The sequence below is a fragment of the Chamaea fasciata genome, unplaced genomic scaffold, assembly GCF_029207755.1.
Source record: "Chamaea fasciata isolate MVZ Bird 193981 ecotype frontalis unplaced genomic scaffold, bChaFas1.0.hap1 SCAF_3, whole genome shotgun sequence".
Lineage (NCBI taxonomy): Eukaryota > Metazoa > Chordata > Aves > Passeriformes > Sylviidae > Chamaea > Chamaea fasciata.
In genome coordinates, this window is record NW_027094088.1 from 18,302,748 (window position 1) to 18,446,926 (window position 144,179).

Genomic DNA, 144,179 nt, shown 5'->3' on the forward strand with positions numbered 1-144,179 from the left:
CTCCCGCTCTGTAGTACCAGACTGCTGAGCCATGGTCCCTCCTGGCCCAGACAGAGAAACTGCAGGACAACCCATCCAGAGGTTCCAGCCAACAGCAATACAATGCAATGTCTTGTGCATCCTCACAGGGCACTGCTCTTCTCAGCCTGGTGAGATGGAGTTTATACAGAAGCTGAACTGAACTGACAAATGCCTGTGCCTGGGACTGTGGATTGCCAAAGGTGCCCATGAAATGGGGCCTACAGTTTCAAGAATATCTCTTCAAGGTTTCCTAAGCTCCTCATTGTTTACGGTGGAGTGGTCCCCCAGCCAGCAGTGCACGAGCAGCCCAGGAAGCAGGGTAGTGTTGTGAGCAGGGGGCTCTGCAGGGTGTATTACTTGCCGACTTTGTTTTTATTCTGCACAAAACTTTGCTTGATTCTTTGCACCTGAAGTATCTCTGGGTCTCTAGCCCATGCAGAATGGCTTTAGCCCACCCTTAAGCCACTGCATTCTGCCCAAGCCCCACTGAAATGGCCCTGAAGTCCTGCAGACCTGAGCCAAGCAGATCTCAATTCCATGGGTCTGCTGAGCAGGGAAAATGAGTGTGCTTTAGCTTCACCTGCTCAGTTCTCACTAGCACTAGGCTTTGCAGATATAATCCTTAAATATCAACACTGGGCAGTTGGAGATAATCTATTGTTTAAGGCATTTCATGTGTTTCTTAAACATTGATTTAACTTCCTAGCTACCAGTACCCAGCATGTTTCTAAGGGCTTGTCCTGATTGCTTGTATTCTTTACAAGCACATTGCAGACCTCACTGGGTGCTGTGTGTTAGTTTTGAGGACAATTTGACATGTATTAGATCTGCTTGCTCTCTGTTCTCACTATCACAAGTTTCCCAGTGAGGGAAAAGTAGCCCACCCTATAACCTTTGTACCTTCAACCTCTCCAGCTCTTACTAATGGTCCTCCTTCTCCTTCCTCTGCTTGAGCCTGGTCTTCCTGGACGGGAATTACCTCCCCTCCACCCCCACCTCTTTTATTATTTCCAAGACACACTATGCATGAAACTGCAAACACCTGGCAGACATTCCAGGGAGCGATCTGTAGTGCGTCTCCTGCGCTGCACAGGCATCTGAGCTGAACCTCGTTTTAGGGATCCCAGAGGTCCTCTCAATCAATAATCCATGTATTTTTATGAGAGCTAGATTATGGGGATTTGCAAAGGGGTTGATTAAGTAATGCTTCAAAGAGCAGTTACTACTAACACCTGCAGCATTAATAGGGATCTATTAATAGAAAGTGCACGATTTAGTAATAATCCCTTATTCATACAAATGCCCCTTGATTTATGCCTGTCAGAATAGACAATACTTTCCATATATCCAGCTGGATTTAGATAGATGTGACTTCAACATCTGGCTAAGTGATGACATTTCAACTATGCAGACGTCATGCAGGGGGCCCAGAACAGTTAGCTAGAAAAGGGATAATAATCATACTCCTTACATTGCTCACCACCTGCACGTTCACACCGTGTGGAAATGGTTTCCTGTGCTGATCTATCTCAGGTAGTTATCTGTAGGTGCCCCAGTGAGACAGTCTGAGCCTTGTCAATCATTGCCCAGGCACCAGGGAAACCAGCACTGACTCTTGTTGGCGAGATGAGGTTGGACACAGACTCCGTGTCTGGGGTGCAGCCTATTGTACCAGAGTCCTGGAAATGTAGAGCTGATGGGTTTCCTAAAAAAAAAAAACCAAAAAAACCCCCAACAACAACAACAACAACAACAAAACAAAAACAAACAAACAAAAAAAACAAAACAAAAAAACCCCCAAAAACACCACCCCAAAAACAATAACAACAAAACCAAAACAAAAACCAAACAAAAAAACCCCACAAACAAACAAAACCCACAAAAAATAGAAAAAAAATAGACTTTTGACTTCATATAGGATGTGCATAGAGGTCTCTATTCAGAACAAAAAAAGAGCTTCACAGAACTGACAGCAAACTCTGAAAGGCAGATTTCTCAAGCTATTACTAATATCTTGCACTTAGCCAGTACCTCTGACTAAATCTATGCTAGTATTTGAAGCATGAAGGGCCCTCAGGGGGGTGAAATTAACCCATTGCACTTGTGTTATACTGAATTTTGTCTCTGTTGCTTGTCTTCCTCATGCTAGTCAATTAGAGATTGTGTAAAGCTGTTCCTCACAAAAATTTTGCTCTTTTTTAAGGTGACTGTGCTCTGCTGGATTGTTCTCTGTTGCACAAATGGAACAGGACCAAAAAACAGATTCATACATAGATGGCTTGCAGCTCTTCCAAAGGCAAATTGTTAGTGCTGCAAGCAAATAAATGGGATAGATACAGTCCAGGTCAATCTGTCACCTTCCATGAACAAGGTTTTGTGGTTTCCAATGGATTTTGATGTTTTTACTTTCTCCTAGTTCTAGAAATAATCTCTCCCACTCCCATTAGGACTTGTACTTTTCACTAGTACTTGCTCTGGACTTATGCCATCATTCCTAAGAGCAGACTGGATACTCGGCAGCTTCTGGACAGCTTAATTAAGGGCTGGATCTCAGCATAAATCCATGCAAAACTCTTTATTGTTTGCTTTTGTTTTGTTTTCAAGGCAGAGATCATGATGACAGGTCACTCCTGGATACTCTATAAGTTATCTGGGGGGAAAAGGTAATTTTTCAATGACGTGTAGCTGTTACTCCAAAACAAACTTTGATATACCCTGGGTAAAGTCTGTGGGGAATGTCCAGGCATTTCAAAATCCTGTCGTTTTTCTTGTCTTGTTTGAGTGGGAAGCAGTTTTGCTTTGTTTCATGACGTTCCCCATTCCAGCACACAGCACAATTCCTGCCTCCACAAGGCGCCAGGCCAGTGCTGCCTTTCTGCAGCTTCAGGGCTCTCAGAAATGCTGAACGTCACCTGGCTGTGGCTAAGGCAGCCAGTGGTGGGTGAAGGTTCACACTGATTCATGCTGGACTCAGAATAGCTCTTCTGTCACTATCCATAAGCTCTGCTTCTTCTCCACGCATGTGGACAGTCATCATGAGTGGTTCTGCTTACATGACACCCTGTACACATTCAAAGGCAGGGCTTTGCTTGGGGCATATGGACCCAGTGCACAGATTTCAACCATCAAAAAAAGGGAAATGACGTTAGTGTCAAAACAAAGGCATAATTCGTAGGGTGAAATGAAAATAAGTTGGCCTGGATTTAACTGTCCTGCTCTCCAGGTGAAAGAGACTTTTTAAGGTGATGCTGTCAAGTTTAAACTTAGGTAAAATGGGCTTACTTCTTTCTCATCACCCACTTTGGGTAAAAAAGGGAGGAAGTTTATCCACTTCTTCCTCCCACATGCCTTGCAGCACAACACATTTAGGCATCTAACATTATCAGTGGAAAGCCTACTCTACCACATATTCCACCAAGATCTGTTGTGGTAAATAGGAGAGACAACAAAAATGTACTGTTCATTAATAAAAACTCATTGATAAATTATCACTGTACACAAACTAAGGGTGTGAAAGGCTCTAGGCAAAGATCTGGTCTTTCTCCTGAGCATAGAAAGCTCAAGCATACCTAGACTACTTCTGTTCTTTATTGCATCACATCCTGAGCAGGGTGTATCCCAGACTCCACAGAGGGGCCATAAGGAGACAGAATGGATGAAGTTAGCATGAGACATACGTACCCATGGGATTGGGATCCTGTAACATGCAAGAGATAGGCAAACAACTAACAAAGAAGAAAGATAGTTCCATTCTTTGTTACACATCCTGCTTTATTTTCCAAAAAGTAGGCAAGAATTAATGAGTAAGGAAAAGCTATCCTTACCCTTTGGAATGCATAACGTAGGCTAAGGGTTTATATCCTCATCAAGCAGAATTTGCTGGTGGCTGCTGAGATGGCTTTTTTGATGAGGTTTCTTAAGTATGGGTTGTCTTTCTGTTCCTGCTGGACTGTGCTCTTAGCAAGTGACTTGTTGGTAGTTTAAGAATTTCTGTTATGGGGCAACTGAGCCGCAGAAATTCTACTTTTACAAATCAGGTAAATCATAAGGGGTTTTTTGGGGTGGTTAGTTTTGGTTTTTTTTTTTTGGTTTGTGGAGCTTTTAAATCCTTTAATGATTCTACCTTTTTTTTTTTTTTTTTTTTTTTTATGATTTATGTTCAGACTCTGCATTCCCTGCAGGTCATGAGACATGCAGTGCGTTCAGCAGTGATGCTTGCTGGAGGAGTTTCTGTCTGCTGCTTGTCACTATAAGTGATGTGCTGCTAAGCAAAGAGCCACAATTAGTCTGGATGGTGTTTGTCACTGCCTTCAAGAGGAAATATCTTATCTAGAAGTTGGGGGAGAGCTTTCCAAATTCCCTGGTTTACGCAAGCCAGCTAGAACTTATCATTCCCCATGTGTCCTGCTCTGTCTGTGGAACCCATCCATTCAGGCTCTCAGCTCTTCTTTCATGCGACAAATTTCAAAAATACTCTTTTCTACCAAAAAACCCAAACAAACAAAACAAACAAGAAAACACCTGTACACACACTAAAAAAACCCAAAACAACCCAACCAAAACAAGCAAACAAACAAACCTGGGGGTTTTGGGTTTTGTTCTTTATTGCATTGCATCCTGAGCAGGGTATATCCCAGACTCCATGGAAGGGCTGTAATGTGCAAGGACACAAAATGGATGAAGTTAGTGTGGAATGTATGTAATCACAAGATTAAGATCCTGTACTGTACAAGAAATGTGTGAACAAGAAACACAGAAGAAAGATGCTCCTGAAAACCTGAGGGGTTTTTTTGGTGTGGGAAAGAGAGACGTATCTTTTGCACTCTGCTTTTTAGCAGACCTGTAAAATTCCAAGAGATTGAAAAATTACTATTAGGAAAACCTTAAAATAAATAGGATGGTAATTTCCCCTGCAATCTCCTACCCTTCCTTCAGGCAAGGCAGAAATAAAAATGCCCAGGAGGAATGACTTTTGGGTGTAGAGATTTCAACCAGTCTGTTTTTAAACACTTTCCAGTCTGGCATCACACAGGTGGGAGTGAGATCTGCAGCCCTGCAAACACCCCTTGGACATCCATAAACTGAAGGTGGTAAATGGGAGAAGAGCAGAGGCAGCAATCTTGGCTCTGCATGAGGAAAAGCTTCTCTGTTCTGCACTTGAGTAATCGATTCTTCTTACCTGAGCCCAAGCCTCTCCTCAAAAAACATACATAAATGGAGAGGAAACAGGATCCAGCCCTCCCCAGGGCCAGCAAACATCCTTGTAAAACAGGGCCTTTATGGGATGAAGGAAAGCAAGTTGTAGGGGCTCCATCTGTGCAATAAAATATTTAAATATGCTCTGGGACCAAATCAGTAACTCTTCATTTAAGCCAGGCTTGCTGCTGTTTTCATTTTTATTAATATTTCCCAGTATCATGAAGACCAAATTTAGTAATCCAGCCAGCTTCTGTGGCTTTCTACCCATTGACCATCAATGCAATCAATTCTAAACCTCCTACCCACACCAGTTTTTGCCTCAGTTTTCCTGTCCACAGCCAGGGCAGAACCCTTGTCTGATTAAACAACAGTGACTGTGCCAAAGATCTCCGGATAGCTGGATGCCATGCATTGGAAGGACACTGGAAAATGACTGTAATATCGAGTCCACAGAGGCATGGTGATTAAGGCAAACTGAAAACCTGTTCTTTAGGATTGTAACATCAATTACATTACATCCATTTAGACAGGATTTTAAACTTTGCTGTCACTAATAAACCAGAGCTCTCCCTGCTGTAAAGAAGCACAGAAATGCTGGCTTTTTTTCTATGAATTGAAAATGCTTGCAGAATAATTGAGAACAAGGTTTAAGTGTGTTGTGTTGTAGGATGAAGGCAAAAGGCATGTTATAAGTTACAGGATTGCTCCAAGGGAAATGTGTCCATTTCAGGAAGTTTTCTGTTGGCTTAGAAGCCACCATTTCTTGCTAGGAACAGGTTTTCAGGAAAATATCTTGTAATATCAGTTTATCTTGAAGACTCCTGAGTGTACCTGATTTTGTTCAATTTCTCAAAGTGCAAGTACAGTCTTTCCACTTGCATCAGTTTTGGTTGTTTTGTGGGGTTGTTTTTTCCCCTTTTACCTGCTTTGTTCTAAAACCTGGCTTTCCTGAGAGGCAGCATAAAAGGTCAATTAACAGGCAATTCCTATGATTCAGAGTTTGACACATTCTGTGGCAGTTATTGCAGGAGAACCATGCTCAAGTCACGTGCTTTTGAGAGAAGTGTTGTGCTCGCTGCTCAGCTCCTTTGTGGATGATTGTGACCTCTCAGAAATTTTCTTTTAATCTCTGACTAAAATTACAGGGACAGCACCCCATGGGAAATTCCTTTTTATGATCCTTGCACAGCAAGAAGCTGCTGAAGAGCTCAAAACAAGAGAAAGGTCCAAACTGCAACATTCCACTTTGAATTTCAAATATCCTGAAGCTTGAGGGGGATTCAGTTCCCGGGTTTTATTCATCTCAGTGTCTCTTTAGAGCCACAAACAAAATTTAGGGTCTTTTCTGTTGCTGTAGGCTTTTACTGAAGCAGCAAGAACTCCAGGGGCTGATGTTTCTCTGTACACAGGGTTTCCAAATAACATAATGTAAGGAGGTCTTTCTGTTAAAGGAGCACAGGTTGCCTGATCTGAAGACACTCTGCCAGCTGCTACGGGTGTGCAGTGAGCACAGAAAGGGGATTCTCAGAAACGAGCTGAGATAAACACGGGTGCCTGCATCACCCCTTCCTCCTCCCATTGTTCCTTTGATTCAGCCAAGCCTTCCAAGCCCTATGCTTTTTTATGTGTATTTACACATCCCTCTATTTGCAATCCTGTCAGGAATATGTTAGTCTTAGAGCTGTTACTCCAGACATGGGTGAGATGAACGCAGCCATTGGAAAGTTGTACCAGATTTCTGCCAGCTCTCAGCGCAGGTGAGCACGTGAATGGCTCAGCTGGGCCCTGGAGCATAAAAAGCTTTACTGGCTTTTATCTGAAGGAGCATTTTCTAAATTAAAATATTTATATTACTAAGCTCTTTAGCATATAAAATAGACTTGGCAAACAGAACCTAGTAGTGCTGTGTGTTTGTAAATTTACTCAGCCGTGTACTGAGCCATGTCCCTTCCAAATTTAAAAAAAAAAAAAAAAAGTTAGGCAGTTGCTTCCTAACCCCTAACGCATTTTAATATTAAGGAACTCAACCTATTTCTTTGGCTGCTGCCGTATAAAATGAGATCATTGCTGGCTGCAGATGCACAGTAGAGCAAAACTGTTGAAGAGTGTCTGCTGATAATAAGCATATCTATTCACAGCTGATAATACCACTTAGCGCTTCTGTAGCACTTTGGTGCACACTCTCAAAGCACTTCACATTTCACTAATACTCTACAATCTCCTAACCGTACCAGGAGGGCTGAAAGAAACCTTGTTTGAGTTACACATATAATTGGCCACATAGTGAAGAAGCCAAGGAGAAAATTCCCTGACATTGATCGGACCACACTTAATTTTAAGCTTTTATTGCCGTCCTTCCAAACCATCTCCAAAATTTTCAGGGCACCTTATTTTACAATGTTTTGCACAGATCTGCCTGCTAGAATAGAATAGAATCACTTTCAGAGATTCAGTTCAGTGGAAAGTTATGTTCCACCTCCACGACATTAATCAGTGTGTTTATTTAAACCTAAATGCTTGAGATGTTCTTGCCTTATCAAAAGTGTGCTGACTACACTAACGAATGCCTTCTTCTGGAAATGCAGCTCTGTATGACCTGCCAGCACTCCCTATTCTTTGTACTAATTACAGGCTCCTCTCTGGGGGTTGGAAGTTGCCTTTGGTCTGCTTCAGGGTCCAGGGTTTCAGATGTTAAATCAAACCACCTGTGCCTGCAGAATGCATAGAGATCTCAGGCAAACTGGTCATCTTTCATGGTCTTTCCATTCCTTCCGCTTTGGACAGAAACACAAAGCCCTTATCCTCTCTTGTGCTATCATGATGCCTCCAGCCCTGGAACGACAGGGGCATTTAAGCCTTGAAGGATGAACTGAGGGGAAATGCAATTGAAAACCTACTTTCTTTTTGCCTGAATTAAATAATCGTTTGGGCTGTGGCAAAACTGTGCAGAATTATTTTATTTTGTTTAACCCACTCCCCTGAGCCTGCCACATATGGATAAGGACTGCTCCCTTTGCAGCTGATAGAACGAACTCAATGCTGTGCTAATGACAGGATTTCTGTGATAATGTTGTCAGAAAGGTATGGCTAATTGGGATTTTTTTGGTTTGCCTTTTTTTTTTTTTTTTAAATGGTGAATTGCCTAAAGAATAATTTTGCAGGAATACTCTGATCTTGGCAGACATATGTCATTGGAGAGGCTTCTTAGGAATATGATGGAATTTTTATCTGGAGCCATTCACAAAGCAAAGAACATCCTTATACTTCCCAGATACTCAGAGGGTGCTCTGACAAATCAGCCTTTTGCATCCCTGTGTAAATGCTCTATAACTGATGTGCCATACCTCATCTTCTGCTTCTTATGCAGTTATTTGAATGCTTTTGCTTCCTATTTCACAGTAGGATTAAATCTCCTAGGGAGGAAAAAGTATTTGCAACCTACTTCAGTGGGCTGTACAAGACCTTCTAGCCAGCTAGAGACCTCAAATCCCAGCCCTTTTAGGGCATACCAAGTATGCCCGTAGGGTTCAGTAATCTTGGCTTGCAGCTTCATCACCATGTCAGTGTCTTTCCACTCCAAGCTTCATGGAGCCTTCTCTTCATGCTCCCACTATGCTGCTGCAGCGAAGAATGGGAATTCTGGCCCACAACCAATGTTTTTCTCATGAAAAGTGTTAAGGGATCATTAGAGTCTATCCAGACCAGACAAAACTCTCATTTTTAAAGCTTCATCTGAAACACCCACCCACTGCGAAGTGAATGGGGCTGAATTTATCTTGAGAAACATAAAGGCTGAGTCAGCCCAGCTGAGACTTGGACCTGTGGTTAGAGAAAAGTTAGTCACACCACATTTGAAGGTTAAACCACTAAGACATCCCCATGAGCTAAGGTAAACATACCATCATTTACCCTTCCTATCTTTTGCTGGCCAAGCTATGCATTATGTGCATAGTAAAATATGTGTATAACTCAGCTGCTGGGACAAACATAGGAGACTTGAACAAAGCTGAAGTACACTCTGACTGGTTACATGTACAGCAGTGCACCCGTGTTCTCATTAAAGGCACAGGAATTCTTTTCTAGAGGGGTCTTCCACCTCCACCACAGACTGAGTCTGAGGCTCTGCCCCAAACCTGCTCTTGGGGCAGAACAGATTCCTTGCACCTTGGCAATGCCACAGCATAGTGCAAGCTGCTTCTTTGGCTGAACCCGCTGATGGGGAAGACAAATCAGGGCTGGGAAGATTGTTCTGAAGGGAATACAAGTCAGCTACACTTAAGACTGCAGAAGAGAAGCTGTTCAGGCTTAGTGCCTAACATAACAGGAGGAGAAACCAGGTCAGGAGCCACTGCCCTCCAGAAGCTCAATCCTCCTACTGAAGTCAGGAGGGAAATTATCATTGACTGCAGTGGGACAGGAACTAAGCCTTGGAGAGTGAAAAGGAGAAGTGCCGTTAGTGGGGCTGGCTTATAAAAGCCTTCACCTCCTGCTTTCTCCATGTTGTTTCTCCAAGCAGCACTCCCCGCCAGCAGCTGTGTTTTCTCTGTTGAGACTCACCCATCCAGAGTAATTCACCTTGATCTCCTCACTGAGGAACTGATGGGAAAAAGGGGTCAGGCGGTGAGAACCATGAAAAGAAACAGTATCCGCAGATGGGACTGCATTCCCGTTTTTTCCATCTGCTTTCTGGTACCTGGGTCTCTCAGTTTTCATTCAGGAGCCAGTGCTGGTGATGTTGTGTTACAGAACACTTCGCACACTCACCTTTACCCCTGTCCCCTCAACTCCTCCAGCCACTGCATCATGCTGCCTTCTGTAATTTATCGTCTGTGCATCAGATTCAAAGCACTTCAGCTGAGGAGTAGCAAACATGTGCTGGATAATTTAATTCTTGTTTAACACTAAAAACAAAATGTTCTTTATTTTTTAGGCAAATTATTAAGTTCCAGGCTTTGTTTTGTTTTTGCAAGACATTAATATCCATTAAAACTCAGTCGGCTTTCCAGGTGCATAGTTTCCTCTCTGAAAAGGATCTCTTCTTTGAGTGTGTGTTTAAGAAAATTCTGTAGCTCCAGCTCTGCTCACAGGATCCTTTCTCTTTAAATGTACATGAATATGTTTGCCTTGGCTGTAGCGACCAGGCAGTGCACAAGACATATTCTATACCCTGTGCTTTGCCAGGTGAACTTCAGCAAGTTCATCCCTTACCCCAAGCTTCATTTTTCTGAATGTGAAATGGGGATAACGTGAAAAAAAAACTACCCAAGCTCATGTGAAAGCTCTGGGTGAGGGTGTTAGAGTGCACATTATTCCCAGTCCACCACCAAGTCAGTGGCTGTGATGTAACACACAGGAGAGGTTGCCTGTTTTTTCAAGGTGTACATGTTTTCTTCAGGACTGATGTAGCCTCTCCCTACAAGCCCCACATTTTGTCTATCTTCACATGCTGGCATGAAGCAAGAGATCCTAGAGAGGACAAAATTCATTTCTAATTAAAGAGAAAGCCCATCTCAAAAGGCAACAACCCCATTTTCCCTTCTCTGAGCATGCAGACGGTGTTGCACAGGAATGCCAGATCCTCACAACAGGTAGACAAGGATGATCTCTTGGGACAAGGTAGGCGCTCCACTCATGAATACAAAGATGAACAAGTTGCCCGGTTCCATATTACTCTTTCTTATCCTGCAGATTTGTTTGGAGGAGGGCTGTGGGTTAGCAGCACAGAGGTTGCCTCGTGGCAGCCCTGGCCCCAATTCCCTGCAGTGATGTCTGTGGTTGAGTCCTGCCGTTCGCCACCCTCTGGGTCTGAAAGCCAAAAGCTCCACTCGCCCACTCGGAGCTAAGTTGTTGATGTGCAGCAGAGACCTGTTAACAGAGCAAAGGCCATCCTGGGCACCTCCTGAGCAGCAAATGTGCTGCCCAGCCAGCAGCTGCTGGAGGTCAGGTTTCAAAATCACCTGTTCTGGCTGAAACAGGAACTTGCCTGTCAGCCACTGTCTGGTAATTACTCCAGACTCATCTGCACTTCCCTGCATCCTAATTGAGGTTTAACAGGTTTTGTCCTGGGTGTTTGAAAAACAGTCTCCCCTCAGTTAAGAATGAAGCCAATTAACATAATACCCTGGTTGATTAATAATAGCAAATGCTTTACACTCAGCTGTTAAATCACATGTACAGTACAAATTGCTGCAGGAGCTTGACACCACCTTGCACCACTGGCAGTGGAGCTGCAAAGGGCAGTTCCCACCCAGGTCACTAAAAGTAGCTGTGAGATCAAACAGCATCCCTTGTGCAGTTCTCAGGTGCAGCCTCCAATACCTCCAGCCCATGGCAAACCCAAATGGAGAAAATGCAGCATTGAAAGTTGTCTCTGACAGACTGTAGGTCAGGCTTTAGCCCTTCTTTAACTATATGTATCTTTTAAAAGTCCATGATATACATTCAGAACAAAATGGGAGAGGGATACTCCCATTGCTTGCTACTAATAAGAAAAAGATTTCCTAAGTATGAAAAGCATTAGTCTCAGCATAATGTTTCTTTTATGCAAGCATCTGTGATTGCAATGGAACTATGGAATAATGCTAACACAGAAGCAAGGACCAGAACAAACTTTCAGAATAATGGCTCCAAAGACTTTTCATGGCTTGCTTTAAAGTATTTATTAATTTGGTTAAGAGATGGCCTTGTGCCATATCCTGAATCTGACTGTATGTAAGAATTTCTCTGGATACTCCCTGGAAAGATTTACCATTCCCATTAAATAATAATGGGAAAATTCAAAAAGCAGATCAAAAGATGGGCATTTTCAGAGAAGAAAATGCTATCTGAGACTGCTGTCTTCCTTCCTTAGTTATGGTCACGTACAGCAGACTTAACTCTGGCCTTCATGTTGCAGTTGAGACTTTGTTTTTTCTGGAGTCATTTGCAATCTGAAGACATCCAATTTGCTAAGCAGAGGTTGTTTGTAACTGTGGGAAGCAAAGCTTATTTCTCCACTGAGGCAAATTTTTCTGTGCCTTCTCTCTCACCACTTCTTGGTTTGCTGCTATTTTTAATTGCAATGTGACTAAAATAAATAAAATGCTTGCCTACAATAGGAAAAGGAACAGCTTCAACTTCCAAAATGGAGGTAGGTAATGTCATTGTAATTTGCCCATCTGTGGGGAGGCTGAGATGAGAGTTCCTTATGCTCTTGGCTTCCTTTGACCAGAAGATCCTTCCCTTTATACCCACCTATGCCTGCTCATAACCAGACACCTCAAATACACGCACACCAGAAAGAGCTGCCTTAAATGCAGCACTTCTGTGAACAAATTTACAGCATCAGACTTCTTGGACAACTTGGACCAGGCCCATCAATCTCTGAACTATCATCCTCCCTAAAGAGACTGCACAGAAACCATTAAGTATTCAGCAATACATCAGCAAGGCTAGAACAACTTCAGTGTAATAACATGAATCACTGTTTGGCCATATGCTCCAGTGTCTGATACTTTCCTAAGGAGCCTGTTGGAATATCACGGTATTTACAGCACTGGGAGATAGAGCTAGGTTTGTGCTGTGACTGTTAGATAAATGATTTATTACAAACTTGCTGAGCTGTGCACCCCAGCAATACTACACATTGGCTTCTATGTTGGCAGTTTTTCCAGACAGCTGCCAAAGCCCCAGTGAAATCCTGTAATACGAGGTACCAGCAGAGCCTGAATGTCAGTAAGGCATCAGTGCTTCTGCAAAGAAACTCCTTTTCCTCTCCAAATCTATTATTTTGTTATTTTGCTATACATGTTATTTTGCTCTAAATCAAAGCTGTGACCAACAAGGTCTGGCGAGCTGTATTGGTTATTTTTCATACTCCTGCTATCCTCTGAATATTTATATGTTATCTGTTTTGTTTCTGGTTTGTTGCAACAATAGCTAACCTCTAGCACTTCTCTTGGGAAGGTAGGAGAATCTTCCATTTACTGAGCTGATCCTAGCCTGTATCTGAAGTTAGCAAGCCAAGACCTTGGCTACTTTTTTATTAGTGTTGTTTTTGTCATTACTGATAGCACTGCTGAAAAACAAGGCAGAGTTAAATGACCACTGAGGAATGTTTTCTTTTTCCTAATATAACACCAATCTACAGGGACTTGGAAAAAGATTTAGATGAGTCGTGTCCAGTAACACTGAGCACCTTCCAAATACAGTATTTTGGTGAAAGTTGTTCGTTATGTGTTTAATAAAGATCATGTGCCCTGTTATAAGCATCAGAATGGCAGTCCATTAATCTTGGAAGAAATTTTCCCTCCAGTTCAGATCTTGACTTGAGGTGGAGGGAAGCGGGGCAGGGAATGGCCGTTGAGGGTTTTTTCCACTTTCAGGAGAATGGCATGTTCCTCAGGGAGACAGTAAATTGAAATTAAGGCTGTTTCACTTGGCCTACAGGATATGCCTGCAAATGTAGACATATCGAAATGGTGAAAAAGTCTGTCTGTGCCCATTCATATAAAGTGAATAGGTTGTAATGTTCTCCAGCCCTTGGGAACAGTGGCTAGATTGAGGAAAGAAGGCAGGAAGAATGAGATGGATTTGACATAAGTATATTTAAGTGCACTGAAGGCTTTCTCTCCTCCCTGTGGTTTAATGGTATATTCCACTGGGGTCTACAAGGAAGAAAGAGAGTGAATCCCTACAGCTTTTCTTTTTAAGGATAACAAATCTTAAAACAGGTGTGAGCACAGAAAGATCCTCTTACTTGTTGTTTTTAAGTCCTTCTCAGCCAGCCAGCACTCTCTGTGTATTATTATCATTCCACAGACTGAGTGCCGGGGAGAGGGGACCCGGAGTGGAAGAGGAGCTGGAAAAAATAAATGACTGCAAATGAATAATATGAACTAAGTATGCTGGTCATGCTCTATGAAATTTATTATACTGTGGTTACCAAGAAGACATATTAGCCAGACTAAAAAGAACAGAAAATAAAAGGTTGCAGTGTAGGGAAATACCTTCTTGCCTCTTGGCAACGTGCAAAACAAGGGAATAAGCGTGACGGGAGCTCCGGCTGCTGAGCAACTTCCCTGGATGAGGGGGCAGGCTTAGGCTGCCTGAGCACAGAAAGGTGTGCTCTGAATTTGCCTACAGTAACATATCAAGTGTGTGGATATGGGCAGAGGGGGCTCTGTTAGATGCTTTGTCTGTGGCCATGAAGAGGCAACTTTTCCTGGTGAGTGCTGATCCTGGCACTGCCACCTCCCTGTGGGACACAGGAGAGGCGGCAGCACTACCTCAGCTGGCATTTTTAGAAACCAGTTCATGAAGTCCTCAGGGTGCTCCCACCAGGAAGACTCAAAATGGCACTGAGCAGAGCCCTCTTTGCAGGACTCATGCTTGCTATGCACTCAAAATATCTTCTGGGGATTTCAAAATAGATTCCTCAATGTGGACCCTCTGATATCTCCCTCTTTTTATCTCCTCTGGGGAAGACTTGGGCCAGGAGAGCCAGCTCCTGTTGTCCCTTTAAGGGTCCTAACAAGGCTTATGGGTCTTTCTCAGTTTCTCACCTGTAAGAGTAATGTTGCCTAAAGGTAGGACAAAAACCTTAAGGTGTGTTAAAAGCATAGTAGATCTCACTGACTCTCTGAGTATTTGAAATTTCTCCTGGGTGATTTTGCCACGGTTTTCATTATCCTGGTGAGGATTAAACAGTCGGTAACTTTCAGGAGAGTGATCAGCTGAACTTCAGGAGTTCACAGTATGGTAACTCTTAATAAACAGGAAATAAAATTAACTTCCTTACTCCCATTCCAAAATATTTACTAAAATGAAGAGAATAAATCTCTAACTCCAGAACAGGCTGCCCCAAGTGGTTGGACCTTTGAAACTTGGAAGGGAAATTTACAACCTTTGCCCATATGTTTCTGCCCCCCTTCAGAAGTCCGGCAAGTTTGCAGAGGTTTCCCCTTATAGTTGTGAATTTCACATGGAAATGTAATGGTTTCATCAGGAGTTTTGTATTTCAGCTGTAATAAAAGAAGAGATAGGAATCAAAGACAGTTGTTCCAAGGGAGTGGAGTCTGTAGTGTATAATTACAAGTCCCTCAGCCAAGGGCAGATGCTTGAACTATTTCAATTCTTTTATTACTCTCCTGAACGCAACCAGTGAAATGTTACTAATGTACAAGGCTGCAATTGCCTCTCTTGTTTTCTTTCTCTTTTTTCCTTTTGTTTGTCCTTTGGACAGGCAGGGAGAAAGCAATACTCTTGCCCTGGACAGAGCCCAGCAACACTATCCTTCAGAGAGAGGACTTTCCACTTCTAGAAAGTTAACACCATTTTAATTCCAGGTAAGATTTCATGGTTTTGCCATGAGCTACCTGAGAAGTTTTTTTGGCTATGAATGAGGGGGACCACCACCATCATTACTTTCAGTCAGGCTTGAGTGCAAACCCTAGAAAGTATGGCACAGAAGTTAAAAACATCAGGGTTTGGATGCGACACTGTTTTATTGCACATAATCTCTGCTTAATTAGTTGGTCTCTGTGCTACCATTGACACAAATGTAAAACAGTCCTACCGTTTAAATTTCATTGTTGTTGACACAAGTGGGAAGGGTATTCTGAGTCTGTGTTTCTAATGAGGATTTGTCTTAGGCCAGCTAAAGTGGACCTGGATTTCCTTTCTCTGGTTTGTATCAGCAGTTGTCTCCATTACGTGCTATAACTCCTGCATGTAGCTTTTTCAGCCTGGCATAAGGACAATAGGTAACCCAAATATCTATATTGTCCCTGCACCCTATAATGGTGTTACAATGACAATTTTATTGCTCTCATAAAATTTTTGCAACTTCCCCACAGCACATTGTAATTTCACCAATGATTGTAAAAGGTCTTAAATTATATTTGTAGAAAATTGAGATGAATGGGTTTTAGTATTAATGCATTTCTCATTGTGTAATAAGAATTTTTGTCCCTTGCCTTTTGCCAAGTGTGGAGAAAAAGCAACTCAGTTCAAGTATTTGTCAACTCCCATTAGAAACATTTAATACTAATAAAATTTATGGTTTTAGTTTCCAAAGGATACTGCCAGCGAAGTTCATGATTACTAAATCAGTACTTAAATACAACCATTGTTCACCTTATAAATTTATGTATGTTGTTTGACATATATAAAGTGCAGCTTTGGAGGCTGAGTCAGCAGTGGAGAAGCTGTTTGCTTAATTCGAGCTTATAAATGAAAGGAAAATTCATTGCTAATAAAGCAACAACAATATGTAAGACGTTCCATAAATGTTTCCTGGGTATGGTGGGCAAAATACATCCTGAATCAAAGTGCAGGTGGAGCTTCCAAATTAAGCCACAGGTACTGAGAGCAACCAGGGCTTCATAGAGTTTGCCCTGTTGCCTGTTCCTGATGTGAGAGAAATCAGCCTATGCAAGGAGAAGGCAGTGAGGTGTGGGCATCCTGGGGTGTGTAGTAACCAGTCTGAAGTTTCAGTCTGTCTGCTCAGTTATCTACGTTAAAAATTCTTGTCAAACTGAAGAGAGTGCAGCAGAGTCCTAAGCAGTGAAGTGCAAAGGTACAGTTTGAATTGGCTGCAGTCCATGCAGCTGTGATGAAACAGGAGGGGAAAAAAAAGATGGCATCAAGGGAAGGGTAAATTTTGCTCTTGACATCTTCAGCACTGAAAAAATATTGCAGAGGGAGAGGGGAAGAAAGATGAACATCTTGATTTTTATTACACATAAACGCAGCACCATTTCCGAAGCAAGAGTATGAAAACAAGATTCTGTTCGTGCTCTATTTTTGCTTGTCATTTTACTCCTGTCTGAAGTTTTCAAATTCAGGCAAATCCACCTGCAAAGCACTAATGAATTTATCATTCGAAATACAGTCAAAGAAAAGTCACTCAAGTAGACAGACTTTGGGAGAAAAGGAATTGGCTCAGGCAGGACAGGACATTGCTAAAAATACAGAGAGGGCAGAGCTCATTTTATTTGCAGGGGAATCTTCTGCAGACTTTATGTTTTCAATTTTGACTACATTTATTCAGCTGGCTGCAGCTTTTGATTTCTGGATGTTTTGGTACTCTTTTATTATTATTTTGGATAATAATTCCAACTTCTCTGGCTAGGACACTCAGGTTTTTTTCTTTATTTTGTTCCACATATGGGGAGAAAAATAATTGATGCTGTAACTCCCTGAGGCTCACTGAGTGCCTGGGAGAAAAACGGCAACTGCATTTCATCTGAAAAAATGTTGCTTGAATGAAAAACAAAAAGCTGAAGCCACATGTTTGGAGCAAATGTGCTTTAACTAATGGATCCCAGTGTATTATTAACTCACAGTAACTCATAAATATGACAAGTGTTTTTTTTCTTTTTACACCAGCGTCCAATTAGAGCCAAATGAGGCCGCGTCATTTGCGGCTGAGCGGGCGTCCCTGTAGGGTACTTATCTCCTGAAGGATTGTCTGCAGGCCTGAGCCTGGGTGGGGAGGTGAGCTGGGAAGAGGGTGGCAGGAGCAAGCTGTGAACATGAGGAGACATTACAGCAAAGCTGTACAAAGTGAGGAGCCCAGCACTGTCCATCACCGCGCCTGGAGCCGGGACCCGCAGCCACAAAGCTGACAGCAAGGAGGAGAAAATGAGGCTCGCAGGGCTGCACTGGGAGCAGGGAAGGGTGGGAGAGGAAGGGCTGAAGAGGGAATTATGGAAGGAAAATTTCCTGACAAATTACTTTGTATTTTCTGGTTTCGTTTCTGACAAGCGGAAGGAAATGCTCTGTGTTTTCTTAAGGAAGTGCAAATTTCTCCACTTCATCCATTTTAAATCCTCGCCCTTAGGCCTTTTGTACTGAAGCATGAAGTTTGGAGGCCTTAAATGCTCATAACGTTTCCCTGTAGAATTTAGCCTCAGAAACCTACTAACAATTCTGGAGGGCTCAAAAGGAAAACCATTTTACAGCAATTTGGCGAGATCCATTTATAGGGGAGTTCATATGGAGCATCAATTTATTCTCATGGTTTCTTTACCATATTTGATGAAATATAAGATGAAATTGGAACAAGCGGCTAAAGAAAAAAGGCCATAAACTTTGAAATGGTGCTGTAAAACACACAGTGTGTTAACGTGAAATAAGTTACAGACTTAAAAGAATTTACAATGGCTTGCTCATATAATAGTAGTACAATAGACTTGCAAGTTGCAGATGTTTTCTGGTAGATCTGGTATTTTAATACACGTTCTCCTTCAGTGAAACTGTGAGATTTGTATCTGGATAATAATAACTTAGTGTCACTGGAAAACAGAGTTGAAGGAAAACTAGTAAAAGGGGGAGGAGGAGAAACCAAACAAAAATAGAATTCTCAATGACTGTTCCCTTTAGTGATATTCTATATGTTTGCGGAAAAAGTGTTAAGTCTGCAGGTCAGTCGAACAATCAAGTTTCTTCTGCTTTCCCAGATCATTCAGTGGCCCTCATCCTTCAAGTGGGATGTGTTTCCCAGGACTCTTCACTTTTCGGATGGGAATAGAGCAGGAAAGAGAGAGCAGCTAGGAGAGGACAAACCCTGAGACCCTGTGCTCACCTGCACAGGTCCCACAGCAACCAAAGCCTGCTGCAAACTGCCAGGGGGCACTTTCATCTCAAGGGCATTTTCCACGCCCACAGAACTGGTGAAACCATTGCAATTTTTATTTATATTTGGGGTCCTCAATGAAAGCATGACCTTTTAGTATATCACTGTATAGCAACAAAGATTTAAATTTTCATCTGCAGAACAGTGGCCCAAAGAAAAAACAGCAGGATCTCGTTGTCAGCTGTCCTGTGTCAGCGTCACAGACCAGTACGTGACCCTAATGCTCCCACCTCTCTGTGGAGTAGCTGGGACCTTTGCAACTTCATGCCTAGAGGAATAAACCCCAGCTCTTAGTGCTGGCTATCATTTACTCCTGACAGAGGACACATTTTTATGTGATTGGAAAGGATTGCAGGAGGGCTTATGTGCCCTGTGACTGACAGCAGCTTTTCCCGGCAATGCTGGCTCAGAGCAGAATGGGAATATTCAGTTGTTAGCTTCCCTAGAAAAAAGGGCTTAGCCAGGGTTTGTGTAGAATAATTTGGAAGAGAGTAGGATGTGCAGCATGGTCCCTAAGCAACCACTAAATGCTCTCTAAGGGCACTATCAGTGTAGGACCTGCACAAGAGGGCTTGAGTGTTCTACTTCTGGGCATGTTTATACTATTCACTAACAAAATAGGGATGTACTGCTAAAAAAAAAACCCTGAAACCCCAAAAAATGAAGAAAAGATTTGTGCTTAGTTCTTTGCTGACATTTCAAACTTTGCCATCAGTCCTTCCCTCTCACCTAGTCTGGGTGCAGTGCAGATGTAGGACACATTGTGCAATGTGGATGCATCAAAAGGAGAGAGAGCAAGGGAGAGGAAGGGGAAGCAGGCAGACTTCTCCCACTCTAGCTCTAGTGGTTGTAAAACACCTTGCCCAGATTTCCTCTGCCATCAGTGGAGAGGCACTTAGAGAATCCAGTTCTCTACTTTGGCCACAGCTTGAGATTTCTAATGTGACGGGGACAGGTCCAACCCAACTGCAGGAGTTCTGCTCCAAGGCCTAGTTCCTGTCACATAAAGACCAAGAGAAGCAAAATCAGGGCAGCTCCCTGTCTTATTCCTTGAGGACAAAGCAGTCTTTTGATGGAGAGAAGGAAATGAGTGCAGTTGTCTCAGCTCCACCCTAGGTACTAACCTAGGTCGTCAGGCTTCTGCTAACGGCTGCAGTCTGGACTTCAGGGCATATTGGGTGACTAACTCCTGCAAAGAAGACAGTGCAAGGAGCCTTGGTGCACTATTTTGCTTAATAACTCTACTGAGTAAGTTTTCTTATACAGGGAAGCCCTCACATAGTGGAGGAAAACTACTTTTTCAAGTAGGAAGAAAATAGCAGAAGCTGCTGAAATTAAACTGTGCAGAAAAATATTCCCCATTATTTTCTTCAACCACATTGTTTTGCTTTTTAATAGACATTTGGAAATGTTCTGTTTCTAGAGAGAACATTCATATGAATCTGCTACCGGAAGCAAATGTCACAGAAAATCTACCACAGGATTAGAGAAGTCAGGAAAAGGGAAATCAGTCAAGTCAAAATTGATAGGCGCAAATCTCTGTTTAGTTTAGTTTTATGTCCCACAAAGAAGGGGAAGGGAGGAGGGAGTGCCAGGGAGCCTTTCTGCATGCAGTGTTTGCTTTTATTGGTAAGGATTTCCAGGATTTAAGTTCCCATCCTGATTCCTGAAAGAGAGAAAAGTTAAAAAAAGAAAAAAAAAAGGTGGTCCATAAACTTCTTGTCACAAACACTCTGAAAGGCAACCACCACTGGAGTCATGTTGTGAGTGTTTGAACAGATTAAGCAATTTCAGCCACCTAATTGTCTTGCAAATACCCTTTTATTATAGTTGTGAGCTTAGGGAGAGGAACACTAGGAGAAACCTCTTACACCAGAGCAGAGCAGGATTTAGCACCACATAGCTACTCCTGATTTGCATCCCGGGATGAGAACTGGGCATTACATTTAAGCCCACAACATCAGTAAAAAATGTACCGTGTATGTGTGCTCTGCTTTTCACACTCCTTCTATAATCTGATTCAAGCACATGTGTGCTCTATTCAACAGAGACCTATTTTTTTTCCCTTGTATAGTTCAGGCCTGAGGTCACCTACAATATGAGACAATGCCAGTACAATATTTCTTTGTATCCGACTTGCCAAAACACCACAACTCTCCACTGTGTTTAAAAAGAAGGGGGAAAAAAAGAAAGAAACCACAAGGAATTTTTATTTTCTACAACCCCAATCAGGAGGCAGAAGAAGCTGCCAAATTATATGATAGAAACTCCTACGCACAGAACCCAGTAGAGTTGTAAACTGAACTTCTGTAGCTTTTCAATTGTAAATCCAGATGCTTTTATCCACAATACTTTTCAATGACCTTTCACTTGAAAGTCAATTTGTCAGTCTACTTACAGTGTCTGAAGAAATCATCAAAGCCACAACACCGAGTCATTCTGAAGATGTTCCCTGCACAACTGCAAAGTTGCTACACTTGCTTCCTAAGCTGAAGTGCTCTCATCTTGCTTGTGCCTGTAGGATTCGAACACACTCCTCACTTCAACCAACAGCAGCACCATAAAGCCTTACCCCTCCTGATCTAAAGAAATGAAGAAGAAGCGAAGGAAAATGACCCAGAAGCACAGAATGAAAACCACTTCTAGTCACTACCGCAACCTCCATCGAGGTTAGTTAAATCTGGCTTCTTTATGTAGTTGAGCAACTTGGGTTGCTCTGAAGGCAAACACAGCTTGCATGTAATGGAAATCATTAAATAACTTTAATGATATCTCCAACACAGATGAACTTGGCCTCTGGCTGCAGGGACGGGTGCACAGCATAGTGCTGGGCTTGGATCCCCCCAGCTGAGAGTACTGACTCTGAATTCCCCACCCAGGTGGAGAGAGCAGCACAAGGATACTGATGTCAGCATCCAGTCCCAGTCACTGCAGCACTCCCTGGCAGAGAAACCGCAGAAACATCCATTTGGAAGAAGAATCCAAGAGCTCAGTTATGTTTCTTTCTTCCTCTCTTGGGCTTGAAAAACAGTTTTCAGAATTTCCAAAGTTCAGGCTTAGTTGTGTTTCTGGGGTTTTCTAGGTCTGGATGAGCCAGAAATATGTGAAAGTAATATTTGATGAGGGTTGGATACTCTTACTTTGTTTTTGTGGTCTATACAGGGCCTTCCACACTGTGAGGATATAAAAAAGAACAAGGAAAGTTGCTTGCTGCGGGAGTATTTTAATGTGTGGTTTCTAATACAGAGGAAGTTTACATGTAAGTTTTGAGAAAAAGCTTCTAGCTGGTTCTAATTATCACCTACCAGCTGATTCCATCAATTCTAAGGGTGGTTACACTCCCAAGTGTTGATTAATTTTACTGTTATTAATTCCTGTTTATTTTAAGTGCTGACAATGTAATCAGTCTGATGAAGAAAACAGAACTAAAACTCCTGCACTGCTGAGGTCACAGGCTACAGGATAGGAATCAGCAAACAGATGACATGAGTGGGTTTGAAGAAAGTGCTGATATTTTCAGAACATATTTCCCTCTTCCCCTTTTAGCAATGGTGGGGAAAAACACATAACTGGTGGGAGCTTCTGCTCATGACTCATGAGGAGAAAGGACTCAGGGGCACAGAAAAAGGAGCAAAAGATACAAAGAGCAAGAAAAGCTGGCTGGCAGTCTCCAAATGAGGAAGACTAGGAGAGAAAGAATGAAAAAAATTATAGAGCATCAGGTGATGCAGAGCTGCCCAGGGTGAGGGCCACCAGAGCCATGCATTTCTGGTAGGGAGAAGAGCAAGACTTTATGTTTGGGAAACAAAATCTCTGTCTTTGGACTAATTCTCCAGTTATTAATGAAAATATTTAACACTGGAGGGGAAAAAGGTCAGCAAAGATGACAGTTATTCCCAGAGATGAGAAAATCAGTCAGGATAGTGCTGGAATTGCCCTCAGCTAGCATCCAAACCTTATATGGAATAGAATGAAAAATGTCTCAGGTTTCAAAAAGAAAAAGAAACTGGGTGAGTTTGGAAGTAGAAGTACAGGAGTATCATGAAGAAATCTTTTCTTCTGTGACTGGCTCATTCAAAAACAAGAAGTATTGGAAAGCTCACGAGAGAGTCTGTGTTTGTGTGATTCCAGTCTGATTTCTACAAGAAAAAGGGGTCAAAAGTTTATCCAAAGTTTAACCAGTATCTGAACTTTCCAGAGCTGAGATGAAGTGAACCTCTAACCCAAATCACTCCTCCAAATGTGATGCTATTTAGACCTACTTTTTCTGTTAACCCACTTCATGCTCAGTTATTAGACTGCCTTCACCCTGTCTGCTCTTGCTTACTAACGTGCATCTTTGGAGTTAACATTCCTGTGTGGGGATGTGGAAACTAAGGCCAAAGTCATCGTGAAAGGCATTAAAACACACTCTCCTCCCACTTGCTTTCCTTGTACTCTTTCCACTCAGTGCTTTGACGTGCACATGAAACTATTTTGTCTGTCCTTTGCAGTCAGGTACATGGTTCAGCAGGGTGGATGTGGGCTGGATAGCTGTGCTCACCCAGGCTGCTGTGGCTGCTTCTTTCCCTGCCAGACCTTTGATCTCAGTGTATGTGATGCTTTCTTCCTTTGCTGCTGGGTCTTACCCAGTGCCTTTGCCTTTTTACTGCCCAGCCTCAGGGGAAGGGGCAGGGACAGGGTGGTCTCCGTGTGTCCCTCCACTTCAAGGAAAGCCCAGCATGAGAAAGCCATGGCTGGAAAGGCACACAGCCACAAGTGCCTGGTGAACAGAGGACTAAGTGTAGGGTCCAAGGGACAGACTGAGATGGGGAGATTACTGCTTTTACCCCAGAATGCCTCCACTGGAATCCATAGTTTCTGCCCAGGGCTCCTCTGCAACACCTGTACATGACCAATGTGAGAAGAGCAGTAAATTCCATCTCTTGCATGTTTCAGTGCAAGGCGCAGTTTGCAATAGCAGAAGCATGTTTCAAACCAGCCAGGCCAGCCCAAGAGGCAAAAAAGTTATTCTTGTGAAGCAGTCCTCACATAATTTAACAGTTATATCTGCAGAGGCGCTGCTTCTTCACAGCCATGAGCCACATATCCTGCAGCAAAAATTTCGTGGGCTTCCACATAGCCATGAGATTAAAAGCAAATCCTCAAAATTATTTAGGCTCTGAGAGATGAAAACCTGAAAAGTGAATTCCAAAGCCGTATAATTTAGGATCCCAAACTCAGCTCAGAATTTAATCCTTAGACTTAATCTGTAGATTGATAAATGTATTAAAAGCAGGGAGGCTCTGAAGTTTATTTCGACAGATACTGGAAATCTATCCCCCCCAAAATTGCTCAGATTCCCTCAGGCAATTGTATTTTTCTAGCTGACTTTCCTGTTTCAATAGCAAGAAGAGATGCAACTTATAAAACGATGCCACTTCTCTTCTGTCAAATACTGCACATTCCAGAGGGCTTGCTCATCCTACATCCTTCCCTATGGGGCTGCTGCCTAACTTTCCCAAAGCTGATATTAATATCACAGACCATTATAATACAGTTATTTTCATGGAAGCCTGGGAGGAAGTCACATGGCATTAATTGGTCCCTGGTGCCCATAAGGTCTCCATTTAGTTTGTTGTTTTTACTTGCATAAGCAGCAATGAAGTGAAAAGCTGAGGAAGTAGCAGTAATTGTCTTAAATGAGTAATTTTTTAGTGCCTGATTTGTTAATGAATAATTGTTCCTCTAAATTAGAAGAATGTATTTATTAGGCAGTTTGAGGGGACACACACGCCCAATCTCCACCAGCCAAACTGTGTTTTCACACCTTTTCTACACCTGCAAGGGCTGGACTTCCTTGAGTACTGGTGACTGTCTTCTGTCTGATACCCTTGGGCCAGGCATTATCCCAGCTCCCTGTCAGGGAGGAGCAGGGTGTGGTGGCTGTGCAGGCATCTTCCACTGTCTGTGTGCTTTGCTGAGAAACTGAACACAATATTAAAACACACACAGACGCACACAAGACCACCACAAGGGGCCTTTCTTGCCAAATACTTCTGCTCCTGTCACCTGCCAGTTCAAAGCAAGTTCCACTCTTCCACTGGTGCTGCTGCCTATTAACCATATGTGCCCAATTTTGAGACAGCCAGAGCCAAGAGTGTCAAACTGGTCTGGCTAAAAACCTGGCAGCACGTGTGGCTGTGTGTTCTCTGGGAAACAGGGCACCCTGTGTCTGACTGTGAGCAGCACCAGTGCAGCAGAGAGGTGGAGAAGGGCACAATCCTGCAGACAAAGGGCCTTCCAATTATTTGCAGAACTGGTGAAAAAAGATCATTCCTGTCCAGCATTATTTTCAGTAGCCGATTCAATGTTAATTTTTTTTTTTGGTCACAATTCTTACTTTCTACTAAATGTTTTAACTTTTCCTAAGAAATGTTACTGTCAGCTCACAAGAACAGGAATTTGTCTGCCTCAATCTTCTCAAGGATTTAAACACTTCCTCCAATATCATCCTCAGGGAGGATTGCCACAATGCATCATGACATCCTTCCTTCAAGACAGGGGCTGCTTGCACGTTAGGAGGAATGCACAATGTCAGTCAGTTGGGAATATGCTCATCTATTCACCTGAATCAATACCTGAGGCAACTAATCCCCACAAAATGTCATAGCAGCATCTCCTAACTGAAAGTTTCTTCTTTCCAATACCCCCCAACCCTGAAGTTTTTACAGTTGGTGGTATTTTGGATAAGACCCCAGGCTTTCAACTGTCTATGAGAAAAAAAGTATTTTGCTGCATTTTTTTTATGGAAAAAAGGTATTTGTATGTTTTTGTGCCTACATTTCTCAGTCTGCAATTGATGTAAAAGAAAACCTCAGGTGGAGTGAGTAAAAGCCTGCATCCTTCTAATCCACTGAATTCTAAAACTGTCCTGATGTTTTTGAGCACTGACACGGTGAGACATTCAGTGCTGGACATTTTAGCAAGAGCATCCAACTTTTGCCATGTTCACTTCAGCTGCTTCCAGAGCTCTCCTGTTGCCAAAATCATCAGTTTCTCTTCTTCCCATCAGAAAAGAGTTCCTGTCTCATCCTCTGCAAAGCTTGCATACTACAGTCATGCCTAATCAATACAAAAAATCTGAGTAGTATCAAGAACCAAATATTAGTGCTGATGGAAATGTTTTCAGCAGGTTGACACTTCACTAAGCAATTCTCATGAGTAGTATCAGGGCCCCTGATAAAAAGTTATAGATTATCCATGCCCCAGTTCTTCCAGCCTTCTTCCAAGGTCCTGCCCCTTAAAATCATGGAATTGTTTAAATTGAAAAATACCTTTAGGATCATTGGATCCAACCATAAACCCAGCATAGCCAAGGCAACCACCATTAATCATGTCTGTAAGCACCACACCTACACGTCCTTTAAATAACTCCAGGGATGGTGAATCCACCATCTGGGCAGCCTGTTCCAGTGCTTTGCAACCCTTTCAGTGAGGAATTTTTGCCAATATCCAATTAAACTTCCCTTACTGTAATTTGAGTCCATTTCCTCTTGTCCTCTTTTGGGTGACCAAGGAACCCATTAGAAGCAAAAAGTCCTTACAAAAGAAAGGGCTGGGGTTTTTATCTGAAATCAACCATTTCAGTGCGATTCCATTCCATGTAGATCTGAAGGCTTTTTTGTTTTTATTCCAAAGCTGAATGAAAACAATTTTTGAACTTCAACAGTTGTTACAAAATGGAATTGTCATCTTGTGGACAGCACCACTGAGCATATGGTGTTACTGTCAAATAAATCTCTTTTAATATCAAAATGAATAACATTGCACTGATTGCATTCCACAGTATATTTTTAATGCACTCAAGCCCTATCTTTTCTCATCTAAATAGACCTTTCAGACAATCTTGGAGATTTCCTGCAGAACTGAGTCTATTTTGCTGTGCAATGTATTTTGCTATGCAAGCTATCAACTTTGTTACAGCATCTGCATTGCTTTGCAAGGACAACCACAACAGGAAACAGTCTGTTTTCTTCCTCTTCCTGGGAGCATTAGACAACATGCAAGAAAGTTTGTCCACCAAACTTGATAACTTATAGTTCAGTTTTGCTGTTCCAAGTAATTTGGATCATCTGAACCTTTTTTTTTTCTTAGGTGTTCAGCCACATCAAAGCACCCCTGCATTTTTAATGTGCATTTAAATATCTGCTGAAGAAAGATCCTTAGATAGCCAACCATGGTTGGCTAACTGTGGATAATTGTGCCATCAGTCCTGCAAATTTCTTACCAATGTGAAATTCCTTATAGGTTTCAAATCTAAGGTAAAAAATGTATTTTAACATATTTGAACTTGATATGACTGTGAGGTACAGCACTGTAACTAGGTCCATTAAACCTGAGCAGAGCTGAGGTTCAGGGAGCTGAAAACCCACATCCTTGAGTATTTTGGTGCCTTTAATCTCAAACCCTGTTTGCAGAGCTGAACAAATATAGGTCTTGAAAGTTATCCAGAAAGTCAGGAGCAAAATAAAGAAGTGACCTGAGGTTTCTCAGCACTCAGCTCAGGTGAGGCAAACACCTGCATCATCTGTACCTTCCTCATCCTAAGAATGTCTAGCTGTCCAATAAGCTCTGAAGATAAAGCTCTACACTTCCATCCTGTACTTCTTTATTTTTAGAAGAGATAAAGAATACTTGTTCTGCAGTTTGTTTGCATTCAGTTTTATTTAAAAACTTTTTTGTTCTTTCTGAAATAGGAACTGCTTACATACAGATCAAGCTGAAGAAGTAATTTCAGCTTCCTCTGTCTCAGTTTCTATTTCTGGACAGTGAGAACAATGATTCTTCTGTAAAAGTACTGATTACCTATGGATACAAAGACTGGTTCAGTCAAATTTTACCTGACACATCCCAGTATTGATCACATGTTTTTTTTCTTTTTTCTCTGTACCTATGTTTGTGTCAAGAGCTACAGGAAAATTTCTATTCACAAACTTTGCATCATGATTTAAGGGACTACATCTTTATCTGGTATTAACAGGCATAGCTCCATCCACAAAGCTCTAACAACCAGGAGACCTATGACTGTAGAAAGCAGGAAAGGCATGCACAGGACTTTCCAGGGTTTTCTGCTGACTTGAGCTCCTTTTGTCCTCCTCTTAACAGGAGGCCCAAGCTAAATAGGACACCAGAGGGCAAAGGGCAAAGGAATGATACCAATTCACAAACAACCTCATAAAACTATTCTTATAGGCCCTTTAAGAAGTTTTAACTGTCTGCCAAATGGATGAGGTCACCATGAGCAGTCAGCAAGTCTTGCTATGCAAGAAAAAGGTCTGTTCAAATTTTGCTTAAATCAGTAGAGGGCTAGGGTCAATAATGGGGATCACAGTATGGCCCTGCACACCTATTTCCTGCTCAGGCAATCATCACAAGTGGACTAATTTGTGCTTCAGTCTTAACTTAATGGTGTCCATAGGTTAAGAAAATACACGTGATCTAAAGGCTGTTTCCATAGGATGCTGATTCCCAGTTCAGCAAAACACTTCAGGATGTGAAAGTGTCATAGGTTTAGTTTGTCATTACCTGCTGCTCCATACAGAAAGGACCTGCCTTGCACACAGGGAAAGAGCCTTTTGTACTACTGTGGGTCAGGGTGCTCTCAGTGTTTTCTTTTCTTTACATAAGCCATCTCAGGAAGTAAATAAAAAGGATTGCTGAAGAACTCCACCTGCTCTTCTCTTTTCAATGGGGAAGAAAAAATTGCTTTCCTCCCCAGAGCTTTTCAAATCTCATAAATACATCATTTGCATGCCAGATTACTGTTCAGTTCCAGATCATAATTTGTTCAAGTATATCTTACATTTCTATTTTTGGATTTTGTCATAACTTCCCCATTCCACATTTATCAAACAAAGCTTAACCAACAGCTTGGTATTTTGTTTGTTTGGTATGGCGTGGGGTTTTTTTTTACAACCACAAACATTATTTATTTATTTATTTGTTTGTTTGTTTATTTGGCAAATGGTAAGGTTTTTATCCCCACATAATTTTCATTGTTCTCTTTTCCAGTTCTTTTCCACTCTTGCTAAATGCATCAGTCCATTAAGCCTGTTACCTCTCCAAAGCCTCTCCCACAAGGATCACTTCACCTGTCACAAAGATTCAACAGTGAAGTGGTTAGCATTTTGTACTGTTATTTTTTTACAGGAATAATAAGGATAGTTTTATGAGGTTGTTTGTGAATTATCATCTATAATTTTCCCTTTGTCGTCTGCTCACTCTGTCTGAGACCCTTGGCAAGAGCAGAAGCAAATGAGTGCAACTGAATATAAAACCTTGGGAAATGTTGTGCCTGATTTTGTTTTGCTTAACAGCTGGAAGAAAAGGGAGCAGCTTCAATGGTGGTGCTAAGCTTGTGAATGCCATGTGAGCATTAAGTAATTCAGCCAGATGAGATAATCAGTGTACAAACTCTCTGATGCAAATAGGGAAAACCAGGCTTGCCAAGCTCCTCAGAAACACTGGCCTGGTTAAACAGGGTCGATCTGAGATTTGAATGCTCAAGTTTTGATGAGGCAAACCCACTTAGTTGAGAAAGTGGCTCTGAGAGATCCAGAACTGATGGAGTCAAGTCCAAGGAGTCCTTGCCAGTGCAAATTTTTTGAATGCTACAATGACTCAGCTCATTAGCTTTTCCTCAATAAGAATATTAGCATGGAACTTTGTCCCTTTAGACCTTCTGTCCTCTCTGGTTTCTATTTTATTGAACAGACAGATTCAAAAGTAATTGATGAGAAGGACAAACAAATACTCGTGCACTGACACCCACAAACGCACATAGAGAACACAATTGCATAAACTCCTTTTCCTTAGGAAGTAAAACTAAAACCTACATAAGTGTTTACATGAAACAGCAAAGCAGAGTAGCCAGGCTGTGAAAGGCTTTCAGCCAGACCCCTGTCTTCTCTACATCAGTGTGGAGGGCAATGGAGCAGTACCAATTTGCACCAATTTGGGTCACCTGGCTCTATTCTTGACTAGTCCATTGTATATCCAGTCTTCACAAAATGAAAATGTCAGGGTTTTGAGGCCGGGATCAAAGATGTGTTGGAAAGAAGGTTTTCTAGGGAATTGAAAACCCACAAGGGATAGAGCATGAAGGCTAAATAATATTATTTTAAAGTAATGGCTACAACATTTTCAGGAAGTTTGCTTTCCCTGGATACATCCCATTTTAAGGCATCACTGTTCAGTCTCATAAAGAACGCTATTGCTGACAAAAAAACCCTCCAGTTCTTTTTTGCTGTTTCAATTACTGCATTGATCAATCTGAAATGTCTGTTTGCTTGACATAACTGAGAGCATAAATTATCTGAAATGTGATACAGCTTTGCAAGATGATTTGAACCACTCTTTACATCTTTTTTCCTTTCTTCAGAAAGAATTACGTTGAGGCAAAAATGAAAATTAAACATGATTTAGGGAAGCATCTACAACTGTTATGGCCTGCCTTGATTCAGTGTCCTGAATAAAACTACTATGTTGTGTTCCATTTAATAACAAAAAAAAAATTTTAAAAAAAAAAAAAAAAAAGGAAAATGAAGGAACCAAGTAAGTTCCTCTGGCCACAGCTCATTAGGCTGCCTTTGTCCCCAAGTGATTTATCTTTGAGGCCTTTGCTGCTGAATTTTTATATATATAATTGTGTTTCCATTTTAGAGCAAACCATTGTTGGGCAGGACCCTGAGACAGTGGTACAAGTTATACTTATTTCTACATTTCATATCCTTCCAGGTAACTGGAAATTTTAGCTAAGGTCTTTGCAAAGAGACAAAAAGTAGGCCCAAAGTGAATTAAGATTCATGCCCTCTATGACATAAAAACTAGCTCTTAAGCAAAGAATGTCATCTAAAATGGCAAGTAAATGTGTTTGTAGCATGTTTAGTGTAGCAGAAGTCAGTTATGTGGATATTGTGGAGGTTATCTGAGCATTTATTGACTTTACTGTGTGGGTGCCTGAGCATTGGAACAGGTTGTCCAGAGAGGTTGTGGAGTCTCCCTCACCAGCGATATTCACAAACCATCTGGACACAATCCTGTGCCCTGTGCTCTGGAATGACCCTGCCTGAGCAGGCAGATAGTACCAGACTACCCACTGTGGTGCCTTCCAACCTGACATACTTTGTGATTATGCAGTTCCATGTTCTGCACAGGTCAAACATATCACCCGTAATGCCAAAAGCCCCCATAATTCTTATGTCAAAGCATGGCATATATGAAAATGTCAACCCAATTTTGCTCAAGTTTTTCATTAACCAACAGGCTATAGGCTTTTCTCAGCTTGTTCCTTCCTTCTTCATGGTTGCAAGAACCACAATAGTGAAATGAAGACTGTACCTACTCGACCAGATTTTTTCCAAGAAATCATGCTTCCATGTATGTGAATCTGTAACCACTAGGTCATTGGTTATGACAAAGCACAAAATATCTTATTCCTCGTCCCACACCCAGATCAAATTCAAGGTACTTCATGACAAGTCTCCACACTCTGTTGTTTCTTCTACTGACAGGATGTGAGTAGAATCTCTCTTTCCAAGAACTCCTGGGAATGTCTTCTTCTAAGGAGACATTTCATACTTTACAAAATAGTTTTCCTTCAGGAAAACTTGTAAAATAGGAGTGACAGTAGCTCAAAATCCACAATCAATGCACCCTTTTGTGGACCCTTGTAGATGTTCAGGCTCATCTTCGAAATTTGGGCACTCTCTCATCTGCTTGATAAAAGTAAGTTCATGATGAAAGTGCCTCTGAGGAACTTTATGAAGTGGCTAATGGGCATCATTTCAGCTGTTCCTCCTCCTGCCAACAATGCCAGCACCCTGATGCAGCGTGAAACAGCCCTGCATTGTTCAACTCTCTCTTCACTGCTGCTTCCTCATGAATCCAAGTTCCCTTCCAGCATTTCTCACAAGTACACCTTGTTACCCACAGCAATTTGAGTATATGTAAGTATGACTGATACTGAGGAACTCCTTGTGCAGACTGTCTCCTACCTTTCAGAACATTTCCAAAATATCTGTCCCAGTTGTTAAAGAAAATGAAGCTGTGTGGATAGGAAAATTGTCTGAAAAGATGCAATGTTTGGCTTCTTTCCTCAGATCCAGAATGAACTATGTGTTCCTTGGATAATGGACAGCATGTTGGGTAGTTCCAGATAAGGTATCCAATAACTCTATTTTGTGTCCCCACTTTTTTTGCCCTTGTTCCAGAGAAAATTGGAAAGTTGCCTGAGAAATAATTTTATTGTGTGGAGAGTTACTATGAAAATGTACTCTGCTATTTTTCATTGACCTCTGAAATGAACTCCCTAATTAAGTGCAAATGGGAAACTGACTTGGAGCAGGTTGTCTCTAATCTTGGACAGGACAGACACAGTAAAGTTTATGAACTTGATAGACTGAAGCTGCCAAAAGTCAATTTTGCTTTTCTTCCATTCACTGCACATAGAATATCTATAACATGTTGCTGAAAAATATAAAAAAGGAGATTCCTTAGACATCTGTTTCAACTGAAAGTATTAAAAATAAAGGGAAAGGCAGATGATATTCCAGATGATAAACATTTGTGCAAATTAATCTTTTATGCAGTAGCTTTTATCTTCTTGTTAAAGAATCTTTTCTTCTTAATGAGTTGCACCATTATGTAAGAAATTGCACTTACATTTAAAAAATAGTTCCTATATGCTATGAAACTTATTCCGCCTGAACTTATATACAGGGGAGCAGCTAAAAGCGAAAAAGAAGACTAAAATAGACTCAAGATGCAAATTTCAGTTCTTGCTAAAAGTGAACCTAAGTTAATGGTGAAGTTATAGGAAAATATGAGTTCATTACAAATGATATGTGTATGTATGCAGGTAGAGCTACCAGAGATTTGCCACTTCAAAAATGATGAACAAAAGTTTATGGCGCTGTCTTACATGGATATGCCAAGCCAAGAGGGAAGTGATGTAAGAATAAGGAACCCACCACATGGGTACTCTCCTATTACATGAGGTGGTTGGTCAGAGACAGAAATGACAGGATTCATCAAGGGTCATCAACAAACAGTGTGATTTATTGCTCAGAACCTCCTTATATAGGGGGTTTAAATTTTCTGGGCTTGGACAGCTGATTGGCCGGGGTCTTGGCACCGCCCCATTCCTTAGCCAGCGACATGTCTGCATTCCAGATTGAACGTGATTGGCTGAGGTCCCTGATTGAGTTCAGGTCTGTCCTATCATTGCTCACCCAGGGACTTGCTCTGTTGGGTTTATGTTGTGGCCAGATTTATCATGTCCAGCTACAGACCGGCTGTGCTGTGACTGTGATGTGGCGCTCTTGTTCTGTGCAGTTTGAACGATGCCAGTCCAGTATTGAAGAACTGCTTGAAGTGCAAGGCTGGAAGCTAGGCTTGAGAATGTCCTAAGAGGTAGGGTAGGTGATCCTGCAGGGTTCTGTGCCTCCAGGAGATCCCCATGGGTACCCTCCACTCGTGCGAGGCTCCAATGCAGTGAGCAGGTGCTGGAGCTCCTTAAGCTCGGCCTCAGTCACTGTTCCCTTTACCGAGCCTTGCTTCTGCTCTGTTTATAAACTGACCACAATCTTGTGCCTTGCCCTTGTTTTATGGCCTTGATCTCAAGGCTGGATCCACTCTTGTCATCTCCACAATGTTCTTTCAGCTCATGTGCTTCACAAGGGAGAGGGCATTGCCAGGGCAGATCTGCCATCGGGCCAGGGGACTACAGAGGGTTTCTCTTACTACTAAACTGTAGGGCATTAAGAGTAATGGAAAGCAAGAGGAATCTAAATATAACTGTGAAAGCTAAGATAACTGAAATATGGGCCAGAGAATGAATTTAACTTCTGTCTGAAAATTTTCAGGGTTTTTTGTTTGGTTTTTTTTTTTCCCCCAGACTTCTGGCTACAGCTATGTGACTGTGTTTCTGGCAAAAAAACAGAAGTAGCAATGCTGATATCAGTGTGAATCTGATGGAAGATCAGGCTCAGACTCAAGAGATTTATCCATCTGTTTTATCCAAAAATACGTAGTCATCATAATCTGAAATGTATTTTTACCTATTCACGTACATTTAAATGCTGTTAAGTAAGAGAGATACGAAGTCTTTTCACCAGCCCTCATAGCACATCTGCTGGAAAGATCACCTTTCATCAGAAAGGAACGCTTTCTTTATGAGTGACAAAACTCCTCTGAAATCCTTATTTCCCAGGGATGTATTTTTCCATAGGACAAAAAATTACTTTTGCCCCAAGGGTCTTACCTAATAGGACCTTCATTTGGCTCCTTGACTTTACCCTTCATTAGTGACTTGTCAGGCTTCTTGGGAGTAAAAATAAAGGGTCATTTTCCTCTTTTAAATTTGCAAGCAGAGACGATCTAGAAAGTGGATTTACAAATGCATGAGAAAACTGATGCTTCTCTCACTGCAACAGACCTTTGTGGTAAATGACAAATTTACACCAATGCAAGTGATATGGAAAGAAATATCTGCAGTGCTTTAGGATGAAGAAATACTGCAAGAAATGGCAAGTGACATGAGAAGGATCGTTAAGGCAGATTCTGGGGTAGGAATTTACTCACACTTCTGCACTGTAATGGATATGAATATTTGCTTCATCTTGCTTTGCATTCAAGTGTTAAGTATCCAGATGTGAGTGCATATTGCATGTAGCATAACCAAGGGCTGATTTCAGAGTTTCCTGAATACAAGGAGAGCAGGGCTTCTTCTCTAACGTAGATTTACTATCTGCCATTTGGCAAAAACCTAACTTTCCACGTTAAGCACTCTCTCTTACAAAGTGCTGAATGGCTTCCATTCTCCTGGTGCCTAGAACCTTGGATACACGGCCCTAAACCATGGTAACATGGTGTGCATAACTGAAGTGATATCTCACAAAAATGCAGATGGTTCTTGCACTGAAGGTCAGTAGTGGTCCCACATAGGCAGGAATGAGAAGACACTGCTGTAGAAGCTGCACATAGAGACCATATCTGAATTTTACTCTGCTACACAGCTGCTCCCTAAAACTACTTTCAATAACAGATGTCATCATTTGGTCTAGCGGATCAAAACCTGACATGCAAGTCCATCTGTGCCAGTCAAAGCCCTCATGCTGCCCAACTTCTTAAATCTACTCTATTTTGGTTTATGTGTGGTTGTTAGTACATAGGGTTACACCACTTAAATCTTTCTTAGTACATTTCCCCTGTAAGTCATCCTTGGCTTTATTTGTCCTCACTTTGTCTTGTTTTTTGGCTCTATTGTGATCTTTCCCTCCAAATTTAATATAAAGAAGTTCCTCTCATTTATGGAACAAACACCTGCTGAAGTCCCTTTGGCATCTTGAGTCCAAGAAGAACAATAAAAAAGGCTTATCTTGAATGTAAGATTTGGTAAACTGATTTCTAGCAATAGGCAGAAGCGCATCATGATTCCAAATCGGGGTTTTCCTCAGAGCGAGCCCTGAATGTGAGGTGCCATGAGAGCATGAGAACACTTACCTAATAAACAGAGATCCCTGTGACAGTTTCTCCACTGATTTTTTCACCTCATAAATATGTCACTTTAACTCCACACTTATTTTTAAGAATTTTTCCACCAGTTCTAAGGAGATGGAACTATCCTGGGAGTATTTAAAGACTAAGCTAATATTCCATTTGTTCTTTTGTTTGAGATAAAAAATATAAATAAAAAGAGTCAGGTGCTGTTTTCAGCTCAGATATATTGGACCATTATGTCCCACCTTCGTTTTGTCCTGAAGAAACTGGTTCTGTGTTCAAGTGCTGCCATGTGAGAGTTCTGTTGGAGTTTGTCTCTGGGCTTTCAGAGCTGCAAGTGCATTGGAGAAACAGCAAGCAGTGGAATGAAATGACTGGGAGTCTATTTCAGACTCTATTGCAGACTTCCTCTGTTGCTCTATAGGCAAACCTTTAGGTCCAGATTTTTAATAGTCATCTATTAGGTATTTATCAAATTGATTCTGAAAGAGTGATGGTTTGTACAACATCCAGCTACTAATGTTACACTCCCTCAGTTCATGGCTCCTGCGGGATTCTGCAGCATGTCCTGTAAATGCTAACTTTCTATACCAATTTAATATATTTTTAGTATTTTTTAAAATAAATGTTATCTTTTCTTCACATCATAATAATTTTAAACTTGATGCTGAACATGCATACATTATTCAAAGAAGGACACTAATTACTGGAAGACTTCCAAATAGGAAGGGCTGAAAATGTTGGAACTGTTCAGTTTAGAGGAGAAAGGCTAATACAAGAAACACAAAGAAGAAATAATAATTTAAAAACCTAATAGAAGGAATAAAGATTATTGGTGCTTTGCTTTTCTTTATACTTTAAAAGGGCCAATTGATCATCTTCTAGCAATTGGCTAGATTGACTACCAGACTAAATGAACTTCTTTAATCCCACTGGGTAATTCCTCGAGCAGACACAGAAATGTGGTATGTGATGCAGGCCAAACTGAGGTCCCACAAATGTGTTCTCAGTCATTACTCATTTTAAGGGAGTGCAATGCACTCTTAAAGATTTGTAAAGTTCTTGAGATTCTCTTATACAGGGTGTGAAAAATCGTAAGTGTGTGCGAGAGCATGTGTGTCTGCACATGATTCTTTTAGAGGGTTATAACTTATGGACAGAGACTTTTGCACACAAATAACCACAACCATACATAGATTCATGTACTCCTGAATTAATCCATCTGACCAGATCTCAGTGTCATGCGCTGGATTCATTCAGATAACAAAAAAGGAAAATAGAGGGATTAGTAAAGCAAAATGGAAAGTACAAGTTAGCATGGGGAAACTGAAAGTGTCTTGAGCCAGTCAATAGAAAAATATATTTTAGAGTGTCAGATTTTGTCCCAGTATCCGCCTAGCAGAACTCCTGTCAGAGTTCCATCAGAGCAGTATCTGTGGGCTCTGTACCATGTGATGGGGAAGCTTGCACACAATAACAAATGGTCCCCAGGCAGCTATCTTCTCTCTTCTTTGTCTTGTTTTCAGTTCTATGGCCATAGCAGCAGTTATGATTATGTGTCATGTGGAATAACAGCTTGATCATGTCACATTTCTGTCATGCCTCGACATTGGCTTCAAAAGCAATGATCATCTATCCTAAATTGAAGTTATAAAACTAGGTCCCTCCCATGGGAATAAGTATGATAAATAGAGTGTATTGATGAAAAAAACCACGGGAAGGTAAAGTTCTTTATATATTGCTAGCTTGGGAGTTCAGCCCTGGGGTTACAGAGCACTTGACAAAAGTGCTTCTATGCTTAAAACAAGCTTTTAGCAAATGAGGCACTATTTTATCAAGGTTTATTTATCATCATATTCAGTATGATCAAGTTTAGTAAAGAAGATAAATAGAGTCTAATTGTTCAAATATCAACCAGCTGGTACACAGGCAGCCTTTTCATTGCTGCTTAGACAGCAAAATTGTGACTCTTTTTACTCACAGAAAGTCAGAGTTACTCACAGAAATGGCTATGGTCACAAAAGCCATCTTACTCACTGCTTGGCAAGGGAACTCATCCCAGCCCCCAGGAGTTTTCAGTGCCTGTGCTGTTGTTGCCAGCAAGCTGTAGAAAAGAATCAAAAGGAAGATGTGTGACTAGAAATTGAGAATGGACTAAAAGCTTCTCAAAAAGCAGCTGCTGAAGACCAAACCTGACATCAGATGATTGCAGATGTGAAAGCTCTCTCACCCTAGTCTTCTCAAAACTTTTCTCTTACATGAAATAAATGCATAGATTCAAGCAATACGGAGCTGCAAAGGGAGGGCTGTACCCTACTCAGAAACTCATGTAATTTCTTTCGTGTCCTTTCCCTTACCTTTCCCCCAGATTTAATAAAGCCTCTGCCTCCTGAGCACAGTGAAATTTGACTTTGGTGATCATGATTTTAATGTCTCCATCTTCAACCCCCTCAGTTAGATTCCTGCTGACTTCAGCAGCACAGAATCAGGCCTTCTTAAAAGCCATTTTTGATATGGGCTCATCCGTTAACCTCTTCTTCCTCCTTCTAGTGGCTATTACTGAAACAGATATTAAATGTACAGGCAAGACCGTGAAGAGAAACATGGTATTCTTGGTTTCACTTGCTGGTACATAAAAACTTGAGTGTGTGGGACTGCTTTCAAGGAATACAAACCACCTGCCAAGGCCTGAGTAGACTTTATCAGATAGATGGCTCAGTTCTCTGCTTGTGCCTGACTAGTCCAAAGGGCTTTTCTCTAGTCCAGGTCAGGGTCTGCAATCTTTTATAGAACTTCTCAGGAAATTAAATTTCTTTTTCTCTGAAAAATGCATACTTTTTTATTTCAGCAAAATCAGCACCAGTCAAAGACCAGAAAAAGCAGCCTACCAAGTCCTGCTGTTTCCATTTGTGAAAACAAAGCAAAAACCTCCAAAAAACCAAAGCCATATTTAATTTGCTAGCAACCTCAAGTACTGTTCCTAAGACTGAGTTTGTTTGTTTTAAAGTTCCTCACTATTAAAAATTTTCATCCAGCTTTTAATGAACAGGGCCCTGAACCTGCTGTTGTTGAAGGCAACAGGAGATCTCACACAGGATCAGTCCTTAAGTGATGAAAATGTGGATTTCCTCAGATTATCTCTTGTGTAGGAATAATCTACACAAAGTTACAGAAAAAAAGAAATAAAACTGAGAGAACATAAAAAAAGACACTGAATAGCAGGCAGCAGATTTTCTCAGCATAGACATCTGTAAATCAACAGAGTTCCAGTTTAAACAAAGCTTGTCAGAAGGAGTCTCTCCTGTTACATACTCTTTTCGGCCTCAAACAGTACAGATAAAGATGCAATACCTATTTCTTTCCACAGCACCCAGGACAAACAGTGCTGACCCTCCTCAACATTTTCATGCATCAGTATTGACCTGTTCCTCTGAAACCACTAATCCTTGACTACTTCTGAATGACATAGAATATTAAAAGAGATTTCCTCCTGGGCCCAGTAAAGAGCTTGAAATCCTTCCAACTCTGCTAGCCTGCTAATCCTTAAATTATATACGTTTTTTTAATCTGGTCTAAGTGGGTGTCTCTGCTTTTAGTCACTGACAGACATGCTTTCATTTTGGCCACTGTTATCCTGGAACTTTAGCTGTACAGTGAATGGTAAGATACCTCTCTATGTTCATCATGTGACTACCCTAAAAAAAAGTGGACTGACTTTGATTTTTTTGAAATGGGTGCTTAGTAACACTCTCGGGGCTGCGCAAAAAGACCTCCCAGAGATTAGTCTTGAAATAACAATTCTTTGAATCTTCTAGAACACATCTGTCCTGGAACTTTACTTAGACTCAAATTTAGTGCCTGGATTTCACAAGCTTAGTGATCTACCTGTGGCTTGCAGGGCCAGTACTGGGAGCCAGTGCACATTCAGTCCACTGGAAAATTGAGCCAGTTATCTAAATCCACCCTGCAGAAATCTAATCTTAGCCAGAAGTTTGCACCAAATGTCGGCACACAACTCTTCCTTCTCCTCTCAGAAGTTTTCCAGATTGCATGTATCACATTTCATTAGAGACTCCTCTCAATTTTGGGGTAGCTTTTTTTTTTCTTGGTTGTTGTTGGTTTTGGTTGTTTTTGGTTTTGGCCAGCTCTGTCAAGAGATTTCATAAGGTAACTTCATTAAACTTAAGGAAGTTACCACACTGACAGTTTGCAGTATGTTGTGAAAGGTGTAGTGACTTGGAAAGTCTGACTCGTTGTCAAAATGAAATGTGCTAGTGCTGTGTGTAAAAACCTACTGGCCCCGCAGGGAAAACAATGAAAATATTCAGCAAAGACACAAGCCTGCTTTTGTATTTTGTGTTTTCTGTTTCTCCTCTTCTGTCTTTTTGCTGTGGAGGCTCTCTGATAGAAAATTAAAGTTTTAGTTTTTTATTTCCTTGGTAGAGCAGAGCATAGAACTTGTCTCAGTAGCAAAACAGCTGAACATGGGAGCATAACTGCTCAAAGCTTCTCTCATTTGCAAGCAATCTGACGTGTCTAAAGGAGATGTGTTCCTACATCTAAGCATGTTGCAAAGGAATAAATCACCTTTTGTAAGCCAGAGAAACAAAAGAGGCAGTGGAATCATCTTGCCTTCCCTGTGTCCATCCCCACCACTGGCAGTGGAATCATCTTGCCTTCTCTGTGTCCATCCCCACCCCTGTGGAACAGGAGCAGTTGCTGGTGAGTTCTTAGCACTTCCATGCTCCTGAAGCCATGATAAAAACCATTTTTTCTTAAGGGCTTGCCTTTTTCTGTAGGTGATTCCCTGAATCTTGACATGCACACAGCTTTGCATGGGACTGAGCTCTGCCTGAGTGCCTACAAGGTACAGAATACACCATGCTTCACGAGTTCCTAAAGAAGGCAGATACTCCCTCTTCCAGTTTTGTGATCGATTTGCCCGTAAGAAATCCCTGATGTTGATCTTTGTGGGAAGTGCTCTAGGAGGGACCATGCACAGTTCTTCAGAGGACAATACTTCACCTTGGCTTGTGCAATAAACCTTTCAGAACAGGCTGAGAGATCCTGCAGCCAAAGAAAGAAGACACTGCTGCAAAAGCAGCAGCTTAGTTCTCCTTGATTTCAGTCACACTGCTATCTTTCAAGACTGATTAATGCCTTCAAAACCTCAGTGAAGCTAATGATAAAGCATTCTTTTTTCTTTAACTAAACCAGGGTTTCTCTTCTCTGTTTCTATCTAAATGTACAAGGTACATTGGAGTATCAGACTGCATTTTGAGGGGAGAAAAACCTTCCTCATTGCAGTAGCTGATCAGGTGGGACCCTGACGAAGAGGAGCTTGTTCACTTGACTTTTCTTTCTGAAAAGTTGCCATTATTTTCCCTAACCCATATTAGAAAATTCCTCAAGATTGTTTATGCCCAGTCTCAGCTACTCTTGTGACAGCTTTCTGGAGGTGGGGTTGGTTCACCAGTTGTACCCTGGGTGAACTACTGGTCCTTGCGCTTTAGCCCAAATGCATGTCTGAGGGATGAACCACTGTTAAAAAATGAGTCTGTGCTGACTCCTGAAAGAAAGATTAACAGGTAGAAGTTCAAGATGACTGTGTCTGGCAGCGCTTTCTCTGCCCTGCCATTACCAGACAAATTGCAGCACAGAATCTTCAGTGATAAGGCAGTGTGTTCTATGAAGCAGGAAGTATAAATTACACAAACATAACAGTGGACCTTTAAAAGCCGGTATTGTGAAAGACATTTGCTGACTTCAAAACACATTCTCCTTTGATTTTTTCCTCATCTCTTCAGTTTCTACTCATTGTTCTTAAGAAACCCAAAGAAGCAACACCAATGAATTTGCATCAGACGACATTAAAAACAGCAGGAAGTCAAAGCCAAATGAGCCTGTTAGAAATGAACTTGTTCTTCTTTTTTCTTTTTCACTGAGGAGCCAGTTATCCTCTATTGATAAAGCAAGAGGGGCTATTTATAAATCATCTGGGAAAAGACAGTAGTTTTCTTTCTGTTGCTACACTGCTGCAGCTCTGACTTTAAATGCAGCAGGTGCACATGTCAGCGTGGTGTCCTCCCTTTACCCCGAAAGAAAACCATGAAGGAAATTTAGGTGGGGGTGGATGATACAGCTGTCTGTCGCTTGCTGCTAATCCACTAGAGGCCATTGTGACACAAAGTAAAGGGTGCTTGGCAGAGCATTGCACGGGCTCGGGCTGTCCTCTCACAGTGATGAGTCGAGGAGTGTTTTTAGTGGCTATTGAAAGAGCAGCAGAGTGGAGAAGTGATTCCTCTGGATGTTAGGAAATTTCCTATGCGTTGTGGAGGAAATTCTGCTGGGCAGGAACATTGACTTGTTATTTGAAATCTAGAAATTTTCCTGAAAATTTCTTTCTTATTTACAGTGTTTTAAAAAAAGTGGCTGTCTAAGAATTGTTGAGGAAATACTGTGATGGCAGTTTGAAGTCAACTAGTTTGCACTGTCTTACTCATCTGTGAAAATTGGTGAAGAAAAGGGTAATTTTTGAAGAAAGTGTTTCTGCTGGGATGGATGGTGAGTTGTCAGAAAATTTAAATTTGCGAGTGATGCAAAGAGAATCCTGGCAACTGAAGAAGGAGAGAAAAGGAGTAAAATTAGGACAAATACAGCTGTCAGGAGGATAAGACAATAGTCAGAAAGGAAGAAAAAAGGGATATCCATGGTGGCAAGGCTTCTTACCATATAAGCCTGTACATCAGAGGGCAGACAATTGATGATCTCTAACAACTCCTAGACCAGCTGTCAGAATAAAGACCTGATGTATTTTGTCATTTCCATTTATCCCTGCAGCTACTGGAAGACACAGAAACAGCACTGAAATATTTCAAGACAGTCAACCAACTCTGGTCTTCCATTGAAGAGGAGTAATGCCAGATTGGCTAATTCACATTAGTGAGATGATTCTTCAACTCTTTTCTGCTATGTACTACACACTACAAAACACACACAAGACTTCTTTTTTTTTTTTTTTAATAAATACATAAAATGAAGATATTATTTTAGAAATCAGTGTAGAAAGTTTTAACAGCTGCATTTAAAAAAATACCAGAAGGAGAGAGACAGTGCAGTGTCATTGTGGCAAACAGATTGTTTCTTGTGGTTGCAATATCATAACCTTTCTTGTGCTGGGATTTAGGGAACAGCAAACCTAATGGGCCTTTCTCTGGTCTTCCTGAGAGTGGCATGACTCAGGAGCAATTCGACTGTAGTCAACAAACCTGATAATCATGTCAGTTGATGTATGTGGATGTAGGCTCAGGCTCCCGGTCTCAGGGTAAACATGGAGGTTGCTTTTTTTACCTCTTTTACTTGAAGCACCTGGAAACACATTCCTGTGTGGAAAATACATCTCTGGAAAACTGGATAGTCACTTGGATGTCTGAAGGGACTGATCCTACTTGTTTTTGAGGCACTGGCTGCTCGCTGTGTGAGCGTGTTGGGAAACCTGGTCAGAGAGTGGCTGTCAACATCAAGCTGAAAATTAAGGAAACCACAGAAAACTGATTTATTACTCAAAAATTAATTCTTTTATTTATAAAAGTTTATACATGTGTGTTTTCAGACAAGAATATTCCAAGGAGTATGAGAGAGAAAGAGAGCAAAAAAAGGAATGCTTGCTCGATAGGCAGAAATTTTAAAAATAGAAATACAGTAATTTAATGAATAAAGCATTGAGTGTGCACTGTAGGCCCTGTGTTTTTAGAGATTTACAAAGCTAATATAATATGAATCCAGCCATATAATCCTGTGTTCAAAAATGTGAAATAATAATAACAATGTAACCTCATCCTCTGTATTTCCTCATTTCCTTAGGGCCACAGTTTCAAAAGGACTTAAAAAACATAGCAACAACACATTCCAACACTTCCCTCTGATTATGGGAAAGCACCCTGCCCTCCAAACCTAGGTAAGTGTTGACATGCTCGATACCTCCAGCCTTTCCCTCCACAAGCTGTCAGAGGAATGAGTCACATGTGTGTGTCACAGGGGTCAGGTCTTTATTTCAGCTTTTGGGCCTGCTCCAGCAAGCTTTGAGAATTAGGCTTGGGCTTTGTTATCTGAAGAGGTTCCATGGATTTCCACTGAAATGCCGCGTGGTGCTTAGCACTGCTACCAATAAGGTTTGGGGAACTGAACTCCTCCACAAATTTGGATATTAACCTGCCTACACAAGAGTGCATTTTCTTTTATACTCAAAGGCAGAGCCCCAAGTTGGTCTTTTAAGTGACCTGTGAGACCCTCATGCTGTGATAACACCACCCAGCCTTCCCAGGCAGATCCCTCTATCTGCATGGCAGCCTTGGGCTCTCTCTGGGCTTATGGGCAACCTCAGGGATCTATCAGCTTGGAGCTTGCTGGAAGATGGATGGCTCAGAGAAGAGTGAAGGGAGAGTCAGGCTCTGTTGGAAGTGTTTAGCAGCTTCTCTTAGGAAAACTAGAAAAAGCCTGAATAACTGACAGGAGCAGGAGCAGGCATGGTCAGACCTCTAAAGCAAACTCTTGACTAAACTTGAAGGGTCCTGTGGACCTCAGGAATCATAACAAAAATGGTGTCTTTCAGTAATGATCATGAACAACTCTGCTTGTGCTGATTATTTTATGCATTATTCTTGGATATGTTTATGGGGGTTTTTTTGTGACCCTGAGTAAACTGAGGCATTAAGAAGTGTTTGGCAGCTGGTTTTGTGCAGATCTGGATCTATAGTCTAAAAATCTTGACCACTAATTAGACAGCTGCTTCACAGTGCATCCAGAGCAAAAACAGTCTTTTATTTAAGCAGTGTAAACGAAACCACGTTTATTGCTTTGGTGGTTTGCTTTGTTTGAAGATATTTGGATCTGCTTTTCTCCTGTCTTTGAATCTTTTAGGGCAGAATCAACTCCTTTCCAAGCCGCCTTGCTCTTGAGGACTTCTGGAAATTAATTTAATTGGATCCATTCCTTGATTTTCAAAATTGAGGGATGCAGAATTATTTTGAACAGTTGTTTCATTAACTAATTTCCCTAATCCTCTGAGGGATTTGGCTGTGCTTATGATTTTGTAATAAATACTTAAAATACTACTTTCAAACAGTCTCTTCCCAGCTAGGATAAAGCCACACCATCACCACCACCACATTTTGGTGACTTCAGCAGCACATGTTATGACAGAAATGCTTCAGCCTTGAGAGTAGCCACTTCCCTATTTTTTAATTGTCTCCTTGTGACAAGAATGTTTGCCTTTCTTCTTTTTTATACACATGAAACAAAGTTCTCCACTAGACTGTGCTTCAAATCTGCATTTTCCAGTGCTTGGAAAAGATTTCTTCTCAGCCCACCCTGTAGCCTTCTAGAGTAAAGCTTTTTGTGTGCAGTGAGTAGTGCATCGTGCTTTGGCCATAACTGGAATGTGCACGGCTTTGTGAAGTTTCTCAGAATGACTCAAAGAGTGGAAGCAAATAAAAAACCACAGAGATATTTGTATCTTCAATGTGCTTCAAGTAACTGCATTATTACCACAGCACCTCTGAGGCTTCCCATTTTTGCAGATTGCACATTGTCACCACTTCCTAAATAGCTGTGTTTATTTATTGAAACTCAAGAGTTTTATTTAACAGCTCATGTAAAAAGCACTTTTCCTTATCCATGTCATTTATCTCCAAAGTTTGGTGCCCACAGCAACCCACCATAACCCTTATTAGACACGCATTGCAAGCAGCCTCATTTTTAAAGAAAACCAGCTGAAGCATTTGTGAAAATCATACTTTTAGTTTCTTTGGTTGCCTAGCTTTGAAATTAGGACCCAACTCATGAGCATAGTTAAAATGCCAGGTGATATGAGACTCTCAGGCTGTGGCAGGACAGCAATCAGAACTTTCATATAATTATAAATAAAGCATAAGCTTGAGTGAAGTGCTGGATTTGAGGTTTTGTTGCCTACAATTGACACACGTGGAATTGAGGTGAGATTACTGTAGGAATGCAAATTATGTGGTCATGTGTCACTGGAGGGGGGAGGTTAAGGGCATAATTCCCATCAGCCTTTCCCAGGATCCCAACATTGGCACTTAGTTCTGGAAATGCTATTGTGGTCATTGTCGTGAGCTCAGCCATTTAATCCCAGAGTCCGTGAAGGGAAATGTTTCAGGAGAAGCTGGGAGTTGGAATTTTGACGTGAGAAGCACCAGAGATCTCTTCCCTTACAAAAGGAGATGTGTTAAAATTATTTTTTGTCTGTGACAGACCACACACTTGCTGCCATTTTCTGGAATACCATGTAACTATGTGACTGGTGTTGGAGGCAGTGGGGCAGACACTCAGGGGCTGGATCCGGGGGAGCCACCACAGCAGCTGAAAATCTGCCTGTCTCGGAGAACCACAGCACTCCTGGTGTGGGCAGTGAACAGCAGTGAGTTGGGGAAGTGGCACGTTTTAGGTTTTAATTTTGCAGGTTGAAGCCCCTGCCAAGGCTACAGCATCAGCCAGGACCACAGAATTTCAAAACGTGTCTTAACAGCAAATTGAAGTATCAATGTGCCTTTCTCATTTTCCTGGAGCATGACAGAAAATGCAGTTAATCAATAGGTGTCTTTCTGCCCATTTTAGGGAGCAGTGTATAAGACCCTGATGGGCGAAAATAAACAGAGGGAAAATGAGGAGTCTACTCTCATGCAGAAGACACCTCTCTGATAGGAAATCTCTGCCCTGTAAATAGATAAAACACTGCAGACTTGCACTTCAAACCCCAGCAGAAATGCATGTTAAGGACTATCTGCGTGAGTTTATTGCTGCATGGGAGATTAGGTAAATACTGAACTGTAAACCGCTGTCTATTTACAAAAGGGTACAACAATAAATAAAAGCGTCGTAAATAGTGAGAGATTGGATTGACGGCACTGCAGAAATCTTGATTGGTAGCTATACTTGGATGGCCAAGGAGCTAAGGGTGCTTCTGTAACAAAACTGTGCTCAAGGAAACATTGGCAGATTGAAGGGAAATGATAAGAGTGTAAATTATTTACCCAATTTTATTCAGCTACCTGTAATGGTGGTTTATAATGAAAATAGGAGACCACATTTGATCTCTGTGTGAGTGCAGCTCCATGAATGTGGCTCTGAAGTTACAAATAATTTATCTGAAGATAAATTACAATGTTTAATTTTTTTGTTATTTGCATGGATTAATGTTAATTCACATACACACACTTTCTTGCACTTTTCACACATTCAACAGTGGAAGTTTTGCAGACAAAACCAAAAATACAGTCAGGCTGCTTCTACCACTGTGTTACTGAAATTTCTAATCATCATCTCATGACAATAGTTTCAAGGGATTTATGAAAAAGTAGCAGAGAATACACTTTTCTGTAATTTACAATTTCCTGTAATTCATCATACCATTTTTTCCCCAAATTGCTTTGACTTTTTTTCAGGAGTATCATATATCACAGTCCAACTACTAGTGACCCTTTTCCAGCTGATATTCTTCTGCCCTTGTGCATTGTTTATTACTGTTTCACTGCAAAGACAATTAGAAAAGGTAAAGCAAGTGACAACATGGCTGGGTAGGAGAGTTGGTTGGTAAGCTCCCTCTGTGGGGCTTTGTATGGTTTACCAAAAATCCCAAAGATTCAGTTAAGAACTTTGGGTGTCATGGAACTGCTATGTGAAACTCTATAGTGCGGTCTGTACAGAAAGTCAGACTAGATAGTCTGCTCATCCTGTCTGCTTTTATGACACCTTAAATCTACTTCAGATCTATTGAGACCATTGGCAAATGTTTAGCACAGCCCCACCAAGTACATTTGGAATGGATTCACCTTTAAAAAAGCATAGGCAATGGTATTAAAGCAAAGCAAATATAAAGGTGGCAACATCAAGAATAAATGCGAAGTACCAATATGAAGGCCAGCTAAGGTAGGGAGTCTGCACTAACTGCTTCACCTTCAAAGCTGGTGAGTGCCGCAAGCTCTCACTTTTTGAGTGGTTTGTTTAGTAGAAGATGAGAAGTAGGAGGATGTTTTCAGGGGGAGGGGGTGTTGCTACACATAAATAAAAAACAAGCCACAATTTTACGAGGACAGAAATTACCACCTACAGAGGACAATATGAACATATTGAAGACAGTGTTCCAGAGTTTTTGATATGTAATGTTAATACCATTTCAACTGGACCACTTGAACACGTAGATGAGGAAATACAGATTAGGGTGCAATGTTTATCACGTCTTTTTCGAATCTACTCTTTCCCTATATATTTATGTGCATTTGGAAGCATTCAGCATTCCCAGCAGTTATGTGAGGAATGACTGCACTCTCAGTAATCTTCCTATTGTGGCAGAAGATGATAAAATAATTAATGAGCTAGCTGGGAGCTGGAAATTTCACATTCAGTTTCCAGCACTGACACAATCTTCCTGTATGACCCTGGGTAAGTCACGCAATCTTTCTGTCACCCAGTTCCTCATCTGTGCTTTGACTATGTGAAAAAACTTCTGTTTATCTCTCTGAAAAACCATCTCTACTGTCACACCTGGCAAGTGCATCCCAATCCACAGCACACTTATTAATGTCCCTCTGTGAGCTGCACAGCACAAGTCAGTCTGGGTAACCAGAACTCGACCACCCAAATTTTTTAGCAACTTTCAAGTACAACAAAGAACTGGTTTGGTTCTGAGCTACCACTCCATGAGGTCATGGACCCCTAGTGGGTGGTAAAAACTTGATGATAGTGTTACCAAGTGTATTCCTAGTTTTGTGAAAAGAAATTTACTCTAAACTGGAGCAGTTCTAGGAAATGGGAAGTGTACTTAGTCATGTAGTAATTACACAGTTTGTCAGAGATAAGTGCAGAGCACCAACAGTGCAGTGCACAGCATTCTGCTGGGTGGAACCAACATGTTGGAGCTGTGCCACAAAAGGTCTTCCCTTTCCAAAGGTCTTCCCTTTCAAAAGGTCTTCTCTTCTCTTTGCCCATGTTAAAACGTAGATAATAAACCCAACAGCTGGAGGAGCAATTTGAGCCTTCCTTGGAGTCACACCTTTCTACCAATCATTCTGAGGAACAGCTGGAATAGAAATAAAAATACAAGAGGCCTCAACTAAAGAGGCTGGTTGTAGGTACTAACATGACATCTGAGAAAGGGAGACTCTCCTTTGTTGTCCCAGTTTTCCTTTTACATGTTGTCTCAACAACTCAGCAATAGTAGAGCAACAAGTAGACACATGGACCATCCCTTCATGAAAACCATGAAATAGGAGTCAACAGCACACCGCTGCATTTCAAGGGCTGCTCAAACCTTTTTCTGTATTAAAAGGCAAGGACTGATTTTTCTCTATTTTCACCTCTTCATGGATATCCAAGTTCTCTTGCTGGAAACTGGCTTTTCTCCAGGATTATGTGATCCATGTACAGTGAGCATTTTTTCTTTAATTTTTTGTCTAATTTGTGGGATTGCCTGAAGGGTGTTCCCGGTTTCATCACAATTCTTTTGTGTTTTGTTTGTTCTCTGAATTGACTGGAAATGTCCACAATTTTTCCTGCAGTGCTGAGCTGTGACTGGTCATGGATGTCACATGGAGGAAGTGAGGAGCTGATCCTGCAAGGCAAAATCACTGGGACTTGAGGGTATGTTGGTGATTTTTTTTTTCTTCACTGATATGACCTCCCAGAGATGTAGGATGACTGGCTCTGTGGCATTAATCTGGTTGCTTAGTCTTTATCTTCACCCCATGACCTAAGCCTGCTGATGTACACAACCGTCTCAGAAGACCAGTGATATCTACTTAAATGTTTAAATGAATTTAACATCTGAACCTATATTTATTTTCAACATATGTTAAAATGATTTTTTAAAAATAACTTATGATAATATAATTGTCTTTATCTTTTTTTTGTTGCCTTATCTCTTTGTTACCATCATTGATAACTTCTCATTATTGATAATGAGAGTCATATGAGTGACTGAATTTCAAAAGGATTAATTTCACATGCAACCCCTCTGTTTGTATCGTCCCCCTTTTGTCCAGAGATACCCATGACAGTTCTGTTTTTCCTTTTGCTTTTAGGTTTTCCCTATCCATAAGGGGGCCTTATCCACCTCTTGGTGCAATGGGCTATGTTTGCAGCACATCTTTAAATCCAAGAACCTCCATTCTCTGTCTAGCCAAAACCCTAGGGGAGTGTCTAGCATGGATGAACTTCTGGGAGCAATATTTTACTATCAGAAGGGCATGTCCTACCTAGGCAGACAAATGTGACTTATTGCATTGGAAGATAATGGTCTGCTCCCCTAAATGGCCTGTGAAGGCCTTGAAGAGGCATCTTGCTAACTCGTGAAGGGCAGCTGTTACTCTGTCAGCATGTGAGAGCTCCAAAATAAAAATACCAGACATATGCTTTTCCAATGTCCTCAGAACTTCAAGGGGCAAACACGTTCATTTCCTTTCATTTTGCATCCATCTGATTGCTTTTAAACATAGTGAGGATCAAATCTTTCCAACACTGATACCTATGGCAAGCCTCCCTCTGACTTCCACGTGACGGGAATTTGGCTCTCAAGAATGAGTGTCTGGGGAGGATGCATTGAAATAAATGGTGATTGTCAAAGCACATTGGAATTTAGAGTACATTTGTTGCAAAGATAGAAGCTCGCTGGGGTATCTGATTGTCAGAGTCAATTTTATTTTCCTTACTGCACATATGCACATATTTGAACCTTGTCATGCTGCAAAGGGAAATACCTCATTAGATTTCACTAGGGTTTCTTCAGAGTTGTTTATACACTACAGTCAATAAAGATATTTTTTGTTTAATAAATGAAATACTGTAAAGGCCTGTTCTATCAGGAAATCGAAGGAAGTGCATTTATCCCTGGTAAAGATGAAGCTCTATTTTATAGGGTGCAGAAAGCCTGCAATGTGTATTATTTTTCAAATAGTTGAAAGATTTATAGTGGTAAATGGTTTCTTTAAATGGTTTCTTTTTCAGTCTCTTAATCATATTAACTGCAACAAAGCAAATGTTACAAATAAAAACAAGAGTAAACCAAGAGCATTTCTACATTCTGTATTTTCAATTATGATTTTAACAGAAATGAATCACTTGTCCTTTTTTCATTTGGAAACAGTTTTACTTCCCTTTTCCCCACTGGACATATAATTTTGATTTATAAACATAGCAATCTGGAGCAAAGGGAAGTTTTAAGCACTGTACATATTCCTGCTGAGGCCTAGAATTAGTTTGCTTAGAATTTTTATCTTCCTTCTTTATATTTTCAGGTCAATTTTAGCTTTCCACTTTAGAGCTGAAAAACATAGTTGCAGACGACATTGCCCATTTCCAATTCACACAGGCCTAAGGTTACATCTTGCATGCAAGGCCCCATTTTATAAACATGGTGACGGGTTCCTCCAGTCAAAATGTGCTTTTAACTGGGATAAACCTGTCTCCCCATGTTAAGACTTATAAATCTTTTCCACAGGGCTATTTACAATCCAGCTACTGCATGCTTACTTTATTGACTCTGAATGAATAAATCAGTTTTCCACATCACCCCATTCTCTTTGCTGATGTTTTGATTTGGTGTCTTTCCAAAAGTCTCTGATCATAGACACATGATTATAAAACCATCTCTCGCACTGAAAACTATTTAAGGAACAAGCGGTGGAATTAACTTCTTTTAGATATTGTTTTACACTGCACATTTGAACTTGGGGATATACATTTTTCACAGGGCTCATTTCTGCTGGGCAGAACACTCTGATAAGACTGCAGAAGCCAAGAAATTAAATGGTTTTTTTTCATCATTCACTGCTTGGCTTGAGCTTCCACAACACACAATCTGTGTCTTTAACTCAAGCTGGGGCTCTTTGAGTGGATGCAGGTGTCTCTGCCCTTTAAAGATTTTTAAAACCTTTAAAAGAGTTTCATAGGTTTGTTTTGATAAAATTGGGATTTTTTTTTTTCTGCTGCACTGCTCAGGTGGAATTTTGCTGAATTATGAGAGAGAAAAGGATTGGCCATCAGAGATTTACAGTAAAGGGGTTTTTTTCCATCTAGGAAATCTAGGAAAGTATTTTTATTCATAACTTAGGCTTGAAATCTGACAATCGTTTGTATCAAGGCTGTGGGAGATCCCTAGGAAAACACTTTGTATACTAAGATGAGAGACTAGCTTGTGTTTCAGCTATAGCATCTGTCATTTTCTCCTCATAACTCTAGGAAGAAAGGGATTGACATGAATTTCTAGATTTCCACTAGAATCTACTGCTTTTTTTGAATCCCAGGTGGAATTAAAAACTAGAAGGAGCCTGCAGAACACAAGCAGCATCCAGTGATGGATATAACATGAAGACCAGCCTGGCAAAACATTTGATTTCACAGGAAGAGGGCCCCTGAGACTGGAGCATGGAGGAGTTCAAACCCCATGTAAAGCCTCTGCTCATTTTCAAAGACAAAGTCCAAATCTTAACCTACAACTCATCCAGAGGTGAGAGGCCACTGCAGGGTGATGTTTGACAATTCCCCTTGTAGAACAGGCACAGCATGGTTTGTAAATTTTGCCTTTTATAAGGATGTTGTAATCAGAAAAGGACAAGTGTGCACTTTAGTTTTGAGAAAATGGTAGATAGCTGAAGGGAATTTGAGGTGTCTAGAGATCTGCAGATGAGCTGTCTTGGAAGGTCTCGTCGTCATTACTCTTGATGTCTCAAAGATCTGTGATATCAATATTGTCTATTCCAAGCAATGTGTCTTTTTTGTTTATACTCAGCTAAGGCATCTAAAAAATTTGCGCTGAACTTCCTGAAACCAAATTTCTATGTTTTACTATCTAGAATAGAGAAGCACCATGCTTGCTCACGTTATTCTTCAGAGAATATAACAATATTCTTTCAAGAGAATCTAATTTTTTAATGCATTGACAATGGTAGCTTAAGTGTATTAAGCCCTTCATAACATGCTTGGGAAAGCAATCAGTGTCTGTATCACTCACATGGCCTGTGCACATCTCAGTGGTAGCACCCAAGATGTCAGGGAATTGCACTGAATTCGCCATTTAATTACAAGTAAGGTCACCTAAAGACAGAACTGACTCAAGCTGGTGATGCTGCTTAGGCTTCCTGCCTTTATGTTTCCCTGCTCATCCTTTACTGGAATAAAGCACAGAGGAGAGATTCTGTGGGGGTCTTGTGCTGATGACCCCCTCAGTGGCACCCTTGGTGAGGGTTATATCTTCCCTCTGTGGTTTGACTGACACTCATCTAACTCTAACCCTTTCCTGAACTGCCTCAGTGAGGAGGACGGTTGCACTACAGTCTCACTATGTAATTTGGTGGTGGTTTATTCAAAAGAGAAGTGAGGACAAATTCACTCACTTAAGATCTCAGTTGTCCTCTTTTTCTCCCTGCTGCCTTTACAAAGCAATGACAAGGCACTTAGAGAGACAGAATAAATCAGATAAATCTGGGCCTCTGTTTTGCTTACAATATTTTCCTACAACAGCTGTTAACAAACATCACCAAGGCATCAGCAATACAGCTAAAAAAGCTAAAAACCAAGCCAGAGAAAGTCCAGCAATTCTCCATTGTAGAGAAAAACAAAAAAAAAAACTTCAAAATTTGAGGCCCATTATCTCTCTGGGGCTATTTCAGATGAGAAAATTTGAGTCTGGAACAAGATAATAGAACATTAAAACCCCAAAGAGCAGTAACAGACAAGAGATTAACTTAAACACCTCCTAAAAATAAAGAATTTTGACTTTGTCCCGGAAAACACTGACAGCAGCATGTGACCCATCACAGAGACAGGGAGATATAGTGCAGAAAGATAGTGGGGATACAGAAAGAACGATGATACCACAAGTAAAACAACAGTTACGAGGAAAGCTGAAGACAAATGGCAAGACAGCAACAGCAACAGATGTTTTCCCTTAAGGTCATAAATGAAAACAGAAATCCTGATGCACAGGAGCTTTTCCAGAGAAATATGTCTGCATCAGAGCTTGAAACACTAGTGAAAGAAAAACGGAGCACCAAACACCAAGAGTAAAAGCAAAGCAGTCTCCTCTTTTTGCAAGGAGAATCAGGGCAGATGCCCAGGTAGGTGGTGATGAGCTGTTATTTGAGGAGAGACAATCTCATCTCTTCCCACCAAGATGATGGGAATGGACCCATAGAGCTGGGTTGTGGTAATGTCTGGATGATTCGCTGCCGAGGGTACCTGGAACAATATTTGGCCTGAGATTCTTGTGCTTGGGAGAAGGAGGACAGCATTGCTGATTGCTTGGACTGAGGCAGAGAACAGGGGTGGTACAAGGGCAGAATGCTGGGCCCCCTCACTGGGAGGCTGCCAGCTAAAACTGTCCTGGCTGAGTTCATGCTCTGCTGGTGACATGCCTGGATGGCCTCTGGGCTAAAATTCAGGCATAACAAGTTGTGTATGAAGTGCCAGAGCACAGGCTGGGCTCAAGTGAATGCTCAGAGGTGTTATCCCATTCTAGCAGGCGACACGCTGTGGGCAGCTGTGGCCTGAGCACATCCACAACCCTGACTTTCCACACAGACCTCTGCTCTTTTTTTTTTTTTTCCCCACAACATCCACATTTGATCTATGCTCAAGAAAAATGCAGAGAAAAGTGCTTTCTCAGACTACCTCTGCTCAAGACCAACATTATCAGTTTGGAATATTCTCAGGGCTATTGGGTGTCCGGAAGAGGGAATGGCTGGGATCAGAGTGTACCGTTCAAGCCTAAACCAAACACCTCCCCAGATTTCGCTCAGACTATCAGGAAAGGTAATTTAGCACCTGGGGAAGATAGGGTTTGGAGCTTGTATTTGGCACGCCAGCCAGCCATCTCGGAATGGACCTACCAGATGAGATATTATGTCACAAAAAAAGGTTTGCGGAGGTGTTAAGTGCAAAAGCATTCCTGAACCAATAGAATATAAAAACCACAAAAAACTCCAACACTTTTGCCAGGAAAGAATAGTGTCTGTGTGTTTTTCAAAATGCTGTTTGCATAAATATCCAGGAAAGAAGGGAAACAGGATTTTAAAAAGGTACTACTGTGATGCTCACAGTTCTGATAAACTTCGTGCACATGCAGAAGAGCTCTGGAAGCCATCTGGTTGTTCAGCCGGTGTAGGGTGTGCTCTGCTGGATTGTGAACATACCTGCTCGGTAGCAGAGCTGCCAGAGCTTTCTGCTACACAGCCTGGCTGACTGTCAATGGAAAAAAGAGTATTTGCATGTGTGTGTGTGTGTGTGTGTGCGTGTGTATGTTTGGATCAGTGAATGAGCTGGTGGATGCGATTTCAATGCACCTAAAGTATGTGGGAGCCTGTGCCCCATTCCTATAAGTGACTTGTTGCAGATTCAACACGATGCCATGGCAACACCATAAAGAAGTTGCCATTCCTCAGCCAAAGCACTATAACCACCTTGGAATGCTTGAGCTGAGAGCTCATCCTACTCGTGTGGTGTAACTCTAACCTCAGGATAGCCCCATCACAGTCGCAGTGCACAGGCAGCTCATCAAGGGGTGGGTGGTAAGTTGTTTTGTTGCCACAATTCATCTCTGTATGCCAGCACATAGCGTCCTGCTTTGGTTCTACACACAGTTCTTGAGAGGATTCCTGAATTACTTAAATAACTTCTGGATTCTTGGGGAACAAAAAGAATATAAAAAAGCTAAATGCTCACAGTTTGAATCAACAGGAGAGCTGACCATGAGCAGATTTGTGAAACATTATAGCACTGTTATTGTGGGTTTCCAATTGCAGAACCAGGAATAAAACTGACACAAGATATAATCAAAGAAGAAGTAAAAGCCTGGAAAAGAAATAATGTTAGCCAACATTGTTTTATGAACATCAGTCTCCTTGGACAGATCTGATTACATCCTCTGGTGAGATTATAACTGGCTTGATAAAAATGACTACATAAATATAAGAGACATTTTAAGGCTTTTGATTACTACTGCATGACATTTAGGCTTTCAAAAATTACACAATATAATAGGGCATGTGATGTACTGAATGGCGTAAGGAGCCAAATAAACATCAGCGCCCTAAAAACAGTCACCATCATGGCCATGGGCAGGGAGTTGGGGTGCTCTAACCCCCTTTTTTGATTAGTCAGAAGTGGCTGCCTGCTGAAATCTTTGTTTCAGGAAAAAGAAAACTAGCCAGGTGTTTATACAGCCTATTAAATATCTGCAAAAAATATCACCCACCCAGCCCCAAACTCATTAGCCTACAATGGGAATTAAACTATCCCTTGGATATTTGTAAATTAACCATTTTGAGGAGACACTGAAGAGACAGTAGGATTCAGTTTCTCAAATTAAAAAAAAAAGGGAAAGACCTGCTAGTTTGAGGAATAACTATTAAAGACTGCAAATTGGTTTGTGTTAGGTTCCTAGAGCACTTCTTTAGATCTGAATTTCTGGAATTCAAATGTCAAATTCAAAATTGAAAACCATTCTGCAAAAATATGTCTTCCTTGCCTTTATAATAGTGTTGTACTGATGCTCTCTAGTTTTCCTTCAGTGTTTCACAGTTAGCAGACTCCTCAGTTTAATGCTTCTTTCATGAGACACAAAGAAAATTTCTGTGTAAGAGTTTGGCATAACCTGTGAATCACGGGATTCTTTCATAATATTTATTGTTGCTTACAATGCAAACATAATGAGAAGGGTTTTTTGTGGAGGAGGGCATGAGGCACCTTGTGTTTTAATTTTAAAATAGCAAAAGGCCCCTCCCACAGGAGAGGGTAAATCACAGTACCATTGTGAAAATTCTAAGAATATTATGAGTATAAACAAAAGTGAAAGAGAGTGGAGTATTTCCAGCAGGCATTATGTAGCAAACTAAAGACAGCAATTAGCCAACTAAAGACAGCAATTTCCTAAAAATAATTTTTAAAAAATCCTGGGAAAGTTGGTTGTTCTTTTTTTTTCTGAAATTATTTTTGCTCATCATTTCTGTAGCAGAAATACCGATTTTTTAATGTATTGTGCTAATGTAGTATAGATGACGTGTTATTCACTGGTTAATATTTTTCCTTGATGGTGTGCATTTCAGTGCATTTTAAACCAGATTTTATTGTAAGTTTAAGCCAGGAAATCTGTGTAACTGAGACAAAAATATTTACAGATAACTAAAAAGAAACTAGAAAGTAGGATCTTATAGATAGTGCACATTTTATAGAAATTTTAGGGGGAGGACGAAACAAGTCCTGGTTGCTATATAATGTGGCACAGAGTTTGTTCAGATCTGCTCACCAGAGAGATTTCACTTGCACACTTGGAGCATGGAAGACCAGTGGCTGGATAGTGGAGAATTGAGCAGCAGCCTGAGGTGCTAATGGGGTGATTGTCCACTTGACTGATACAGGGGCCTGGGGGGGTATAATAACAGGGTAATTTTTAAATTCAAGCTTGCATTCCTGAAGAGACAGGAGGATACTGAGCTGAAAACTACTGTTGCACTTCCAAAAGCATCTGCTTCCCTAAAGCATCTGCATGACACCACCATTTGTCATCAACCTTACACTGACCATTTCTTTCAAAACAACCTTTCCTTCTCTGTCCTTCTTTACAACATGGACATCCTCAGGTGCTGTGCTGAGGCCCATCAGGCCATACCTCAAAACAGAATTGAGCAAACCCTATTGGATAAGCAGAGTAACTTCACATTCCCCTGCTGACGCCCACAGCACAGATGTACCACCCTCACAAGAACTAGCATTCAATATGAGAGCCAAATCTTCCTCTGTGCAACTGCTGCTGGAGCTTTAAAGTGTTTCTGCTTTCCCTCTCACATCCCTATGAGCTAACCACATACCCTTGCTACTGTTGTCCTGTAACTGCCTTGAAAAATAAAACAAAATAGAAAAGAAAAAAAAAAAAAGCATCAGAAATCCCCTAACTAATTTTAACAGCTAGGGAGCTGGCAAGCAGAAGTGTATGTGCTGTAGAACTGAAACAGGTGTGGTTTGAGCATTTTCCACATTTGGTTTTGGCAAAAACACGAACAGAGGGTATTAATTCCTCCACACTGATAATGGGGTCTTGGAATCCGTTATCTGAAATAAAAATTCTTGGCAGAATTCCTCATGTACTGAAATGTGCAAGAAAAACTGAAATTTTTGGTTTTCTTTCTGTTTTTTTTCTTTTTTTTTTTTTTTCCCTTAGGAACCAGTTATAAATGCATAATTTTTTGTGTGTGTGTGTGTGAATTTTACTGAAGCATTTTTTTACTTAGAGTGAGTTACATGCGAAGACATCCCCACACCTCTTCTAAAAGAGTGAGCTGGATCCCCCTCTCAAACAAATCCCTGATGGATTTAACTCTCTGTGCATATGTGCACGTGCTTGCATACCTGCCCATAATCTGTGGGACTCCACCGGGTTTGGTGCACTTGCACAACAAAAATAATCTATTATCACCAGCACCTCTCTGCAAACATAAGAGTAAGATGTCAGGTGCCCCTAATTCTGGGAGAAACTGCAGCTGGCAGGGCACAAGATTTAACACACAAAGGGAATGAATGTCTCATTTGGTGTTCTACATGGCAAATTCTGCTTTTCTCTTACTCTCCACTCCCTCTGATCTGCACAAGCCTCCTAATCCTGGGGAGACACAAAAACTTTATCAAGGAAATTCTGTGGTGTCTATGCCACCTGTGGATGGTACAAATGATGTACTAAGTACTCTGACAGTGGTGTCCCACATGTTTGTGCTCAGTGGAGAGCACAATTTACAGCTTTTCTCAAAACTCCAAAGAGCCCCTCAATACTCATTGCTTCCAAAATGCAGTCAGTGATTTGACTACTAATAATAGATGGGTGATGCTCACAAGCCTGTCTGTAGCACTGCAGTATGAGGGAAGCTTGCACTGGAAAACCTGTAGCCAGCCTTAAGAATAGGGATTAGATTTTTCCCTCATGTGCCTTTGCTCTTTGGCCCTTCATCAGCCTAACTCTTGAACTCCCCCACTCCCACTCTCACAACAAACCTCAGCATCTCTGTTGCTCCCGGGGTTTATAGAAGGCATAGGTTTGTGTTTTACTCAGGTGAGGAAGGCATTGTAAGAGATCCCCCAGCCTGAGTGCTCTGCACACCAGACCATTGGCTCCAGGAGCAGGACTTGCTTTGGCTGTTTTAAAAGAAGAAAAAATTGGTCCATTTCTCTGAGGAACGACAAGGTTTGTGGCTGGCTCTCAGACACTGAGTCTCAGATGGACAGACAGCCTCTGTGCCATGCCAAGGCAAGGTTTCTCCTGCAGGGCCTGTGATCTGTGTGTGGCCTTTCATCAAAGCTGGGGCTTCAGGGCACGCAGAACCCAGTCAAGGCAGCCGGATGTTCATAGATTTACAGATACTCAAGAAACATGGTTCTTCAGACCTAAACTATGTTTCAGTGGTTTCTTCCTGTTAGATTTTTCTGTAAGGAGAAATAATACAACAGTAGTAAATTATCTCTGGGGTTTGGGGTTTAGGTTTTTTTTTTATTTCACCAGTCATTCATTGGTAAAAAGGATCATGTAGTTTCAATAGTCAAATTGAAGCTTATACTTAATATTATGTTTATCCCGACCTGAAGTCTGAATATTTGAGGCATGGATTTTGTATCCCAATACATGTCATGACTCTAAGTGCTCTATAAACATTACTTTTCCATTCTGTTTGAGATCAAACTTCTCAGCTCATTTTTGGAGTTCTTGAAATCCTCACATTGCAGCTCTCATTTTTCAGCAGGTTCATTCATTGTTTTCCCAGTTCCTTTCAGGTCTTCTTTGCATCTTTTGCATAGTTTGGTTTAGTTAATGCTCTTTAGTTTTGCCTTTGGTTTTCTGCTGATTTTGCTGTGCTCGCTTTGGTTGCTCCAGTGGCACATTCTCCTCACGGACTGAATCCACCTCTGTCAACACAACAATCCCTGTCAATCACCTGCACCCAAACTTGGCTTCTTGGTAGAAAGTCCCATAGGAAAAGCCAATGGCAAATGAGGGGAATTCTCAAAGAAAAGCCAGACCACGTTTATTTCTGCACGTACAGGCTTCAGCAACCTTTTTCATTCATTGGTGGAGCAGAATGCCCTGGAAAGCCCGTTATCCCTAGATGGCCAAAGGATACGGGCTTTTTCAAAGGCAGTGCTCAGGATGGGTGGGGTAATGCCAAAGGCCCAACGTAGTGCTTTGCAGCTCTGAAATCCCAGCAGTTTCTGCCAGCTGTAGCAGCACTGGGTTGTGTGGGTGCCAAGCCGCGGGGCCACACACAGCCTCCATGGCTCAGCACCCACACAACCCAGTGCTCGCCTAAAAAAAAGGGAAGAAAAAAAATTTAAAATGCTGAATCAGACTCCCAGAGCCTAACCCAAAAACAGGCACATAAACTACAATTTTTATTACAGAAACTCTGTTAGGGAGCAGAGATGCTGTAGAAAAACTGGAAGAGAGGGAAATATTCCTGGTGTTAAAAGCAAGCTGGAGCTCATGGCATTTGACCACAATAGTTTTCTTGGCTGCTATGGTTCCATGACTGATTTAAGAGGGTTTAAGGTTAATAAACCATAGTTGCATATTATTATCTGTGCTGCTCTTGCACTCTTGCTAGTAATACCATTTATTCATAGATTTATGATGATTACCATAGTACTATAGAGATTATGTGTTTTTTAGGAACATTTGCTGGTGGAGGGGAAAAAATTAGCTGGGGGAGAAAGAGGGACATGATTTTCTAATCTTTAGTGGTCCTACATCTAGGCTATAAAAGTCATTGGTCCATAACTTGGCCTCAAACCCAGAATGCAAAAAAAGAAAAAAAACCCACCAAAAAAACAAAAAAAAACCCCCACGAAATCTGTGCATGAGCATAAATTTAATGTATCAAAAATCATTACTGGTCTCAACACGACTGACTGATCAGTGGGTCACAAAAGTACAGGGAAGAAGAAAAAAAAGCAACATCAAAATGTTGTCCCTTTAAAAAGAGGTAGCCTTTGCCTTTAATAGATTTCACAAACTGATTTCTTTTAAGAGGAAAAATAAGGATTGATTTTTTTTTTTATCTTTCATTGCTTCAGTACTTTAAAACCATACTGTAAAAGCTGAAGGATATTAATCTGTCATAAAAAGCTTAACACACAATGATATAAATGGCAGGAAAATGATCTACAACATTGTTAAACCACAGAGTAATTATTAATTATTAAACTCTTAGTTCCAAAATATTCTGAAAGAGTTTTCCCGCTTTCTGTTAGTTCAGGAAGAGAAAAAGTCAGAAAGAAAGAAAAGCCTATAGTCCATTTCCAGTCTCTCTCGCTTTCTGAGCTGAACTCTGCATACAAATCTATATTTGTAAGACACCCTCATCTACCAGTTAATCAAAGCCCTGGAAATTCAAGGAAACCTGTGTTTATGGAAATCTGGCATTTCTGTAAAGTTTTGAATGAGAGCTAAATAGAGCAGTTCATCTCATTGAAACTAATGGCTTCTGCCAAGTGGTTTTGCAGCACTGGGTCTTCTGGCACAGTCAGCATTTAGGAATTCATTTATGAGCTGGGTTAGCTGGAGACTCTGGAATTCAGATTTATGTCTAAGACTTAGTGGTTTATTCCTGATAGGTCTCTGCAAAGAAATTGTAATCAATTTACCAAACTCGGACTGTGTAATATGCAGAATCGAAAGCCGGACTTTTTTCATGATTTAGGGCTTCGGATTTTTTTCCCCTTTCCCCAGAGGACAATTGCAAACTGTACACATGTATATTGTGTAACTGAAGGGAGCTTTTTAATCACCCATTCATACTTGCTTTTGAAAAAGCTTTGTCCCTGTGCTCTTGACTTCCTACGGGCCTGATCCTGCTCCCGCTGAATTTTCCTGTGGGGGAACAGAAACTTACTTCAGATGAAGTCACATTTGCACATAAAAAGCAGAGAAATGTGTGGCTTGTCACACGAGTTGATCTTATTTCAATCAGCATTTGCATGAACATGCAGTCAGGCTCTATTGAGCACTTGTTTGATTTGTTTAAAAAAATATATGTCTCCAGGAGCTGGCCAACATATTTGAATATTGGCTTTTTTTCTGAGTCATAAAAACCTAGACATTTTTAGCAAGCAATGAACAAGAATTGCTCTACACTTTCAATGCAACTATAAATTTGCTCCTTTTTTTCCCCTTTTAGAACTCCTTTGAAGAACTCATTGAATAAATTAACAACTTGGAAGGCTGCCTGCCGTTTTTGTTGGCTTTGGGTTTCAGGGAGTTGCTTGGTAAACAAAAGTCAATGGATTCAAACAGTAACAAAGTAATTTAAATGATTAATCAAGTGTTAAAACTAGCTTAACCTCTCCTGTTTTACAAACTCTATATCACCCTCACTGAACTAATAGAGGAATAAGACACCCATCTGGAAATCTCATCTGAAATATTAGATTGAGAATCAAAAATTCAGCCAAGCAGTGTGGTTTGTAGGGATATCCTGGCGGATAATAAATTGCATTAATCTTACTTAAATTTTCCATCTAAATCATGTCTTGAGACCATATTGCACTGAGGGGAATGTGCCTAGCTTTGAATGCATTGAGCTACTGAAAAGGTTATTAAAAGGGGAAAAAAACAGATAATGACTTTCCTTGTTTTTCTTCTGACTACTTTTTTCCATATTGAGGAACCTATGTTAAATATTCTGGCACTAATGAAGAAAGTCTGCTTTCTCCTGCCAGTGCTTGTGTTTTCTAAGAGAAGATAAGAAAATCACATATTCAGAACACTTGAGGCAATTTTTTTTTTCCAACCAGAAATTATATGCCTGGATAAAAATAACCCCAGAATTTTCCCAGCATCGTCAGAGCTAAGTATTTTCCCCTCCTGCTCATTCAGAAGAATTTCACTTTTCCAGTTATACAGAGTATGAAAACAATATTGGAAAAGCTCCCCCAGGATTTTCATAAACTAGCAAATCTGAAAGAAGTCCAAAGGTTATGAAGTTCTACCCATCTCTTCTGCTCCTGCTGACATCAGTGTCATTTGCTAAGTCTTAAATTAAATAAAAGAAGTTACAATGAAAGAAGAGTTGTTTAAAACTACAACCCTGTGGAAAATGGGAGCAGTGCTGTCAGCCATGCCAGTGGATGGGAAGTGGAGCTCCACAGGCAGAAGTATGGCTCCACTTGGTGGATTTTTCCTCAAAACAGAAGGAGGAGACTACACGGATGTCCTGGGTGTGCACAGGCACAGCTGGGGCTGCAATGGGCAGGAACGATCCCAGGGCTCCTGCTCAGCTCCAGCAAGGGTGAAGGGTGGTGCCAGCATGTTATTGAGGAGGCCAAATGCCCTGGTGTCCAGGGAAGGCTTCTTCCGCCAGGCTCTGATACTTGCCTGAGGACCTTACTCAGCTAAAGGATGTGTGAATACACACTGAGGAGGAAACTGCTGCCAGCTGGCACCAGAAAAGCTGTGGATGTGCTGTAGGTGTGGGACACAGTCAAGGTCGTGTCTCTGTCTGCGGAGGCAGGAAGGGAAAGAGAGATGACGGAAGCCATAAGTCCACAGATATCAGCAGGATGGGGCCTTACGTGCTGGTTAGAAGAGGCAGCAGTGTGGCTGTTGCCAGAGCTGTCCACAGAAAGATGTGACTCTCACCAAACACATCAGGAACCACATAATTCAGGCCTGAGAGGAGGTTTCATTCCAAAGAGTGTTACACAATACTATGCAGTGTCATTATGATGCACAACTTCTTTCTCTTCCCATGAAAATTTGACCTGGAAACCCTGAAATTTTTCAGTGGTTTGTGTCAATATTTCAACCCAAATGCCAAGTCTCAGAGCACTGTTGGAGTAGGTGTGTGTCAGGGTGGTCTGAAATGAGAGAAGGGAATGGTCCCTCTGATTTCCTCAGGACTCTTCTGGCTGCATGTTCAATATGTACGGTCAAGCAGGGGCTGAGGTGGATGGAAACACATTTGTTCTCTCCCTACCCATGCCCATACTCCTTCCGGACACGTGCCTGCAGCCCTGGGCTGACCAGCTGTGCAAGAAAGGGCCAGGGTTAGTTCCTCCTGAAAACGTGACTCCCGCTGTTTGTCCCACCATGGGAACTGAGGCTCTTGCCTGCTTTTGCAAATGCTGTCAACTCTGCAAATGCTGCAGATATCACAGCAAAGAACTGCTGGCTCTTTGAAGCCCCACAAGGATCCCAAACTATGTTTTTCCCTCTTTCTGCAGCATCAAAAGCCCAAGTAAGTCAAATCTATTTTCCATGCAAATTGTTTTTGCACAACTAGGGAAATACTGAACCAGCAAATTCTTCATGGGAAACAAATTCCCATTAAAATCAATGAGACAAGCTTCCCACTTGTTTCTATGGTGTTTTGTTATATATTAAACAGCCTTATGAAAAGAAAATATTCTAGTTGCATTTAGAAGTGTCACCACTTTAATATGCTGCTGCTAAATCACAAATCAGGCATAAAAATGAGTCATGTGAGCTCAGTTTGCGCATTTCCTTACAAAATTGTTGCAATCATCTCTGAACTGACTTTTTAAACACTGTTAAATCAAAATTAAAGTTATCCATCAGAGGTAGTAAATACTTTCAAGGCACCTGAAGAGCCTTAATTCTTCCCTGAAGTCCAGGCACATGGAAAGGGAAAAGAGGGGGGGAAACATTTTAAAAAGCAATGAGGTTTTTAATATCAATTCATTCTCATTTAAGGTCATAAACTCTGAAATCGCAGTCTGACGTGATTTCAGAGAGGATTAACATTGCCTGAGTGGTTTTGCTCTTCTTTTATTCCTTCGTGCATTTGGATTTACTGTGCGTGTAGTCTTGACTGGGGTTTACAATACTTGAGTTAAGGTATGACCACATTGGGCTTTTTATCCTTTGAATAAGGATTCATGTTCTCAGTCTTGGCTTCATTTTGATGTGAGGTTTTGTTCTTTTTCCTGTCTGGGAATGTATCATAGCTACCTCCTTGAAAGGTTGGGCTAAGTCTGAAGTTTTCAAAAGAATTCAGTAAATTCCAATTCAGAATTTGAATTTATCCCATTATGAATAATTGTGTGGTTTGGACCCCATAGTCAGATCATCTCCAAGCTTGTATCCTGTATTTGGAATTATCTTTTTGACAATAGGTCCAGGAAGAGCAGCAGGAATGCTTTCCATACCCAAATCTGCTGCTTGATGAGCTTAGAGGTGTAGTACTGATGTGCGGACAAAATCTTTTCCTGGCATGGGCAGTTCCTGCTCCTTTCCATCCCCTGGGAATGACATATGGATGGGGTAAAACTGGGGTGCATACCAGGAGCTCAGATCTCCCATCTCCCATAGCACGGGGCTGCTCTCGCATCTCGTGGCGTGGATAACAAAGCTCCCATTGATCCCCAGGATCAGCTTCATCCAGGCCTAAATTGCTCATCTGTTTTTAATGCCAAAAGCAATTTGTTTTCTTTATGGACAGTGTGGTTGCAAAGTCATGTTTTTAAGATTAAACTTCTTTCATCTGGACAATGGCAGCAAGAACAACAACAGAAAAAATTATTTTCAAAATAATAAAAAAATCAAGATACTCTTTTTTTTTTTTTAATAGAAGAAAGTAATTGCATCCAGGCATCCAGGCTGACTGCAAATGCCAAGTTTGTTCTTGAGGCTGTTTTAACTGGTTGAAATATTATTTCTAAACAAACAGTTTAAAATGGAAATTCTGACAGAGCTTTGACTGTATTGCTATTACTATTGTGTTAAATCATTGCTATCGTCCTAGTTGTGTCAGTGCATAGCTACAATTGCTTGCAGGGTAATGAAAGTTCAAACCCAAAAAGCCCAGCCTCTCATATAAACTTCAGTGTATCCAACTAGAGAAGAATTACACCCCGCCAACATTTTAACATGAAGTCATACCAGATTTGTTATAATAAACAAGTTAATAAATGTAGCCTCTCTCCTAAATCATTTACATGCTGTACAGCTATTCAAGGAACTCTGACTTATTTTTAGTACCCACACCTTATCTAGGGTGTTCATCACAACAGCAATACTTGCTGCACTGATTTAATGGGCTGCTGTCCACACTGACCTTAATTCCTTGTTTTGGTGGATTTTTTTATTGGAATCCTTCAGTGGTTTTTCTTTTTTTTTTTTGTCGTCAGCTTTTTCACAAAAGCTTCGGCAAATTATAAGTGGTTCTATATGGTTTAGATAATTTATTCGGGTTTTAGTACATTTGTAAACTATGGCATTAACTCAGTGGAAGGCTGATTGTGGTAATAAAACTGCACCATGCATAGTTGGACTTTCCTAATTGAAAAGATTTTTTCTTTCTCACGTGGGCTCACAGATTTTTATTAAGAAAATTAAGTTCATGTTCGTCTCATGGACTGTCACTGTATAGCTTTTATCACAAATACATATGATGGTGTCCTCCATCTCCTGCATATGGTATTCACATAAGCAGTTGGTAGGAATGATCTCTGGTTTCTTCTGAGAGACCATTAGAATGCACCTAGTCTTTGAGAGGGACTCCATACAAAAGGACAAAAAGCAAAGTTTCAGCTCTAGAGCACACCCCGTGATGCCTGTTGGCAGCCCAGAGTCCCACCGCCCTGGGCAAGGAAATTGGGATGTGCCTCTGACACACAAACCTACCACTCCTACAGAGACCATGATGCTTCACCACCTTCAGCATTCTCTTCTGGCACCTCAACCATGAAATAAATTTTTTTTTTGCATATGCATTAAAAATAAATTAATGGTATGTACCCAAAATTCTGTCCAGGCTTCAAATTTTAAAATTATGTTTAGGCATTTCTTTACCTATAACAGCCAAATCACACTATCTACCTAGGTCCTTCCTGGCACATTTTAAAATCCATCAGGGCCAGAGGATGCCTCTTGGCATGGCTGCTCTGGGAAAAGCCAAAAGAGAAGAAACACACCAGCTTTAAAGTGAATACCTGCTGTAATCCATCCTGCTCTGAGTGGTGCTGCAGGCATGTGCAGCTACCCATTCTGCTCTGCACAGCAGAGAGCTAAGGTGCCTCTGGTGCAAACTCATCATTTGAAGTGGAATGCTGACAGGGAGTTATTTATGGGAAGTTGTGCCTGAGGAATATGTGCATACAGGGCAGCACACTGTAGGACACACACCCCACAGTCCAAGTGCAGAATCATCCAACAGGCTTCTTGCAAAGCTGGATCTTTGTTTTGGAAGAACAACAGCTTGGAAGATACTTGACAGAAGCTTGAAAGCTCACTTTGCCATCTGATCACTGGTAGAAGGGACTGTGGTGTCCAGGTGTTCGAGCTGGACCGTTTGTCTTGCTCTGTGCATTGCTACTTCCTTCCTGAGATAATAACGAAATCACATCAGCTTTCTGTGATGACCACTAGGAGGAATTTTAGTTCTCCTTCTCTTGTCACTCAGTTATTATTTTTTGCCTGGTTTGTCCCTGTCTCTTTACCCTGCTACATCCCTCCTCTGGTGCAAAAAAAATGTGGGAGGGTGAGAGAAAGGGTCGAGTGCCTGGACCCCATTGCGTGAGAATCACAATTCAAGACAGAGGACAGATGGACAACACTGCTTGGTGTCTTCACTTCTGAAAAGAGACTGGCAGACAGGCTTGGAAAAGACAAGAAAAAAAGCCTGGAGAAACTAAAACTGTCCCCAGCCCTACATTATCCAGTATTCTAGTACTCTGCCTTTGGAAATCAGCACTCATGGCCATGCAGTACCAGTCACAGCTCTGCAGGCAGCAGCCCCTGAGGACTCCAAATCTAGCACATTCCTTGGCCAGGGGCACCCACACTTCCAGGAGGCTTCCCTACACCAGGCTGCAGCTCAGGGAAGAACTGGTCTAGCTGGGCTGCCTAAAGTACCACAACTGTGACAGCAGGCAGAGAGTATTGGCCCTCACCTCTGTTTTTCCACAAAACACGAAGCACAGGTACAAATCTCCTTGGGTTTGGACAAGGTGCAAGCTCCACGATAGGCTGGGCTTCTAGACCCCTTGCACACCATAACCTTTATTTAGGAAGCTGTCAGTCTGTGGATTGGCTTGTCTAAAATCTCCAAAATTTCTGTCTTGCTGAAGTGGACACCTTAAAAAAGTGCTTGCTGGCACCTGAAGATTTCTCAGAAGTTATTTCTTCATGGCTTTTTCCCCTAACTGAACATTTTCTTCCTTCTTCATTTCAGTTCTTTAGCATTCTTTCCTCTAATTTTATGAGAGAAAAAGTTGGTGGAGGCAGAGATACAAAACAAAACTAAACCACACACAGACACACACAAACAGAAAAAAAAAAAAAAAGAAAGGAAAAAAAAAGAATAGTTCTCATTTCAAAGAAGTGAATCAATTTCAGATTATTTTAGTGAAATGTGCCAAAAGTTTGGTTTCCCTTTATATCTGACAAAAAAAGGGCCTGAGTTCTCATTGGCATGGTGCTACTCATGAAGTCTCCAGTTCTTACTGAGTTTGCTGGGGCCTAAAGATGGAGTACACGCTGTTCTGAGTAGCACAGCAATGAGGACTAGGTGTGCTGCAGCTCAAACTTCAGCTGCAAGTTTGCTGTGTTGCAAAGGGGTTGTCCTTTGTCCCACAGCAATGAAATCCTGGACCAAAGTCTTCTTCTCTGAACTTCCCCCTTTTTGAATAACCCAGACCCAATTTTAATCCTCCCTGTGACATTACTGGGCTGAACTAAAACCTGGAGCTGAAACCCTTCTAAACTCAGTGTAAATCTGGACGTAGGTTTAGAGTTAGGGTGTGTCTGTGGCCCCTGTCATCTGAATACACTGTAATTAATGATAGCTGGGACGGGGGGCTCCCCACTTAGTCCTACACCATGTTATGAGAAGGGACATTCCTGTTCCTGCTATTCTGCAAATGAGGAAACTGAGGCATAAGATGACTTATTTCAAGCCACTTATAGTCTGTAGCTCAACAGTCATTTTGGTAGGTCACACTCAGTCCACAAAGGACTCCTCTGCAGGCGACAAGGCTGCAGCTCTTTATTTGAGGTAGTATTGCAATGGCAGCCTGATTTACAGACTCTTCTATTGCTGGAGTCAAAATTTAAGTCACTTTTTAGCGTGGGGGCAGACCTGCCAACTGTAATTAAAAGCTTTCCTTTGAAATATGTGTCAGACTTTACACATGGTGAGAAGTGCTTCTCACTATATGAGCTTTCAGGCTGTTGCACTGAACAACATCCATGTGGCTAACCACTTCTCTGCTGAGTCCCAACAGCATCTGTTCCCTTGCCAACATTTTACTGGCATTCCACGGGAGTCAGTGCAGCATGCAGCTCTGCCAGGTAGGGCCTGAAGCAGTTAAGAGGTTAATAGACTCAATCCAGCCACAAAAAAGACACGAACCTCAGTGGTGAGCCCAACATACAGCAGTCAAATGAGGAAAACAGATAGAGTTTGTGATGATTTGACTAATTACAGGATAGGTTGTCTCGTGCAGATGGTGCTCTTCCCATCCTTTCTCCAAGACATCTCCTTCACTGGCTGGAAGGGAGTCATTGATCACAGCTTGTGTGAGAATCTTAAAACCCTTAAAGCAGGGGAGCAATCAAAGGTAACTATGTCCCTAAGTCATCTAGGCCCTGTTGAAAGCCCTTGCATCAGCTCCCTGGCCTGGAAAGATCTACCTTCAAAATTTCAGCTCCTGCTGGGAAAGTATAATACCATCCTGGCTGCCCCCCTTCAGCAGGGGCTTTTCCCGCAGCCAACACCTCGCTGCCACTTTCCAGGTGGATTAAGCCGTATGCAGAGAGTCTCACAGAAGGCTTTTCTGTGAGATTTCCAGAGCGCCTCATCTCCAGCCAATTCAGAAATACTGCTAGCACAGCCACCTTGTGGCATTGGAGTATCTGCACTTTCAGTCCCAGGAGACAACAGGAAGCACAGAGTCAAGCCAGAACGTAAAATAAATACATAAAAGTTAAGCAAATATTTTTGAACCTCTCAAACAGGTTTGGGGTTTGTTTGATTCAAAGTAATAATAATACTTAGGACTTACAGTGTACTTTATAGCTTGAAAGCCCTATACAGACTTTACTATTTAGATTTTGGGCAATGGTCTGGACCAGTTTATTTGATCTGAATTGGTTCTCTCATGCCTGGAAAGTATATTTGAGAAGTCAGAAAAGAGAAGGAGGACTATCCTTTGTCTTTTGGGTTCTTCTTTCAATTTTTGCCACTGAGCCTATTTGTAGGAAATCGTTCCACTTCTTTTTACCTCACTTTACCCAACAGACAATGTGTTTCCCAGCCTCATTTGCGGAGGTGAGATTTAATTTCAATGTTGCATCTAAGGTTCTCTGACAGTTATTAGAAAAATGCAGATGTTTCTCATTCCTCCTCACTTGCCTGGTGAAAATTAAAGCCTAAATTGTGAATGAAATATATACTGGCAGCTAAACAGTTCGAACCATCCACAGTTACCTATATTGTTCTAGTAGTAATCTCATCCACTGCCCGAGGCACAAGGGTTTTGGAAAGGTTACAGTAAAATATGTAAATAGATGAACCATATGCATGAAGAAAATTCTCTCGGGTCCCAGTGTATGTCTATTGTGGCTTGAGTTCTCCTTCCAAGTCTTGTTTTTCCAAGAGTCAGCTTTAAAGCTCGTATAGCTACTGGACCAGTTTATGATCTAAAGACATATTTACAAGTTCAAACCACTTCAGGACCTAATTATATTCTGGACACACTACAATATTTGGATGCCAAAATGTCCGTATTCTTTGAAATGAATGTTTAGTAGCTTTCTCAAGAAGACCTCATTTCACAAACTCCAGTTACAACAAATGAACACATGTTCCTCTTTTTGTTTCCTCTTTTTTTGCTGAATTTGAGAAAAAAAAAAAAAGAGTAATCATACCACAATGGAGAACACTTCATTTTCTCATTAAAAAGTACATTTCAGCAGCTTTTCATCACACTGGCCCTGCCGCCCTCATCTTCCCATGAAAGGAACTGCTATGAAGGATACAATCTTCTAGCAGCTAGAGCATTGTGGAGAAAGAACACAAATGGTCATGAAAAAGCAAGTGTAGCCTTTCTCCAGAGAATCTTGGAGTGCTAAAGGACGCTCAGCTTAGGGGGTGCCACAGTCATTAACCAAAGTTTCTTTTTCCCCAGGCAGGTTGTTTGTTCCCTCACCTTGACAACCCTCATAGAGCCAGAAATTGTACTGTCAGAGTAAAGGCGAGCAGGGATGTTCTCCCTGGGTCTGGTCCTTGCCCCGTACATCATCCAGGGCTCAGCCAGCCACTGCTGCCTGATCCGCAGTATGGTTCCAGCAGTCAGGCAGCTGGGCAGAATGCAGATCTCCATGGATGTGGAGGTTGCTGGATGCTTTGTTGGGCATTCTCAGGCCAGAACCAGCAGAATCAGCCCAAAGCCATCAAAGAAAGGAACTGAGGGCCAGAGGGAATTCCTCACTGACTTCAGCACGCCCTTGGTGATGTTCCAAGTGTGAGTATGGAAGACAGGACAGCAGAGAAAACAGGAGCTCTGGGAAGAGGCTGTACAGCTGGTCATGCTCCCAGGACAGAAGGCTGAAGCTGGTGGTGAAAAGAAGCCCAGCCCTGGCATGGGAGAGTGCATCATGTCTCTGCATGGTGCAATTCCAGCTGCAGGCAGCAGCTGGTGAAAAGGCAGGAAGCTGCTGGCGGGGGAAAGCTGGAAGCCGAGCTGCTTTGCATTCCCAGGACCTAGTGCAGCAAGCCTCAGTAAAGAGAGGCTACAAGCAGTGGGTGATATGCCACCCCCCTGTGCACATGTCAGAGCCACATCTTAGTGCAACCTATTTGCCATGTCTAGAATCAAGTTTTTCAAGTTTTCCTTCTCACAACTGATCATTTACCATTCCTATGATTTTTCTTGCTGCTTATTCTCCACAGACATTGCCACCTCTTTGATCTCTACATAAATACATGCAGCTCTCGAGCACACTGTTTACATAGATTAAAAGGTATCCTAAACCTTACATGTCCACACTGATAACCCCAAATCTGATTTGTGATTGAGTACCTGAAAATGGCTTTTACTCTCTGGAATTTTAAGGTTTACAACAACAAGCCAGATGTCTTCGATGGCACGGGCTTTCCCCTTTGAAAATAGAAAACAACAGCTTCCACGGTAAGGTCGGATCTCCAGCAGCGGTGCCTCTAAATACCAGAATGGCATTTGAGCCTGTGAATTTCACTGTGATCCACAGAGCCAGTTTTATCTTCTCTGAGAAGGATCAGTTTATGCATCATCCTGACAGTGCAAGTATCTCAAGAGAGGTACATTGTGATCTTAAACTCATCTCTGAACCAGAGAAACCAGACCTTAAAACACTGTGATGTGGAGTAACTTAAATGCTGTTAAGCCACAGTTGACTTTGTACAATTTCTGTATATGTTCAAAAACTGATTAACTGTATTGCTCACAGTTCTTTTCAGTAAGATGGCCTCATCTTTGCAAAAAGGAAGGCATAAGATATGTTACTGCTAAACCAAGATTATGAAACTAGAGAATTAACAAATTCCTTAAGGCCAGTAACTTTCACAGCTTCCTTAATTCTGTAATTCATTCTACCTTCATAAATACCATCACTGATTCTCAGAACTTAGATTATAATTTAAAATTTCCATTCTGGGCAGTGTTCTTTCCAGTAGGACTACACACCAACATAGATTACAGTGAAATGACAGAACAGCTTGTGTGTCTACACCAACACCTATACCAACACCATTCCAACTTATTAGACCAACTTATTAAAACCTCACAAACTATCATAGATCCATTAACTACAAACTGCAGTTATTAGAGGCTATTTCCTTGTCTATGCTTACCACAGGTCTTCCCTGAATTAAATCTTGCAGATTTAGGCAGATGATTCAGAAAGAAAAGCACTGTACGTTTCAGTCAGAAGGGTTTTTCTGCAGTACCTGTACTAGGATTTAGGAATCAAATACCTGGAAGTGCCCAAAGAAGTTTTTGATGTGCAGGGCATGGAGACTTTTAAGTGAAGAGGGAACTGTTACCATATTGATGAGGTTAATACGATATGACCACATCTGTACTCAACTCTGCACTGCTTGGCTCAGCTCATCTAAAGCAGCATCAGTTTCAGGTAGCCTGTGGTTGTTTTTGAAAAGCCACAAAAGCTGTAAAGAGGCTTCCTTCTACACATTTGTTTCTGCAAGCCTCTAGACAGGTAGAGAAATCATGGCAGTGCAGGCAAAGGAAAGATGTTACCTGCTACACAACTATTTTTGGGAGTAAGGTGCCACAAGTGACTGGTTTAAATGATGCAGAGCACATGTATTGATGGAGTGTGGTGGGTGGAATGACTTCACATGGAATTGCATAAAATCCTGAAGCAGACATACACTGAATAAAGATAGGTCATTTATGTCTAGAATCAGCACATGAAATAACCATCCAGTAAGTCACAAATGCCTGGAAATTTACCTCACTAAGAAGAGATACTGTGATAACATTTAACAAATTTTTTTTTTCCACCTGGCCCTTGGCGCTTTAGTCCTTTTCAAGTGTCTGACCACCTCCATGTGCTTCGGAAACCTCTCTGCCAATCCCAACAAGGCTTGAGAAGATCACAGGAGTTTTCACATACTTGGCTGCCTCAGCTTATTAAACAGTCTCCTTATAGGATGTTTTTATTTTTCAACCTAGATCCCAAAAATCTGATGTTCTTGGACAAGGAAATGTGATTGCGGGTGGGCTCAGGACTTTCTACCCTCTCTGCTTTCCTACCTGGTCTAAGGAAAGTTCTATAGACTGGAAAGAGGCTTCTCCCAAAATTCACTGGGAGGTGATTTCACAGACCTAACTCACACTGACAGGCACTTATACATAGAGCCAGCCCTTCAGCTGACAAAAAAGGTTAGAGTACCAGAGGTTTGTCCCTTCACACTGTGTAGGACAACCCCTGTTGCCAAGGGCTGCAAAAGCAAGATATACATTTTACAGCTGTAAGGTATACATCACCCACTAAACTCTTCAAGTGAGACCTGTAGACCTTTAAAAGCACACTTTATAGTGAAAACACCCACATGGATCCAATGATGACTATGAAGAAAGGAATTCCTTCTGTCCCACAAAAACTCAGACCTTCCTCACTCCACCTCATTTTTAAGAGAAGCCAAGACAAAGAGAGAGGCTTTGTAATGTGTTGGAGGTCAGAAAAGCCAGACACTCCTTCCTAGTAATGCCTTGCCTGAGAAGATGTGTAGAAAATCCATATAGCCCTGCTGCTCTTGAATGCTGGTTTAGAAAGTCAGGGTAGGGTACTTTTGCTCTGAACTAATCTTTTGACTCCATAAAATCAGCCTAAGGGGGAAAAAGCTCTTCTAGAACATGACTTAAATCTTTCCAAGACAGATTATGAAGTTGGCCAACTGAATCATGTCTTCCCAGAGCCTGTATCACTCCAGGAAGACATTAGAAAGGTATAGGAAACTACTCTGTAGGCACCTGCACTGGAGATGTTAAGTGAAGTGAATTTTACGAGAAGAGACTTTCCCAAGGATAACCAAGGCCTCTGCTTTAAAGTAATTGTATTGCAAAAGTTCTGTACAAGAGACATGGAGGTCCTGAAGCAGGTTCGGTGTAGGGTTACAGAGATGAATAAGGGACTGGAACATCCCTCTTCTGAGGAAAGGCTGAGGGAGTAGGGCCTGTTCAGCCTTGAGAAGAGATGACTGAGAGGGGACCTCATCAATGTCTGTGAGTATCCAAATGGGTGGTGTCAAGAATGGATCCAGGCCCTTGTTGACAGTGCCAAGCACTAGGACAAGAGGGAATGGGCAGAAACTGATGCACAGGAAGTTCCAGCAACATGCCGTGTCTGGAGAGCCTGTCATCCTAGGAGTCATAGGTAGAATTCTCCTTAGAAATAGCTATTAATTGAGCGAGACTGGAAGAGTCTGGTGGGCCTTCACAGAAAACATTCAAAGTTGGTGAACACCTCTGTGAGACTTCATCTTGTTTTGCCACTGTTTGTCCACCAGACAGGAGAATTGCTATTTAGCAAGAGATCCTAAAAGTGTTGTGCACATCAAAGAGACAGTGCTGCCAATTCTTCTCACTCATCTACAGCAATCCTATTTGATAGCAGTGGGATGTATTCATTCAGAGAATGCCTGGCTGTCAGCAAAAAGGACAATTCTTCTTTCCACCATTTGTCTTCCTGCAAACATTAAGGACCTGGTCTCTAACTCTTTCTGTCATGAAGAACTTGGCCCTTTAATGTGGGTCCAAAGTCACTGCGACTGAACATATGCTTCCCAGATGGACCCAATAACGACTATGTGGAAGCATTTGGGGGTGAATAAATAGAGAAAGAGGAAACTTGCTTAGTGGGAGGTCTATGGAAAGAGCTGCAGAGAACTGAGAATTGGGAGACCACTAGAGTGACCACCTGATGTCTCTCACTGAGACCCACAAAGAGTGGAGGGCTTGTGGACTGAGTCTTTCATGTTCTGGAGTCAAGCTTGAGGGCCAACGGATGTAGGGAGCAACAGAAACAGAGCAAAAAAATAAATCTCGTGTGTCTGGAGAAGAGCAACTCTGAGACCTTGCAACTGAGATATTCCTGCCGGGAAGGACAAGTGAGCAGCTAAAGAAGGCTGTCCATGAGAGCAGATTATGAGTTATGGAATTTGCAGAAGAACACAATATTTGCCATGTTTGTAATATCTCTGCCTCTAACAGAGCTGATTCATTTTCAACCATTTGTATGGCTGACTAATGCTACTTCTGTTGTATCTCCTCAGAGAGCTATGTCTTCATAAAGGGTAATATTGTAAAATTCTCAAAGAACTTAGTAACCAGATTTTCCTCACCTGCTGCAAGAAGTTGCGCCATCTCTCTTCCCAAATAGGGCACTTGACATGCTCTCGCTCCTTTAGTGCGCTCACACCTGGACCCACTTTTCAAGGAGTTGAGGTTCTGCAATTTTGCAATCAATGAAAAGCACTGGCAAGTGTGAAGGAGAGTTAGGTTGACAATAAACAGAGCATCCTTTGAAATTACCAATGTGAACATGAGATACAGGAACAGCGTAGGTGATTGCTCAAGGCCATGGATAGAGCACCTGAAGGAGTGGGACATTCTAGGGTTTCTTGGAACTCCTGTCATGCCAACTCCATCATCTCTCAAACGAGGCCAGCAACTTAGCTCCTGCACACACATTCAGTTTGACTTACGGAACTTATTAAATCCAGTAGGAAAAGTGAAATCATGGTTGTGAAACTGGAATTGGGCTTCATACAAAAAACAGTCTTGCACACCAGGATTTTTACACGGTCTTGAGAGATCTCAAGACTTGTATGTTAGTGGTGCAGCTTCATAGCCATTGTTATTTTTTGGAAATGTTCTGTTCGAAGTCCTGTAACCTGACACTTCAAAACGCATTGACTCCCTTAGGGACAATGACCAATTCATCTCTTTACATCCAGCCTGAATTAAGGAATAAAAACTGAAGGCCTCAGGTTGACCAAAGAGAAAGTGATGTCTGGTGTCATCTCATCCTTCAAAAGGTCACAAGAAGGGGCAACACAGTGGTGTTGACAACCTTGTAAGAGTGCACAAATAAATCTGAAGACTCTGGAAATGAAGTAGCTCTCCTTGGCTGAGCATTGAGTCTTCCAGAGGCTGTTCAAGCAGTTTAGTACATCTCTGAGCAGAAAGATGGAAGGTGATCAGGGCTTTGAGTGCCTCTACCAGTCCAGGGGATCATTTCAGGGTGAAGTATTAAGAGAGAAAGACAAGTGCAAACACAGTTGTCACAAAACAACCACAGCATTTCAGGCAAAACAAACATTAAATTTGGTTTGGGAGGAAATTGGCAAATGTGCCTAGTTCTTCCGAACATGAGAAAGGTTTGATTCTAACTTTTTTATTAAGTGTTTTGCTTCCCATCAGATCATCCCATTTACCAAATACCTACAGGCATTTTGCAAGACAGCACTGCAGATTACATGGGTTTGTCTATATAAGACCTTTAACACTGTGTCCTTCCCATTTCTCTCCCTCTCCCAGAGTTTTCCTCCCCAATTCTGAGTGCTTTCCTGAGTCTGACTCCAGTCTCCAGACCCAAGGATGGGATTTTTTAATTCAGGGAAGACTCCCTTAATCTGCAACTGTTCCAGGAAAATGGCTATGGGACAGCAAAGTCCCAGAAGAAATATAAAGTTAATTTTTTAGCTAAAATTATGATTTATGAGGAACAGCTGAACAGACTATGTGAGGTTTCATTAAAATGGATTTGAAGGCCACAATGATTTAGTAGAACTGTATATGCCTACTCATTTGTGAGACACTGCATATGTAAGTGTCAGGCCCCTTTCCCTACTGTCCCTGTGTTTAAGCTTACATGTGATAACCATGCACTTCACATTTCAGCACTTCACATACACTAATGGAGGGTTTTGTTAAAAAAAACCCTTGAGAATTGAGGGATGGAGAAATTTAGTGAACATGTTAAGCAGGCCCAGGAAAGCTTGGGACCAGGCAGGCTGAGATCCGGCCTCAGGGTTACCATGTGTCAATTTCAGTGTCACAGTTGCTCCCTTTCCTCCTCATTCCCCTTCTGCAGTGGCTGCCTTTCTTCGACCAGAGCTTCATCACACATTTCTGTGTTATTTCCACAAGTGCCAACTCATCTCCAGGAGTGTCTCAGATGCACCACAGGGTGGTGAGGAGCAGGCTGGGGCTTCCCTGGGCTACTGGTGAGCTCAGCAGTTAGCTCCAGGGTTGGTGGCCCCAAACTTGAGGAGCCCTTTGATGTCACTGCTTTCACTGCAGCTTTGACAAAGAACTTAGCGAACTCCTGGCACAGAAATGAGGATTAACACACTGAGAAGAGCTGATGTTCTTCAGAGAAACAGGTGCAGACATGATCTTTAAAAGTCACACAAGAATCTATGAGTCTATTCAAGCACAACTCTCAGGCTCTGTCTGCCTAATCTACTGCCCTGCCGTGGACAACCTCAGCCAGTCAAACACGTTCTCCCCAAAAGGCAGGTGAGCACGCTTTGACCTGGCCTCACTTCAGTAATTCCACATGGAGCCTTCTTTTATGCCAGGTCTGCCAGGGACAACTATTTAAACTTTTAATTATGTGTTCAGCCGCCAGCTCTGGCTAAACCATGCAGAATGGGGCTAACTTGGAATCATTTTCATAACTGTGAGGTTTTTATTTGGGCTGGTGTACTGCATGTGAGGGTTTTAAGGATATTTTCTCGGTCTAACTCTCCTATTACCATGGTAGAAACGGGAAGTCAGTTTTGACGTATTTTCTTTGGCAAAATATTTTTAAAATTGGTAAGAACCCTATCTTCAGTTTTCAAGGTCAGGGAAATGCAGGGCCAAATTATGAATGTGTTTTACTACCTAAAGGTATCAAGAGGGATTTTCAAGAACATCAGTAGGTGTCAAACTGGGCTATTAGAAATCAACTGTAACCTGAAGTTCCCAAATCTCTTTTAAAATCTGGCTTAAACTACGCTTGAGCATCCTTTTTCCACTTAAACATGTGGATGAGAAAGTAGCTGAATACTGTTTTCTTATATCCAACAGAAGGCACCAAAGTCCAAGCAGGTTTTCTACCATACAATTACAGAGAAAATTTCTCTGTAAGTTGAACTTGGCAGACCGGTTTCAGTGAGTGTAGTAATAAACATGTGGCTACTTTTGCTCTCCTTGTCATTTTCAAATGTAATTGTATGTTGTTTATAGTGTTTTGTAATGTAGAAGCCCAACAGATAAGAGAAAGTCTGATTGTTTTTCTTGCACTTAATAGATAAATTGTCTTCTGTGGTGGAACTCTGGTGAAGCTAAACATACCTTCTTTTTTTTTTTAACAAATCCATGTAATATATAACACAAAACTATAAGATAATATTATGTAACATACAATATGTTTCTGATCATTCTACACCGATATAACTAATGGCTAATATTCCTTATTTATAATGTTTTCACTTGCAACATGAAGCAAGCAAGGTCAGTGTCTTAACAGAAAATAGGGTTCAACATTACATGGAAGTGTTGTTTGCACCACCCCATGTAGTGGCCAACAAGGATTAGTAGAGCTTTAATGGTCCTTTCATCCCAGATAACTTGTAGAATAGGATCAGAATCCATTTCTTCCTGGTTCACCATCCATGTGGCTTCTTCTGAAAGAGATAAAAGGAGACCTCTTAGTGGCATTGTTTCTGTTTTATTAGTGTTAGAGTCAGCTCCATATCCCAAGTATTTCAAATACAGGAGCATCTGGAAGTAGAGCTGGTCTCATGCCAAAAAAATATACCACCTTGAAGAGCTGTGCTTATATACTAATCTCTTTGCCACTACCTGCAGATTTGAGCTAAACCCAAGACTTCATAGCCATGTAACTATGGAAATCACTGTTGCTAATGAGTTCTACATTTAACCTGTAGGTAGAAAGTGGCTCAGGTCCTAAAGTCCAGAAAAAAGTCACAGTAAATCCCTGTGATTTGAAAATGTGATACATTCAGAGGCATACTTGCACACTGCAGAAATCCTGCTTCACACATGGTAAAATTAAAGCTGGGGGGAAGTCATATTGCTAAGGTGGGCTGCATATGTGTTTTAGCAAGTGTGTTGATGTAGAGTTTTTAGATCCCAAAACTAGAAGCCTTGCTTAGGCAAAAATCCAACTGGCGGAACTGAAAATGTTGCCTTATGCAGTCTGCAAAATTGGGCTGGGAGAACATGTTTTTAAGTTCTCTGAGCATGCTAAAGGTCAAGGAAAAGGTTGCCAAGACTTCTTAGTTGTGTCTCCCTTCCCAGTACATAGCCAAGATGCAGGTAAAATTCACATAACTTTCAAAAAGGCTGCAGAATTTGGCCCACTGGCTATCAAAACAGCTCTCAAGAGTGGAGTGCAGCTAAATTATTCCAACACCAGACAAATGGTTATGCCTAACCTAAGCCATAACATTTGAATTATTAATGTTCTCTAATAAAGGGGATAAAGTGTCTGTAGAACAGAGTGTTTCAGAGCTCTGTTAAAGATCATGCCTATTTTAATTTAGAAGTTCAGCTTGAGGAGAGACAATGCTGGCATTGTGTTACAGAGATTTAAAACAAGTCTGTCTTGAGGATTTTCCTCTGTCCTTATCTGTAATAATAGAATTTTTAAAAGAGTCAGAGTAAGAGCAGCAGCACTGGAAAATATCTTTCTCAGAAACTATAGCAGACAGGTCACAACATTTTTAAACAATGATAGTAACATTTATTCTATCAAAGCCATTTTATGTTTTATTTGGAGCTCTGGCGCCTTTATTTTTTTAAGCTCTCATAACATGACACTAATTACAGACATCAAGATGCTCTATGGAAGATACCAGGCAAAATCCAGATGCTGCTTCTTTTCCTTTCTCTGCACTCCCACCCCAGCCCTTTTGTGTGCATTACATCATTGCATAGTTTATTTTAAAAGTGCCTCAAAAATGCAATGATAGTAATCGTAGACAGAAGGAAATTTATGGTGAGCACCTCTGGCCTGCAAATTCCTTTACAAAGGACTCCTGCTGCTCATCACAAGACCTTCTTGCTAGCAGAGACTTGAAAATACAGGGGCTAGAAAATACAGTTTGGGTAATGTGTTGAAAAATTTTAGGCTAAAGTAATTTTCATCTTAGGACTGTAAGTACACACTTCTTCTTCCCTGTCTCTTGCACCAAATGGAAATGACTGGATCAGTCAGAGGAATGGGTAGAAGGGTTTGCGTTGTTCTCCCTGGAAGACCAAATTGCTGCTGTGCAGGTGGGAGCACTGCTTGCCCCAGTGAGCACCCACAGTGGAGGTTTGCAGTGAAACTTCCTGAGAGAGACCCACATTCCAGGATGTCATCCTGTCTGCAGAAACACAAAGCCGTGTACAAGCCACATCCCCTCTGGGCCACAGCTGGCTGCAAGAAGTCATTGCCATGTCATGGGCAGCTGGTGATCTCCACAAAACACCCACAGGTAAAATAACCTGTGGGGAGACAGATTGTGGGGAGACAAACAGAGATGGTACTAAAGGCAAACTTACCCTTGATGTATCACAGCTGTAATACATCAAGGGTAAGATTGCCTTTAGTCCTATCTCTATTTGTCTCCCCACAATAACCAAGCACCCTCAGACACCAGTGGCAGCACTGAAACTGAAGTATCCCGTGGTTTTCAGAAACATTGATCAGCCTGTAGCAGGTGGTAAAATTACCATGCAGCCCTCCAGATTTTTGTGTTTGCCCTTGACTTGACTGCATGAGTATCTGTAGGCTACGTGTGACATTTTGACTGGGGCAGCATCTACCAGGAGAGCATGTGAACCATGAGACGACCTTCTGCATGCCCCCACTGCATCACAGGGGTTCCCCACAACGCACACCAGGTTCCCCTGAGCCTGGCTGGCACTACTGAAGTGTCCAGCTTTGGTCAGGATAACATGGGCTCAGCCCTGCTGTGTGACACCAGCTTTGTGGTAACACATTTGCACAGGTCTGCCATGCCAGCTGCAAGGCTGAGGGACAGCCTCCTCCCTCATATTTTCCCACAGACAGAGCTCACAGGATGAAATCCCAGCCCTGTTAAAAGTGTGATCAGGATTTTAGCCTAAATGTTGCAACAAACACGTGTGTCCTGCAGAAAAAGCAAATAAAGTGGCAACACTACACCAGTGGAGAACAGGAAGCTTTTGATGACATTGGCTCCAATTTTTTAACCTATTAAGATTTCCATTACCCTCAGGCTCATTATTCAGCAAAAAGTAAACACCAATAAATCTGAAATAACAAATGAAACACATGCACTTAAGAAAAAAAAATAATCCTAGGAAATGTTCTTTCCTTTAGCACATTAGAAACAGTCAACGCAGCACTATCAGCATGACTATGAAGCTCCTAAACACATTCCATCCTCCAAAACAAGGGTTTCACGGGGCTGCAGAGGTGTAAGACTTAGGTTTTGGGAGGATCTTATTGGATCTTGGATGCCACTTCCCTAGAACTGTTCAAGGCCAGGTTGGATAGGGAAAACTTGTCAAGTGGGAGGTGCCCCTGCCCATGGCAAGAGTTTGGAACTGGCTGATCTTTAAGTTCCCTTCCAACCCAAACCATTCAATGATTCTGTGGTCCAAAGATCTCAGGGAGAAAGAAGGGAGGATCCATGGCTAGAATTCTGTCGTTGATATCCTTCATGCCCATGTCTGAGAACTTCCTTTCCAGCAGTAACAGCAAGGACTAAAAGAAATGTGCTGATCTTCCATTCCCACTCCAGCACTGTCAGGAGTGGTGGAATCTGCACATACCTCCGTGTCTCCACTGTGCTGTCAAGTGCTTACACTCTGCTTCATGAGTGTGAAAATCCTGTGTCTTTAAGTATTACAAAAGTTATTTTTCCAATAGAAGAAAGATTATCCTTTTTGCCACTGTCTGTTAAAATACCTTTTGTACCTCTGAGCAGATCCAAATTCTTCCTTTTACATTAGCTGCAGAAGGTTTATTCTACATTTCCATAAGTAGCCATTTTAACTTTTCCATTTTCCTTTTTTAAACAGGAAACCTCCCCACTGCTCCTCCACTTTCTCTAAGCTCTTTGTTTATATTCTACTTCCATTACCAGAATTATTCTTACATTTTTCCATCCCCTATTCTGAACAAACATTTACACTGACTCTGAATGACTCGTATTATATATAAAGGGAAACAACAAAGCAAGAGGGAACAAAAGTAACATCTCTGTGAGGGGCTGAAATGTGGCTGCTGCCTCCTTGCTGATAGCAGCCATGAAAGGAAACTGCTGGCATCCCTGGCCACAGTATCATGCCAAAAATGCAGAGATGCATCCTGTGCAAAGCAGAGTCGTGCAAATCACAGTCATATGGGCCATGGTTCACTAAAGTAAAATATGTCTTCCAAGTCTCCACATTCCCCAGAGCATGTCATGACACATGGAAACACCAGCAATGGGCAGAAAGGAAGGGCTGAAATTCTTCCCCCTCCTTGAAAGGTGGTCTTCCTTAGAAACCAACACCCTGCTGTACATCTACCAGGTAACATGTTCTAATGCGCGAGACCAGACAAGACCTCCCTTTCCCTTCTTCTGCTGATCTTTTATGATTTGTTCGCTAAATATTCTACCATCATTTAATTAGTTGGCATATGATAATCTATAAAAAGAAGGGAAATTTCCACGTCTGTTCATCTTCATGTTCTTCATATTTTAGTAAAATCCAAATACTCAGTTTGCAAAATCATACACATGTAGGGCCTTTTCCCCAGGTGGTCTCTAGAAACTTTATTACTATCCATGAGAAGCAAGAAAAGAATCTGCTTGGAGGTCTCAAGATGGATTTACAGGTCTGGTGTTTGAAAAAAATGAAATGTTTTTACTTGAAATCTGAATATATTTGTTCTGTAAATCATTCCCTGAAAATAAACCCCCACTCCTTTTAGAGCAACTTTTTACTGTAAGCACTTTACAACCTAATTTCCAGAGAGAAGATCTTGAGTAAAAGATCATGTGCTAAAATTTCTTGACATAGTTTATGCTTTTATGTGTTATTTTCAGTTTTATCCCAAAACAGAGTTAAAATTGCGATGGTTATGTATCTTATAGATCTGGTTTTATTTGCATCTTCTGTGCTTTTGTGTTTGTAAAATCTGCTTTACAAATGTCTAGATATTAATTCTGCTGAAGTTGTCTTACAACACAGCCTTTTAGCTGAACAAACAAAGTTAATCCCACCCACATATCCTAGTAAAGGAACACAGCATTTTTTTAAACTCTGGCTCAGCATCTCATCTCTTCTGTGGTGATGAAAATGAATATTGCATCTATGGTGAAGCACGTCAAGCTCTCTGTGGAATTTATTATGCTCTCTGCACCAAATGTTCTACCAGCAGGTCTGCCTCGTGCTATTCAGAACACGTATAATTAGAAAAGAATCTAGCCAATGCTGGAAAGAATGACTGTCCATAATTCATCAGGTTAGAGAGCTGGAAGGCCTGGAGCAGGAAAGAAAAGGGTGCAATTTTCAGCTGGAGAGGAAAAACTAATTTTCTTTGCTTTCTTACTGTGAATACCTAATTTATGTGAAGTTCATTATCTTCGCTTTGAATAGGCAACCACATTATTGATCCCAGAAGCCACAGGACAGTATCCATTTTCCCATGTGACCCAGAGAACAACCTCTGGATAGCTGGAGGGGCAGCTCTTGCTTTGGAACATGCAGCCCCATCCTGGGCTGGCTATGTTCCTGGTATAACTCCATGGAGAAAGCTCTAGCTTGTGTGGATCTCCATGATCTCTTCGGACTGATGCAGATGTGCAGAGTTTTTGGTTTGTCCCCTTCAACAGTGCCCCATACCACCAATAGCAGAGAGCTTTAGTGGTGGCTTATACACAGTAACTTCAGGAATATTCCCCTTTCCCACATTCTTACATGGGGGCAGAGTCAATAGAGACACCTCTGCTGGAGCTGTGAGGGAGTCCATATCGTGTCTACATGGTGAACACCAGAGTCCTTCTTCTGAGACAATAAATTCTTGTCCTTGTTCATGATTTCAGGATTTTGGATTCCGCTTTTGCCATCTCATAAGGTCTAATTTAGCTACTCTTCACATCTAACAGGCTTCTGTTATGAGGATCATATTTTTGTGTTCTTATTTTGTCCTCTTTTTAATGTCTGTCTCAAATATTCCAAGTTCATCAAATTCCTTTCTCATTATCAGAATGTAAGCACTGATCTCTTCGTATACTTAACCCTCCTGGATTCTGATTCCTATCTGCAAAACCAAGGCCCATTCCTTTTGGAAGAGCTGACTCTCCACAGGCTTAGCCATCAGGCAAAACTCACTCTTCATTTTCAAATTGGAACCATCTGCATTAACACGGCTGACATGCAAGATAAGGCCTAGGGTTCATTAAAAAATTATTTTGATGATTTTCCCAAAGAATCTTTTTTCTTCTCTTGTAAGTTAAAGTCTTGGTTGATGGTTTAGATGTTGGAGATTTTCAGGGAAGAAGAGGTTAATTACGCTGTATTTTAAAAAGTTGACAAGGGCACTGAGATATCCTTTGTCACATTTGCTAAAATATTAATAATTGCATTTTGAGTGTAAGCATACTTCTGCCTGTCTCACCAGGGCCAAATCCCTGCTTGCTTCATTTTTCTTAATATTTTTCTCATCAATAGTTTCACTGCAGGAAGTCCTCATCATACAAGTCCATCTTCAAGGTTTCAAAGGCACAGGCTCCTTGTGAAGGGGGAGGATTTCTGTGGTAACATCACTTACAGAAACTGGTAAATATAGGACATGAGGCTCAGAATTTTTGGTTCATCATGGTGAGTTCAGTCTCTGTGTATGTGACTAAGTGTCCCACTTCTTACATGACCCAGGAACAGATGCTCAGGGAAAGCACAAGGCTAGGGCACATATCACAGGGTGATTCATCCCCATTCCACTGGGCTGGTTTCCGAGAAGCAACAGTTTGGGATTTCCTGAGGTAGCGGTTACACATGGGGAATCTCTTTGAAGAGTCACTGATTGACCTATCCTTAATGAATTTGTCTCATCCCTTGCAGAATTCATTAGTACTTTTGGTCTGTTTGAGGGCCAGCAGCCAGGAATCCCTCTGTTGCCTTTGGAACTGCTGCCTCACAATGTCACTTGTGCTTGTTCGAGCACATTGCAGCTCATCATTCCTTCCTGTTCTCTGCCAGCTTCAGCATTTCTCAGGGGTCTGGCAGATTCCAGCTCTGCCATTTCTTTTCTGAGCTGAAAAGAGCAAGACCTTATAATCTCTCCCTCTAGAGAAGCCTCCAAATGTCTAAATTATCCTTCTCTCTACATTTACTAGATTACCTGTAATCTTTTTAAGATGCCAAAAAAAAAAAAAAAAAAAAAAAAAAGGGTCCTGGATATGCACCATTGTAACAATAAAAATAACAGCATACTCCCAGCACACTCCCTTAGTGCACTCTCTAGGTCTTTCATTCCATCTTTCAGCTGATCAATTTCTCTTGATGCTTTTTTAGCCTTTTATTTTCCCTTTTTCATTTTCCTTAAAGACACATTTCCTGTATTTTTCTTTCCAATGGTTGTGTGATGGGAGGGGGGGAGATGAAAGGCATTGTCTGTTTTCATGTCTGCAATTGAAACAATACCTTAGAATTTAAATAAAGGTGCATAATCAAGGCATAGGATTAAAAGGTTTAGCTCACAGATGATCATTAAATATATCTACACCTTAACAATGGGTACTTATGATGTCCCCCTCATTTCTTGCACGGTGAATAGGATCATTTCTGTGTACTTAATCAGGACACATTTTAAATCACACTGTATAATATACTTTGTGGCAATGCATGATGGCCAAAATATATAAAATATGATGAGGTTAAGAAGTTGCAGCTGAACTAACAATATATTCTTCTGGAAGGAGACATTGAATAAATTGGGTTTTGATAGCAAATTAAAGTTCTTCTAACAGCTTTGCTTCATTCCTCTGCATTCTTCAGACATAACCTTTTAAACAACCATTTCCAATTGTAAATATTCCCCTAAACTTCCATGGCATTAAGAACATAATGTATATCTTACAATGATCAGTTAACATGATGAATACAAACTTAAGAGAGCCTTTTGCATCAGGAAGTAATAATTTTATATAGTTTTTTTGGTGACAGTGGCAATTTCTGTTTTGGGAGCAGTCACATACATATGTTCACATATATATCTTCAAAGATTGACCAAGCTGATTTAGAGTCGGACACAGGTTTTTCCCAATAGAAAGGACACAGATTTCTGTAATGGGAAAGAAAGAAACCTTTCCCCTCAACTTTGCCATAGGGAAAAAACAAGCGACAGACAAACCAGTTTCCAAATGCAATGATGTACCATGAGCACTAATGAATGAAGGTAGAAGATATGGTCTGGTGAACCATTCACAGAGAAGATGAAGCAGCAGTTTTGGGTTTTACTTTAGAGTTTGTCTTTGAGTCATTCAGAAATTGAGCTAACACTCTGGACTAGAAAGTACCAGATAATTTCTCTCATGTCTCATTTATCTTTTTATGTGCACCCTCAAAAATCAAGTTTTGACATTAAAGAAAAGCATATTCTAGAGAAAAATTTGTGGTGCCATTTGGGAGTTCACCAATTCTTGCATGCAATCTTTAACTAGCCACTTTCTTTAGAAAAGCTTTCATTAGCTCTAGAATTTTTGTACTTTATTTCCCCAAGACAGGACTGTAAAACTGGCCAGCTTCACATCCTATGCAATGTTCATTTAGTGCCTGGACAGCTTATTGTGGTCCAGAGATGAAAAATACACAGCAATGCAAAGGCTTATCAAATGGTTACAGCATTGGATTATAATCATTCAGCTTGGAATTCAGCTATAAAGAAGCATGTTGAGAGAGGAAGAATAAACACACGTGCATGAAATCTGAACCCATCCAAATTTTTCAGTTCAGATTATATTAACCGCTTCCCTTTCCTGAGTCATCATCATGCATCAACCTCTAGCCAAACTTGTTGTTCACTTGTGCCCATGCAAAGGGGTTCTCTAATGCTGCCTTGTTAAGACTGATCTCATTGATTTTCTTATTTTTTACTTGGTTATGAAAAATATTTCCCCCTTTACTCTGGAAGCACGCAGGGACAAACCAGTTAAAACTTGTTACAGCAATCTCTCTCTCCTATTTATCCAATCAAATCCCATCACTCATTGAAGAACCCTATTTGCAGCCTCTCATCACTGCGGAGATTAATTGCTGCAAGCATGACAGACTCACACAAAATTTTAGCTGTATCCATAATTAATCCTGCTTTTCATCACCCCTGGCTTCACCTACACTGCTGCAGCTTGATTCACAGGCAATATTCTGCACAAGTGAGCAGCCATCTACCTCCTACCACAGTAATTTCACCTCTTCTGTGTTTGAGGAGGCATTTCAGAGCCCCTTTTGCAATAAAAGCAGAAATATTGTACCTGAAGGCAAAGCACTCTTCCTAGCCAACCACAGTCCTGGAAGCCTCAGAGATGATGCCTGTTATCAGTGTTTCTTTCCTTACGCATACTTTAAAAAAAAATGCACAAAAAACCAAAAACAAACCACAAAAAATCCCACAAAAACACTAAAGAGAAGAAAGATCTAATTACTGGGACTGTGATACAGATCAGAGTATAGCTGCTGAATTTTTTTCTATTTTATGTAAAAAGTATATGGAAAATGACAACAGTCTTTTGATGTCTTTTGGCTTGGTACCTTTCCACTAGTCCTGTGGCTGGCTACACTCTGTGTGTGTGCATACATATATCTAAATGTATTTTCATATACATGTACCTCAAACAACAATTTGAAACAAAATTATTCTCTTTCTTTTTGGCCTAGACCCATGGAGGATGGCTAAGCTGTTAATGGATAGCTCTTAACACAGCTCCAGAAGAGGAGATTTCTGATGACGTCCCAGACAGCTGGGGAACAACTGAAGTTAAAAAGAAAGGCTCCATGCCTTGTGAATGGGCTCCAGAGTCCAGGGGCTTATTTTGCTTCCCACATCCCAGATCTCACAGGTTGAGTCCCTGGACCACCCTGTGCATCAAGCTCACTCCTGGGAGCTCCTGATTTGTGGTCTCCCATGTCCACAATGTCCCCTGAGGGTCTGGTCAGACCAACAGTGATTGCCAGCAGATATCTGAGGAGATCACAGCTATACTTGCCCGTGGAGGCAGTAAAAACCAACAGTGCAAGGATCCAGATTTGCCTCCTTCCTGCCCTGCTTGCAGAGACATCTGGGGGATAATTTCACACCTGCACTTGTATTTTGGACTGTGATGTATCTCCAGATGTGCTGACTGTATTAAACAAAGTCCTCTCTATCCCTTTGAGATGTCTCTCTCCTCACTCTTCTTGGCATCTGCAACCATGCTGACATCCTTGAAATAGCTTCCTGAATTCCTGCATTTGCTGTCCCCGTCTCCTTCTCTCTGGGCAAGTGTGAAGATTCCCCAAAAGTGATTGTTGTGGAAACATGCTCCGATCACCATTTGCTGATGCCAGTGCTACAGCATCTGTCCAGCTGCCTGCACCTCCCTCAGTCACTGTCAGCCCCTCTGCACTGCAGTTCAGGCTCCTTCCAAACACAGCAAAAGGAAGAGAAATGCAAATATGCCCTGTGGCACCTTCACACAGAGCTTCAGGGTCCTGGAGAAGAGTTTGGGAGAATTGCCCTGGTTCAAGGCACAAAGGAAACCTCCTGCCTCATCCATTGCCAGCTCCCACATTCACCCCTTCTATGCCACATCTTCCTGTGGTGGCCCTGGGGCTCTGCCTGCCTCCTTCATGGCCTGGCACCTCCAGAGCAGCCCTCTGACAGGTCAGAAAACATGTTGGCCTCCCACAGGATCCATCACCCCCCTCAGATCACCTTCTCCTGAGCCTCCAAGCCCTCCAGACACTACTTATGACATGAACACTGCGAAAGCAAGAACCAGCTTTTTCCATACCATAATTAAACAGTACATAATCTTGACTTAAAAATAGTGAGATTGTTATAAATGGAAATATATTAGAGGTGTTTTCACTTTCTCTCTGGGTTTCCAGCATTCCTGGTTGTCTTTTGAAGCTTTCTGTTTCAAGAACAAGGATTAGAAACCATTTATATTCCTGGACAGCTGAGTTTGCCGTATAAATGTGGTTCCAGAAGCTGGAGCCTTGGGAAAAAATGGCAAGCGTCCCCAGTAAAATTATGAATTTTAGCAACACCTTTTGCATTTATGAAAATCTAAGCAAGGCCCAGGAATGAATAAAGACCATAGAAATATTTAATAGGATCATAGAATGGTTTGGGTTGGAAGGGACTTTAAAGATCGTCTGCATCCAAACCCCCAGACCTGGGCAGGGACCTCTTCCCCTAGACCAAGCTGCTCAGGGCCCTTTCCATTGTTATTCACTGATATCCACATGCAAGATGGAGATAAGATTACAGTGAGACCTAAGAAGTCCAGACTTGACCCTTCCATTTGCCACAGGATTTCTGTATCACTTCAGGTCAGTGTGTCCCACTTAGTTTCACTGAAGACATTGAGTTCACTTAATTTGGGAAGACCAGGGAGAGAGTGCTCAGCATCTTGTTGGACAAAATCCTCTACGTTTTTGTGTCCCATATGTAAACCTTGGACAAATCTACTCCTCTCCTTCTGCTTTCCAATGAGTAGGGTGTTCTCTGTAACAGGGATTTTCACCACGAACTTGACACATGTTCAAAAAACACTCTAACTATCAACCATAATTAACCCTCTGCTTTAATTTCTGCACTGTCATTACTATGATGGGGTGAAATTTTTGTGTGTGGAAAAATCACACACAATTAAAAAGCACCAAATAATGACATTACTAGATAACTCTGCCAATATATATTTCAGGCAACACATGGGGACTGTGTACCTGGAGGATCCCACACACAGCAAAGCAGGCAGTGATACGAAACTCAAAAAAAATGATTTGCTAATTTACAACTAATAATTAAAAGGGCCTGTCTAGGAGCCAAGCTTCCTCAGCATGTGTTTAACATTACTTCTGAGAAGGTCATTGCTGGCTTCTCCAGGAAGGGAGTTCCGGAGAGGGTACAGTAAGTGCACAGAGTTTAAATGAGCAGCCCCAGTGCAGACATTTCACAGTCTTCAGGGATGCACAAACAATTCTGCCTCAGCAGCACAGAAACAATGCCCTGTATTCACAAAGACTACAGGAACTTCAATATTGTGTGGAGGGGAGGTGGGGGTGAGGGAAGTCTTGAAATACGGATAAATTGGTATTCACCAAGTGCCATTCCTTAATTTACAACAGTCTTTAACTTTGGAGGCAATTGCCAAGGTGCTCATAAAAAGAGAAATGATGAATATTCAGGATGTCTTCTGAATCCATTAGGCAACTGAGGATGAGGTCTCCATATGTACAACTTTGGCTGTTTTCACATGCTGGTAGAGAGAGTGCCAAGGTGGCGTCAGGAAGAAAAATGGCTCCTTAAGTTGCCAATGGGGAGAGAGTAAAGGAGGGAAGAAAGTGTATATCTAGTGCATGGAAATGAAAATTTGTTTAAGTGTAGTAATTCAACCTAAATGTGCACTGCATGGCAAGGTGTGAACCCAGCTGTTGGAGCTATCTGGCACAGCCAGCTCTGTGGACAGGTGTGTGTAGGATCAACGTCAAGTTAAAAACTGTCACTAAAAGGTTTTCATTTTCCACACCATCCCCTCAAGGGTCTCAAGGAGCTTGAGGACAAGAAAAGGCTCAGGCTAGACCAGGAAGAGGAAAAACTTGACTTCCAGAGGCTGAGAGAAGTTGTAAGTGCCTGGCCTGAGTGAGGAGCAAGCCAGTGATGGAGCAGGCTTTCTCCTTGATCCTCTCCCCCATCTCCCCATTTCCCTCTTTGACAGCCAACATCCCAGATAAGGTAGATGAGGCGCTTACAATCACAGTCGGTAACTGATGAGGAAAACATGCTGTCCAGCTCTTACATCCCAGAAAATAATGTCTTCTGGATGCCATGAATCACAGAGGATCACAGGCCATTAATCACCAAAGGGTGGAAGGGACGAGTTTAAAGTCATGTGTACCAAACACAGCCATTTCTCTGGGGAATCTCAAACCTGGCATGATTCATTCTGCTTTCTCAGGGAGAAATCACAAGGGGTGGAAGAATAAATAATGCCACAGCCTCCTGAGTTCATCTGGTAGAGGGGCCAATGCTCCCACCAAGGAGAGGAGGCTTTTGTCATAGGAGGTGTGTATTTCCACAGCAGGTATTGGGGTGATAAACGTTTCTTTCAGTCTATCAGGTGTTCCCCAAAAGACTGTAAAGAGGCACTGGTATTTACAGGGAAGGCAGGAGGGCGACAGTCTTCATTGTCCATGTCTCTTGGCGTTGTCAGTGTCTGGTCTGGTAGTGACCCAGGTTCACAGCCCGTCCCTGGAACTACTCCAAGTACTTGTGTGATTGGGTATCCCTAATGTAGCTTTCTTGGAGGAAGAGGCTATATGGCCTATGCACAAAGGGCAGATGTTGGTTACCTGCTTTTCCAGCTGTGACTGTAAAATGTGGTGGACACAATGCTGACACACAGAGAGTTCTCACTGGGGGAGCACTTGGTGAATTTTAATAGTCTTTGGTTTTGGTCTTTAAGCAATTTAAGATCCAGTGCCTGAAGCCATCACAGATCCATACACACAGGTGAGCGACTTTCAAGTGCATGATTTACCCTTCCCTTGCTCCTAAGTATGCATGTGGGGAGGAGGATGTACCTCACATCTGAAATCAAGAATGATTAGATTATATTGATGGCTAGTTTAATTGCTTTGAGTTACTGTTGATATTGTTTCCTGGGTTTTCCACATCAGTTTCCTATCCACTACAAATAAAAAATACCGACACACCTGGAGCAGAAAAAGCAGTTGACTTAGTGAGGACAAATGAAATTCTTCAGACTCACATATTAGCTAGCCAAAGATTTTGAGTTCAGGGTATTTCAGAGTTGAGTTTTCCTCCTAGAAATTACTTACAGAACATTTTGTGTTCACACAGCTCAGCTTTCTACTGTCCCTTTTATTTTTTAAAACAGTTTTTTTCAGACCAATCACTTGTTATTTTGCATATGAGACTGGTCACCACTTCTGGTCAGACTGTTCCAAATCTGTGGTGAAGTGAGTAAAACAGGATAGTTGAGAGAGAGGGTATTTCTCTTGCTAATCCCTGCATTTGCATTCACACACGAGTACCTTGCCCACATGCAGGTATGGGCGTTTGCAAGAAGAACAATGAGAACATGGCAGCAGGCTGAGCAGTCCCCATCTGGGTGCTTTCAGGAAGCTGTCAAAAAGGAGGAAAGACCAGAGGGTTTTGAAGAATTGTTCCAAGCACATGTTCCACAACTGTTTGTCCTCCCTGTGCTCTCAGCTGCAACCACCAGGAGCGCAAAGGGCCATGGGCAATGGAGGGACATGCTTTTCCCACTGCTTCCAAGGTTAATATGGATAACTTTCCACAGTCTGCTATTGTGGAAATACCAGGTGCTATCCTTCAAAAGCAAACCAAAGGATTACACCTACACGTTAATGAGAAGGGAGTAAACAAAGCATTTCAAAGATGGCAGAATAACCCCACCAGAGTGACTAGCAGGACAAAATATCTCCAAAAGAGTTTTCCCTGGTCCACTGTCAGCAATCATCCCTCATGCAGCACTCCAAGGAGTTCAGCAGCCCGGTGTGTTCCAGGCTCGCAGGGCGTTCAGATCAGCCGGTGAACTCCAGTCTGTCAACGGTGTGATTAGCCATGGTCTGAGAAGGTAGCCAGCAGTGTCTGCATTCCAGACCACAACTAAGAGTCTCCTTCACAGTTCACCGCATTGCAATGAAAATTAATTTTCCTTCATTGTTTTATTCTCGTGAAATAAAAAAAAAAAATGAAAAGGGGGAAGCAGGGGGGAGAAGAAGACACTTAATAGGAGGGAAAACCCACAGAGCACTTAGCTGAAGGAGCTCTCTAGAAGAGGCTCTGAAGATGGAAGTCTTGTCTGTCATCTCAGCTGCTCAGCACTAATAGTAGTGGCGGGACTCCTGGAAAAATCAGGACAAATTGCATTGCAGAGAGAACTGCGGCAAAGATGTTTCTGTGTAGTTTTAGGGTTGCGGTGAAGACCAGAGGGCGTTAAACTTGTCTTCAGGGGTATAATTTGGGTAAATCTCAACTTTCAAGTCTTCAGACCCTGAACTTAAAAGGCAGATTCCCCACTAACCACTGCCCTGCTTCCAGATCTTGCACTTACAACACTGTGGACAGGTATTTTTGCCACCAAAAATCATAGCAGCTCTTCCAGAAATGTCTGTATCCAAAATGGTTGGGTACATATTTGGGAAGCTCTGATGACTTTCCCAGACCTTTCTTCCCAAAGCAAAATGAAAAGCATCAGTTGGAAGCAGAAAAACTGTATACTTTTCCTTTCCTAGGAATACAAGCTTAATCAATTTTTCTAGTTTTGAGGAAAAGAAAAGAAAAGAAAAGAAAAGAAAAGAAAAGAAAAGAAAAGAAAAGAAAAGAAAAGAAAAGAAAAGAAAAGAAAAGAAAAGAAAAGAAAAGAAAAGAAAAGAAAAGAAAAGAAAAGAAAAGAAAAGAAAAGAAAAGAAAAGAAAAGAAAAGAAAAGAAAAGAAAAGAAAAGAAAAGAAAAGAAAAGAAAAGAAAAGAAAAGTAGCATTTCGTATATTTTATGGCACATGTTAGACATTGTCAGGTAAGACCAGATTATTATCCTATTGCCTTTTAATTCTTTTATTTCTTATCATAGTTCAGGACATTTTCAGCTCCATTCCTATGAAATAATTTCTCATAGTAACCTACCAAAAAAAAAATTCCCAAATTATCAGTGCTGATGGTGACATCCATCATTTCAATTTCTCTATTATGGGAGATTCAGGCCTGAATATTTGTAGGAAGGTGAGTGAAGGACTCCAAGAGGAGCAGGACAAGAGGACCGAAGTTCTCTGCATCTCTACTCAATACCAACTGCAGCAGTGGGGACTTTCCACATTACTGTGTCCAAGAGCTTCATCACTGAGCACATCCCAGGAGGAGTCAGTGCTTTATGGCTCATGATCCTTCACATCCATTCCTGTTTCCATGCCTCAGTTGCTTTTACTCTTAAATAAAGAAAATTATGGAGTCAAATCCAGAGAAGCATTTGTTTGCAGGGATGAAGAGCTGACTGTGGATTTGCTGGTGTTTGAATTTCTGGATTTAGGTGTCTTGTTTAGAACAAACCATGCTTATTAAAAGACAAAGCAATCTATTCAAATGTAACAAGCTTAAACTTTTTCTTTCTTCAAACAGCATAATTTCATTCACTTCAATGGAATAGAATTTGGTTTACACAGGTGTGAGAGGGAAGTCAAGAAGCATATAGAAATGTTTTCTTTTGAAATATTTCTGGAGAAGAGGGGCAAAAAAAGCCTGCTTTTAGACCAATGCAAACATTTGTGTGGAAATTTTCCTTAGGGTTAAAATTTTCTGGACAAAAACTGGAAATCACTTTTTTTTTCTTCTCCCCATAAAATAGTTTGATTTTCAATAATCCCACAAACATTTAAATGGAAATCTAAATATTTTCACAAAATCTTTAATTGTATTTTTAAAGATCTTGGTTTCTTTTTTTTTTAATCAAAAACTGAAGTCTTTTGTCAAATTTACTTGGAAAAAGTAACTTATTTTTTTCAAAATTTCCCATAACAGTTTTTTTTAAGCAACTTTAAGAGAAACATTAAAAGGGCTATAAATATGAAACCAATAAAAAACTGTCACAACTGAGCTTGACAAACTAACTGTGGAGGTTAACATGCGTGAATGGGATGAACAAGAATTGTTTAATCTATAGGTTTAAGATGTTTCTGCTAACATACTTCATAGAAGGGCGAGTAAAGGGCAGGGGGAGGTTTTCCCTGAATTTAGGTTTTATACAACCTGTTTAAAACTAAGAAGGAAATTGAAGGAGAATGGAGGATGATGGAGTAAAAATTAAAGAGGATCACAAGCCATTGCCATTTCTGTACATTTTGAGCCTCCTCAAGATATTGATGTTCCTGGTATGATGCACACAAGAATCATCTGGTTCATGGGTTCCAAAGCTGGGAAACACACCCTGATGTGAATGAGACGATGGGAACTGAGCCACAGACAGACCATGTCCACACATGCAACTGTAAAATTCCATGTTCTGCAGATGAATAGCTCGATATTCAGATGTGTGGCTGTTCATAAGAAATTCTCTGGACTTCAGTGCTCACTTTGTCCAAAGCAGTTGGAAAACTCTGAACTATGCACTGAGTATGTTTAAGCACTGTAACAGAGATCCTCTGGAAGAGAGCAAACAGAGCATTAATTAAGGCTAAGCCTCTTTCACATTTTTTACAGCAGCAAACAACCCAAATAGATGCCTTCATTTAAACAGTGATTCAACACAGCAAAGTGCTGAAATTTCATTCTCCTAACAGTAATGTCATTGCCTTAAAATAGAGAAGAATAAAGAGTGAAAATCAGAAAAAAAAAAAAAAAAAAAAAAAACTAAGCCCTGAACAGAGGCCTGGAGATGTGGTTTTCAAAACCTACTCTTCCAAATATGAGAAGGAAGTTGTGACTCTTGTCTATGAATCATTTCTCTAGAAAGACCAAAAGAATTAATCATGATAGAACAAGAAAGTAGAATCACACAAGGACAACAAAGGGCTTGGTCTGAAGAGGGCTTTAAGAACATGGCTCATAAAAAAAAAGGAAGAGGAAATCTGTGCAGTCTCAACCCAAGACTGAATGGCTCCACCATAATCCTATTTGCACTTGTCATTGCAAGCCAGCATGGGCCAGGATAAGTCAGGTGGTGCTGGCTGACTGGGGTGGGGACAAAGATACCCCAAACTTCCTGGACATACCTGGCAGAAATGAGATGTGACTGAATTGGTAACACAACCTCTTCCCTGGTCATGCCAGGCTGGGGTTAACCAAAACTTGAGTGATCTTGCAAGCTATGGGCTGAATGAGAGGAAGAAGAGTGGGTAGAAATATTTGGAGAGGAGTTAAAAATAGAGCTGAGAGTGTGTATTTGTTGTGTTGTACAAAAAACAAATAATTTTTTATAAGAGAAGATTTATAAGATGCAGTAATATTCCTGAAAATTTTGTAACATCATCCCAAGAGGCAGAACGTGATTTTTTTGCTTGCATTAATTGCACATAGCAAAAAGCACTGAAATCGTAATTTCTCTCTTAAAAAAAAAAAAAAAAAAAAAAAAAAAAAAAAAAAAAAAAAAAAAAGATTATGGGGAAAAAAATGAAAAGGGAAGAGAGGAAATGAGAGTCATCACACCATATCTCTCCCAGTAGAATGAAAATCCAGAAGTTGCTTTCTTTCAGGGAAAAGGACCAGGAAGGAAGTTTTCAGCAAAATAAGGAGAGCGTAAGGCAGGTCAGGCTTCCCCCTGAGCAAAGAGGGAGAATTTCTTTCATGGGTTTGCTGTCTGAGCCTGACAGGAAGAGACTTAAGAGGTTACATCTGCTGGGGTTCCCCAAGAGATCATTGAGAGTTGACTTGACTGCCCCTCAGCCATCTACACAAGGAGGCAGGTTTTCCCTGTCAGACAAGAATATAGCAAGGTCTAGAGGCTACAAGATGAAGCCAGTGGAATTTAGGCACACTGGATATAACAGGCATTGCTTTCAGAAACATCTGAAATGTCTGACAGATTCTCCCACGATGTGAGGCCTCTGAATCAAGGCAACACATTTTGAACGGCTAGTTTTAGGTAAATCTAGGGGTACATACATTTTTATGTAGGGTTTATGAAATTAAAACTTTGTTTGACAGGAATTTAAATTAGATAACCAAAATATAACCTGTTTAAAATCCTAATATTACAGACAAACAAAGCTTATGTTGCTGCCCATTTGCAAGTTTGTTGTAATAATCTTTCTTTTGTAAGAAGACTTTGAAGCATTTAATGAAACATTAATAATCCCAAATAAATATCTTTAAATCAGGCATTTGGGGAAAGTCCAAATGTTTCAAAGCAAGGCCTTTTACTAGGAACTATTGATGCAATTGAAGAGCACTTAGTCTGCAAGAACACAAATACATTTTTTAACATATGAGGAACAGCTAGCCAAGTTTTCTGCTTTATTACAGCCTCCTGAAGCAAGTAGAAAAGAGACAAAAACATTCAAAATCTGTAGCAGAAATAATCAGGAATAAGTGAAAAAAAATTTAAGAATTCAGCCTCATGGTAGGAAGGATATGGCTAACAGCTGAGTTCTGTTTTGTAATCCAAGAATCCAAAGGTTTGCAGACAGCAAATTCAAAATTAATCTAGGAAAATGTTATTTCTCTGCAAAGTCCATTGCCAGTCCATGGCTGGCAGGTTCTCAGAGTTCTGTGGGAGAATCAGTTAGTATCTAATTCTCCTCCAAGGCCTACTTGTGTGAAATCTCCAAGTGGTGTGTTCCCACCCTGGTCACACAAGTCTATAATCCTATAGGGGTCAATAGAGGGGGGAGCAAAGTGTGCACATTCTGTGTGTCTGTGTCCTCCTTGGTCACACAGAAATCCTGGCAGCCCTGCTTGCCTTGGCCTCTCTTCTACAGGCCAAACCAGCTCCATGCCACAAAGCTGTTTCACTGATCCATTCACAAAGATTTAAACTCAACAAACTACAAATTTTTTGTGCTTTAGGTCATAACATTTTGGTTAGTGGAATACAGACTTCAGGCTGATCACTGCCTCAGTCATCTTGCCCATGCCAAGGGCCAGCTGCAGAGGACTTTTCCTTCAAAGTCAGGTGCCACCAGTTTCAAAGAGAATTCCTGGTCTGAGTATTCCCAGAGGGCTGTGGGAACTATGAAACAGACTTCAAACAGCAAACCAAAAGTCTCCAAGGTATGGCCAAAAATCCTCGAAGAGTTAGGAACATATGGCTGAGCCAGGATGTAAAGCTACTCCTAACCTTGCAGGCACTACCAGCAGCTTCCTGTGTTTCTGGGCATCAACTATCCACTGACTGAAGGGCATTGGGAACAGCACCCCTACGTAGCAGCATTTCCAATTACTCAATACTAATTTCTTTGCCCCTTTTTCCTAGACCTTCTGGTCTAGGCTGCAGCCACTGCCATGGCACATACAATGGAATGACCTGATTTTCCCATTTATTTCTTCTACTCTTTGCCTCTTTAGCTTTAAGCTTGGAGAGGGACTGTATCTGCCTGGGTTTTTTTGACAGGGCCAGCTGGGTGCAGATGCTACTTCAAGTGTCATTGTTGTTTTTTCAACTGGAGGCATTATTCTGTGCTCAGATGTGCTCAGATTATTCTTGCTTTTCATGCAAGAGAATGAGGTATAACTGCAGAGATAGCTGGCAGAGAGCCTAAAAGATTATGGATTATACTGTGTCATAGGCACAAGCAGCACTCATCTGAAGTAATATTTAATAGCTTTAAAAGCTGTGATAAATTATAAAGAAAGGTAATATAAAATGTATGATCAAGTGTGGGCTCATTTTACTTCAGGCATTCTATCACATAGTGACCAAAGGAGATGGAGAGAGGGGATGGAACATGGCTTTTATTGCTTGGCTACAATGTCAAAAATGGGTTGGTTTAAAATATTTATGACATGAGAGAAAGAAGATCTGTGAATTACTCAGAACTTAATGTACATACTTCTAATGTGTTTCACATTTTCTTTAGTTGGGGACAGCAGAGTGGGGAATTGAGGATAACTTGTTTACTGCCAAACAGGTCTCCATAGTTCCTAGTTTTCCTATGTATTAAAAACTGTGCCTGTGGCCAAGAATTCTGGGGCTGGAATTAAAGACGAGAACACACAATAACTGTAAGTAATGGCAGAGAGATTTAAATAGCACACATCAGCAGAAAAGAATGGGGAAACCTCCAGTACACTGACTTCATTGATACCCCATTTATCAGCAATTACTGACTCCATTAAAGGCAGAGTTTACAGCAGACAGAGAAACAGAGCCTAAAATATGTCCCAACAGATGGACAGAGAGTGTCAGTGATGCCGTATTTCAAAGGCATCTGCAACTTTGTTATCATTGTACATGGAGTCAGAAAGACAGTGAAAAACACTGGAGTAAGGGCCAGCGAATGATTTACTTGACCCTGCATGGGCAGAACTGACAGCAAAAACCTCATTAATTCCTCAGGTCATTCTGGAAGACATTAATTTGGTTTGGACTCGGGACGAGAGGAGATTTTCCAGACATACACCAGGAATTATGAAATCTCTATAGCCAGAGGAAAGTATGTCCAAATCACTTTCTGCATAAATCAAGCTGACTTTCTGAAGAAGGATAATATGCCTAATCAGGGGAGTTATGGAACTTCTTGTACTTATTAGACAGAAAATAAAACAGTATTTTATTTGATAATCAGCTTGGGGAAGGGTTTTTTTTCCCCCCTTCTTTTTTTCACTGTTGTCTTCTCTTGCCAAAGATGAGTTGGAAAAAAAAAGACTCTTATGAATAAGAGTGTGAGTGCTGTGATATTATTTGTTTGTTCCTATGAGTATGCACATAAAGACAATAGTGTATATATATGGGTAATATATGTGCATAGTTTTAGTCAGCTCACTGTATTTATGCACCTCTTGGCTTTTTAACTCCGCGTTGCAGAATTCCAAGCACCATCACCTTCTCACTCTGAGACTGCTTAACTCCTACCCTCAGCTGGAAACATCTGGGTAAAAAGGAGGGCAATCAGAGCAGGCTTCTTCTGGGGAGGTAGCCCTCGTGCCACACTTCTGCTCCTACATGGTCCCTTCTCCAGTTCTGCTAGTACCAACATTGAGGGGACCTTTGTCTCAGCAAAGAATGATTTAAAATGGGGAGTCTAGCCTGCAGGACTTGGTGCAAGAAACCAGGAGTCCATCAGGACCCCCCTGAGCAGGGGAACTGGGAATGACAAGGTCCCAGTTCTGACTTCTCCAGTCTGGCCCTAAATTTCTTTGCCAAAACAGTCCCTGGACAGAAAAGCCCTCGCAGGGTATCCCCAACTCAATGAGGAGGGGCTCCAGACCCAGCTGGGGTGAACAGAACCATCTCCTTCTGCCTGGCTGACCCCCATGGCAAGGCTGGTTTGGCTACAATAGCAGTCCCCACAAAGCCCCCAAATTCCCTTGGAACAGCCAGGAGCTCCACAGAATTGCACCAACCCCCCCGCAGGATGTGCTTTCCAGTGCTTATACATAAGCCCTTGCCACACAGGGTATCTTCCTCCATAAAAGATGCATTCATCATGTTTAGAGAAGGGTTATCTCTCCCTGAAAAGAACATGCATTAGTACTTTTTACTCATTCAACACTGGACACTCCCTATCAACAACAGCCTGCTGAAGGGGAGAAAGAGGTGAATTAATCACAGCAAGAGACAATTTAAAGGAGTTTGGCTATAAAATGGAGTTCATTAGGAGGCCATAATGTATTTGGGACTAACAAGCTGCAATTTGCCCACCTCTGCTGTCCCAGACAACAATAAGCAGCACTAATTGCATCGACACCATGTTTCAGGATGGCCACAAACGCTCTCATAACTCCTTCCATAGAAGAGTCACAAAAAAAGTTATTTCACCTATTGCAAACATGAGTTCTCTTTCATGATGTTTGGCTCCTTATCTCCTTGGATTGAGTGAATACAGTATTAAGTGGTCTGCAGTTTTCACTCTGGAGCTAAGGTTGTAATAATAATCACGTTACTTGGCTCTAAGATTGCACTCAGAGAGATCTCAAAGCACATTACAAATGTCCATGGTTAAGACAGCATATCACTACAGGCATAGGTCCAAGTGAATCCCAGTTGGGAACACAGCATAAAGCACTTTTTCCCGTCCATGCTCCAGGATGCAACAGGTTTTTTCCATTTTTCCTGCTTTTTCTGGTTTGGCTCATTAAAAAATATCTTACTATGGCTAATAATTTTTTTTTCTGGTCTTCATATTTCTCTCAGTTTTTGTTTCGTGTTTTTACTGTGCAGAGCAGTCTATACAGAGCACTACTATGATCACTGATGATGTAGGGCTGTGGGTCTGAGGCAAAAGGAGAGGTAAAACAGGGATTGAAATACTTGAGTGACCCAAGTTTGTGCAGTGCTGCACGTCTGGACTTCTTTGAATCGAGTCAGAACAAGCCAACTTTTTCCAAGCCTGAATTCCAGCTCAGTTCTTCATTGGGATGTTAGGTGGTGACCTTAGCTCTCTACAGCAGACCTAAACCTAATACAAAGTAAATATTTCATTTGGGAAGCCTCTGCAGCCCATCAGCTGCAAAAGTACCACAGGAGGCACCTCAGCTGCGGGGAACTATGTGCTCTCCCATCACCAAAGTGCTTTCACCAGAGAGGGTCATGTTCTTTCCAATACAGGGGTGAGAGAAAGGCTTTGCCAGCCCAGCCTGCAGGTTCAGGAGGAGGTAACCTTGGGAAGGCAGATTAGCAACTGAGAATCTTTTTGTTATGAGCAAGAGAAATGACAGGAACAATTTGCAGTGCACAAATAATACTGTTTTGTTCCATTGATACTCTCAGTTTAAAGATAGGAATAAAAATAATCTGGGGATTCATTTTCACATGTGCTCGGACTGCCTCTCTAGCAACAAAAGGGAGCTGAAAACAAAAGTGAATTATTTATATGTCCAGTTTGCCTGGCTTTGCCTGGAGTGATAGCAATTGATCTTAGCATAAATGAGAATCAGATAAAAGGAAGGGTCCTGTTTGATCATGGTGGCTCAATGCCTGAAACCAGGAGAATATGTATTTTTCAAGAAAATTACCCTGTTTCAGATAACAATTGAGGTTATTAAAGTATTAACAGATGTATGTTTTACTCCTTGCACAATCTGCAATATCTTTGTTTTCCTTGTTTTCTTTTTTTCCTCTCTTCTCTCCTTTTCTCCCTTTTCCCTCCCCTTCCAGAGTTCTGACAGCATAAAGATTGAACCATAGGTAGCTAGTTTCAGTTTGGTTTCCAGTCAATTCCTGCTGAATTTTACTTTCAGATTGTCCTGCTCAACAGAATGCTAGAGAATCCAAGTTGAAAATACAGTAATAACATGTGTGCTTGTTGGTTTTGTTTTAAAATATTTCCCTAAGGATTTGTAACAAATGACAGAAATGTTTTCTACTGGTCTTAAATACTGTGAAATGTTATTTAACAATCAAAACTTAAATATTAAGCCAAATTTCATTGCACAGTGTGTTCCTTTAATGGAAGGAGCTAATGAAAAACACACTAGGCCAAATTCACTCTATTTTCTTCACCAAGGAGAAATTCTTCTTTATTGCTAAGGATCTTTAATTGCTTCATTTTTCTGGGAACAGTGTTCAAATTTGTATAATCAGACCACGTTATGCACATATTTTTCATGGCTATTCTGAAACAGTTCTGTCCTCATCTCTACCCCTGGAATGGGTTGTTTTTTGTTTTCTTTTTTGAAATGTGAATCTTGGCTGGATGACTCACTGGGACACTATCTTCATCTGTTTTACAGTAATTGGACTGGAGCAATTTTTGTGGCTGTATCTGAGGTTGTTTCCTGCTTTGAACTCAGCACTCACACAGTTGTGTTAATTTTAGTGATTACACAAACTAGACTCTGGCCAATAAAGTTATTGTAGTCAAAACCATGGCTCTGATCCAAATAACTCTCACTCTATCTGCAGCAGAGCAACTGCTGCTTCACACCATGAATGGAATAAAATCAAATAAAAATGTTCACCAAAATAACTTGCCAGAAGCACTTCTTTTGCAATGTAGTTGGGAATCTTGTACAGGTCCATTGCACTTGAAAGTCTTCTATCTCAGCTATAAAAGGACATTTATTCTCTAAGAAAGGAAGGGGAGAAAGGTTCAATGTTTTAGATTTCATTCAGGTAAAATCTCAGTTCAGAAAGGGCATAAAAGCATCTGCTGGAAATGAAGTGTGTGTTCAAGTCCCATTGAAGCCAGGTAGATTGTAAGCATATGCTGAAATGCTTATTTAAATTGGGTCCTTAATTATTAAGTGCTATGAGATTGAATTACATTTCATATTATTTTCATACATCTATATTTATATGTGTGTGGGTGGGTGGGTGTGTAAGGATATATGTAAGCTGTTCACTAAAGAACATTAAAAATGAAAAAAAGGATCTCCCCCACCCTTCTCCCTTAAGTGTCAGATTATTTGATGGTTTTGACAAGCATTTTTTTTTAATGTTTGGCTGAAATGGCCATTTTGTCAATGAAAAGAATAAAATAATCTGAAACTTGTTTTTATTGATCTTCCTGGTATTGCCCTTCAGGTATGCTGTTTGTGCAGACAGGGCTGCACGGTCCTCAGCCCATCCTTGCAGATCTTTGCAGGGTGCATCCCTACTTGTGTCTGAGGTTTGAGTTTTAATTAATCAGCTATCATCTTAATTGTGCTCTAATCCTGTCGATTATTTCTATCATTTATACATAACCAGAATAAGGTTACTTGTCCCTGCTGTTAATCTAGTTGTGCATTTTCTCCATGGTAGATCCCTGTCTTGTTGGTTTACTATGGGAATAGCTTCATAGAGCTTTATCCGGTATCACTGGCCTGTGTCCTACTGACACAAGCTGGTGTTCCTGATGTTGTGCAAACCAGGAAGCCAATAAAATGATAAAATGGATGTGTGTGGATATGTGTGTGAGTGTATAAAAGGTCTTCAATACAGAGGTTAAAAATGCACCCCCAAATGTAATCTAAGGAGAAAATGAAGGGTTTGAGGAAGGACTTGGTTTAGAGGTGCGAGATGTTTGGCTCCAAGCACAGGGAAGGAGTAGGCGCAAGTGAAACAGCGTGGACTGTCCCTAGAAAGGCATAAAAATATGGTCCAGGAGGAGAGTAGTGCACTGGTAGGAAATGAGGGGAGGTGAAGCATAGTCCTGGGGGGAGGGGGGGGGAGGGGGAGGGGGTGGTTACAGGGTAGGAAAGTGGTTTGGAATTCAATTCAGCAATGGATAAGAAGGCGACAGGGGATGTGAGCAATATGATCCTATTTCTTAGAATGGGAAAAAATGCAGCCATGAAAGTCTGTATCCACTGAAGTTATGAGAGAAGGAATTTTTTTGATCCTTCTAAAGTAAAAAGAGGATTTGTAATGGCTGAGGTGTAAAGTCAGGGCTGTGTATGGAGAAATTGCTGAGTTGCTTGTAAGAGAGTGACAGACCTGTCAGCAAGGAGATGCAGCCAAGCCAGGAAAGTTTGGACTCCTTGAGAACGTATCTTCAGAGACCATCAAATTCAGTAGGACACCGTGCAGCTCTCAGGGGATTCAGCCCACTGTCCCACATCCAGAGACAAAGCAGAGCAGGGAAAGAGGGGTAAGAGAGGCACAGAAGTGTAAGAAATGTTGCAAAATCGTTTAACAGCAGAGCTCAGGCAATGCCCCATTTCAGGCTCTGGTTCAGCATATGCCCCACCAGGGCAGGCAAAAAGGTGACTCTGATTTCTCCTGGTGCATTTTGGTTCCCATCTCCTTACAGACTGAAACCTTGTGCTGTCCTCCTCACTTCTGGTAGTACTTTGAAGGTCCGGCATATCCATCCTGTGGGCAGACGGAGACAACAGCAATGGCAGAAAATTTATGTCCTGAAGCAGAAAGAAAGGACATAAATGCCCAGAGAAATGCCTGTATGAAGGGATACACTCTGTGCCACACACCAGCAGATAAAAAGCTACTAAAAAAGAACAAGGCAGAAAAGAGACTTTTCCTGCTTGCCTAAAGACATACCTGGAGCAAGGGCTAGGATGCCTGACTCCTGAGTTCTGCCCCTATCCTCAGCAGATTTCTAGCTAACTTTGTCCCAATTCACCATTAGCAGTTGCTGCCAGCTCCCATGGATGTATCTCCCATATGAGACAGGGCTCAAAGCCCAGCCTCAGGCCTATTACCCAATAAGCAAAAAAATATGTGTTGTCACAGCTTGATTTTATCACAGCCAGGCATAACCAGGATGGTCAGCAAACCCCCCAAGCTGGTCAGTGCAACGCTGTCTCTCTTAGCAGGCAGGAGGCAAACGGCTGCAGGAATGTTTTATGTTTCTGTTCCATCCCTGAAGTTTCCTGTTGTGTAGAAACCTTCTGGATACAAGGGAGATGAATTATCAATATGCCAGCCTTGGAAAGGAAAAGCCAAGCAAGATTAGATAAAGGGAAGGGACCTTTGTCTGAAGTAAATTGTATTAAAAAATCAGGACATTCAGTTCCCAAGGAGCCACACACAATGAAGAGGAATCAGGCTACTCTGGCCTGTGCAGGCTGTAAAACAGTTATCACAGGTGATTCAGGGTGTTCCTCTGGCTTCAATGCCTGGCAGGGGCACACATCACCCCCAAACACAGGTCCACTGTGGTCAGGCTGATCCCCAGGACCTGGGTGCAGGTAGATCACACAGCTGTGGCAGTGGTCTGTGTGTCCACCCAGACTAAGGCACCACAGACATGCTTGGAGGCAGTGTGGGAGCAGGCAGGGACCCAGACACATGGAATTTCTGTGCTGATCCCTGTGTTTTACCTGCAGAGATCTCTGTAGGGTTGCTGTGAGCTCCCCACAGTCTCCAAAGCACCTGTATCCATTAGTGGGGATAAGACCTCTCCAGTCATCTTCCAGCAGTGTGCCAAGCCTTTAGAGACTGCTCACCTCCCAGTCCCTTCAGAGAGGGTTGAGAAAAACAGGCCCTTTATGTCAGGCTCATGAGGAAAACAGCTGTCCAACAATGCAAAAAATCCCCACATCTGGTGCAGAGCTGGTCTGGAAGAGGAAAACATTCCATTGAAGTACCCTCCAACAGGTTCATTCCTCAAAACAATACCATTGTGCCCTCACCAGGAGCTCTGGGGTTAGAGCAGTGGAGTGGAGGAATTAAGCTGCCTTGCTAACACCTTGTCCTGCAAGGATTCTCATTTACGGCTTGATTAGCCCCATTAACTAGGAGAGAGCACTTCCGTGTGATGAACACGTGTTGCATTACACCAGTGGTATCTCCCTACTTCTCTAAAGGTCCCACATTTAGCTCACCACTGGCCACTTCCCCTCAGCTGTGCACGCTGAATGCAGGCAGGGAAGCTGCAAAAGCTCTCGCTCACTCTTCCATGTAATCATGTGCACGCTGTTCTTAGAAAGTAGAGTTGTGTGCTCTAAAACTCTGCAGCACGCAAAGAGCTGCCAGCAGCCCTCATGTCCCCCCATCATGCCATCAAGGGCAGTCAGGGCACTGCACATGAAGAATTGGGGGCAGAACAAGGACCCAATGCAGGTGCCAAGCTGCAGAGGGGTCATCCTCCCCCTGCCTTGGTCCCAGAAATACGAAACAAACATTAGACCGGGCTGAGATGTTTGTGGCTGATAGGTGTAGCTGGAAAATAACTGAAAGGCCAGTTTGCCCAGAGAGAGAAGCAAAAACTGATCTTTCAGCTCTCTGGCAAAACCAGAAAACAAGAGAAGAGGACAAGGGGTGCTTGAAATGAACCTGAAATAGCTATTGGTTTGGGGTTGGACTTTTTTTCACAAAACTGAAAGTTTAGAGGAAAAATACTTGAGTTGAAGGATGTATTTTAGTTCCTTCATGAACTTTTAATGTGATTCTCAAGCAGGTTCAATAAAACTGAAGTAAATCTGAAACAAACATTGGGTCTGAATAATGCTATTGAAGAGCTGTCTAAAATGTCAGCATTAAATGTTAAAATGTTTTCAGATTTGCTTTAACTATAACAAATCATTTCCCTTTATGGCAATTTTGTATTTATCCTAAATACATATTCACCAGTGGGGGGAAAAAAATGTGGCTGGAAATTGTTACCCTGCATTACAGTACAAATTTTCACATAAAAAAAACTTACCAAAAATAAACGTCATCCAGCAAATAATTGATGTGATTGGATGCTGCTTATAAGGATAGACAGGAGACAGAAAGTATCATGACATCCCTAAGTTCAACAGTTGGTGAGAGTGAATGGAAATCTCCTCCTAAATTAGGAAAAAAGATATTTTAGATTTGCTTTGGCCTGCAACTCTATGAGTAAGATAAGGAGCACCCCTGACAACACAAAACCAGGACAGTCAGCAGAGCCAGTTAAAAAACAGCAGCTGTTGGTCAAGAGATTTCAACATTTTTGTCTGTATTTTCCAGTAACTATTTATTCCCCTTCTCAACAGCAAATAAGGAGGAGCAAGAGTGATAATGAATTTTGCCTTTTTCTGAGTGTTTTGAGTGTTTGACTTTGTAACTCTAAGAACTGTCTCTGAGTACATTTGTTTACATTAAACAAGTACCTTCATGCACAGTGAAAGAACGTTTAACCAAACTGTTTCCAATTGGTTTTCTTGCTGTAGTGCTGAGGTGCCCCTTGTCCTCCTGTGCAGGCTCAGGGCACCACTTTTGTCCCCAGTGAGTGGGTATCTCCTCTGGGCTGAAGGAAGCAGCCAGCAATGCCAGCAACCAGCCCAAACACCAAACCACCCTTCAGCCACTTCATCTTCCAGCCTTCAGGGAGCTTTGGCCACAGGGACAAGTGTCCATGAGTGAACCCAGCACCAAAGCACGGGGACAGAGCAGGACGGAGCAGCGCTGCCTCTCTGCTGTTCACTGTGAGGTGAGGCACACTCATCACCCCCCAGCCCTGTGCTGACCCTCTGTGTCCCCATCCCCAACCCTGGCTGCTCCCGAGAGGCCTCCCACCGTGCTGGGAGTGCGCCAGAGCCCCGGGAAGAGTGGGCTGGGACCATCCTGATTAAGATGAATGGGGCTGTGAGGATCAGCAGAGTATCTGGGGTGCCCATCACTCGATGAGCTGTAACCAGCTCTGGAGGAGCCCACATGGAGGAGTTGTACTGCTTAATTTGTTGGACTGGTTGAGCTTGGACGCCACAGAGGAGGGGTAGCAGGAGCACAGCAGAGCAAATACCGGGCAAATCTGTGGAGATAGCGGCTGCTAATTAACCCTGAGTGTTTATTTGGAAGGAGAGCCATGCAGGGAAAGGGGTTTAGCCCCTGTGATCTTGTGCATTCGGTTTCCCACCTCATCCCAGCAATGCAACTTTTCAGACACATTTCTAGAACGGCTGTCACCTTTTCTGCATTTCCGTTTAAGTCCTGCCCCTCACCCTTTTGACAAGCAGTTGATCTCTGACTGGTTTTCCCTCTCCGAGGTTGCCATACACTCAGTGGAGATTTCCAGCCTGAGCCTGAGGCACAGCAGCCGGGGCAGCACAGCAGTCCTGAGACACTTTCTGAAGCAGCTCTTGGTAGCAGCAGTAAACCACAAACTATCTCAAACATCCCCAGACCAGAGCAGCACGCTGTGGGTGTACACTGAGAATTAGACCCAAGAGGAATTCCAGTGCACAGATACACAGCACAGAGAGAATCTGTCCCACCACATCTGGCATGTGGACAGCACAGGCAAGCTTATCTCTTGCATTTTATAATGAGAAAGTGGTGGGCCAGATCTCCAAAGGCATTTAGGTGCTTCGACATTTAACCTCCCACACGGAAATTAAGTGTGTAATTATGTTTGGAGGTCTGGCCCTAGAGCTCTGCTATCCCACATTGTTTATTTCTGCATCATTTATTGCTGCCCATGGAGGCAGTACATATCATCCTCTCTGTGTTTGGCCATCCAGGTAGCATGAGTTACTGCTGTGAGACTGATCCTGGTGTCTCCACCCACCTTCAGCTCAGAGCTGTCTGCATGGCCTTGTTCACTTTTTGTTCATCATGCCCCTTGGCACTGCTTTATTGCTTTTAGGGTGTGCACACAAGTGTGGGCATGGGAGGGAAGGACAGGGGCCACAGGACTAGAGATGGCAGCTCAGCAAAATGCTGCATGTCACTGCAGTAGAAAGTGTTGGGCTTCAGCATGAGCCGCACCCATGAACAGGAGATGCCATAGGAGAAGTTTGAGGGATTTCAAGTTCACATTTCTTGCTTTGCAAGGCATCTCCAGCAGTGTTGATGGCAAAAGGTGAACAACAACGGCCATGTACAACTGAGACAGTCACTCTAGAAAGAGGTTCGGGAAAGAGGCAGGAAACTGAAGATCTTCTGAAGCAGCTGGGAAAAGCATGCGGGCATGAGGAGATGCCAGAAGGCATTTCCTACCCCTAGTTGCTTTAATTGAAGAACCACGTATGGACTCTAACCAAAGTCCCTCCAGCACCCCAGAAACCATGTGCCCAGGGAAGTGCAAGCATCCCCTCTGTGCCTTTAACAGCTCTCTCCTTTCCCAGTTACAACCTGTGAGCACTCCTCCATTCTTTAACCACTACTGGCACACCTGTCTGCTGATCTGGTTGTCCCTTGACTTGCACAGTCCCATTGCCACCACTCTGCATGGCTGTCGTGCAACACCACTCTGCCACCTGGCATGGCCTTGGTGGGTGGTGAATCTCCCAAACTGAACCATGGCTGTCACAGGAGAGGGGTTGTCCTCCCAAGGCATGATGATCCCCTCTCCAATCTCTTAGTTTCAGAGCCTCAGACAGGCAAAAAAGGCTGCCTTCTTTCAGGGGTGTAGATAAGACCCCCAGCACCACAAGGGAATTGGTCTCAAATTGTTGCCAAATTCTTTATGACTACTTAGAAAAAAACGAAGTCTGGCAGCAAACTTTGACTGACACTGCCCTGTGTGTTGTGTGGGCATTGGTGGTTTCAGAGAGAAGGGGGACTAAGGGAGAGACTTTGCAGAGAAGTGCCTTAAGAATTTCCTACAGCAGAGCTTGTAGCTGAGGCCTGTTTCTGGTCACGCCATTGGTCCATACAGTTGGATGCTTTCCTGCATCCAGCAGTGTCCAAGAAGTGTTCATGACCACAAAAAAAAAAAAAAAAAAAAAAAAAAAAATTAAAAAAAAAATTAGAGAGTAAATTTACTCCTTGTGAAATAGAGGTCAGTAGAGTTACACCAGGGAGGAATTTGGACCAAGATACCTGATTTTGATACAACCTTTTAAATAGTAAAAATATTTTCAGTGGACAGGGAACTGTAAGAGGTTTATAAATGCAAAGCAGAAGAAAAAAAAAATGGTGCTGCTCCCCCGCAGTCTCCTAAAAATAGCAAATTACACACCTAATAAATGTATCAGCAGCCCATGAAATTGACAGCCTGAAATTGAAGAACAGACCAGTTTTGTTTGGAGAAATAGTCTTTAAGAGTGTGGAGGTGAATTAGAAAAATAGCAACTGACATTAAGGGTGCAAGATTAATTCGCCCGGGCTTTAATTGAGACAGCCCGAATGAGCCAGAAAAAGAGAAAAAAGGGAGAGGATCCCAGCTCTGTCTGGCTCCATAGAAACTCCACCTACCATTTCTTTTCAGCTGGAGCTCAAGTTACAGCATTACATCACCCCAAAAACGTCCTTTTGGCTGATAATTCCCTGGGAGCTGGGCATGGAAGCTGGGCTCAGGGTTATGGGTGCAGCCACTGGGTGCATATTCACCCATTTGGGTTCATCAGTGTGGGGACAGACCAAGGGCCACCCTTGGACAGCCTTCCAAGTCCCCTCCCTCTTTGAAGGAAGAGGAACATCGGGGCCACCATCTCTTGGGGAAATATCCCCATCATCCCATTCCTGGCTGCAACTTTTCCTTGTGGCTGGACGAGATGGATCTGGTTGGTGCTGGCAGGGCAGAGGAGAAGATATTTATATTTCAGAACAGAACTGCATGTTCGACAAACCCTGCAATCCCCAAGCCTGCAAAAGCATTAAGCAGGCCATCCTGACCGTGAGCCTCGCTCGGGTTTCCTGGCTTAAACAAGCAAGTCCTTCTCCTAAGCAAGGAATAAGCTCTTGCACAGACAATATTTCAAAAGCCTTGCTGCTACTGAGTAAATAAATGTGCGTAGCAGAAACAATAAACATTTTCTTCTGTTCTGAAATCAGATCTGCAGATCCCAAATCCCCCTGTGCTGTGCAGACTGTAATTGCAGGATATGTTAAATTTTCTTTATAGCCAGTCCTGATGGTTGTTAAGTGACCGCACCGCCCAGTACAGCACCCCTCTCTGGTCTGCTACCATTCGTAATGAAAACCAGATGTTTGTTTAAAGTTAATAATCAATACAGCACTCATCCTGAGTCAAGTAGGGCTAAACATTTGCTTAGAGAAGCCATGTCAGAGCTGTGATAAGCAGGGGCTCAGAGCAGCACGCTGCTTCGGACCCTGCTGGGGCATAAGATAAACCATCCAAATTCCAGAGAGCGAGCACTGGGGCCGAGGGGATGGGCTGAGCCTCCACCAGCAACCAAAGCAGCTCAAATAAACGCAGGCCTGGCTTCATCCAGAGCAGCCCAGATCCCTGACAGGCGCCGGAGCACTGCTCCCAGCCCACTCCTGGCCAGGCCAGAGTCTTGCTTTGCGCTGGCTTCTCTCCTGTATCTGAACTGGATAAGAACATGTGCAAGGGGAAGAGCAGGACACAGGCAAAAGCCACAGCACTGATAGGTGGTGAGTGCTTCCAAATCTCTGCAAAGGCAGCGGGAGCTGGCAGAGGAGAGGCTGGCCAGCATCTCACCGCAGCCTGCTGAGATCCAGGCCCGAGTTTGCTGATCTTTTTCAAACCCAGGTTAGACAGTAAATCGTGTAATTGGCTGCTGGGTTGGGCACTGGGATGGAGGAACTGTCAGGGGAAACTTTTCATGTGGCCCACAGGCCTTCTCACAGATGGCAATATTCGAGCCTTCATCTCAGTAAATAGATGAAGGATGGAGTAAATAGATGAAGAGGAGCGCTGGGAATGCTGGTGGGAACTCCAGTTGGAAGGAACTCCACCAGATTTGCTTTGCCCAGATCTTTCCTAACTTGGTCAGGGCTGTTTCCTTGTCAAATGAGCTCTATATCCAGCCCAAGAGCTGAGACAATACATTCAGCTGCCTGTCTGCACCCTTCCCTTTCCCACCTCACCTCCCAGCCTGAGAACAGAGAGGCAGGGGGCCACCTTGTAAGCTTACCTGGAATACCCACCACACCTTACTTTTGAATGTCTCTACCATGGTAAATACCAAATGAATTACAGAGAATCCTAACACCAGTGTTTTGCCTAATAGTGGAAAAAGAAAATTCTCTTGATTGAGCCTGTTCCTTTCTGACACTATTTAGCAGCACAAACTGAACACTTGCCTGCAGCCTAATCCATGATGGAAGTCATTGTTCAAATATTCTGATGTAAAAGAGACTGAAGTTTGAATTTCTAGGCCTTCCCCAGGAAAACTAGAAAATCAAATAACAAGAAGAAAGGATGAGGAAATGTTTATGACTCACAGAATCACAGAAATTTTGGTTAGAAGGGACCTCTAGAGGTCATCTAGTCCGACTTCCCACTTGAAGCAGGACTATCACCAGCAATGCTTAACTGGGGCTCTGTTTCAGAGGATATGATCTGTGTATTTGTTTAATGTTATTTTCGCTCTTCTTTTTTCCCTCTCCAATTTTTGAATGGAACACCCTTTTCAAAACCTTTAGTTGTATGTAATATCTTTCTCTTTACTCAACTCACATGATTAGGCCAAACATTTTCCATTTTATTTGCGTAAAGTGGCCAATCCCTGAACTCTTTAAAGCTTTTCTGCCCTACATAAAAAGCTTTTTCTGCCTTAAGCAGGGCATCTACTGAAGTGAGGTGCCAACCCCACTGACTCTGGCACTACAGTCATGCAGCATCAGAACTGAAACTGGAGGAAGGACAAGAGGATGACAATTCATAAAGTGCAAGGCAACTTACTCCAGCTTCACTTTTCATTGTGCTTTTAGGGAAAGGGAGACACAGGACACCAGAAACACTCATATGCCAGTTCTTCTTCTGTGCTGTGCTGAGTTGTTAACTTCCCTGTTTCCTCAGCACAGAAATCCCCATGTTAAAGTACTCATTTAGAGTTACCCAGAAAAGCTGAAGATAGATTTGGATCCTGTTGAAAGCCGCTGTTTTGTAACAAGCCAGAACCAACCCTTTTGGCTTCAAAAAAAAACCACCCTCCATTCCACTTAAAACAGGTTCAGTAAATGATCTGTGACCAAAAACAAAACCAAGTACTAAAAGCTGGATAAAACTGCCTACCTCACCTCCAAATTAAATGAATCTGACCTGCACACCATGCACAACAAAGCATTCCTAGAGCTCCATGGCTCATGAACATATCAGGAAAAAAAAAAAGGCATTTATTAAAAAACAGTCCATTTGAAATCACTTTAATGGTGAGTTTTTCCTGAAGAGGATTCATCTTCGTTCCCAGGTCATGCCATGCCTGTGGAACTACAACATCCTCCTCATACACTGTGCTGTCTCTCCCCAGTGCAGCCAGACTCCAGCATGAAAAACACCTCACCCCCACAGCTCTGGGGAGTGCTAAAAGGAAAACAACTGCCCCAGAAGCAGTGGCCATGGGTCTGTCTCCTCAGGACTGGTTTGTGTGGCAGAAACCCCCCGCAGCAAGCTCCTGGAGTTGACTCAGGGATCCCTCAGTGGGGTGGCACTGGCCCAGAGAGTGCAGAGCTCTCCCTGGGCTGCCCTTCCCGTGAGCAGAGTTAGGTGGCCCAGCTGCTGCGCGGCCCCCGCTCCCAGCACATGTTGTCTACAGATGCCTAAAAGAAAGCTGGGCTTTGCTATGCCTAATTCCCAGGCCTTGCCTGGAGCAGCCAAGGCAGCCACACCATAACACTTTCAAAATAGCAGTCCGGTGTTAGCCTTTGCGCCGAAAAAAAACACCTTTGGCTGGGACAAACAGCCTCCAATTTGGATGATCCTAGGACCTGGTTGGGCATGGTGCTCCCATTATTCTCAGGAAAAGGCACTGGATTTGGCTGGCCTCTGGTGCAATTGGATCCAGCAGTGTCTTCTCATCTAAAATCTTCTTTTCCTGGAAGAGATGCTGCCTTTCTTTAAATTTTTTTTCTTTCCCTCGGCTTTGTAAGTAATTCTGTTCCTCAATCTCTGCTGTCTTGGCACCTTCCAAGCAAAATCTGACACTGAGGAACAGATCTCTTTTTTTCAAATAACAAATGGAAATACTTTCTAGCTGCAGCCTTCCAATCTGCACAGGCGACACTGTCAAAATGCTCTGAACTTTTTTTGGAAGCAGCAGATGATTACAGCTGGTTAGCACAATTATAGCCGTTGTGTAATGCTTGGATCCTCTGTCGTTTCATTCATTCTATTCATCAAACTCTGCGTTAGGCTGTGGGGGAAGATCTGCCTGATGGTAAATTTACATTTTTTCCTATGCTGCTGTTATTTCTCATAGTTAAAGGGACACTGGCAAGTGACAACATCACTTTTTAAATGTCGTTTCAGAAGTTGTTTACCCTGTAATCTGCAGTATCCTCTTAGAAGCCAGAGGAACGGAGATCTTGAGCAATTCGCCATTTCCTCACACTTGTGTATTGATTCTTTTTTTTTTTTTTTTCTTTTCTTTTACTGCAGGCTGGAGGAAGCTCAGACACTTTCTACTTACAGTGGGTCACAGTGGACTTAAGGACAGAGGCCACCAATTTTCACAGAACTCCCAGAGGTAGGTAAGTATTATCTGAAAACTATCGCAGTTTCACAGGCAGGAGTAAAGCGGTCCTGGCGGAGATGGGTCAAGAGCTGTGCCAAGTTTCGTATAGAAGCACCTCTGTCCCAAACAGGGAGCTTGGAGAGGAAAGAAGAACCTTCCCTAAAAAAAGACATCTTCCAAAATGACTGTCCACCCTGGGGAATAAGCAAGCCCTCCTTGTCCTGCCATGACAGTCACCATGGTCCTGCAGGAGAACAACCAGGATGGCCCCTGTCCCTGCAGGGTGTCCAAGTCCCACCAATAATGGGAAAAAGGGGTACAAAGCTGACCTCTCTCCCTCATTTTATCCATGATTATAGAAGGCCAAGATGCTGAACTTTAGTATTTGCATACATAATTTTTTAATAGTTTGCAATATTATCCACATTATATCAACATGAGGTCAAAATAATAAAATGGGTACCGAAGTTGATATCAATTTTTTATTCCATAACATCTCCATTGTGTTTGAGCTTTCTTGATTATTCTTCAAGATGGAAAACCAACCTCTGCTGAAAACTTTTTGTTTGCCATTCTCAAGATGGAGGGTTTGGGGAAATAGTGCAGACTTTTTTGTCTCTCATGGCTTTCACAGGAAAAGTGGAGAACTATATGAAAAAAGTGTATTTCTAAAAGGATTATGATACTGTTGTAACAAATGAAATAAAAAATAAACAATAATGGGAAGGCATTGAAGGAAAAAAAAGGGAAGGAATATAGTTTACAGATGCTGTTCCCTACTTTTCTTCCTCTTTTTGGTCTTCCTATATTAAAAATAAACAAGTAACCAAAAATAAAAATGTTTGAGCTTTTGTAGCTCCCCTCTGCGTGATTTTCATTTATTGTTCCTTTTCTTCCCCTTCATTGTTCAATCCGTAGGACTGTATACTTAAAATTCATTTGGGCAATTAAATTAGTGAGAACAGCAGAGTTTCATTAGGCTGGATTAGAAAATGAGTGCCAGGGTTTTCACACATCCCAGAAAGGGGTAGAAGGATGCTTGTCACCCAGCACCAGCCCCTGAGGGACCTGGGAGCCCAAGATGTCCCTGCAGACCCAAAATCCACCTTGTGCCACGTGAAGCAGCCATCCCAGGCAGTGACAAGTTGCTGCCAGCAGCGTCCCCGGGTTCCACTGCAATAAAGATTATTTATGCACCATGGCTGCTAAGTGCTACTAAACACAAAAACGAATGACACTATAGTCTCAGACCACTAAATTTGTCTCTCTGCTGTATATATCCTTTGCTTTCCCTTTGGCTGCCTTCTTGCTAGCTGTAAATTGCATAATTCATTCTCTCAGTTGTTTTATAGTTTTGTGGTGAAATTGAGATTTATCATCATTAAATATTGTTATCACTGTTTACACAATGACGCAAACTGTCTGAAATGTGTCTCAGACTCAACACTGACATCTGCCCTCAGGAGAAGATGGGACTCTCCAGACCAACACAGACCCAGCCTACAAGCCAAGTAATTGGGATGAAATTGGAGAAAGCTATTGTAATCCAGGACACTGGGAGTGAGGGTCATTACATGTTTAATTCTGCTTCTCAAAAGTGCAATGCACAGCTTGTCAAGAAACAAGCCACTTAGGGCTTTTAATACTGGTTAGCAAGGATTATTTTTTTCCCTTGAAACACATATAAACTGAAGATATTGTAGAAGATGGGACTGTGTCCAACAGGGGGACAAAAGACTCACTTCTCCTCTGCTTTCTATCCTCTTCTCAGACTCCAGTACAGTTGCAAACTAGAAACCTTTCCATTTTGCATGGTTATTTCATGACCTTGGTGCTGGGAACCTACTCTCTGTGCTCCAGGACCTGCCATCCCCCAGATTCAAAACCCAAGAAAACCACTGGTGTGGGACCTTGTGCTGGTGACCCCAGGACAAAGACCACAATATGCTGGGATGATGGGACTCTGGTTTCTAGGGCTAGAGGAACACTCTTCTCCCTCTGACATTCACTCCATATCTTGCTGGGCTGGGGTGACCAGCAGGACGTTGCATTTAGTCCCCATTAAGTCACACCACAGATTAGCAGGTCTCCAGGAAAGCTGTGAAGTGCTGGGCTGTCAATCTCTCAGGGCTGGCCCTGCCTTGGCTGGTTCATAATAATGTCATCATGAAAGATTAAGATGTTGCAGTTTGGTGAAAAGCCGCGATAGTGCAATAAATCCCTCAATCGGGGCATTTCCTCTGGCTGGTTGTCCGTGCAGCCATTTCAGGCTGCTCTGAAATTAATTTCAACATTCTTGTAGGCACTTATCTCACCAAAGTGAGATTTCCTGGGAATCATCAAGGAAGGAATGAGGACAGAAGAAATACAGTTAAACCCTGGCACTTAAGACCTGAGCCCTCTCTCGTTAATGCTTTTCGTGTAAATCAGGAGGAATTCCGCTTTCATCGAGGGAATTATGCCAGTGATATACTGTTAGTGAGAAGAGACTCAGGTGTGAGTCCTTTCAATTGGGCTTCCTTTATTCATTTCTACAAAAGGACCCCCTGAGCCTGTAGATGGCTGTGCTCAGCTTTAGGGTATCAGAGTTCTCTGAGTAGAGACATGGGAAGAGAAGCACAATTCCTGCATCCTTAGACTTTATCCTGCATGCAAAAGTTTCAGAATCAAACCTTAGTCAATTCAGAGAGAAATTAGAGTCAGAGTCATAGGCAAGTTCTAGCTCAAATATGCTTAAAAAAAATATTCTTTTATGCAATTAACTGCAGATTAGATCTCCTTTCTGTTGAAGGAAGTTATTTGATCCACACTTTCCAACAAGTGAAGTTGAGGCCTGAAGTCTAATCCAGCTAAAAAAAAAATATTATGATTTGCTGTATCTAGCAAAAAAATTGATGGGGTCTGATTTTGGGAAGGGAACAGTGCAGGGCAACATGGTGGAGACAGCCATCCCACAGGGCAACAAATAGGGAGCAAAATGCCATGGCAGAAAAAGCCATCCCACAGTGAATACAACCAGCTGGGTGTCTGGATGCTTTGTAAAATTTTATTGTGAAATGCACAGATGATGAGCACAGCTGCAAAACATCAGGAGTGTTTATCATGATCTCCCAGAGTGTTCTGGGTGTGTTCCCCTTTGACACTATTTGTGTAGGCTTAACCTAGGCTGATTTCAATGGAGACATCAAAATTGTTTCAAGGTGCATCCTATTATACACAGGATAAGCTTGTGGCTTAAGGTTTGTCTCTCCTCTGTCTTATGTGGTGTTTATCAGATTGCAAAGGAAAACTGAATGAAGAAGTAGCTGATAGCATCTGACTAACCGGCTGCTGTTGCTGAAGCAAATAAGAGATGTTTCTGGCACTCACACAAGTATTAAAAAGGGGATTAAGCAGATTTTTGGGATGGAATTCAGGCTGAAAAAATAAATCTGTAATCCATCCTTCTAAGCCTAAACATTCAATAATCTTAAAGCAAAGGGCCTGACTCTTTCCAGCATTATTTGTTTTACCTGAATTTGGGTCCTTCCCAGTGACATACTGGTCTGCTGTGAGAATATCGCAGCCAAGAATCAGATTCCCTGCTGTGATATGCTTCACCTGCTTGCGTTCCCAAAGGTTTATCATGATCACCTACATCCTATAACATAAAATAATCCTCTAATTTTTCAGAAAGTTCACAGGCATAAATGTTGGCACAAACCTGTTATTCTACAAAGGAAGAGATAATGCAGGAGCCTGTTCTGAATTTCCTCAGATATCTTGCTGTTAAAAAAAAGAAAAAAATATTTCTGTGTGGCTTATACTTCCTGATTCTGACAAGCAGTGAAAGCATCAAAACACTCCTAAGGAAGCTGATTTTGTAAGTTGCAGCTCATGACAAGAAGAGAAAGGGAGCAAGAATATCAGGTGAGGATAGGTATAGACAGCTACCTGCCCAAAGAGAAGTTTTACAGCAACACATCAAAGAGTAACTCAGGAAATGCTGTTGTTACAAAATGAAATTACACAATTGTTAACTTTGTAATACTTCAGTAAAATCTCTGAAAGGAAAATAAAAGTAATTAAACCACAGTATTAATCTTATCAGCAATCCCTCCTCTCCCACACTAAGACCTCATGACAGCTTTACTTAGTCTTCATTACACATTTTCAAACAGTTCATTGCTAACAGTGTCTGCTATAACTGTGAAATCCCTGTAGCACTCTCACAGCAGCAGTGCCAGATTTTAAGAGTGGGGGAGTTCTGGGACAGACACTGTTTGTAATCTCTAACCCAGGTCTCAAAGCTCTTCAGACTGAGCTGTTTACATTGTCCTTAGGCAGATTTTTTCCCCCTCTAAGATTCACAAATTGCTAAACAGAAGTCACAACACCTTTTTTTCTTTTTTGGAACTGAAGTAGAGTACAAAGAGATTTACTAAAACCACTTTGTTAGAAAGCTAACAAAGGTTAGAAATCGAAACTTCTAAATGCAGTCTCCTACCTAATCAGCAGATAAAACAACTTCCTGGGCCTAAAAATTGAAGCTTCTATCTTATTCTTCCAGAGTTGCCCAGAGAAAGAATTTCAGTTCTTCTGGTCCTGATAACAGTCTGTGCTACAGGAAAAAGCCATATACCCTTCAAACCATCTCAGCCCAGGTGGCTGCCATAGGTATGACATCATTGTTACAAGCCAGCCCTTTGCAAGGCAGGACTTTGTGCAAATTCCATTGATGACAATGGACTTCAGGTGAGAGAGATCTTTGCCTCTCCTTGCTGTCAGCTTGCAGTGGTACTTCTGATCACAGACCAGCAAAGAGCTAAAGGCACTCCCTGGGTTTCTGTCAAAACATCTTACTAACTAGTTGTAAAAGTTGCAGTGCAGGAGGCATATTTCTGTAGCCTCACTACTAATATTTTATCTTTCTGTCTTTGCAGAGTTGTTTTTACAAAGCCAGGTATTGGCTGGACCCCAGCAGCTCTTTTCACAAATCAAATTTTGCATTTATTTGCACTTTTTTCATTGGAAAGGAGAAGGTTTTATTAATAGCAGTGCTAATGTTCATATCTGGAATTCACTTCTGAATGGAGAAACTCCTGTGCCAGCGTTCAGCCAGGAGTGAACTTTATGGTCGTGTTATCAACTCTGAAAACAGGAGATAAACCAACAGTTGCTGAAGTGGTAACGGGTTTTGAACTCTATCAGAATCAGCTGCCCACCCCTCCGTATTGTTTCCCTGTAGTATCAGTCTCTCATACTGGAAGGTTTCCCCAATGAAAGAGAACCACCACGTAGCATTATTTGTAAAACAGCTCTGTCCTGAAACCTGATAGTTCATGAACCAACCTGATAATTTATGAACTCACAGCTAAGCAAGAAACAGTTCCCCTGCAGCCCAGAGAAAATATACTGTAACATGCTAAATCTCTTTTTTAAATTTAAAATCATATAGCCATTCAGGTTTGTGGCTTTTTAAATTGTGGTTGTGCTCAGAAAAGTGACTATAAAAATGGCACACTTTTAATCAATGGATCTGCTGTCTTCTGCAGAAAATTTGAGTCAGATATGTTTCATTTACTGACAAAAATAATACCTTGTTTTTATATTTTCTACTCAGCTGGCAGCATAGAAACTCTACAGCCCTGGGAAAAAGAGCCAGATCTCCTCTGGTTCACGCATCATCAACAGCACAGGTAATTAATTTTAACCACTGGGTTTTGATTGCCTGTGCAAAGAGATTAGGTTGATTTTCATATCTGGGGCTGGATTTGCTGAGCTACTGGCTGGAAATACGGGACCACTTTTTCCAGTGGTACTCAGGTCCCTCAACTGCAGCTGGAAATCTGACCCTTCATTTTCTTGATGCTTGCCCACTTTGAGCACGGATCTCTGCTCAAGGGTGACCACACCACACAACACACAGATTATGAACTGGCACATGTCCTTGCACAGGAGGAGGAATACCTCCACTGGACCAGCAGTGTACCCACCCTGGCCTCACTGCCCGCTAGCTGTGTGAGAAAATGCCATACTTGAGATCTCAGGTACCCAACAGGGTGTGTACCCCTGGCTCACCTCATAAATGCGCTCATATACCACCGAGACATCTAGGTGGGAAATACTGGGGTAAAATGAGCCTACAGCCACCAGCAACTACACAAAATGACCACTAGTCTAATTCATTCTATGTGGACAGGTAATCCAGTACTAAGCAGGGCTGGGTAACCCTCTGAACCCATGCCATCCCTCCTGCTGACACAGCCTTGCCATCACGCCCTGGCTGTGAGTGTTCACCCACATCAGTCACACATCTGGCAGTTTTCAGAAGGATTTAGCCAACAGGTGGACTGAACTGCCAGTGCACTTCATCTGGTCCTGGCTCCTTTTGTTTACAGTGCCAAAGCAACTTTCAAAGCAGTTTCCAGATTAAATGATCTTCTGTTTGCAAATGAAAGCCATGCTGTCACCCAACAAGCCAGCTGTTTGTTTGCAACACTGGAAATAAGCGTGCTGGAAGCAGACAAGAAAGCTTTCAAGTCAGTCCATTGTTGACTGCAAGAGATGATGAAGCTGCCATTGACTCACATTTTCCAGCTAATCCAAAGCAGGAAGCTCCCATCCTGATAGCCTGAGTTACAGGAAGGGCAGCTCTGCATGAAAAATTTGCATTTGCCACAAATACACTCTACGCATGGCGTTTTGCATGGAGATCGTGGTGAGCTGGCTCTGTAAAGCTGAACATCAGCTTTCACCCATTCGGTGAGGCTGAGGAATGGTGTCAGTGCTTGCCAAACAACTTTGCCAGCTAGGAGAGTTTCTCCAGTTCCTGTGTAAGGTAGATGTCTGTGTGGATTCACTCTCATGGGCTGTGACTGATCACTAAATTAAGATTGTCCATAAAACATTAAACCTGTAACTGAATTTTCCCTTTCTGATTTCATGCAGTTTGACATTAAACACAACTGTCTTAGGTAGCTAACTCCCTTGTCCCTGATATTTCATTATGACAAATGGGATGTATTTCCATCACTTATCATAAGATCAACACTGCAGCCAAGCGAGTGTTAGCTTATTTATTGTCAGCCAGGGGATGGATGGTCTTAAGTGCCTCCTTAATCAAAGGGATGATTCCTTAACAAAGTCTCTCTTCACAGATGAAGTGTCCATCTTCAGTCTTTGTCCGTCACTCTATCAAATTTTGTCAATCACACTGATCATGGTCACGTGCAAAATGAGTTTGTTCTGGCTGATTCAAACACAGCAGTAAAACAATATCAATTTTCAGTTTTTTCTCTTGGGAGCACTCTTGGTGTCATTTTCCTCCCTTGGTCTGATAGGCCCAGAGGTGACCAGGTGGTCCTTCCTCCCTTTCACTGCGTGGCCCTTCCTCATGGATCTGCTGTGTTTGCAGGGAGAAGATGGGCTCAGGGGGGCAGTCCCACATGGAAACCCTGTTTGGCCCTAATCACCAGAACAGAACCAGACCGGCAGAGCTGGGTCTGTGCGCTGGGTCTTCCCCCACCTCTCCTCCCCCTGCACCCTGCTATCCCAGGACTGGCTTTGAAACAGCCACAGAACTACCTCTTCACACTGCAGTATTTTGGCCAGACTCAAGGGATATACTTCTCTGGTAAGGGCTTTCCCAGTACTTCCCGCAATAAGGAGCCCACAGGCAGCGCTGGCTGGGCAGGGGAGCTGCTTTAGTGGTGCTGCCACCAGCGCCCCGATAAGGCCCGGCCTGGTGGTGTTTGTACTTCTTAGTCACCTTTATTTGTTTAAGAGGCCAGACAAGGCAAACATTTGTGATGCCTTGTTTATTCTGTGGCTTTCACTGGAGCATATTAAACTCATCATTACTTCATATAAGCCTGAGATAGGCATTTTTTTGCTGGCAAGTGTTGACAGTAAGTAACAGACACTCTGCCACAAGGTAACATGTTTATATACTGGTGCGAATGCCTGGTGGATTTTATTCCTGTAAAACTATCACAGATAAAGAAGCTACTATCAGATAAGTGACTATAATAAATGGCCACAATTAGTGCTCTGCTGATGAGACTACACGGTGGTCTCTCTGCTCTGTTTTAGACAAACCCCAGGCCCAGCTTGCTTAGTATAAATGGAGACAAGAACCGTGTAAAATAACATCAGCCTCTCTTGATTTCTGGGGGTGTTTTACCAAAATACCACTGCTAATTGAATTCTCCTTGTATTTATCTTCAGAGGACATAAAAATGGGAAAATCAAGTCAGAAGTAAAATAAAGGTGTTCATTTATGTACATACACACACTGGCTCCTTGCAGGCTTCCCTCTCTTTTAGGACTTTGGGTTACAATGAGGGATTTGGTCTCAGCTGGGACTAGTGCTCACCAGCCTTTCTGTTTGATGTTATTGGAAACAATATTAAGAGTCAGGGGGCTGGCGAGGCACCAACCTGAAGCTGCCTGCAGCCCACCAGAGGAGTGTGCACCCTGCTGCTGCCACCCCAAGTATGGAATGGGAGATGCCCAGGACATTCCAATTCCCCAGTAACATGTTGTCCCAGGATGTGGGAGGGAACAGAGTCTTCCCTGTTCCCTCCATGCTCCTGGGAGCCTGCTGAATAAGCACAGGCACTGCAGGAGAGGCAGTGCTACCAGAGTGCAAACCTGGGTGCAGTTACCTCCACCCTAACACCCTTGGAGACAGATGCTGTCTGCTCTCAGCCTTGTGTCAAACCTTCGTAGCATTCCAGAGGGCCTGATACACCTTAAGAGGTCTGCTTGTGTTCTGTATATATTTGTATTCATGCAGCACTTAGTGCCTCTCTAAGTCAGTGCATCAAGTCCCACCACGAGACATTTGTCCAGGCAAAAGCCTTTCCATTGAACAGCCAAAGTCCTCCATGAAACACCCACTATCACATACAAGATACCAACCCTCTTCTCACCTGTGCCAACAAGAGAATGCAAGAATGACAATAAAAGAAGCAGCACCACCCCGGAGCTGTACAGAGCCAAGCCCCAGCCAGAATCAAGCTCCACATCCTCCCTGTGCCTCACTGGTAAAAAACACCCTGAGCCCTTCTCAAGGGCTGTAGTAGTGATAAGGAGCTGTTGTATCAGCTCCAGTCCAACCCCATTTCTCTTCCCTTGCCTGTAGATCAAGCTCAAGCTGCTTCATGGTGTCTTCTTACAGTCACTGTTGTAAAGGCATCTCTGTGGAGGTCTCATTGCAGCCAGTTCTCAAAAATGGGAGCCTATTATTTAGGCACTTTAGGTCTTTAAAATGCATTTGCACAATGTCATCATTGATAGAATGACTTGTATTTGAAATGGACTGCTCCTATAGACAGATGTGTGTATGTAGGTACCTGTCCACACTCCAACACACACATATGGATTTCTGTGTGAGTGCGCTGAATGAGATTTCCAACATAATTTCCCTGTCATTGTAATAATGATAATAGAAAAGCCCAAAGGGATTGCTTGGGAAACACGGGCTGTAATCCTCTTGAGTTATTTTTCACTTATAACTACACATTTTGTTCATGTAGTGTCAAAATGGCACCATACAGCTCAGTCTCCTGAAGATGCCTCTGGGTCTATCTTCAACCCCCTCTTGAAAAGCAACAACTTCCTCAGAACAAACCAGTGGGAAAAGCTCTTCCATAAAATCATGCTCCTGCAGGGTTTTCCATAAAATCATACTTCTACTGGATTTAGTATTTCCTAATAAGAGAAATTGCATTACCGGGTAGAGGAACCCATACATGCAGCATCCCAGGAATTAAGTGCTTGTGCACAGGAGGATTTATGGTGGTTCTTTGTATTCCTGTTGCCAAAATATCTCATAAGTTCACAAAAGTTATGCAGCCATCAGTGTGTTTACCTTTTCATGAGCTTAATGCTGATTTATTTGACCTCTGAAAAACAGGGTAATAGTCCTTGTTGAAAACTCCATGGAGTCCAGAGTAAAAGAAGACTGTTGAGTAGTTTAAGCCCCAAATCTGAACTGCCTTTGACTATCATAATTTGACTACACTGTTCACTTAATTCTCTTGAAACCAGTATATGGTTTTTGCCCATCTATCCAATTTATACATGTTTGTTTCTATAGATTTTTGTATGCATAAAGCCTTGAGACTTCCCAGTGAAGTGACTCAGGTGAGACAGCTCATTACAATAAGTTGCTAGAGTAAACACTGCTGTAAGACACCACAAAAAAATCTGTGTGGGGCTTTGCACCCCAAAGGCAATGATTACTATTACACTGATAAGAATTTCCTTAGAGAATGCAGGGTCTTAGAGCAAAACAAATAATTTCACTCAGTGATTTGTCTTTAGAGGTGTTTTGCATTTATGAGTGACTGTGTGCATGAGGTAGAAATCTTCTCTGCATTAGCTGTTCATGACAATTTAAAGTCTTTACATCAAAAACAAAACAAATGGGAAAAATCAAAAGGAAAAATTAATTAATTTTCCCACATCCTGGCCCCAGCCTGGATTGCATGCCAATACACATTGAAAGTTAACAGACCCATTTATTTCCCAGTATCAATTTCACCTGTGACAAATGAGCCACAGTTACTTACATGCAGCCCTAAATATATTTATCTGCAGCACCAACTCTCATACAAAGTACCCAGAGGTATTACCAGCCTCCAGGTGCTTAAATAGATCATCCCAAACCATCAATTCCATTGAAATGAACGTTTAAAGACTAAAGATGTGGATCCATAAACGAGTGATGTACTGAGGGAAGAGTAGTAGGGTCCCCTGGTAAGCAAAGACACAGGTGTGACCTGTGCTCAATGAGCAATTCACACAAAACACCTTGAGGCTCTCTTGCCTGCTGTGCTCCTGTGTGGAGTATTGTCAAGGTTAGGAGCTCAAAACAGGAGTTTCATACATGTGTGGCTCATGCCACACGGAGAATGAAGATGACTTCTGTAATCAGAAGAGTTCATTCTTAGATGAAATCAAGGATTTCCTGAAACTAAGGATAACCTGCACTGTTTATACCCTGTAGATCTTCCTCAGCCAAAAAAAGAAAGTGGTTTTACTTAATCCTAGAAGCGCCTGATATTTCCCACTCACTATTCTACTGGCATTTGTTTTCCCCATGATTATAAAGGAGCCATCAGGTATACAAATCCTTTCAAAACCACCTGAAACTACTGGAAAATTGAATATTTTTATGGAATCAAGTAGGACAGACATGCAAGATGATGGGGGAGGAGGGGAAGATATTTCCAAGAAACAGAGCAAAAAAGTTTTACTTTTCACCTCTCCTTTCCCTGTTCTGGCCATTCTACTTTTTAAATCTCATATGTAAGTATTTCTGAGTCAGCATTCTGCAAAGCCATGTTTTTGTAAATTAAACAGCTATTAAATGCAGCTCCAGAAATTAAAATAGCTATTGAGTTCCTCCAAAAATGCCTCCTTAAATGACAGTTCAGGAAACATCATTCACCTTAATGGAGAACCACTGAAATGGAGCAAGAAGCAACTTGGAAGCAGAAGCGAAGACCGGAAGGCATGGTTCAAGTTCCCCCTCATATTTTCTTAGGAAGAAAAACTATCTCTTCATAAGTAGCTCACACACAATCCCAGCCAGGTCCACATAGATTTAGACAGGGTTTGGTTCAACCTCTCCACTCTTCCCTTGTTTTTATGTTCAAAAAAAGCCCTAGGAAAAAAGTGTGTTTGGAAAAGGTGCATGCATATTTATCTTCAGACACAGAGAGAACTATATTAATGCTGGTGGCTGTGTTGATGTGTGCATACAGGGGCCGGGAAAGGATCCCTACACTCAAATCTGTTTCTTGAGTCTTCACTGTAACCTACTGAAGTTTGCAGCCCTGTTTGAACCCAGAGCTAATTCACAATACACCACAAAATGTAATGATATATTCCATTGAACTGCTACAGTAAAGGCACTGTTTAATACCCTGCCCTAATTTCAGGCTTTAAAAAGTGATGGCCAGAGAGGTGAAGGAGAGGTGTCTTTTTCATGCACAAACCAGGTCAATCAGGGGAGGTAAAGTGCCTGCTTCTCCGCCCCAGCCTGGGCTAATCTGTTCTGCTGGCTTTGATTCTTAGTCTGGATTTACACCCAGAAGTGTTTAAAGTCAGTCAAATATCCAAACAGATTGCAAATGTGGCTGGGTTTAAACAACAAAAATGTGTCTACAATATTTGCTCGTGCCCCAGAAGCTCCACATATTAAAAAAAAAAAAAAAAAAAAAAAAAAAAAAAAAAAAAGAGAGCCTTTTACAGTCTGGACCTTCATGGCCGATTTATTAGCTTTCCTGTTTTCATCAACATGTTCAAGTTGCTAAAAACCCATCATGTTAAGCCTAATGTGTCTGGCATTCATCTTCACCTCAATACCATCTGCAATAACAAGCAACAGATCCCTGATTACAGCTGAAATGTCTCTCCAGGAATATCGAAAAGAAGAGAAGAGAAGAGAAGAGAAGAGAAGAGAAGAGAAGAGAAGAGAAGAGAAGAGAAGAGAAGAGAAGAGAAGAGAAGAGAAGAGAAGAGAAGAGAAGAGAAGAGAAGAGAAGAGAAGAGAAGAGAAGAGAAGAGAAGAGAAAAAGAATGCGCAGGATGAGCCTGCCTCCAGCTCGGGACAATTCCTTGGTCCTATTTTTCTTGATAATCACAGTAAGCTGCTGCACTTTCATTTTCTTATGGGGAGGGTGAAGAGGTTTCTGTCTTAATGAGCTCATTACCTGGCAAATAACCGAGGCTTTTCCAGTTCCTGTGGGAAGTATCTGTTCTTTTTATTTCTGCAATAGTGAAATTCAGCTCTGAGCATTGGGAAAACAGTTAGAAAAGTGTCTTATGATCACCAGCCCTGGTGAAGTTCTTATGCTCAGTGACATTTCCTTTCTACAGCTTGTTCTCCATTCCAGTCTTGGTGGAAGCACCACTTTGCTGACAATAACAGGAGGGAAAAGGGCAGTTTTTGTTTGTATGCCTGTGAACAAGCAGCTGAAGTACCATACACCCCATAACATTGACACTCAAAAATTTTCTTAGAGCTTTCTTGAGAGAACCAAAACCCTGATCCAGTCATGTCTTCCAAAGCTGCAGGCTGCCAGGGAGGGGGGTATAAGAGCAGGGTGAGTTAATAAACAACCCCTCCCTCACCCTGGCCTACCTCTAATGACTTCTAAGACTTCCTATGCCTGGTGTGTTTACATCCTTGGTGTCCCTGTGTGAATTTCTGACATACATTTCTTGTTTCCCCTTGAGTTTTTTTATCTTCTAGCATCCACTAAACCCTTGGAAAGCCTTCCCCTTTTGTTGGCCTTCACCCTGGTTCCTGTCAGCTCCATTTGAAGGCCCCTTGGCTGTGCACAGAAACGTGTGTCTCTCTCTGAGTCCTTTCTCCTTTCTGTACTTGAGTTGTAGCATTGAAGTGTACCTTTGGTCAGGCTCAGATGATCCTCCTGGCTTCCCAGAGGCAGGAATAGGAAGGGAGGGGATGGCAGCTACACCGTGGGAGACAGGTGGACCCTGTGTTTGTGTTCCACAAGCTGTGAGCTCACAGCTGGCTGAGGAATCACTTCTGAGTAAGAAAATTGCAGGCATTTGGTCTCATGCACAGATATCCTGCAAACAGAAAAAGGAACTCTAATCTCTGAAAGTATTATGCTGTAAGTAGTTCTGTTTGCAGGTCCATTAGCAACACACATGTTGAAGGAAGTTATTGTTGTGGTAATTTTATTGACAGAGCTGGAAAATCCCTTTGTATCACTTCTCTCATTCTCTTCACTTTTTGCTTTGTTCTGCACACACCTCTCCTAATTTGGGCTCTCCAGACTCAGGCAAGCAAGAACTGCAATGACTAAAACGGTGTGAAAGAATTGACATCAGAAAAATCCCTCAGGAGCAATTACTTTAATACCTTTACTTAAAAAAAAAAGCAAGCATTCTGGGAAGGAAGGGTGTGAAAAAATATTTAATAGGCAACAGGAGAGCTTCTTTTCTAAAACATCAAGAACTCATCTCAATGGAGCTTGCTGAGATCTTAAGGGACATTATTGAATGGGAAAGAAAGAGTGGAAATCCATCTTACCCAAATTTGAAGGGGTGCATCAGTACCATTTACCCTCATTTCTGACTTTATCAGCATGAAAGCTACCTTCTGAGATGTGGTTGGATTGCCTTTGAGACATTTGTAGTAAATATGAGTCTAAATGCAAGTGATTGGGATATTCAGTGCCTTGGCATGTACCCGGGAGTGTGTGTTGCAGGAGGGGTTTTGGCCACAGAACAGCTGACAAAATGCAGGACAAAAGAGTTACCCTTGAGGTGTGGAGCTCCTTACTGTTCCTTTAACAGTATAGGAGTAGACTGGAACTAGATAGGTAGAAAACTGCTTTACAAAATCAAAGATAGTGATTTGGAATAGAACCATTTAATACAGAAAGTGCCAGAGGCATCTGGTAAACAGCCTAAAACTGGATAGCTGAACTTGGACTGCAACACTTGGGGATAAAGTTGGTGACAATGAGCTTTGTAACAGGATTGAGAGCAATTTGGATTTTTGGGCACTATAAGATCTGATGAAAAGCACCTGGAGGGAGCCGAGTGTACAATTCTTGTTATTATTAAAAGCAATATTACAACACTGATATTATGAACAAATTGGCAGATGGCAAATGCCTTTCAGTGAAGGCAAAGGCAAAATAATGTGTCTGGTAGCAAGGAGGGAAGCTAATGATTATGTGCTAAATGAAACAGCCATTCAGCATGCTGGTCAGGAAAAAACATTTGGGAGTCATTGTGGAAAAAACATGGAAACCATTACCCCAGTTCAGAATAGCAGAAAAGGTAAAAGCAAGAGAGGCTGTGTTGCTCCTGCATGATGCTCTGGTTGGGTGCCCTATTTCTGAGCTCTCCTTGTGTTGTGGATGTGTTCACATTGACCACAAAAGCAGGGGTTCTGTTCAGCTGGGCAAGGTGTCCCCATACCCAAAAGGAGAGTCCCTGCTTCAAGTCATTTAGGGTAGAAATCTCAAAAATGCCAGTGGTACTCAGTGGCTAATCCCTGGTTGTTCCACTGGGGGCACAGGGCCCTCTTGACCATCCAAAGCCAGAGGAAGGCAAACCAGCCAATGCAGTCAGCAGGACCAGGCACAGGTCACAGCTCAGCACCTCCAGGCTGTCTCTACCCCGGGGTGAGAGGGCAGGATGTTGTCTCACACCACCCCAGACAGAAGGTTGAGGTCACCGCTGCCATGACCCTCCCAGAGCCACATGGACCTGCTTTGCCCAGGATAGAGGCTTCATTTCTGAGCCAAGCCTTTTGAAAGAGGTGAGTGAAGCTCCTCTCCATATCCTTGGTGGAAAGTAGGACACGGGGCTGAAGCAGCACAGGAAGGAGAGAATCCAAAAGATGAACAGTGAGAGAATCCAAAAGATGATTTTAACTGTGTGATGGGGATTATATGCACAGCATTCAAAGGGTCCAAACTAGGGCTTCATTTGTTATAGTATGACACCACTGCTCCAGATCTAACTGCCCACAACTTCCCCTGCTTCAGCAGCAATTTCTGTCAAGCCTTTCTGACTGCAAGAGCCAGAACCAAGCCATTAGCACAGAGGTGGATGGCTTTTGTTTGCTTTTCTCCTGATCCTTTTCTTTTTTCCCAGTGGGCTCTACTGCTAAACTCTAAGAGTGCTTTGCTCATTTAAAAACAGAAAGGTCTGAGTCCAGTCATCTTTTAGTGGCTTGCTTGCATCCAGTTTTCCCACAAAAATAAGCAAACTGGAAAAAGGAGTCAGAGCCTAAGCCCTTTATGGGAGATTGATTGTAAAGCTGGTGGCGACGTGACAAGCTGATTTGTGGTGGCTCCTCCGAGCTTGTTTGAACTGTAAACCTCAGCCACATTTATTTATTGTATCAATATAGGTTTGTCACAACCAGCCTGAACATAAATGTTGCTGTCTCATGCCCTGGCCATGGAATGCCAGGCACGAGGAGGGCACAGGTATGTGTCTGTGTGTGGGCATATGTGCATTCACATGTCTGAGACACACTGTGCATGCCCTCCTACCCCCAGTTATCCTCTTCTCTGCTCCAGTGCATGCTGGATCGGGAGCTGGGCTTGCTGCCACATTTGGTGATGCCACAGCTTTCCCTGACAGCACCAGCCTGAGGCTTTGTGCCTCCTTCACAGCGACCTGGACCCCTTTGCAAGGCTTAGTTTCCTCCACTGTCATCTTTCCCAGTGATAGCTGCAGCAGCTGTTTCTTCTTCCTCCATGGCTTGTGGGTTGCCAGAAAGCCTGAGGGGCCCACCAGCCAATTTCCATACTTGGATCTAGGTCTGTATCTGCATCATATTTTCTTGAAACAGTAGTCACATAGTGGGTCTCTCTACCTTCTACACCAGCAGGATTTAATGTCTTCCTCAGCAGCACTGAGCTCATCTGCTATAACATGAAGTCGTAAGAAGGATTGGCTCTTCTCTCATGAATGTAATCACTTTAGAGTAGTTGATATGTCCTGTACACAGCTTATGGTGTAGAGTTTTATGGCATATTCCTGCACCTCCATATAAGTCTAAACTGGTCATAAAAGATAATCACTTACTGAAGAAAAATATATTAACGTTGCTGAAACTAGGACACAAAGCGATTTTCATAGCAACGAATAAATAAATGCCTTGGCAGAAGCTCTACATTTTTTACACAGAAAAATGCAGATAAAAGGGAAAATGCTATACCTTTCCACCACTTCTTTCTTATCTTTTATTCTGACCTTTTCCTCTTTCCTTCTTTTCTTCATCAGCTGTGATCAGAACCATCACATTAATAATGCTAAAAGCACTGCAAGCCTCTTGCTGGTACTGAAGACCCCTGGATTCACAGGCTAAACATTCTGTGACTCCATTGGCAGTCTTGGAAATGTTTTTGCCATTTTTCTTAGAGGCATCAGCCCACTAGGAAAATTAATAATGTTGAGAGGCAGGACTGTGCTGTACCTACCTCGAGTACCAGAAAGTGGCACTGAGGCAGACTCTGGTGCTGAGTAAAGCTTGTCTAGACACAAAATTAGATCGGGTTAAAAAGACTACTGTATTTCTGCTCTCTTCTGTTTATATGGCTCATATCAACATGGTATTTTAGTATGTGATGTCTATTTATATATATAACAGTTGTTAAACTGCTGTGCAAAGCACTGTCTGGATATTTTTATTTTAGTTTAAAAGTGAATCAAAATACAGTTATATGTGTAGCAAGATATAAGACTACCAGGGCTCTCCAGTGCAAAAGGCAAAATGTAAAACTACACATTGAGAAATTGTGGATGTCCTTCTTCTAGAAGTGTTCAAGGCCAGGTTTGATGAGGCTTTAGGCACCTAGGTCTAGTGGGAGGTGTCTCTATTCATGGCAGGAAGGTTGGAACTAGGGGACCTCTCCCTTTAAGGGCCCTTCCAACCCAAACCATTTTATGATACTTACACAGACCCACCTTGCCCATAGCCACAAGATCCTCTCTTCATGTGAATTATGCATCCCACAAGGAGTCCTTCACAGTAGGACAGGATTATAAACACTTGCAGGGTAATTTCCAGCAAGGCTACAGTAGGAACAAATTTGCCAGAGCTGGAAAAATGAATCTGTCATCACAAGATCAGTACTTGCAAGTAAAAGTGTTCAAGTTTAGCTTACGAAATTGTTTGCCTTGGCTTCAAGTCTGTCACTTTTAATGGATATTTTGTATTTCAGAAGCATAGAAATGAAGGAGTGTGTACTTCCATCAATATTTCAACAACCTCTGGCTTTGGAAATATCTCAAACAGCCCATCTCTCCACTTTTTTTGTTGTGCATATGTAAAAAAATGGCATGATCTCTGCTATTTCAACAGGTAGCTTCTCACTGTAATGTGCTTCATGTGCTGCTCAGGTCTGCGTTGTGCTCCTGCAGTCAGGCAACCCCGCGCGCAAAGCAAGCTCAACCCTCACACAATAATGTTGACAGTGCAATCCAAAAGTAAAGTTTTGAGATAATGGTGCCAAGCAAATGGATCCACACTGGAAACAAAAAACAAATACAGCAGCTGAAAGCCGGATTCATTTCACATGCCTGAGTAAGAGCAAACTGAATCTGTCAGTCAGCAAAGGGCAGTTACGAGGAGTTGTCTCTCAGGAACTCCACACTCTGCCATGGATGAGAATGTTTTACCTCAGTCAGGCATGGGATGCCTATGCATTTTCATATATCATTCCCAGGCAGTAAGAGAAAATTAAATCATCCACGAGATTCATAATAAAAAGTAAGTATGGATCACTTCATCATCACTACCTCTCTCAGGTAACACTGTCTCACTGAGGATTACAAGGATGCGGTTATTGCCCCATATGAACCTTCTTCCGTATCCTCCTAGGCATTTCAGGTGAATTTCACTCTTCAAGGGACAAAACAAATGTGAAAGAAAAAGAAACTGTTCCCAGAAATACTCATTTGCAGAACGTACTGCCTGCCTTTTAGCAAGGCTGTTTTGAGGGGAGCAGTTCAGTCGTCTGTCACAGGCGGTCTCCAGTCCACGTTTGAAGGCATTAACTCCACCCTAGCTGAATCCAAGACAATAATTTTGGGCACCAAATGCCTCTGAATCACTTCTTGCTCACAGCTAGTTAGTACCAAGGCAAAAGATTTCACTGCACTAGAGATGAGCTTAGAAAAGCCAAAGCTGAAAATAATTCAACATTCCAGTGCAACAGCAGATTAAATAATTGCTCAAGAAAATGCGTGCAGGGCCCATTATTGGTACACAGGAACATTTCAGGAATATTTTAGTCAACTGCCTTTAAAAAAAGACAACTATGGATGAAAAATACCCACTTAGCATTTCTTTCCTACAAGGAGCAGCCTAGGATTTCATTTGACTCATTTTTCTGATTACTATTCCACACCATCCTTTTTAAACAATGTCATTCAAGGAATCTTACCTGCTATGCTTTTTGTAAACTGCTTTTAAAATACTTTATAATGCTAAAATTTCTTTTTGAAAGGTCAAAAAAATTGATTAAACAAACTCAGGGTTTTTTTTCTACCAGCAGACTTAGTGCTATTGCTTTTTTCTTTCTACCCTGATTGTTTTTCTGCCTCATGGTTATAGAGATAGTAGAACTGGCAAAAAAATGGGGACAAATTTAGGCCTAAGTAAACGTTGTTCGTGACGCATCAGATCAGTGAAACTTGGACCCGGGACTGAGACTTCCCCAGCAGAAAATCCCTAATTTTAATTACTGCCTTTCACAGGATAGATCTTGACATAGGCTTCCATCACTGCCAGCTCCCAGGTTGCTGGCTGGGGTGAGTCTCACCACAAGGGCAGAGGTCCACACAAAGCACAGATCTCCACAGTAGATTTGCCTCAACCCTTACAAAGGGAAGGAAAGGGTTCTCTGTGTTTCTTGGGACTGGTCTTGATGTGCTCAGTTTGAACAATGAGATGGATCTTTGTGAGGTTGCACTGCGGGCTGGGTCAGCTCCCACTTAACCATGTTGTGCTATCAACCAGCACCTGTACTGGACTAAAAAGAGCAGGGGCTATACTGACATTTGGCCCAGGAGGGACAATGAGGGTTCAGTTTGTAGGAGCACTGACCAACGGAGAGCTAGACAATGCTCAAGGCTTCAGCAGCCCATCAGCTCCTGAACCCCACCGTTCATGAGGATTGACAGCCAGCATGCTGGGATCCATGCACTGCCAGGATCTTCTGGCCTGCATCTGAGCCAGCATCAGCCACAGGAAACCCTAAAATAGCACCCTGCAAATTTGAATGGGAAGAGGAAAAGATCTGATTACCTCCAAGGCAAATGGCCCTTTGATATCAAATTCCCAACGTCACGGCAGCAGCCAGCTGGTCTCTGGGGTTCAGTGTGACCCGAGGGCGGGTGGGGAGCGAGTCACTAAATGGTGCATAGTGACCCAGCAGTGCTGCCAGAGGGTGCATGGGCTGGAGAATGGCTCCTTCCTAATGATAAGGCTGTGGGCCAGGCCTGGGGCTTGTCCATGGAAGTGTGGAGTGCTCCAGTGACATGGGCTGGCTTCAGAGCTCATGCATTTCAGAAACACACTAAATAAATAAGTGGATCCAGGATCGGTAACCACTGCTCCTGTAGGAAATCTATGCAATGAAAAAGTAATCAGCCCTGCCTTTTTTTATCCATTCCTCTCATTCCTCAACTTGAATTTCTTTCCATGCTGTGCTTTCCCACTCCTCAGCCCCCTGCCTTCAAAAGTCTGTTTCCTTCAGAGCCACAGTGTTGGCCACCAGCAAGGAAGAAAAAGCTGATAAAAGATGATACACAACTCTCATTATCCCACAGTTTTCTCTAGGCAGATTTAGAAAGGTCCCGAATGCAAAGAAAAATTATATCAGCAGGTAGGAAGACAGATGCAAAGTGAAATTCAAGATCCTGAAAACCTGCTTTTCTCCAGAGGTCCTACTCTTCCCTCTGTCCGGAAGACAGGAAAGAGCAGACTGCTCATGACAGAGGAGAGAAAACTTTTGGGGGTCTTTAGGGGGAGCTCAATCAAAGAAATTATTTTCCCACAGACCAGGGCTGAACAAACCTTAATGGTTTTTTCCTGATTGAAGAATAAACCGACTATTAATTTATGACTTGAAGTGTGTATAACAACCTTCCAAATATTTTCCAGTTCTGCAGATACTGATGCCCATGTCTTTTTTGTTTGGGTTTGGTTCTCACCAGCTAATTTAGCTAATGGGCTAAATATTCCTCATGAAGCTGCATCTTAAAAACAAAAATTTAAAAATGGCTAATTAAAAACAAAGGGCAGCATAATATTTTATGTGTGTGCCTAGAGAGGCACATGTATTAGAGATAAAGCACGAGCACGTGGTGGGCTGGAGGGAGGGTGTTTGCAGGAGGAAGGCAAGGGCCCCTGTGCAGGTTGCTGGTGAGGGGACAATCCTGTTCGGGGTGAGCAGTGACAGTGCAGAGGGGCTGCTAGGTGACATGGGCACACACGACATCCCTGCCGGGGCACCCTGCTCACTGGACTTCTGCAGAACTGACAAACGGCTCTGGATCGCTTTGTTTGTTTTAACGAAAGCCGACGTTTTATCAGCAGTGAGGGGCAGGCTAAACAATTCACTGGGCCGGCGAGTGTGATCCCTGAGATCAGGGGTTACGTCTCAGAAACTGAACCCCATGGCACCTTGGTGTGTGCACACCCCTTGTTCGGATAGACGGGACAAATTGTAAAATGAGATGGCAATATTAGCATCTTCCCTTGGCTTCCCTCGTCGAAGGAGAACTGCAGAGGAAACACTGCTCAAGCATTTCCTTTATGCTCGTAAGTAAATCGTGAAACGTCAGGGAATGAGACAGGTTTATGGCTTTCCAGTGAAACGCGATACAAGTCGCAGACACTGAGTGATTTCACAGTTACCTTTCCAAGTGCGGCAAACAGAACAACAACAAGGGGGAAAAAAACCTCAGCACCGTTTGCCTCTTGCTGTTGAAGGCTGGCAATGAAGTTGCAGGAGAAAATAACTTTTTTGACTTCCAACCCGGCTGCCTATGGCAAGAAATACCTGCGGTAATGAAGCCACGGGACATTTAAAGCAATTTATTAGAGGATTGGTCTCAAAGGATGGAGCGCCGCCACCAAAAATTACAAAATAAAAAATAAAATTAAAAAAAAAATTTTAAAAAGCGATCAATGCTCTTTCAAAGTCAGGACCGCGGGTAGGGTTTATATTTTCGTGTTGCCTTTGGCAGCCCCGGCCCGTTCCCCGTCCCGTGTGCTGCTGCAGTGTGTTATGGAAGAATAAAACTCTTTTCCCCGAAGCGGTCCATGCTCTCAGCAGGAGCGGGGAGAGGAGGTGCAGACCCCGGGGAGAGCAAAGCCACCACTGGTAGATCTCTACCTTGTCCCTGGACAGAGCCCAGCTGCCTGCTGCCGGACCTCCCCCTCCCCGCCCGCCCTAATATCATCCCTCTTCCAGGAGGAGACTTCTACGCCCCTTACACCTCTGAGGCTATAAAGAAGACGGTCGGAATACAATAAAATACATAAATTCGCCTCTTTTCTCGCTCGTCCCCCACCCGGGCCTGTGGGAAGAGGGGGAAGGTGGAGCAACCTTCCACGATCATCCACTTTAAAACGCGAGTGGGCTGCCCCGCATCCTCCCCTCGGGGCTCTCCGGGGCGATAACTCTCCCCAGTCCGGCTCCGGACGCCGCTGTGAGGTGCCTTTCACTCTTTCCCAGCTCCGCATCGCCGGTGCTGCGCCCCAGCGCTCCCGATTTCAGGTCTGGGAGAGGTTCCCGCACCGACTCCTCCAGCAAGGGAGAGGGGAGAGGGACCGAGGGGGAGTCCGGACGGTCAGCGGGGATTGGCAGCCCCGCGGCATCTCCGAGCCCGGCTCGTCTCGGCGAGCATCGCGCTTTTCATCTGCCCCCCGCCCGCTCCAACCTTTATGGCTAAACAGGTTCACAGTTTACACACAGTAAAACGTCGATATTGTGCTTAATGGTTATGGGAAAAGGGCCTTCGCGGAGATCCTCATAAAAACTCTTTATTTAGTTTCGAGTATTTTCTTGTAATCAATAAAAGTTGTCTGTTATCTCCCAGCGCATTTAGCGGGGAAGTTTATTGCCTGCCGGGCGGATTAAGGGCGAGACAGGAGTGCACCATACATGGAAGGGACTCCCGAGTCCCTAGATCCGAGCCTCGGATTCATAAAATATAGCCATCCATTACGTTGCCGATATCTGGAGCCAGCAAATATATACAGACCATAAATTGTCGCCGGCGGGGTGCGGGCCGGCCGCGGGCGCGGGGGCTCCGCCCGCCCGCATTCCTGCCCGCGCCGGGGGGCGCCGGGGGGGTCCCCGGCACATCCATCACCGCCCTTATGACTCTGCGATGCAGCAAATGGCTTGTGTAAAGAGGCAGCGTTTGACAAGGTGGCATGGTTATCCTGTCCAAATGATGCATAATATTAGTATTAGGGCTTAGATCATCGCATGCTTTTAAAATCATCACCGCTAACTAGGGCTGGGGAGGGGGGTGGGGGGGTCCTGGGGGCTGCAGGGGGCAAAAGTTTCCATGTAGATAATGATTATAGATGGTGGGATTTATGGGGAGGGGTGGGCGCACAAATAAACACGTCTACTGTAGTCGGAGAGAGGAGCCCGATCCGGCCAGGGCCGCCCCCACCCGCCCCCTCCGCCCGCTCTGCCCTGGGTAGGTTGAGGGGTCTCGGCACAGTGGGGCTCGGAGCAATCCACAGCTCCGGGGAGGGAGTCAGGACTTTTCCCACCTCCACCCCACGCCGGACAACGTTCCCAAAGGCTTGGGGATAAAGTAGAGGACGACTCCTCGTCACCCACGGGCGGCTAATCCGCCACGGCTGCGGTCACAGACACTGGTGGGTGCGAGCGGGAGGCGACTCTCCGGAGATGGGGACGGGGCCACTTGGGCCAGACGATCCACATTAAGATTTGTCCTTGGATATACGATGCTGTGAAGAGAACGGTACTGGATGTATTAAGTTCTGGAGAGTTGAAGAACTACAGTAAAAAGGAAAACCGTACAGATCCAAGCCCGAGTGAGAACCAAGCTCCACATCCTCCCTGTTACACCGCTGGTAAAAATATTCCCGAGCCGTGCTGAATGGCTGTAGCCATTAGAAGGGGCTGTTGTGTCAGTTGCAGTCTAACCCCTTTTCTCCTCATATTTGTAGACTAAGCCCACGCTGCTTCATCAAGTCATCTTATAGTCACTGCTCTGGGCAGCTCTGTTAAGTTCCAGGCAGGTCTCGTTACGGCCAGGAATTAAACATAGCTGTAATCTAGACACTTTTGCTGAAAAGGTCTTTTAAAGCCATTGATACCCTCGCACAGCCTAGTCATTTATACAGACAGGTGTTTGCAATGGACTGCTTTTACATATGAATATGCGTGTATCCATGGATATGTCCACACTCCAATACATACCTGCGGATATCTGCATGAATGCGCTGGGAAAGAGAATTCCGACATATTGTCCTGTCTTTAAAATAATGATGATAATAGAAAAGCTCAAACGGATTGCTTGTAAAACACAGGCTGTAATTCCCTCGAGTTGTTTTTTATCTGCAACTACATGTTTTGTTTATGTGGTGTCAAAGAACAATGACAAGGCTTAGGGCCAGGTCTTGGGCTCGTCCATGGAAGTGAGGAGCGCTCTAGAGACACGGGCCGGCTTGGGAGTTCATGCATTTTAGAATCGTACTGGGATGTTTTCGGGAAGACGGACCGGCTCCATGCCGCATCCCATCCTGCTTCTTCTTGCTTTCCATGACTACGTTCAGGCACGAGCTCGTGGGTCCGGTGGAGCGGGGGGGGGGGGGGGGGAGGGGGGGGGGGGGGGGGGGGGATCTGTCCCAGCCCCGCACGGGTCAGAGCCCTTTGTAGCCGGGCTTAAATGGGCCAAGGCCGGGCGGCCTCGCGTTGGGGGGCGAGCGGGGGACCGGAGTGCCCCTTCATTTCGTATCGGTTCTGACCCTTCGCCCGGGGCCGGCACCGGGAAGTGGTTCAGCAAAGCCCGGTGACCACGGTGCCGTGAGGAAGATAAAATCTCCGCTCGGCGTGATTTATCAGCAGCGTCTGACCCCTGAATACTTGACTTACACGGCTAGTGACACATTACCCGGGAAATGAGGCCGGCGTGATTTGTGTGTGCGTGTATGTGAGAGTGTGTCTCTTCCCCAGTCACCCCTGTTTTGGGCTGCTGGGCAAGAAACCCTGCAGCTTCTCTGTTCTCTCCAGCATCCCCGTCCTTTCATCACCCCCGTGCTGCCATGCAGGTGACCGACCAAGCAGACAGGGGTGGTCCCGAGTAGCCTCTTCTTTTGGTGGCCGAGGAAAGGAACTGGTCATCGCGAGGAGGCGGGAAGGACGGGCGATGGCACGAAGGCCGGGAGAGATGGCCTGGGACCAGGCATAACTGGAGGGGTGTGATGGCTAGAAACCTTTGATTTGGGGTTTGCCCGGAGAACGGGGGTGGAGGAGGGTGGCCCGGGTTTTTCAAGGCAAGCAGAAATTTGATTATAGCGTACGGCAGAGCTCTGTGATTTGCGGTGAACGAGTTTCATTAGCTACGGCCGTTTGAGTCTCGGAAAAGCTGTTCAGAGCCGCGGGGCCGGGAATGAAGCTGACCCCGAGGATGGGTGGCGAAGGGGGCTCGGCCGTGGCGCCGGTTCTCAGTGCCGGGGACAGCCGCGGCGGCTCCGGGTTGCTGCGGGAGCGGGGCTGGGCACTGCCCCTCCCGCTCCCCTTTTGCCCGGGATCGGCCCCGTGTCCCGGCGGGCAGGGACAGCCCCGGCCCCTGTGCTTGCTTTCCGCAGGGCGGGTGTGGGTCACAGGGCTCCTTTCTCCCCACTTGCACTGGTGTCGCCTGCCGCAGCCGCCACCGAGGCGGGAGGAGCGGGTTTGGCCCTGCTCGCTGCGGGGTTCACCCGCGGCGTTCCCACTTTTGCTGAAGATGACGATGGTGGGTGGGGACGGTGAAGGCAACAGCGGGCAGGAGGTGCCCGTAGCGGCCGTACAGTCCAGCCCGGCCCGTAGGGCTGTCGGGCTGCCGGGCGGACGGCTTGAGCTGCGCTGGGATCGGCTCTGATTGCCGTCAACGAATGTCACCGGCAGAAGCAAAAACAAAACCTGCCTCCAAAGATCGCGGAGCAGAATCTGGCAAGGCTCCTAAAGACACCAATTAGCAAAGGCTAAACCCATTAATGAAGTGGCGGCTCTCTGGTTTCAGCCAGGTGGTGCAGATCAGAGCGCCTGTATCTGCAGCGGAGCCCCGCTTCCCTCCAGCAGGGACCTCACAGCAAACCTCCACATCAATAATACCCTTAATGGATCTCGTTAGGGCTGGGGCTGCCAGTCCCGGCCTGGGAGCGACGGAGATGAGGGGAGCAGGAGAGCAGCGCCCCCCGCGCCGCGCCGGGACGGACCCGGTTCCCTCAAGGGGCGACGGACGGACGCCGCTCCCTCCGCGGGTCCCTGCAGCTGCCCGCCCGAGCTCGTGGGTCCGCACGAACTGCATTTATAGGCGGTTCTTTCCCAGATAAGCGAGACCTTGGCATCGCCTCACCGGGCTCGCCAGCCCACAAGCCGCGGGTATCCGCGGGCGGGCGGGCTGCTGAGGGTGGCCGTGCTCGCGCAGCGCGCACCCGAGCCGGGGCTGTGAAAGGGGAGGGGAAGGGGCTTCTGCAAATTGATTTAAAAATAAAAGCGTCAGGACCACACCTCTGTAAAAAGGGTCCGGGGAAAAGGGAGGAAATATTTCCGTTTCAGCTGGGGAAAAACAGAAACGAGGGGAAAAAAGGAAAACCGAAGTAGTACAAACCTGGCCGAGGTGAGCTAGCATATTTAGCTAATGGAGGTGGACTATGAAAAGAGACCTCATATTTCTCTCCGAGGAATCTCTCCAGGTCCGCAGCCGAGAATACACACAGCAAACGTTGTGCTTGAATTATAGCTGAGGCTTTGCTTTATTTGAATTCACTGGTGTTTATTTAAGAAAGTGAATAAAGGTTTTGTGTAAACAGCCATTATTTCTGATGAGCGCTCAACAGCAATAAGAAGGGGGTGGTTTTTTTAGTCGAGATTGTGGCAAAAGTTGACATTTTGGAGATTGCAGTTTGTCTTGCCGACGCCAGGCAGTCCCGAGGCATGAATTGCAGGGAAAGCTGTGTGTGCCTGCGAGTGTGAAACGGCGATGCCGAGCGAACTGGGGTCTGAAAACAATTATTTTTAAAGACATCAGCTTAAGCCCAACATTAAAATAAAATAAAAATATTTTCCTAAGTAGCGGGGCCGGTCTCGCTCTGCTAACGAGGGAGGCGAACTCAGGTTTCGCTGCCGCCCGCGGGGCTCTGGTGGGAGCAGCAGCGAGGCGGGGGGATCGCGGCCGACACCCCGTCCTCGCCGGGCAGGACAGCGGCGGACCCCGGTGCCAGCTTCCCGCCCGGCCCTTTTGCACCCTGTACCGCTTGATTAAAATATTGCTTCTGTTTTGTTCTATTATTGTTTTGGTGGTTTATGTTGGGTTTTTGGTTTTGTTGTTTGTTTTTTTTTTTTTTTCCCCTTCTAATGTGGCTGTTATTTCTGAGGTTGAGTCGGGTCTCTGAAGATGGGAGGTCTCTGGTAAGAAGTCGGGCGAAAAGAAAAGTATCTCGTTGGACCTCCTAACACAGCGCCCGGGAAAGGTGCAGGGGTTCTTGGTAAGCTGCGTCCCGGGAAGAAGGCCGAGCGGACCCGGCTCTTATCAGCCCAGCTACGCATCTCTGAGAGTGTGGATGCCCCCAGACAGGGCTGGGATATCGGAGCGGCACGGCGAGGCCTCCCGCTTCTGTATTAATCCGATTTCCCATACGTGCTAGGCAGGAGGAGGCAGGAAAACCTCCGTGCGGCAGCGTGTATCGCTCCCGCTTCTTGGCCTCACGTACGACTTTTCATCTGAAAGCAGCGCGAAAAATCTCTTCGGGCATCCGGGTGGGGAAGCGAAGCAACGAAACGAGTTTGTGCGAAGGGTCTGCCCTGGCTGGGGGCGCGGAGACCGGGGAACCGCCGGGGGAGCTCCTGCCGGCCCCGCCGCGGGGACCCCGGCCCCACCGCGACAGACACGCCGCTGTCACCCAGCGCTGGGCGGGGATGGCCCTGGGGGGCTGCGGTGCCCGGCACAGACCTGGAAAGAGTCACGGCGGATTCAGGGGAGATGAAGAGGCCGCTCGGAAAGCTGCTGCCCCCGACTGAAACACCGTCGAGGGTTTTCGGGTCGGCAGTAAAACAGTGGGCTCGGGTGTCTCTCGTTCAGAGACAACCAGCATCAAAAGCCTTTTTTTGTTACCCGGCCATAAAAAAAACAAACAAAATAGAGGCTTCCCCGAACTTTCTTTGACCTGTTCTGGGAGCGGGGGTGTTGCGTTGCACTACGGACATTCCGCCTTCGGCAGCCATCGGCGTTGGAGCTGCCTGCGGCACGACATTGTCCCGATTTTTTCCCGCGGAAATTGAGCAGTGACTGCAGCCTCGCGAGACGGGGAAAACTCCCTTCCCTGTAGAGACGGACACAAATCCCTCCACGGACGTATCTTACCCCAAACTCGTTTTCGTGGCTTTGCTCTACCTGCGCGTGTACAGCAGCAGCAAACTGGAGGGAGATATAATTCATTTTCCCTGAAGCCGAGGCAGAGGAAGAAGCCCATCCTCCCGCTCCGCCACTTGGCCCCTTGGCTCGAACAGCACCCGAGGTGCACGGAGCACAAAAAGCGGGCGCACAACGAAGGAATTTTGTCCCATCTCTTCCATTCCGACCTGAGCATCTTTATCCAAACCTCGAGTCCCAACAGCATTATTTCCCTCTTTTTTTTCTTTTCTTTTCTTCCCCCCCCCCCCCCCCCCCCGTGTTATCTTAAAATTATGCCATAAAGGCATTGCCTCTTTCTCTCCCCGACCCCAAATCCAGGCGGGCATTGCTCCCGTTATGTGGGGAGGCCGAGGTGGAGGGAGCCTGGCCCCGCGCAGCCAGCCCTCCGCTGGAGCAGATGCAGATTCCTTCAACCCAGGGGAAGAGAAACTCTTTCCCGACGCGCTTTTCCTTTCTCATCTGACAAGCCACTCCAAAACCCTCTCTCCTGCATGGGCTAGCTTTCAGGAAGCAAACTCAAGAGGCAAACAAATTCCTGCGGTTCCGTGAGCTGCACTACGGTGGTTTATCGGAGGAGAAGCAGTCATGTTTCGCTGGGCATCTGTCCCGCACCTTCCCTTACATTTAGGGGAGTTCCAACATCATGGCAAATGCCACGCTGATGGACGCAGCCGCTTTCAGGGGCTGAAAGTGAACTGCGGGGCCTACACCGTGCCCCGATAAGCCATGACACCTCCTCGTTCCCTCCCTGGCAAGGTTTTAAGGGCAGAGCATTAGTTTACAAGGCCCTTCCAGGTAATTTGTTCCCCCGTTCCACTTCTCTGTCCCGATAGGGGTCGATCAGGGACGGCACCCCGGGAACGCTATCCCGGACGGGCTCTGCGGGCATCCAGGAGCGCATCAGCCCCCCTTGGAGATCATCTTTGTGCGCGTCCCCCTCAGAGATCACCACGACTGTCATGGCTCTGACAGAGCCTCTGCCCTCTCAGTCACACGTTTTTTACTAATTCACCCGTCCCTCCTTCGTCCGGCAAGACGTCTCTTGGCCTGCTGTATGACCCAGCTCCTTCTTCCCAGGGCTTCTGGTGGGGTAATTCTGTGGGTGTTGCTTTCCCTTTCCCCGGGACTTTGCTTTCGCTAACAAGGGAGGCCCCGAGGAGAGTGTCCTCCCCCGAAAACGCCCCCACCCCCGAAGGACTCCTCACCTGAGCCTTGAGAAAAGCAGCAGGCGAAGGCCAGACCTGCACCCGCCTCCACATCGCTGGAGGACACAGGCATTTTCCCGGTCTTTCGCTTTATTCCTCTCTCTCCCCTTTCTTTTTAGCGATGCCTGAGGCTCAGTGCCCATCGGCCGAGCTTTGGGGAAGAGGGTGGGGGGGCGACTTCTCTGCCCTTGCCCTGCTGCCTCCTTGAGCGGGATCCCGGCCCCCGCGTATTCCTGT